The sequence below is a fragment of the Anopheles coluzzii genome, chromosome 2 (genome assembly GCF_943734685.1).
Source record: "Anopheles coluzzii chromosome 2, AcolN3, whole genome shotgun sequence".
NCBI classification, from domain to species: domain Eukaryota; kingdom Metazoa; phylum Arthropoda; class Insecta; order Diptera; family Culicidae; genus Anopheles; species Anopheles coluzzii.
In genome coordinates this window covers 104,317,227-104,419,699 of record NC_064670.1, presented here as the reverse complement: position 1 = coordinate 104,419,699, position 102,473 = coordinate 104,317,227, and the positions used below count along the sequence as shown (strand labels likewise).

General features: G+C 46.5%; 1 protein-coding gene across 3 annotated transcripts; it reads right to left on the bottom strand.

Moving 5' to 3' along the window:
- Positions 1–11,504: 11,504 nt before the first annotated feature.
- On the bottom strand, positions 11,505–80,402 carry LOC120948416 (BMP-binding endothelial regulator protein). Of its 3 annotated transcripts, none has more exons than XM_040364699.2 (8): positions 80,141–80,402; positions 78,651–79,069; positions 57,615–57,848; positions 52,603–52,679; positions 36,532–36,631; positions 36,245–36,421; positions 15,977–16,413; positions 11,505–15,892 (listed from the first exon to the last, which is right to left on the bottom strand). In XM_040364699.2, the coding sequence occupies exons 3-8, from the start codon at positions 57,712–57,714 to the stop codon at positions 14,570–14,572; spliced, it is 2,214 nt and encodes a 737-aa protein (XP_040220633.2). In that variant the 5' UTR covers positions 57,715–57,848; positions 78,651–79,069; positions 80,141–80,402; the 3' UTR covers positions 11,505–14,569. The 3 variants fall into 3 exon arrangements, with proteins under 3 accessions (XP_040220633.2, XP_040220634.2, XP_040220635.2); XM_040364700.2 differs by having other exon boundaries at positions 80,213–80,402; XM_040364701.2 differs by lacking the exon at positions 80,141–80,402 and adding an exon at positions 79,522–80,134.
- Between the last annotated feature and the right edge of the window lie 22,071 nt (positions 80,403–102,473).

Sequence of the window (102,473 nt, the reverse complement as noted above, 5' to 3'; positions counted from 1 at the left end):
ACAAATAAAAGCCGAAAAACGTTCCACCACGCACACTTATTAAAATAAACAAACAAACAAACAGCAGCCCACAATCCGCAATCGATAATAATTCCTGGGAGATTGGGGATTGGGGGGCCCTGGCGCCCTTATCTGCCCGCTGCCGATGGTACCAGATGCTTATCCCAGCGCTGGCGCGTACCGGCGCTGCGTGGTTTTGATGTAGAAACTCAATTTATTTTATTTTCTTCGTCCCTAACCTAACCCCCCTGGACAAGCATCTTCCGGAAGTACCCAATACCCCGCGACCAGGTACGTGACGCGGGACCTCTTCGTGCAGCAAACTGTCGTGAGCTAAACTTTGGAAACGTCAGCAAACGCTGAAGAAGCACGAGAAGCAAAAGAAACAACAACAAAAAAACCTTAAGTGACATGTTGGCGTAGAGATGGCAAAATGATGTCAATATTTGCATGCCCTTCACTACCACACCACCACTACCATCAGAGGTTTGTTTCTAGTCAGCACCCAGCTTTACGGAATTTGACTTTCCGATCCGATCTTATCTGCCAAGTTGGTGCTGGCAACGGCTACGTTCGGTGCGCTGCGTGGGTTTTGCTGCAAGAGCAAGAGCTTGGCTACGGCCACGCCGCTCGGATGTGATGTAATTTCCGGATAAGAGGCAAGCTTTCCAATTATCGAAAAGTTATGCCAAAAAAACCCCCCCACTGCCACTACAGAATGTGGAGTGCTTGCCCGTCCGCTCGCGCCCGGTTCAATGCGAGCGATGAATGCTAATTCATTGCAGCAGTGTTTTAAGATGGAAGCTTTTCGTGAGTTTAAGCCTTGCGTGGTTTCACAATTAATTGGACGCCGCTTGGTGCTGTCCGGGGCATTTTGTTTTAAAGCGACTAAAACTCGAATGATCTAAAAACAAGGGGGGAATATAATTACAATAATTGATTGTGGGGCAAACGGCGAACGGTGTGTTTAAAACGATTCAAACGGTTTAAGTATAATTGGTTGGTATTTAAAGGTTATTTTATTGTCAGTCTTTTAAAGCTTAAATTGCTGGTAGAATTTATTTTTCAATTGCTTTAGAAAGCATAATTAATTATTGATCAAACAACTTATTTAAAGAGAACTATTTCTTAGCAATCTTACGAGTAATTTAAACTGCTTCGATTTAATTTTAATCTACAACATTTTTAGCATAATCTTTGCTATAACTTCCCATTTTAAAATTCATTCAAATTCATGCTCTTGCCAAAGGTTCTCAAATTCTTTTACAAATGCTTTATTTGCTTCCTCAAACTTAAGCACATTTAAAGAGCCACCAAATGATACGATCTGTAAGCCCGTTTGTGTGACAAACTTTGGCAGTAAAACACACCCAAGCTCCACCGAGTCGACAGACAGGGCAAGGAATTAATTTCCTTCGGGCGACGGGTACGGGACCGGGCATGCTGTTTCCACCCTATCATACATCAGGCGCAAAAAGTTTGCTCTTGCACCCCAAAACACGCCGTAATCAGAATCCGATCCGGAACCCCGAAATCGAAAGGAATCGCCGCAAGTGGAGCAAGTGAAACAGATTAATATCCTCGTTTTTATGCCACAAAACCCGTCAAAACCATTCGAGATTGTCGTTTCGCTTGCGGGCAGGTGCTTTAATTTTGCTCCTCCTCGTCGTCGTCGTCATCGTCGTCGTCGGCTGGTAGCAAGAGTTTGTGACTTGTGAGCGCGAAACGGTTAAAACGGGATAACGACCGACTCTATGAAAACCCCTCGCGAAGCTTCCACTTCGAATACGGAACGGAAAATACGGGAAACGATTAACTTTCGCATCGTTCGCCTTCAAACACATACAATCATTCCCATTTTCCCAACCATTTCTTATCACGGAGCAAGCGAAGCGGAGTGTACGAGGGGGGGGCGGGGGCATCAGACAAGGAACTGTCTGAAGTGGCTCTCCCTCTCACTACCTAGCCCTTGCTCTAGTGTACAGTGTACAGTGCGAGGGTCCCGAAAAGTTTGGGCGGGAAATGCGGAAACTTTGCACATATTTCGCCCTGCCGACAGTATCGTAAATAATTTATAACCCTCCTCAATACACTAACTCCCCCCCCCCCCCTCCTGCCATGGTCCAGTTCTGTGTTTTTGGGGGGTGAAATTCATCGACAAAAACACACACACACACTCAGAGAGAAAACGGCCAACGTCAAAACAGAGGGATCCAAATCGAAGAAGTAACGCGGTCCTTTTGTCGGCTGCCCTCGCTTGTTATTACTGTTTGTTCCGGGTTTTTGTGCAAGGCCACCCCCCCCCCCTTCCCCATCCCGATAAAGGAAGGGGGGCTGGAAACATATTTTATTTCCAACTAACCTTTGTGCAGCTCTCGCCCTCCCATGCTGCACTGTTTCTGGGGGTTGGATGACCCCATCCCTTAAGGAACAGTACAAACTGGAGCGAAAAATAGCGAATTCGCACCACCTTGCACACTCCCTTTTTGTTTGCTTCGAAGCTTCTGGGCAATTGGCAATTTGGGAGCCGATTTTCACCTCAAATTCTCAAGCCGTTTTAATACATTTTCCTTTTTTTTTTTTTTTGGTAATTTTAAAACTCCATTTGATTTTAAATGTACCCTCCAACTAAAGCAAGCTCTCGTTGCGAGATACTTTTGCCGAAAAACTACTTCAACTGCCACTTATACCGCTGCCTTGTACTCCACTGTTGGTATTGAGCTTTAAGCTACACTATGTGCAACTTCAACAGTAGCCCGATAAACACACACCTACTTCCCAGTGGAGTGTAGCCTTCTGCCGCCATCACCATCGTTCGGTGTGCACCAAAAAGCGCACACGGAAAACGGAACGATGATCGCGATTTTTTTCCCCCAGCTCCTCTTCCCGGAGGAAAAACAAAAGGCACCCGCAATAAAAATGGTAGCTTTGAGCTGGAGGTAAAGCGAAACACTATTCGCCCTCACACGCCCCCATAACCCGGAAACGATCCGTCCTCCAAACCGTCGTCGTCGATCGTAAAAAGGAACAACGAACGGTGCTGGGAAAGCTTTCTTCCGTTTTTTTTTCGTTCCATTTTATTCATTCGCCCTTTAGTAAAATTCGATTGGTTGCTGGTAGTTTGGTAGGTGTAAGGGTTGTAATGTGAGTTTCGGTTTTGTTTTGTTGTTTGGTGCTATTGAATGGTGGGGAGGCTCATTTTCCGTTTCGCCAGTCGATTGATATTTACGTGATGTAACGTAACCGCCGCTTTTCCGAGAAATGGGTTAAAAAATACCGTCCGAAAGCCGATTAGAATGGTGGAATAAACCGGGACCGACCGATGCTTGGAGTGGGGGTGAAAGTTTCGAACAAAAACCCACTAAAAAAACAACTCCCAACCTCCCGAAATGAAAACGAGTGTGTGTGTTTTTGTTGTTTTCGTTCGTTATTTTCGCTAGTGGCCGCTTACCCTCTTGTTTTGATCATCACCACGATGCGTTTTATGCTTTAGTTATATGCTGCTCGAACGTAGCAGCAAAAAAAAAACAAAGCAAACTCCAAAGCTACCTTTCCACGCAACAGCACCCTAAACTAATATGGCTGGCTGTGTTAGAGGCGTCTTTCTTTTTGGGCCACCTTTTACCACAAACTCGCCTCTCGCCTGCAGATTCGGATTGTTTTTCTTCGGCCGCACACACTTTCAAAACAGTGCGTTCAGAGAGGACGTTTTAAAAACGTGGTAAGCGCGGCCGGTTTCGGGGCAAAAGTTTGCCTCGGCCGGGCATATATTCATTCGAACAGGAGCAGTTGTTTTCAACGCTCGAGAAGCCGGTAGGGGTAAACGGGGCAAAATGAGCACCCGTTTATTTAAGCATTGTTTCACAGCATGTATAAATTCCAAGGCAATTGAATGCGTATTTTTTTATAAACAAAATATAAAAAAATATCTAGATGCTTCGCGTAGGGTTGAATGGTCAAATGCTTTTCGACACATGGCGCTTGGTGAGTCTATGGTTGTATTTACCACATTTGACACAATGTTGTAGGTTACTACGGCCTACTCCGTCTCGTGGCCTGCATAGAAAGGGAGATAATATCCCGCACAAAAGCCTTGAAAAAGGCCCGCACCCCGATATATGACTCTGCTATGCTAACTGCGGAACTTATTAAAAAGGTTTAGTCCCCTTCTCTGTGGAAATCGAAATTCCCATTATGAGCAATGCTCACCATTTTTTTTGAAGAAACAAGTTAGTTTAATAAACTGGAATTCCTTTAGTAGCTTGATTTAATGACAATTTCTGGGGTGTTCTGATCAGGAGCCTACGTGCTCCGTTAGCGATAGATACATTTTCTTCTACAATTCTCATTAAGTATGCACTATTCCAACTGGACTTTAGTTAAATGAGATTTCTGGCAGAAGGGTGTGCTCTGCCTATCTCAAAATCGAACAGATGTTTACTGTCCCAGGTTCAAAAGAATCTATTTCGTCTATTGAAACGTGTAAAAAGTGTTTTAATTTTAATAATTTATTTTTAGATCCATTTGAATTGCATTCCTATACAGCAAAACAAAAGATAGGAAGAGAACGCATTTCACGAAACGTGCGCAAAAGCTTTTACCTTTTGAACCATCTCGTGAAACATCAACTTTTATGTTACACTTTTTTCATATGTTTACGATATTTAAAGGCTATGTTGCAATTTTAATCCATAGATAAATGGTGAATATCCATATAATAATGTAAGAAGAATTGTGTTTTGTGCAAAAATTAAAACGAATATTTACTAAACTGTTTAACATGCCCATTTTGCCCCGCTTTCCCCCCTATACACCGGTAAGGCATTCGGTATGGGGCCGATTTTTGCCTGTTTATTCAAACTTTAAGTAAATATTTCAACCTGGGTCGCGTTCGGGCTTACCTGGTCGGCGGGCGATTGTGGAAACGGTTTGTTTTATGGATGTTTGTGTAAATTAGCCAACAGCAGCTCAACTTAAAATTGTTAATTTTCCTGTGGCAATTTTTTGTGCGTGACAATCTGTTATTATTTGGTGAATTTTGCTAACAACCACCCCTTGCACAGACACAAATCGAATGTTTTCCTCCTATAAAACTTCGGCTTTCTGTGGGAATTCAGTTAGCAAGCAATCGAAATTATTCATTCAAAAATTGATATAAAATACACACATAAGCGCATAAAACAAGGTAGTGTCAAAACTGAAGCCTGCTCAAGCTTAAGGGCTCAAGACCATCTTGAAGATCAAGCTTCACCTTACCGAGCGTGACCGGGCGCAATAGGGGAAAGCTTCCATTTCCCTACGGGACGTTGCGTTTACTAGGTGGTGCCTGGTGGTGTCTCCGGTTAGCTGGAAATTGGATTGAGTGAAATAAGATTTTTTTCTTTCGCGTATGGTGTCCCCTACTGTCATCGTGTACTCGAGAAAACCCCACGCGTGTTTTCCTGTACGTGTAGCAGCATTTCGCTTTCGTTGCCTTTAATTCCATTAAGAACGGCTCCCTCAACATGGTCTGTATCTATTGGATTTGATCTGCGCTTTGTGCAAGCTGCGCTGTTTGATCGTAAAGCTTGCAGCTTTTATTTCTTATTCCCTTTTGAGACTCTCATTACGGTATAATTTTATTCCTTTCTTCCTAATTGTGCCGCCTTCTATCCAAAGAAAAAAGAACGAAGCAAAGGTGACACTCGCCTTCAAAACCAGTTAATGTGGAAAATGTGTGGATGAGCAAAAAAAAAAAGAAAGGAAACATAACCTGGAAACCTGGTACGGCATCATGTTTATTTTATCTCTCGAACCCTCGAGTTTCGTTTGAAGCCCGGATGTGTAACAAAATCAGTTAAATCAACAGCAAAGGGCAAAGCGTGGCAAAGATGTAAAGATATGAAAAATGCATTGCGCATAGGGGAGGGGGGGGGAACGAAGGAGGGACAAGGACACACCTCACAGCCTAACGGTGCCCGTTTAAATCAAAAGAAACCCGGGCAAACCTACTTCTCGGCAGGCAGCCACGCGTTGACCGTCTCCACACATTTGAAGGCGTTTGAAGTCACACGCTTCAGTTTGGCCTCCCCCCCCCCCCCCCCCCTATTCTGTCCCCTCCCACTTCACCTCACTCGATTACTCCATTTACTTTGGGCCTTTCCGTGGCACATTCCGTCACGTTTAAGTGGCTCCTTCATCCTGTGGAGGGGTTTTTTTAAATATTTCCCTTCCAATACAGACCCTTACATCCCATCTTTAACATCGCATCTTGCCACTTTACATTCTTGCTCGTTACATCATACATAGATTTGAAATGTTCAAAGATCTTCTGGCGGAAGTAAATGGTACATTAAAAAATGTGTTCGAAAGAAAGGTAAAAAATACAGCCCAGAGTTAATTTCACCCTTAAAAAGCACCTTCCACCTTCTCAGCGACTGATTTTGGGGCCGGCTGCTGCTCTTACTCTGTTGGGCGCTTCAAAAGAAATTACGATGTTGAGTAACAGCAACAAAATATACATATCAAAAGGCAAAAGCTATTAAAAAAACGGAAAAAAGTGCAAAGCAAACCTATATTTTGTGTTTCAATTTTTTTGCTTCCTTTCCCGGCTAATGATACTGGTTGGAGAATGATAAAAGATTAAAGGGCGGGGAAAGATGGAGTAAAATGTGAGAGCACAGAGAAAAACACACACTCGTACACTAAGAGTTAGAAAGGAAATACGAACGGAAAAAGAAACAGCTTTGCGGTTGTTGTGAAGGTTCGAAACATGTGAGCAATAGAAGCATCTTGAAACGGTGTAATTAGCGTGTAGCGGCATTAAGGCATTATTACGCGATATTATATTAGGCGATAAACAAACAAACAAACAAAAAACGTGTGTAAAGGAGGAAGGTTGGCAAAAGCGTGGGGGGGTTATCAAAGCAAAAACGAAGAAGTGTAACTTGATGCCAGTTTTAGAAATAATAAGGAAGATGATCCGTGTTCATTGCAATGGATTTCAGTGTTGTTAGCTGGTAAGCAACCGGCGACAACCTTTAGTGTGTAAGTGGATCGTGTTCGATCGAAGCGTGCGATCTTCATTCGTGTTCGGTTTTTTCTGTTTCCTTCTTGCCATTTATTAGCTATTTTAAGCTTTTTAAGCGTAATATTTTATTGCAGCTGCGCTTCGCTTGTGCTTTTTTTTTTCTTCCCCCAAGTAGTTAGCATTCAAAGTCGCTCAAAAACATTCCAAAGAAATGGCCTTTGGAAAGGGCACCAAGCCATCCATTGCTAGTTTTGTTGTTTCATTAAACTGTTTTTGTTGAGCACTGTTTGGGGGGGGGGGGGGGGGGTTTGCCCTGAAACTGACACACTCATCACGAAAAGTCATTATTCATACTCAATGGCTTCGTCGTCTTCGTTATCAGCAACCATAAAGCATTCTGTTTGTGAGACAGACAGCTCAAATCAAAGGCAGAGATAACCCTTCTATTGTTTCTCGTTTTTTTCCTTTTTTCGAAGAACATTGAATCGTATAATCGCCCATAGGCCCATTGAAAGCATGAGTTAGCAAACGCCAGCCTAGAGAAAGCAGAAGGCCAGCAATCAGAGTTCCTACAAATGGATATCGTTAGCGTTTAAGTCAACATAAGGCGTCCCCTGTATCCCCAGGTCCCTTTGCGGCTTATCCAACGCTCCAGTTGGTTTTGTTTCCCTTTAATTATTTTAATTGTAAACGATTTGTCAAAGATTTCGCTATTACCAGAGCCTTCAAGAAGGGTTTTAGTTCACTGGATTTGATTTTTAGAGTAATAGAAGCTTTCAGCTGCACTTTCTGCCACCACATTTTGCCAAACCTTCTGAAACACTATTCCTTTTCGTGCAATCACTGTATTAGGTTAGCGGTAGAGCATCGTTTATTTTGCATCGAATTTCGGAAGCAAAACAATCACAAGAAGTATCTGCTTTATTGCTGCTGTTACGATGGCGGAGCTGTAAAAAAAACGAAACAAAAACTAAAACACGATAAACGCTATTTTTGGATGTTGTAATTAACTGATGTAACTCTTCAAACATTTTCACAAAACTTTCACTGTGCTAGTAAGGATAGTGTGGCCGAAATGAAGCAAAAGATACAAGCGTGTTGTTTCGAAATTCCCTCCCAAAAAAAAAAAAAAAAAGAAAGACGGCAAACAACCGAAAATTTAAACTACTATCACTAAACTTTAAGAAATCGCTTTAGAATTATAAGCAAGACTAGATGTGCAGATGTGGTTCGGAATTCGCATGAAATGACTTTTGTTTTGTGAAAGTTCCAAAGCAAACAACGTGCAACCTTGTAATACATATCATTCAAAGAAAAAATGGAAAACGGATCGAAAAGATGGTCCGTTGCAGGTGATACTATATCTGAAAATGATTGGAGGAAGCCGAGGAAGAAGAAAAGGAAAAGAAAACTCCCAAAAAGGAAACGAAAACATATCATAAAGCAAACCAAAATGCGGCAAACAAACGAACAAAACAAAACAAACAACACAGACATATCAAAACCAAACCAAATGATTTAGCTTTCTATCAAATGGAAAGAGGAAAACGCATGTACATATAAGTATATATACACACATACACAGTATTGAGCCATAAGAAGTGTAGTGCGTTTAACGTTTTACGCACCGTAATCGGGTACGGTTAAGCTTGTTAAGACAAAGAGAAAATCGATGTATAGCTTAAGAAAAGAAGAGAAAAGAGAAGAAAAAACAACCACATGAATGACACGTTGGCGATTAGTGGTACGATTTATTTAAGCTCACGTTGCGATTGAAACGATGAAGAAAGCAAGCAAGCAAAATGGAAAACTGATCAGTAGTTAGGGTTAAACACTATGAGAACGAGAGAAAACAAGGAAGGAAAGAGAATGGTAATAGAAAAATGAACATGTTTGATTGTTTCGTTGGTATTGTAAGAAGAGAAATTTAATAGAAAAAATTAGAACGCAAACAAAAACAACCAAAAAACGACTAAAGACCACAGACATACAAAGTTGAACGATATCTGTTATATTCGTGGAAAAATGTTTGAAAAAAGAAACCGAAATAATATAAAACAGAAGAGAAAACATAAGACGAACGAAAAGAAATAACGAAAAACCATACAAACACACACAGACATGACAGGACACATCAGCTTCAGCGAATGTTGAAATGTGATGCAAAACACCTTTTTGTACATTATTGTGATTGAATTCATATTCATATTGAATATAATTAGGGCCAAAAGGGTGACGGTGGTGTGCGATAGTTTGTGTATGATTGGAACCGATTGGCAGCGGAACACTCACTACACTGTACAAGTAGGCATTGGTTTATTGCAAAATTGAGAAAAAAAAAGTTAAGCAAGTATGCTTTAAGTAAAACAAACAAGGGGGCAAACGGGAAGTAACGATAAGAAAGAAGACGATAGAAATAGAAGAAGATCAAAACAATAGAAACTAAAAAGCCCAAACACCGCGTTGTGTTTCAGTTTCAGCAATAAGGCATGTTTCCGTGAAATCCCCCCTTTATCAGAATTAGGAATTTTTCAATTACGGTGTACCCAATAAAATGCAATGGAAAAGCAATGAATAGCACAATTTTTACAACAAAATGAAATCAAATCTTTAACGGAAAACGAAACCAAGCAAGCAGCAAACAAAAAAAGGGGGAAAAAAATCCCGCGTCTGATGAATGCATGTTCTGTTTCTGGAGGTCCAAAGCATATCCTGTTGGATTTAAATATATTGTTGCGTTAAGGCGTTTGTTTGTAGACAAAAAAGAGAGAGAGAGAGAGAGAGAGAAGCATACCAACAAGCAGATTAATTAACACACGTTGTGAGATGATCGTTAATGGCGTTGAGTTTATAAAATCAGTACATATCAGGTGCATGGTTGGTGGTGTATACATAATTTATAAGCAAAATGAGGCCCGTTAAACCGTTAACGCGCGGAATGAGAAGAGAGAAATCACACACTCCATACACAGTGAAGCGCTTTGCTTTCGTTTGCTCTGTGCGTATGCTCTGTACTTGTTCAATCACTTGTTACAATCACTACCAAACCGACAGCTGCGGGCGTTGGTTGGGTTTTTTCTAGATGTATGAAAGCTATTCTATTTACCTGTTTGCTTGAATTTCGTTCGCGGGTTAGAGGAGTATATGAGTCGTTCTAATGGATGCAACAATGTATTTTAAAACATCTGTTTTTAAGTCGTATTTTTCAATAGAATATACATATTTTCCCCTTATATTTACCCCTCTTATATTAGTTACGTTTATTAAAGCGTTAATTGTGCTGTTTTTGGTGTACAAAAGTTTAAAAGAGCACTTGGACGAACGCTTGACCGTTTAAAACGAGATTAAACACGAGCACATACACACACACACACACACACACACACACATAGAATGACTTCTGACTGCTAACTTAAGCTTAACTTCTTGTCTCTTTACTCGTTGTCGTGAATCAAAAGGAATGAAAATGAAAATTCAAAACCAAATGGAAAAGCTAGAAGAAGGAACGATACCAAAAAGGCTATACTCTAAACCTTCGTGTTTCACTTTATGGTTTTGCTTCGAAGCTGTTTAATGAAAACTAAAAAAAAACACCTGTTAAACATTAACAAGCCCGAACGCAAACAACTGCAGAACCCGTGTACAGCACAAAAAAAATAAAAACAGTGAGCAAAGTATTCGACAATGCCTGTGCGAAGAGTGTAAAATAGTTTCAACAACCTATTGCGATGCGAACATTCATTTCTTCCATCCTATAGCGACACGAACGCATGCTTTCGGTACATCTCATCATTACCTTACTCAACCGATGATCACATCATATACAAAAGCAGAAGAAAGAAAAGAAGGAAAGCATACACGAAACATTCTAGCGGAAGTATCAAAAGACAGTAAAGTAAAAAGAAACAAATTGCAAGCAAACCCATACATATCTCATATCTCGTCTTCGTAGTTATGTAAAGAATACTATTACTAAAACTGCTATCAACTGTACGGTGAAAACGGGCAAGAGGGAAAGAAAAAGGCAGAAGAAAAAATAAAATGAACCACAGGAGGTGAATGAACATTGAAAGGTTTTCTTTTGGTGTGTACCTGGTATTAAGAAAGAAATATGGATATAATAATGCAAGTAAGTAAGTATTTCATCATGATAAATGGTTAATTTTCATGTAATTAACTGTGTTGGTAAAAAACATACTTTTGCGTTTGTTGTAAAAATTGCATACAACCAGGCGCTGAAGCATTTCATTGCATACTCACAGGGTAGTAGCGAAAGCGAAAGATAGATGACGTGCGGCTATAGTCTCACATTCTCACTCATAGATGGCGCTAGCTTCGTTTCATTTGAATGGGACGTTTGTGCCCATGCAGCATAAGGCACGAGCTCTTTCTTTTTGTTTGAGCAGAATTGAAAGGATTCTAGTAAGTTTATGTAATTTATATTGATTAACAAAAATGTGATACAAACACAAAACTCAAAAAAGAATAGCAAACATGATTTTGTCACATACACTGTATTTTATTACTGGTTGGTCATTTTCACTCACAAACACGCACAAGAGCGCCCTCCTCGGTCTCGGGGCAGTTTATCATTGCCTCGGGGCCGCGCTCGTACAGAGCGCCACTTTCCTATGCTGGTTTTGGCAAAACACGAGGAAACAAATACCGGATCAACGGTGATTTGGAGGGGGTTGGGGAGAAGGAAGGAGACTGTTTCATTAAATTTAGCTTTTTTGCTAACTTCGAGTCTGTACAATAAATTAGATTAACCTTTACGCATTTTTATGTGTGTTTTTCCATTAGTTCATTAGGCTTAACCGCTTCTTAAGCCTAGTTTTTGTTCCGTAACTTTTTGATTTTTGAGTGTAAGCATGAATGTGTGTCGATGTGTGTAATGTTGCTCCTACGCTTGTATGCGCTTGTAGCCGCCGCTTGGCTCCGTGGTTGTGTGTGTGTGTGTGGCTGTGTTTCGGTGTGCAATGTTGGTATGTATGTAGGAACCATTAGAGATACTTTAAAAACAAATCATCGATCACCAGTTCAATCGTTGTAAAAGTTTTGCATTTATGGGTGCGTGTATTTGTGCGTTGCACGTTTAACATGTTTGCTCTTTTCATTTTCTTTTTAAATCGAACTCACTCGTCTCTTCCCCACATTTTCCAATTTTAACATCATTACCTACGCATGAAATTTGAGTAACGTTTTTTTGTTTTCGAAATCCTTTTAATAATCATTTTCTCCCTTACAACCCGCAACACACGTACGCAACACATTCTCGTTCGATTTTTTAGCTTTTCACCCAGCTTTCGTTCGCCCATCTTTCGCACGCCATGCCACGGTTTTGTTCAAATTCAATTAACTAATTCACTCACGAGATCACATATTTTTTCACGCTCCGCTTCATTGCCAGCATTTACTTCTAGCTTTTACCTTTCTTTTCACATTCTCTTTCGTTTCTATCTTTCTATTGTATCTTCTTTCCTCTTGCCTTCTTTATCCTTCCTTAAACCTCCTTACCTAAAGCAGTTTACACCTAAGAACAGTTTAGTATCATTTTCACTGGAGAGTTGGTTTGTGGCCTTGTTTCTAGTTATTTATTGTTTCTTTAATTTTAGGTTTAATAAAGTCGTACCTTAACTACTTCTAACCGTTTCCGTTCATCCTTTCCGCATCCTTCCAGCTCGGCCCCCTCTAGCTCTAGCGAGATTGGCTTAAGTAATCATTCTTTGCGCCTCTTCAAACTCGACGCCCTTTACGCAAAAAAGCATGATGCGCAGCGCAGCAAATTAAGTATCCAATTAAGTATCAGCAAAGGATTGTTTCTATCGTGTTGGCACGCAAAGCAAAACCAAACCAATACAGAAAATGCAACAGAAAAAAATCCCATGGCAACGGTCAATGATGGAATGTTGAGATTTTCTTCCTCTGTTTTTTCACACGTGCACACCTCATTTTCGCATCCAAGTAGCTTCTCGCTATTGTTTCCAAAACTTGCTAGCTAAACATTTCCTTCCCAGCATGCGGGCGCTCGAGGCGGTCGATTCTTCCTACGGCGGGGAGTGGCCCACCTCAAGGGGACAAGATAAACTTCCGGTGCCAAATAATGGCCAGACTAAACACGTACGCAAGCAATAAACACAATGCAGTGGGGGAGGGGGGGGGTGAAGGAAGGGGTTTTAGGTGAAATTAACCTTTTCAAAATTATAGCAATTTCGTCGGAAAAGCGCGACGAACCAAGAAAAAAGGATGTTGAGCGATGAACGTAACGGTTATGTGTGTGTGTGTGTGTGGACAGTTTAAAAACACGCAAAAAATAAATACTGATGAACTGTCACAAGAGTAAGAATTTTACAAGATAGCATTCTTAATCGTAGTAATAGGCGCTTAGCAACCTTTCAAAAACATGGGAGCTGAAAGTTTCGCTAGGATGAGTTTAATATATAAAAAAGTACAATTACATACTAAGATAATAAAATTACTAAACTAGGCGCGATTCGAAGAAGTCGATAAAACAAATGTTGGAAGGCACAAGGATAAATTGTAAAACGATAATAATAATGAAAAATCATAAAAAAGGCTTCTAGAATAAAAACCATTACAAAAAAAAAAAAACAGATTTCAAGTGGTGTAATTCCGAACCTGAAAGGCAAAACCATTCTCAATCACCTCGCGACGGTCGGTGACTGTTTGCCGGTTTGTTTTTGTACTTAAAAATAGAAGACTTCCAGCCCCCGCTTCAATCCCCTCTCCGTATTTCCTCTCCATTCCCTATTTTTCACTAATCAATACGAAAATTTAAAAACAATAGTCAAAAAAGGGACGAATAAGCTCCCTAAATGCTCCCCTTTTTTGGGTTGCTCTGGCAACCGTTTTGTAGGTTACCTATTTGAGGCCGGTTAAGGACTATGTTTGCTTGGATTGGTTTTGGTCGTTCATTTGCACTCTCTCATACATACAGACATTCATACAAACACACACGCACACATTCATTATCTTTTTCGTTCTGTTTTGTTAAGTGAGATTATTCATGTTACTAGCGCAGATTCATCATCGTCCTATTATTTTCCCCTTTTCTTCTACTTTCTTCGGTGTAAAACACTCCAGGGAGGGATGGGGAAAGCATAACGGGGCGGGGGCCAGATTGTTTACACACACACATTTTTCCCTGCAGTTAACTAATATGTACAAAAAAAACCCCAGATGTGGCCGGGTGTGCCTGACGGAAATTAAACTACGGACCTTAGCAAGCAAACAAATAATCCTAAACGATCCTGCTACAAAGTATTAAAGTAAAGGTGCAATACAACACAAGCGAGAATTGCGCGGGGAGAGGAGGGGGGGGGAGGGCATTTTGTTCTGCTTCGGTAATGTGAGTAGAGAGAGAGACAAAGACAGAGAGAGAGATAGAATGAGGAATTAATGGATGGGGTGGCATATACTGGGGTTGTGGTATGGCATGAGGAGTTGTTGCAGATCAGATTGACCACCCTGTGTTCGCTTCCAGAGCAAACCAGAGGGGAGGGTGAAGTTCAGGAAAGGAGACGACTCTGGGAAGGGACCTTAGCGCTGCAGTGGTGGCGGTGTCCGACGATTGCCACTGATCGGTTGCAATGGGATGTTGTTTTGCTGCTGCTTTTGCTGCTGCTGCTGCTGCTGCTGCAACTGCTGCTTCCGGTACAGTGGATGATGCAGCAGCTTGTGATGCTTCCGGTCGTGCGTGAGATGCAGCGGCAGATCCAGCTCCAGCCCCTGCTGCTCCCGCTGCTCGATCAGCTTCGGCCGGCGCAATCGCTTCGGATGGCGCCGTATGCTGTTGCCACCCGGCAGCTGCTGCTGCAAGATGCCGGCATCGATCGCGTTCGGCTCGAGCAGCAGCAATGGTCCACCGCCTGCTCGAGCTGCCGGTGGCAGCAACCCGGACGCATTGCGACTACACCCGGTCAGCGTGCGCCAGTCGGGCAGCTGCACACCCTGCCGGACGCACTCGTGGGCGTACGCCGCCATACTGTCGCAGTAGCACTGCCGATGCGGGCACTCGCACATGTCGAACTTGCAGGACGCGAAGTAGTTGTCCGGGTTGAGCAGCGAGTTGCACCGCCCAAACACTTCCGCCGTCCGGAGCGGCTTGCACAGCGGGTACAGCTTCTTCGTTTTGCACTGCGGATGGCGGGCGGCCAGCTCCTTCTTGCGCTGGCGCGTACACGCCTTCGGACCGCCGACGGCCCACGATCGGGCAAAGCGCCACACGTTGTGCGTCATGTTGAGCCCGGCCCGGGTGAACAGATCGTCCCGGAAGATGCTGTTGTAGTTACCGCACAGCCCGCACAGCTTGCCCTTGTACGCGGTCGGTACCTGCACCTGGATGAAGTTTAGCCCGTCCCAGGACAGCTTCACGCCCAGCGCCGTCTCCACGATCACCTCCGTGCCGTCCGCGCTGCGATGGATGTCGAGCGTTTGGTTTAACCGGTACGGTGGCTCGACCCGCGTCCCGTTCACCTTCACGCGCATCCGGTGGCCCAGGTTCACCTTCACGCCCTCCAGCTTCAGCGTGACCGTTTTCGTCCAGGAGGAGTACTTCGTCAGCCGCGCATCGTTCGTGACGCGTATCGAGAACGTGTGGCCGACGCAGTCCGCCGTCAGCTGGTACTTGCACGAGCCCTGGAAGCTGTAAAAGTTCCCGTCGAACGTTTTGTAGTGCGGATCGCCGAACACGGTACAGACGGCCGGGCTTTCGACGCACCGCGGGCAGCATTCGCCCGACACGGAGAGGAGCGTTTCGTTCGGGCCACACTTTTTCTTCGGACACTGGATGTTGGCACAGCGGACCTCGCCCGCCCGGCACTCGCAGGACGTGCACGCGTTCAGGCTCCACGTTTCGTTGTTCTGGAGCGGTTGTTCGGGGAAGAGAAATTTAAGAATTCAAAATGAGTAAAGTTGTCTTGCTGATTCATCTCCACTCTCACTCACCTGATAAACCTTCCCTGCCGCAGCACAAGTGCTCCGGAACTCGGCCGGCATCGGGCAGGACGGACAGCATTCGCCCGGCTCCCGTTGCTGATCCTCCAGCGCACACTCCAGTATCGGGCAGGTGCTCTTCTCGCACACGGACGTCCCATTCTGGCAGGTACAGTTCGAGCACTGATCTCCATGGTACGGTTTGCCCGGGAAGTGAACCGCCTTGCCAAGGATGCACAACGGCGAGCCGCGATGGATTTCCTCCCGCCGGTCGTTACACCGCGGACAGCATTCGCCCGGCGTGCGGATCTGCTTGGACAGTGGGCACTGCAGCACCGGACAGGAACGCTTCGTGCAGGTCAGCTTGTGCCCGCTGCACGTACACTTCACGCACGGATCCTCGCTGAGTGTCGCCTCCCCAAGCACCTTCTGTCCGTTCAGTCGGCAACCTACAAATAGAGAGGGAGAGAGAGAGAAGAAAAGGGAAGGCAAAAGCATGAAACTCGACTCTACACGAAACGAACGGTACGGGATCGACCTACAACGAAGTAGGCCTTGTGTGTCTGTGCCCCGCGCAAGCAAGCAAGCAAAAAAAAGGTCACCGTTAATAGGGGAATAGTGGAAAAAGAAGGGGCACGTGTTGCTTGGATGGAGTGTTGCTCTACTCCCCTCTGGACCGACAAGTTCAATGTCACACGGAATTGAATCAGAAAATATGCTAAACATCTAACCCGCCGTCGACGTCTCCGGCTTCAAGTTGTTATTGAGTGTCTGTGAGCGTGCGCGCTCGCGCGCCTGGCGCGTCTCAGGATCGTTGCGTAGGTGTCACCGATGCCAGAGCCGGCCCCTGCACGAAAGCACCGGAGAGCAGTTAATCAATCTTCATCTAATTTAAATCGATTTTATAATCGACGCCGGTGGCGCGCACTTGAATCCGCCCTCTCCCCCGTTTCCGAGCGCGGTCGTAACGCGTGCTGACAGATTTGGTCAAGGTAATGGAGGCGATTCCGGGCTGGAATTTCGAGACGGAACAATTTGACATTTTGCCTACAAGCAGGAAGTCTACGGGCCCATAACTACCAGCCTACACACAAGTACGCACACGGTCGTTGGAGGTATTACAACTGCCCGCCCGAGTCGGGATTTGGAGAAAGCCAGGCCACACTGGAGGAATGTGTTTGCTGCTGTTGCTGCTGCTGCAAGTACTTCCAACCTGCTCCAAAACCGGCGGACTTCCTTAAGACTACCAAACTGGGGGGATTATGTCGCACAAGCTCACGGCACGGCTGGTTCAAGAGCGCGCTACATTGTTGCGCGGGATGTGGACTTGAACTTTTTGAATGCCGTCCCCTTGTTTGGGTCTGACTTAGTGGGTTAAGGTATGTGATCTTGGAGTTGGATCTTCAAGTGCTTTGGCTGACAAATGACACCATCGTTCCGGTGTACGAAACGATTCCTAGGCTACTCCACATGAAAATCTGTGCAGAATGCTCGACAATCTTCTGGAAATTGTAGATTCCACCTTCTAGCAGTGCACAGATGTTGAAGAGATCTCTGTAACATTGAGGATCACCAATCGACGCAAACAGCGATCTCAAGAAAGAACCTACCGGACTACCAATGAGCCATTCTGAGAAATTCTGAAGGAAATGCAAAAATTGCTCAAAGCAAGGGCAAACCTAACTTAATGCCCCTGACTTCATGTCTGTGATGTTAGAGTTGATTCTTCTAGCGTTTTGGCTCAAGTGACACCTTCAAATCAGTTGCAAAATGCTCGCAGCTCTGTCACATGGATGATCACCGATCGACGCAAAGATCGCTTTTTTTAAGAAAGAACCCACCAAACATGACATTCGGAAGTATTCTGACGAAAGTGAAAGAATTACTCTTTTAGTTTGCAAATTTTCAAGAAGTTTGCAAGAATTGCAATTTGTAGGTTAAGGTTGGAAGTAGTTGGATATTCACGTGTTTTGACTCAAATGAAACCATCCTTGGATGAAGTTGGATCTTCACGTGTTTTGGCTCAAATGACACCATCCTTCCGGTCTACCAAAGGCTTCCGAAGCTACTCCACGCAAGAAATGTGTGTAGAATACACGAAAACCTTCCAAATATTGCAGATTCTACCTACAGCAGCGCGCAGATATTGAAGAGATCTGCACAAGCCATTGAGGATCACCAATCGGATGCAAAAGGGCGGTGTCGTGAAAGGACCTACCAGCCTTCCAGGGAGAACCACTCTGGAAGAATTGCACAAAACGAATCTCCAACAAAAAAAACCCCACAACAGGAAAAGGAAAATAAAAACTATATCAATTCCTTTCAACAAGACCACCTGAAACTCCCTTTACGCGTGTGGCGGATTCCCCATCCCCGTATTGGATCTGGCGAACCGTTGCATGCGAACACTTTGAAATATGTTTCATGTGCGCTAAGCTGCCTTCTTTTCTTCAGTTTTCGTTGCGTTCGTGGATTGTTGCTTTAATCTTTTGCTTCCCTCTTCCCACTGGCCAAAACGAGGCGGTAGGTCAACCGTTTTCGGTATTTTATTGACTGCTTAAAACAATAGAGTGAAACACTAACAACAACAACAAAAACAAACCCCCGAAGAACATTGAAGTCCATCCGTGGGCCCCACGAGCCTGCCAAAATGAATGGACTCCCAATCAAGAAGCGGGGAGGCGAGGTCTTCCCGGGGCATTTCACCGACATACCGACAATCCACGGAGAGAGGGAAGTGAGGGCAGTGGTTGCACCCGAACGAAACAAGTCCCACCGTCGTACCCGGTCAACCTGTCTCTTCGAACCTTTCGGTGGGCAGTTCAGGCGGTGAATCGCGGGACGAGATGTCGTGAGTAACGCATCAGCGCAGACCACCGACAGCGCAGACTGCGGATTTTGTTCTGTCCCTTCCCATGTTCTGTTCCCTTGTGTTCTCCCTTCCCTTCCCCATCTCCTTTCTGGGGAGGCTAGCACACACGAGTAGCCAGCGCCATTAACGGAAGGGCGCAAACAGCAAACAACACACGTGAGGGCCACCGGTGAACTGTCAGTACCGGGTGGGTTCGGGACGTTGTTCTACGTCCAGCACCGGACACTCGGAACGGACGACACGGAGGCAAAGTACAGGCAACAAACAAACAAAAAAAACCAACAAGAAACAAAACGCCACCATCAAACCCCGGCTCGGCCAAAGCTGGCTAAAGAAAACGGTTAGTTACATGCTTTTCCAAACCGTTTGTTTTATTCGTTCTGCTCGAGCTGCGCTTATTTTATTATGTGGTATTGTGTGGTTAAGAGATGACGACTGAGGAGAGTAGGAGTGGAAGAGGGCTCTATTACCGAGTCTGCCCTTTCAATCTGTTCCCACCCCTCGCAGGAAGGGAGCAGAGCAGGGAGGAAATACAGTGAAGAAACATTCCACCTGGGTCTCGACACGGCCCCGTACCAGGTAGGGAAGCAGGAGGAAACAGGAGGAGGACAGAACAGAAAGAGATTTTACTTTATATCTTAATTGCATGTTTCACGTTCGACCACCACTCACAGTGGTGCTTCCCCCGGGTCAGGGCAGATGGGGAGCGCCAAGCGGACCGGCTTTCACAATGGACCATCGGATTCGGTGGGACTGTAACTGATGGTGGACCATGGGGCGTTTCGGATAATCCAACCACGATAATACGGAAGGAAGAGCTTTTAGTGGTGGGAGGGCGGTAGGGGACGTTCGCTTCAATATGACTGTAATCGGTGCGCCGATGAGCACAATTTTCCAACCGCGAGCGAATGGAACCTTTCTTACAATGTATGGTATTGATAGGATCACTGCCAAGGGATCTTGAGCATGAGAGTTAGCTGACTGCAAAAACTGAGGGAAGTAATCAGGATGTAGTGTAGTAAATATTACTTTGGTCTTCCCAATTTAAAATAAAAAATATTATAAAAATTCCCTTAAAACTTCACAACTACTTCTGAACTGAAGAAGATCATGATGATCAACTTCACAGTCCTCCCTTAAGACATCTCCTATTCCATTCCAGTTGGCCCGGCACAGCGCAACGACCTTCAGCTGATGGCTCTATTCGCGTGTCGCTCCCTGGTCGCACCCTCCTTCACTTCAAGGACCACTCTGCCCACTTAATCTACTTAGAGAGTGAGCAGCAAAGCAAAACAAATAACATAAAATGTAACAACATCCCACCCGCTTGCGGGTAATTCCCCGGACTTAAAAGCACCCACCGCAAAGCAAAAAAAACTGTGTACAAAAAAAAAACCCCCCACAAAACCGCAACTTCGATCTGCGGTGGAGGCTCGTTCCAGGGCAGCTTCCCGGGACGACTCGGGACGACTTCTGCCGGTGCGTTTTTCCACGCCACGACCGCACACGGTGCTCGAAGACACCACGGGGTCTGCAAAACCCAAATCGGCGCGCATTGATTTGATATGCTGATTAAATATGAAAAACATAAAAAATAAATCCACCCAAACTGCCCAGCCAACGGGGCCAAGGGAGCGCAGGACACGATCGTTTGGGGGGAAAGGGTATTTAGGAATTTAAGGCTCTTGCAAAAAAAAAAGAAAGAAAACCCAACAATAAAGCGGCATCTGCGAATCGATCGTGCAACAAACTTTGCAGCAAAACGGCAAAAAGAATGCGGCAAACTTCTTAACCAAAAAAAAAAACATGCAAACAAAATAAAAGTCTCAATCTACTTAAAGGATCAGCTTTTTAGCAAGCGGCAAGTGGGGGTTTATTTTTACAACTTAAAATAAAATTAACGACACAGAGAAGCCTGCGCCCTCGTTTGCCTCGATTTTGAATGCCAATAATCTTTGTAATGGTAATATTATGGTAATGATATTATAATCAGTCAATCACCGTTCGAGTGATCATGCGAGGATCGTACTGAGAGGTCAAATTGTCCACTGTCCAAAGCGTCACCAAAACACACCTGTCAAATGTATCCTTTTTGGCTGCTGGAACTAGCATAAATTGGTCTTTTTACCGGGTCAAAAGGTCACTCGATCCGATTAATGCTATCCGCTAATTTGCACAGGAATGCTACTCCACCTTCACTGATAAGGCGGGAATTCTTCCTTCTCCAAAAAACAGCTTATTGAATAACACGTCGTCTTCCTCCATCAGGCAGACGGTCCTGCCTGCCTCCTTCAACAAAACCGGTACGGACGGGTGTGGAAGAGATATTCGATTTTTTATCGCTTTTATGGAGATGTTTATCATAAATTAGCCGAGTCCGAGAGTGCGGCCGACGCTACACGGCAACCCGCAACCGCACGGGCCGCACGGAGCACGAGCGCAGGAAGGCGGACATTAGCAACATCACAGCCACAGAACAGTGTAGAAGTTAAAACATAATCATAAAATACTCACTCACGAAATGGCAACCCAAAAAAAACCGATGATCGTTGGGGAGGTGACAACCACCAACACCCTCCCGGAGCCGGAAGAATACTTGCCCCGAAGGGGTGTTTTAGGTGTATGGAGGGGTGTATGGTGTGATAAATCTATCCAACTCCACTCCACACACGCACTGTACACATCCGCCAGTAGTGTCACACGTGTAAGCCCGACGGCTCCTGATTTGTTTGTCATATTTGCAATAATTTTTCGCGCCCCGCTACGTCATCATCGTGATCGCGGCGTTTATTTTTTATTAAAATATTGCATCTGGCACGCGCTGGGCCCACATCATCATCGTTAAATCATCTGCCGCAACCGAACTGGAACCCGGAGCGCTCCAAAACCGTCCAATGGTTGCTCGGAATGTGGTTCTGATTCCACTCTCACCCTCTCTTTCGTTTGTTTAGTTCGTTTGAGTTGTCACGATCTGCACAGGCAGCCAGCCAAAGCTCATTCCTGTCTATCGGCGCGCGATCGTGCGGTTTGTTTTCTTCATCATCACTACTCGGGCTCGAGGGGTGTGAAGGGGTAGGGGAGGGGACACAAAACACAGAACGTGCACGCGAGTGCTCGGGAAGCTCGTTAACGATAAAATATTATCACTCGCTGGTTTTGGGTTTTTCGTCCCGCCTTTACCGCTTCCCTCCACCGCAACGGGGTTCCAAGGCGTGCGTCGGCAAGGTGTCGAAACGAAAAATAGTCTCATTTCACCGGTGACCGGTGGGGTCGTGAGTTTTCCCGTTTCCACCCCACCCCACCACCATCCTTCCACGGAATTCCAACACACAAACTCCGAACACACGACCCGGACACACGAAACAGCACAGGCTGCTCTCCGGCTGCTGGATTTTAGTTCTATTTTGTATTATTGGAAGATGGTTGGTGATCTCCCAGCCGAGAGTCCGGTAACAACCGGCCCCAACCGGCCGGCTGACCCCACGTCGCATGGCAACAGCGCACATGGAAATGTCACCGCTGCTCCTGGTGGAATGACGGCAAACCGGCGAAAAACAACAGCAAAAACATGCTGCCCGTGTGTGTCTTCTACCTTTAGAGCGAAATTTTGTTCTCTAATTTATGTGCCAAAATTTATCATTCCACTCCGAAGCGAGGACTAGAGTAGAATAAATGTGCTCGTGTGTGTGTGTGTGTGTGTGAGACGAAACGATAAGCTTGGAATGCAAAAAAAAGCAACAACAGCCAACAAAGACGACGAAAAACAGCTGAAAACACTTTCGCCGTATCAGAGAGCGCTTTTTGGGTTTGTTTGGAAATGTCATTGGCTTTGGGAAGGATCCCGTGCCACAGGGATTTGCTTGCGCCCGAGAAAACAATTCCCTCCGGACGATGAAGAAGTTAAGCAAAGAGAAAGAGAGCAAGAGAAAGAGAAGGATGCTGGAATTTCGTAAAATAATAATTCTTAACAGCACTTATTTTATTATTGTGTTTTGTTTTTTTTTCTTTCCTTTCCCCTTTGGCTCGATTGAGGAAGAGGAGAAAATTAGTTTCGTGCCTTATTATGCCATCGTTTTGAAAGCGTTCATCCGTCCCCTCCACATGATCGATGATGCAACGCGTGCTTCCAAAAGTGCACATAGTGCCAATTGCAGCACAGCAGATATTTACAGGGGTTCTCTGCACTAATCGGCAAATGGTTATTGTCAACATTGTATACTGTTTGCTGCAAGCAGATCCAGAAGTAACCAGATCGTAGATCATTTGATCGTCAAATGCATTTTCCACGATTACGATTGAATTGCTTGTATTATTGTGATCGAGAAACCCTGTGAATCTACTTTGCGCTCCTTCTTTGCCAGCCAAAAGGCAATGGCAGACGCGAAAGCTGTAACCACCTCATAAAAGGGCATAAAATCGATCACCAAAACCAGCGCATACAATGTTGAGACAAAAAAAAAACCCCAACAGTGAAGGGAATCATTGAACCTGCCGTCCTGTTTGTCTTGTGCAAAACGGGGAGTACAATCACGTACACGGCACAATTAACATGTGTGTTAGCGGTGGGTCCCGCCCGGACTGTGCGGACGAAGATGAACAGCCAATCCATCAAACGCATCTGCCGGCACTTCTGCCCCTGTCCCATCGAACCAGAGGAGCAATAAACAGCGATGCGAAATTAATGTTTGTTTGTTTGTTAGTTTGTGTGTGTGTGTGTGTGTGTGTGTGTGTGTGTGTGTGTGTGTGTGTGTGTGTGTGTGTGTGTGTGTGTGTGTGCTTTTTTGTATGGCCAGTGCAACATAATAAATCATTACGAAACATAAATAACTTGTGAGCATGATTGTTTGCAAAACATCGCACAAACACAAGCAAAAGTACGATTCATATCGAGGTGGCCGTTGTGTGCGATTCAAAAATCATACAAAAATCGTTCATAAACATAAAATAGAATTCATTCAGTCGAACACATAAGTAGACCAAGAGTAATTTATTTATTAATTTTAATTACAGGGTTTCCAATTGTTTTTCATATAATTTCTCTCTGATGATTGTGATTTTTGAAGATTTTTTAGGTTTAAATTGCACCAAAACCATTTTTTTGGGTAAAAAGAACACTAAATAGATCATGTCAATAGACTTAATCATGTCAATAGACATAACAAATCTGTACTAATTTATGAATATTTCATTTTACCCTTCAATTCTTGCTGAAGATCATAATAATAACAGGGGATCTTATAAGTTTTTGCCCCAGTTTTGCTCCAAATCTATACACAATGAAATCTCTCTAAGACGTAGTCTCTTCAGAAGAATTGTTTCTTTAAGATGAACATTTTGACGGTCGCATCATATTCCATATATTTTGTGTCTCTTAAAAATGCTTGTCTTCCTAAGGTAAATGTTATTCAAGCTGCAAATGCGATTTGTTAGCCGAAATTCGCTAAGATGAATGTTTGGATGATAGTTCATAAAAATATTCGTCAAAGGATGTCATGTTTTTTTCGAAGATTCTGGGATACTTCACAGCAACACCTTAATTAGTTTTCCTGAACATGAATATCTCTTAAAGCTGACGGTCCCTTGAAGACCTCACCTCAGAGAGATTTCACTGTATGTGATACACATTATCATCTACCTTATTCCAGAATCAATACCAAAACATTAAACGCTAGCATTCGTTTGGATTTTTTGTTTTCAGGAATGCCCAGCTAAGAGACCAAGAAACGACCTTATCTTACAACATTTCCACACACCACACTCCATTGCATCAAACAAAGATTCAAATCAGTGCTTAACCGAATCCAAACAAAACAGCTAACGACACCATCTAACGACGATGACAAACCGGCGGTAAACCCCCCCCCCCCCCCCCCCACTCCCCCTCCCTCGTCTAGTGGGCCACCTGTTCGGCCCACTCGGCCCGTACCACCAACCTGTGCGTGCGTGTGCGGTGAGCTGGTATGCGCCTTATTTTATCACTCAGCCAGCCGTTTTGGTGGGCACCCTCTACGCGCAAGTGTGCGGTAATTCGGGTTCAGCAAACATTCGAATCAAACCCCCCCCCCCCCCCAACCCCGGCTAACCTCCAACACTCCCTCCGCCCGCCAACCGGTTCGGCCTCATTAAAAGCGTATAAATTATAAATTCATAATTCGCTTCGCCGCCCCGTGGTCGTCATGGGGATGATGGCTAGAGCCAACGGAGCCAGCCAACTGGGAGACAGCACACACATATAAACACACAAGCACACACACACACACACACACACTCACATGGGTGCCCCCTCGAGCTAGCAGGAAAAGGGGGGGGTGGGGGGCAAAACTCCTACGGCTTATCAACCCCCGCGGGGTGGACTCAGCAAACTTGTGGTGCCCCGAGCCGTTGCCGCAGTCGCGCTGTCTGACAGTCGCGGTACGCCAACTATGCCTGTGCCGGGGCCGGGGGCCGAGATGGAGCCGCAGCTTGGGGAAACCCGGGGGCCCGTTTCGTCAAGTGGAAAGATAACGCCCGCCTTTGACGGTTGTTGTTGCTGTTGGACTGCCCGTCAGATGTCAGGAGAAATTAGCGTTTCTCGTTGGAGCGAGGCCTGCTCCCAGGGGCCTGCTTCGGACACACAAACTCGAGGTAAGATTTCGATGAACGATTTCCAGCTAATTGGTGAGCGGGGGGGGGGGGGGCTATTTCCACCCAACGGAGGATTACCACGGACCACGGATCACCTTTGGGAGGATGTTATGCGTGCGGACCGCCCCTAAAGGATGCCCCACATGTGCGTCCGGTACGAGAGAATTAACGACCAAGCAAGCTACAACAACCCGTTAAGATGTCTTCGCGCGGAATGTGGTCTCGCTCTCACCCTTACATCCATTGGGGCGGGCGACATTTTTGGCAGGTTCGTCGGTACGATCCGTTGTTGTCGTCCGCGCTCGAGAGAGCTTTTCCGAATGGATTTCAATAAATTTCACCACCAACGAACAAAAAAAAGATCAACATGTTCATCAAGCTTTATGAGCGCGAGAGGGCGCGCGCGCGCGCCCAGCGGTCCCCGGTGTCTGGCTGGTAATGTGTTATTTTGCTGTGCTGTGTTGTCCGGGCCTTCTTCTCGATCCCCTTCCCCCCTCCCTGCCGCTTTACCATGTGCGGGCGCGGTACAATTCAAGCACCCGAGAGCTTATGGGTTTTCGCGCCAAAACCGGATCGTTTATCGGTTTTGAAACGACCGCAAATTCGCTGTTAAAAATCGGCATTGGTGGTCTTATGGTGCGCTTTTTTTTCTTCTTATAAAGAAGAGAGAAAGAGATAGAAAGAGAAAGGGATGGAAGTGGAGATGTTCCAACCATTTTTTGAGGGATTTTTTCAATAAAAACAAGCACCAAAACACAAAAAACCATTAGCTGCTCTTCACATTTTGCTGCTTGTATGTGGCTCTATCTATGTATATGTATATGTGTGTGTGACTTGGTGCAAAAGCAGCACAAAAATACCACAGCGAACTTAATTTCTCAACTTAAAAAGATTACAGCACACAAAACAAACAAGAAACTTTTGCGGCTTTTTTTTTGCTTTTCTTTACTCTCCATGGTTCAAACCTGATTGGAAATTCATCAATCTCTTCCAAGCATAAAACAAAGCAGCAACGAAGAAGAAAACAAAGCGCACGCTAAGGAGGCTTCAGCGCAAACAAACTGGAAAATCAAATTCCAGAAGCTACAAAAACTACGCCAAAACAAATTAATATCATCGGATTAAATACGCTAAACATGAAAAACGCATCGTTTGAACAAGCGAGCTAGCAACAAAAAAACAGGCGAAACGAAACAAAACCAACCAGACAAACCGACAGCACGGACACGGGGTTTCCTGCCGCCCCATAAGCTTCCCATTATTAGCATCAAAAGCCTTTCGCTTTGCAGCGAAAAGTTCCACCGAAGGAGGCTCCCAAATGGAGGGAGAGAAGCAAAAAAGACAGAAAAACAAACCCACCTCGAAAGGTATTTGCATTCATTAAGGGCAAAAACAAATGATGGGCCCACTGGGACCACACGTTCCACCGTCGGCGGCGAGCTAATGGATCACCCGGGATACTGATTTTTTTGTTTTATTTTGCACCCAGTCGGCAGTAAATCGCGATAAAGCTTTTTCCACTTCACCCACCGAGCTCATACGTCAATAAATCGGGTAATTTGTATTCAATTTAGATTGAGAGCTGCGAGAATCCTTCAAAACTGATTACGCGCACTGGATGCACTGGGAAGCCCATGGCGGAATGCGGAAACTATGCTGCTAAGGTCAACCTGCGGGCCTGTAGATCGTTAATTCTTTCCCTTTCGGTCCACAGAGTCCCTGCCAATCTCGACTCGATAAGCTGCCAAACCCCGCAGAGCCCGCTGGACGGGACGGGGGAACGGGTAATAAATGATAATCCGTTGCGAGCGCACTGAAACGTTTGCCATTGGTCGAAAGGAATGCAGTGTCGATTGTCGGGAAGGATATGGACGAATATCGGCACCCGCGCAAATGGCATTTGCCTTTTATTGGGTTACATTTTTACGATCGAGCATTCAAACGATCGATCGGTGCGCGCTCGCTCGATCAATCGGTCGCAGGAAGCTGTGCACTATCTGTATGCGACAGCTATGGACGGTAAGTGGTAAGAGCGTACGTACTTGCCGGTATGGAAATCGGCTGTAAAGTGGTTTAAAAAATAAACATAATAATACCGTTTGGTGAGTGTAATAAAATTGTAATGTGTTTTTAAATGTTTGTGGCGCACAAGGCGTGTAATACTGGGTGCTCGCATGATTAAATTGTGCTACATAGTTTGTATAGAAAATATGAAAAACAGTTTTCAAAATCAACTTTTCATTTCAAAATTATCTACAAAGTAAGTGTAAAGTGGAGTATATGTATATATAACACATAAATAGGTCTCAACATGTAAGGTTAGTATACTGCGTTATTAATTGTTTTCCTATTAATTTAATAATTTGTCATTTACTTTGGCATTAAGATGATGTCTTTTTCTTTTTTGTCCTATAAAGTCCTTCTATATTGTAAAAGGTTATTTATATTTCACTAATAAGAGCATGTTTTACCACCAAAAATTTACATAAATTTCAAATCTTATTATTTCAATTTTATTTTTTTAAGTTTCCTTATGAATTTGAACGTTTATCAATAAAAAGGAACGTTTTACTACTTCACAAGTCATCAACATTTCATTAAAATTAGTAATTGTATTTCCTGCTGATTTTTTAAACAAAAACTTACCAAAACATCAACGAAAATTTGAACAAAATATGATTTGAGATAAGATATTGAATGTCATTTAAAAAAAAAAATCAAGTTTAAAAATAGTAAAGAAAAGAGAGCAACAATACATTGAAAAGATTAAAAGTCATCGACTGAGGCTGCAATCATGAAATTATGCAAAACTTGTTGCAATAAAGACAGATGCTTAAGAAATATCACAAAAAAAATCTTTTAAACCAACAAATCCAACCAACCAACAAATCAAATAAAACCATAACCAAACGCTAAAGAAAAACTCCTGTCTGTTCGCGTTGAAGCATTCCTCTCCTTATAATTTACCAAAACCGCACCACAAATGCCTCACCGAAGATACAATCGAAATTAGTTAATGACTTCTTCAGCGGGTCGTCCAAAGCCGCTCATTCGAACACTGCCACTTAAGACCACACCGACCGTCCGCTCAGGGCTCTCATCTTGCCGCAGCAGCCCAGAACGTACGACCCTGCTTGAGAATGCCCCCTTTCTCTGCGTCTTCCGCTTCTAAGCGCCAACCATGTGCATTTGTTTTACGACTCCCATAATTTTCTCCATAATCAAACAATCACTTCACCCCGCTGTTCGTTGTCCGCCCAACGAATGACGCATGATTCATCCTGCATCGGGACCGCCAACCGACCGACGCACCCGCTTGTCGTAACAAGCAGGTCGGCAGTCGGACAGCAACCATAAAATCGATTCGTAGCGCGTTAGACTCCCGCTCTCGGCCCGAAAAGGGCATCCGACACACGGGACGCACAGGTTGGACGAAACAAAACAGTCGAAAAAAGATCCCAACAAAAAGCGTCTTCGTTCCGGTATGCGGTCCGGTCGAATACGGGACGGAAAGAGAGGCAAAAGCTCAGCCAAAAAAATGGTTCGTTTCCATGCAAGATAAGCCCTTGGTGGTTTGGATTTGCCCGATCGGTTTATTATTAACATTTCTATTTGCCAAAATGAGCAATAATTGTGGGTTAGCGTTGTCGCTGAGCGGTGTCCCTTGCGGGTAGATGGAGCATACAGCAAACGACAGCAGCAGCTGCTGCTCCATTGAGGATTTGCCAATCCTCGAGACTGTTTCCTAAATCAACCCGAACAGTGGTTGTGTTTGTCTTGTTTGTGCAGGATACGCTCAAACGTGTTGTCTTTCAAAAAAAAAAACCCGCAAAACGAAACCGATTGCCCCAACATCCCTCGCGACCAATCGCGTGGTTCATGCAGGTCAACCCGACCGCTGCTTCCCTTACAATCTGGTATCTCAATCTCCTCAATAGTCATCGAGGAGGATGGACAGGCCCGAAAAGGAACTTCGGACACATCGATGCAAAAATGTTAAAATACTTTCCGCACTACAGCATCCGAGCGGCAAAACCCATTGGACACGCGGGACGCCAAGAATGGCCTTTTAATGTTTTCATCTGCACACGACCCAACATGACGGATTGCCGAGCTGACCACCGGTGGGCTCCTTCCCAAAACAAAACCAAACAAAAAAAAAAAAGAAGCACATAATGATCTAAAGAGGAACCACAAAAGAACGGCCCAAAGCAAACAAACGGACCGACCGCGCAGCCAATTTCGGACCGCCCAGGATGACTTGAAGGATATGGGACCGGAGAGAGGCCCATGCCCCGGAGCTCATAATCATACCTCAGCCTCTCTTCGCTGATTTGCCTCTGATTTCACCGCTTCACGTCGATTATTACATGGTGCGTGTGCGTGTTTATTTGCTTTCGGTGCGCGCCGTACCCCGCCGTCGCTCGCCTTGTCCATCTTGTCGATTGCATTAATCAGATCCTTATTTTGTTCCATCGGGAAGAACATCTTCCCCTCGTGGTTGTTCTTGCTGTGGAGTACAGTGAGGGCCGGGAGACCGGAGGGGGAGGGGGGAGAAATCAAACAAATCATGCTCATCATTCTCATCATCATTACGCGAATCGCGATGATGGTGGCTGCTTTCAATCAACAGCAGCAGAAGCTGTAGCTCACTTATTGGTAGTTATGATCCAATTATGTTCGGTGCGTTTATTTCAATTAAAATCAAGAGCCCGGGAATTGGGACCGCCCCTCCGGCAAAGTAACGATGAGAAAATGGGGAAAATATGCAATAGAGGGAACGAGCAAAAGCCAAAAAAGAGCAATGCATGCACAAGGAACTTCTCATCTCCATCACATTCCGAGTTGGAGCAGCCTCGGAGCAACATCGCGTGGAATTACTGCAACCTGGCTAAAGTGTAGCCACAAAAAAAGACATCGTTTAACAGCCACATAAACTAGCATTAGGTAATATCGTGCCAAAAAGGCGAAGGCTATTGGCACACACACACACACAAATAAAATCATGATGATTTCCATATTTGTCCCTAGGTGTTTATTACACGCCAGTATCGGAATTCCGGATTTAACAGAGTTTTGTTTTTCCCACACCTCTTACTCCACCCCATCCCCAACCCAGCACCATCGGGCCCCAGATGGGCTATCCCCACCCCAGCCGCAGAGTGGTGCGCATAAATTAGCGTGCGGAATTCCGTACGAGCCGCCAAGGTCGCACAAATTCATCACACCTCGTTTCTAAACACTCCACGCTCCTCCGCTGACATTTTTAAGCGATCGTTTGCGTGTTTGTGTGATTGTTGCTGTTTTGCTTTCCATCCACGATGCTTTTGGGCACACTCTCTAACAATATCTCAATATCGATGTGATCACTGGTTGATCGTAGGGGGCACACGGTCGCGTAGAAATGGCAAGACAAATCCATGCGCCATGTTGCTTTCCCCCTTTACCCAAAGCACAGCATTTCATTTCTATCTGTCAGACGCGAAATGTTAAGTGATAAATCAAGCGTACTGTGTGTTTGTTGTTTGTACGCTGCTGGAAGCACAAAGCACTAAGGCGCAGTTGCGCGATTAGATTGAATCATCAAGCGACTTGCGGAACGTTTTGTCTATTCTCGAACAAAGCATTCTCCCATGCTGCGCACAACAGCAACAGAAGAAAAAAACCAGCCTCCCCCGTTTGTCACGAATCTATCAACGGGGCTGTCCCGATCGGAGAGGGTGCGTTGAAAACCCGACCCCGAAATCGATTAATATTGCAGATCACCCGTGTCCGTCCGGCTGTCGACAGTAAATAAATCGATAAATAAATGTCAAACATTTATGAGGAATCTATCCCGCTGCTCCGGTCAGAGTGTCTCGGTGTATGTCCTTTTGTTGTTTCAACGTTCCAGTCCCTGGAGATGAAGGGGAAGCAAATGGGGATCAACAACGATTGTGCAACGCGGTGGGCAAGAGAACGGAACTTGAAAAAGGCCTAGGCCCTCGACACACAAGCTCGGACGGCATGCGCGGCCGGACCCCGAATCGTATATTAATGCGCTTGTTAATTATAGATTAAGCATATAATTAAGATCTCGCTCGGGAGATAAAAATCAATTCCGAGAAAACGGAAGATGCTGTCGAGGAACGATTTGTAGAGCAGGCGCAGCGAACCATTCATTTCACAGCCCGCTGGAGAATGGGGCCGAACTAAACTATTCCCGGGACGGGGGAAGTTAGAAGTTCGAATGGAATTCTCCATGATCTCCCGTTCGTTCGGTGCAACAAAAGCTTGCATCGTTTGTTTTTTCACTAGACCCTGGATAGATTCCAGGTATCGGACATCTCGCCGCTCGCCAACGGGAGGTCCCTGCTGCTTGTTGGAATGTCCGAGCGCCCGGGCAAGAACACACGCGCAGCACCAATCATAGTCAAATTAGCCTGACAGCTTGACAAAGCCCGAGGCGCAAACGGGGAGGTAGGCAGCAAGATAAAGAAACACTAGAAATTGAGATACCGAAAGAGATGAAGACAACGTAAGATCTAGCAGTTGCAGGTATCGGCGATCCGGGAGACCCCAACATTCGGGCAGCGATACAATCAAACGAAAATTAATGATAACCCAGGGGGCGTAGAACACACCCTTGGAGATTCTTGGGTAGAAGATCGGGTAGGCTCCTAGCTGCTCCCAACAGAAAACGGGTGGCCATCGTTGACATGATGATGGGAAGAACTGCTTCTTCTTGGGCCGGAGCCGCACCCGCGATCCCGCGCTGGCAGAAGACAAATTGAGGTCTCGAAGGTTGGAGAAGCGGAACAGTTCAACACTGAACCAACATGAAACGCCGCAAGGTTCTATCTCAATTTCGGGTGTACCGCACCGAAAAGCTCAAGCTTCCAGAGCCTCCAGAAATGAATTGATGAATCAATTTCGTTCGGTGAAGGACGGGGCGCGTGTTTTATGAAATTCACGGTCGTAACGGGCGCGTCCGTGTCTGTCAAAGGCGAAGGCGCTTTTGTAGACGCGTTGGTTTTCTTCCTGCTCTTCACCCATTGGTGTCGTTTTTGTGTTGCTAGACAAACGCGTTGACAAATTGGAAGCCACGAGGAATTGGTTGTGTGCGTGTGTGCGTGTGTGTGTGTTTTTATTGCTATATTTTACCCCCGGACCGAGTCGTGTGTGATCTTGCGAATCGCGGCCTGTGTGGCGTGACATTTCGCAGGGTCAGCAATTGTTAACCCCATCGAAAGCGGTTTGCCATTCCGCTGAAGGTTCTGAGTTTCGTGGCTTTTTTTCATCCCTGTTCCTACCATAGCTATTAGCAATATAGCGTGATCATCACTAGACAAGACACTTGTCATTGCACGAACACGCGATGAGGAAGAAAGCTTGACGTTTGCAGACCGTTTCTAGGGGTATTCGTTTTATTGCGTGCGTCAGTGTGTGCAGGACCACTTTAGGGTCGCCCTGTACCAACCCACGCAGATCTTCAAAGACAGACATTTATCTAACAACCGCATACGCGATAACTAACCCGCAATGCTGACACACTATCAAACCTACTCTCGCCAACCTTATTCATTTACAACAACGCCACACACCGCCACACAAAGAACTATCAGAATCAGAGAGCCTGGTGAATCGACACTGAAGAAGAGGGAAGAATCATCTTAAGGGATTGTCGCACGAGATTGTCACGCACTTTTCTTGGGTGGGCCCCAACAGTGCCAGGGTGAAAGTGTGAACAACTGCTGCCAAGCGCAAAACCGTCAAAAATGAAGAAATGAAACAAGAAGCGAAGAAGCAAACCGATCGCAACCAACCAACCCAACGCCGCCGTACGCACGAAACCAACGGAGATTACCATGCGCGCCGAACCCCACCCCCCTATTCGCCCTGTACAGTTCGCGATAGGAAATATTTTATCGCAGAAAGATATTTCTTATGTAAATACGACATTTTTATAGCGCGATCTCAAAGGCAGCGGAGCGCTATCGTAAATTTTACCATCTTATTGCCCGCGCGCACCGACCTAATACATCCCAACCTGGGGGGGTAAGGAACTCCACGCACGGGTTGGGGGACGGTTTGTTAATGGTTGCGGCTGGTCATCGAGGAGCGCGCGAACGAGTTTGAGGCTTCGAAGAAGCCTTACCCGAGGTCCAATTGGTGATTGCGATAAAAATTTACAGCAATGGGAAGACGTGCTGCTGCTGCGGGTTAGAGGGCGCTGCGAAGGCAGGCTAAGAACTCTCTGACAAGAACCGAGGAAATAATCAATATCCTTTCAGCTCGGGATGTCCTAGAGAGGGAATCCAATGAGATATCACCAAACGATCAACGAGCAAAACACTTAACGATCGACGAACGTTGCAAGCGGCGAACTCGATCGATCCGAAGTTCATGTCCTCTTCTCTCCGCCATCACCGGAGCAGCGTCTCTCCCGCGCAGGCGTTCGGAAAAGGTGTTGATTTAATTTATCACAAATCGATCTCTTGCTCACCTCCAGCCAACTTAGGCCGAGCAGAGTGATCAAATAAAACATATTCTACACCCTGTGCTCCGACCGTTTTGCTCCGACCGCGTTGCGATTAGCATAGTAAGTGTGGATAATTACTTCTTCGAACAAGTGCGAGCGGGAATAATTATCTGCTGGGCGCGCACACCCTGAAGAGACACCCCTGCCGATCGCGTCTCCAAGATCGAGGTGTGTAATAGAACGGTGTGTTGTGGGGAGTTTTTTTTTTATTATTTTAATTTATAGTCCGTCGTGTAATGGGCACTCTTCAACGAAGCAATAAATTACCGCATTATATGGATTACTCTCGCACACACGCGCGCGCGTTTTGTACGCCAAAGGTTTTGCATTTCGATCTTATCGGCCAGCATGGTCAGCACGGTTGTGATCGTTCCGTTCGCGACCAAGACCAAGGTGGTAAAGTTCACAATTTATTCCGCGGTCTTAAGCGGCACACAGCGAGAGCGAGGAGAGGCTACAGAGATTACATCTTGCATTGATCTTGCTGTAGCACTGCAACCGTTAATTTATCGCTGGACAGGTATTGAATTTATTGAAGCTACACTTGCGGGAAACATTATTACAAAGCTGCTAATGCAAAATGTTACAAATTTCTTTTGTAAAGAAAGAGTTCCCTTTCAATGTAACTTCTTTATAGGAAACAACGCTCCAAGGTAATGGCAAATCGCCCGATCGCTCATCTCATCATGTGCGTAAGCAGCACTGACCCCACCACCACCACCAAGCACGTGCTTTCCGTCGTGCTGTCAGCTCGCAGGAACGGAGAAAGGCCTTCAGCTGTCACGCGGGGCTAACCGGCGCGAGATGATGCGCGTGATTTGTTCTCTCTTTCTCTACAGTTTTTTTTATTGCCATTCCCTCCAGTCGCTTAATCATCACCTCATTGCAGGCGATAGAGAGCCCGGCCAGCAACGGTGGCGTTGATGAGCCGCGCACAGTTTGAAAACAATGCGCCAACGGCTGCTGGACCACCCAGCGCGCGCCAGGTTCAAATCGAAAAATTATCAACATAAAAACAACAAACGCCATACAAACTGTTGCAGCGAGCGAACGAAGCGGTGGTTTGCCCGCTAAAGGCGCGATACCGTTTGCTGCGGAAGTTGCTGCTTAGCACTGAGTGTGTGCTGTGTGACCCTTAGGGGAGACCGGTAACTGGCAACACTCATCACCAGCGGCGTTCAAGCGTGCGCGGAGCGGTTTGTTTGCTAATTTCTGCCGACCCTGCCAAACTGTAGGAGTAGGTCGGCGAGCAACTGGGGCGTGCGATCGCGCTCGCTACTTCATAAATCTTCTTCGACCCCCCCACCGGGTCGACAGACTTTCCCATGGCAAGTCCCGCAAGCTGCGTGGTCATAAAATCGAAAGCTCTCGCGCAGTTCTCGTAGCAGATAACGATGGTTCGGCCAAATGCCATCGAAATACCTTCTTTTAAAAGGTAAACCGACCAACCGACCGGCCGGCCGGCTCGCGGACATCAATCATCAAACGCGGGTCTCCATGGGATCTTCCTGCGCCTCTCGGAGGTCGTTTCGGAGGCTCACTCGGGGACACCAGAGAACGGGAGGCAGAGAGCGGCTGATTAGAGCAGATTGGTTAATAAATCATCGACTCGTGACTCGGGACCAAGGATTTGGAAAGCTTTGCCCTCTTCTCCCATCAAAACATTCCAGAACTTCGTCCCAAAGAAGACACAGCCTAGAAAAGGGATTTAGAGTGTCTTTTCGAGCGTCCTCCGCTTTCCTACTTCTCCAGGTGTTTCTAGCTTGTTCTAGATTAAGAAGAACAAAATTCCACTCCACGGTTTTGGTTTTATTGATGCTTTTACGCTTTATCTAGTTATCTACGCCTTTCTCCCAAACTCCGTTCTTCCCCAGCATCGTCACTGACAGCATCGAAGAACATGAAGAAACTATTCCCATTCTGGTGGCGCTTGTGTTATGCTTATTATCCATTCTCACCCCCAGCGGGACATTCCCCTGGGGCCCTTCCGCCAGAGTGATCCGTCCATCAGCAAGATCTTTACGCGGCGACCAGCACGCCGAGCTAATCGATGAGCGTAATGACCCCTACCGAGCAACCCCGAAGCCCCCCCCCCCCCCTGCCTCACTTTTCCGGTGCATTTGGGCAGCCGACGTGATAATGAGCGCACACTAGACCACCCAGCAGGAACGAACGCTCCTGACCTTCTAGGCCGGGAACGCACACACACACACACACACAGAGCGAAAATATGATGTTCTGGCAGGAAATTTCTGCAACTCACCTAAACAGGTCGGACAGCACTGGCCTTTGCGCGGTGGACTTGGATCGGAGCACGGTGCGTAACATTTCATCTCCGAGCGCGTTACCACACCGGAAACGCATTTGTAGTGCATGCAGGGATCGTCCGGATCGGTCCACTCGGTACCGCTGTCGATGTGTCGGCCCTGGTATAAACATCCTGTCGTTTGAAGGAAGAGCAAGAGCCGAAAACGCCAAGAAAGGGTGTTAGCGAATTTTATGGGTTTTTTTGCGTTTGTCTCTAGATTGCCCCATGGAGAGCTAACTTACCGATACACTTGTCGCAGCATTCGTCCGGACCTTTCTTTTTGTAGATGTAGCAATCGTCCACCGCCGGGCAGCTTTCCTGCTCACACTCCACGAAGCCGTTCTGCGTTTAAGGGGAAGAAACAAAAATTGCGAAAGAAAGGAATGAAAATTTGCTGTCATATTGTCTTATAATGATTTGTTTGCTTTTTCGCGTGCTTACAAGAATCTAAGTACTATAAAAGATATGTTCCTTTCACTGCCGCGCTCCAAGCGCATTTGCAAAACTCTTTTATTGCTGGCGACAGCTTGCAGTAATAAAGCGCATCACCATGACGATGCGTCGCCTCCCTGTACTACCATTACTGCCACATTGCATCGCATGGCTGGAGAGGCACTGAGCCAGTCCGAGTATTCCGGTAGCGAAATTGGACTCCTGCTGCCAACTACTGGCTCCTAGGGCCGCATGCTTTCATGTGGAATGTGCATTTTTCCCCGTAAGAACGACTGGCACACTTTCAAGCCGTACTATCCCCCCTTTTGCGGGCACATACACGAGGTTTATCTCGCAAGATTATCCGTTTTGCTTTCAACCCCTCCAATTCTGTGACAGCTTCCGTCCGGATCGAAACTCACTGACAGTGCTGCAGTATAATCAATTGGACGTGGTCATGTGTAGCGAGTCCGTAAATCATCCCTTTCTACGGTTACAGCAGCGGTACGGTACGTTGAAAGGTTTGCTATTCCTGCTCATACTTAAGGAAGTTACTAGGTCACAGAAGCGTTCGTGTATCTAACAGCTAATAGGGCTTCACGTCTTTCTCATCGATTGTTGGGAGCATGCAAAGTTACTCTAAAATTTGAATCCATTTAATGCTCGATGTTAAAAAGTTTTGAATTCATTTGCATCACCAAATCGAATCCACTGTTTGTAGCCTTCCGGTGAACAAAAACACACACACAATTCGACACTTTTCGTGCCCTGCGATTGCGATATTTCCACATCAGCGAGCTTTAAGCTGTGAATGTTTGATTGAACTTGCTGCTTTATGATTATTTTACTGCTTCCCAGGTCAGTGAGCATTAGCCCAGATGTGGCCCGCAAACTGCTCCGAACTTTTGCCAATCTTTGCCAGAAGGACTACAAACGAACACAGGCGACTGTTGACAGTTTCATTGGTTTCATGGCATTACTTTGCAAACCAGTTTTATTGTTCAAATTTTTGAATAACATTTAAAATGCTATTACGCGTCATTAAATTGTATCTTTTGTCTCGATTTAATTGAAGCAAGCAAGAACATCTTTCCCAAAATTAAGCCAACGTTTCAAAAGCTCCTGCTCCAACTTTTGTCCTTCACTGTGTCGTGTCCGCTTCGCTTCGATTCGGCAGGCGGCAAAGCTCAAAAGACTTTGCTCTTACGGGGGCAATAAAAGGCAACCAACACTGGCCTCTCCCACACACGCCCGCATTGTCATTCCGCACGCATTGCCGCATCCGTAATTGCGAAACACTTGCCGGACCAACTGGCCACCGCCGCCGCCGCCGCTAGGACTGTTATGAAGGCTAGCATAACCGCTTCGTACGCTTCGCGACATAAAATCTCGTTCTGCCCGAAGGCATTATTGTTTTGCATTAGAATATTCTCTTTCCCTCCACTTTGCTGCCCGATCTGCTCTTCACCCCCTTTTTTTGGCTATTTTTCTATTATTTCTACTTCACTGAGCCCAACTTGAGTTCGTCTTTAATCGTGCAGAACGGACAAAGTCCAGGGCAAAGTGTGGGGAGGGATGATATTGGAATAGATGTTTTGTTTTATTTCGCTCCTATCCTCCGTTCGTATTCCCAGCACGTGCAATTTCTCTGCCTAAATCACAATCCTTTCGAGGGCTCGCTCGTACCCTATCGCTCCCACGGCTATAATATGGAGGAGCGCATTAAAACCGAACGGACACCATCCAGACACAAAAATGGGGAGCAAGAAGTAGGAAGACTACCGTACTCTGAGAAGCATCAATTTCAAGGTTTTTCGATTAATTTTTCTTCTACAGCCCCGATCCGGCCGTATTGTGAATGTTCTTGGCCTTTTGTGCTGAGTGATAATGAACCATAAAGTGGCAGTCCAAACGGCGGAACGTGCCACACAGCAAAAGCTTATCCAAACGCACAACACACCATCCACCGCGCCAATCTGCAATCGGAAGTTTCTTTGGTTTTGTTTGCTGGACGCATAAAGTTCTTCTACTCCCTTTTTAGCACTGATAAGCGTCCGGTCCGATCCAGTTAAGCATTTAAACTTGACCCGTCGTTAACCGGGGGGTGGTTGAGAAGGCCTTACTATATGCTTTGCCTTTCAGAAGAAAAGAACAAACCAAGCCACCCTCGCAAATGTGCGACACAAAACGGGATGGCGCCATTTTTGCTGGCCGCCGCCGGTAGTGTGGTGCGTTATCATGACGTCGTTTTGCAGGCGTGCGATGGGTCGAAAGGCATGAAACGATGCAGGCATGTGTACATTGTAGATAAAAAAGGGGCAACCATGCAGCACGTGGAAGACAGCGAACGGAACTGTGCACTGCTAGTGCAGTGCATTGCTATTAACCAAACTCCAATGCTCCATAAATCCATCAAATGCGACTTTTGTTGACTAAACATTCGCTTTCGCCCATGAAACACAGCTTAATTTCCCTCTAATCACCACAACAAACGCGCATTATCGATCCGACGGATCTTGGACGGTTCAGGCCAACGATGGTGTTGCCGCACCATGATGATCATGATCAAGTGTTTTGTGTGTGTGTGTAATTGCAAAATTTATGTGAATCCTAAACAGCGCCAGCCTCGCGCACACCTTCGCACGATCGGGTGTGTTTAGTAATTTATATTACAACATTTTTACTTCTGTTTGTGCCGAGAGACTGTGTATGATGTGCTTCACAAAGTAGCCTGCCGGCGGCGGTGGCGACTGCTACCCACGTTATGATTACTTACCGGTAGGAGCAATTACGAGCGATTTTAATTACAAACAACACAATCTTTATGAACCCCTGTGTGTTGTTGCAAGCTGCAACGATTCCCCATCCGTGCACACTACTATGCAGTCTTAATGCAGTCCGAAATGGCGAAACCCCGGGTTCCCCTGTACAGCGTGAATCTAATCCACTTCGGAAGAAACGATCGAGGGAACGCCACGGCGCCTGAATCGCAGCAGAGAAGGGGAGGGGGGGGGAGGTGATGTGCGGCCAACGGGTGGTACCTATTAAGCCGTCACTTTAAGCTGCGCTTAATCGTACATGTATATCATCATCAGCAGCAGCAGCGGCGGCAGCAGCAGCGCCGACAACTCCGCAACAGGATGACGATCATTGGGTCGGCATCAATAACATCATCATTATCATTATCGCCAACAGCATCGAAGGTGGAGAGAGAGAGAGAGAGAGAGAAGGGGGTGGGGGATGGTAATGCAGTCCCTTTTTTTTTAAACCACAAACCGCTCCTAGAAAACGCATGATCGACCGTTCGATATCGCGCCCATTAATAATATTATCAACGTTTTCATCGTCGTCGCCGTCGTCGTCGCTGTCGTCGTCAATGTGCCAAGAGCCAAGTTCGTCGTCACTACCGGCACCATAGTCACCGGTCGCCCTGCCTTGGTGGCGGGTTAGGGTGTGTGTAGGTAGGGGTGACGAGCCTGACACCGACAGACAGGCCACCAGCTCGGATCAAATGGGGCCCCGAGAACGAATGGGGGTTTGGCAAACCCTTCTTCCATTTTCCCTGTACACACACAAACACACTTCGCACACACACACTCACACATACAGAGGCACATATTTGACGCCGGGCTTTGCGATTAACGCGGGTGCTACCGTGCGAAACTAATCGTGTCGTCGCCGTTTGGCGCGGAAACTGTACATTAGCGTCATTCCAATGCAGATCATATATCGGGTTCCCCGGTGGGGGAAACGGGGGTGTAAGTACTTACCCCCCCCCCCCCTCCCTTCATCCTTCCCCAGCCCTGTCCCACTCACTCACGCCTGTGCTATCCATTGCTATCTTTGCCATCTCATTACGGGCCGGGTCGGATAGTGGAGTGGTGAAGGCAAAGAGTGGAGCGGGGAAAAAATGCGCGCAGAGACGGGACAAAACTAAAACTAAACACCGAGCGGGTAGATTAGTGACAAGGAAGGGTGGTGCGTGGAGGGAGGTAGAGATAGACAGGCCGATCATTCCAATGCTATCACGCCGTGGTGGTAATGGAACACTCGGTCAAACTCAACATCGGCTGGCAAGGGGTAAAAAATGGACCTGCTGGTTGCCCTTTTCCCTTCCCACCTACTGGTTGGATAAAACAATCGCGGCGCGAGGTTCTAGCACAGGCCCGTTAAATACACGCTCGTTGAACGGCCATTTTCTCCCCCCCCATCCATTTCCACCCCTGAGAGCACCATCCGTTTGTGCGCGGGTGGTGGCGCCAAGCCGTGAGACTAATACGCGAACACAATACACAATTCGAAAGGGAAACCCATAATTGGCTCGGGGACGTGTTAGTAATGCACCACACAATAAACACACACACACACTCACACACACGGCAGCGGTCGGTGATGTGTTGCTGCTGCCGTTGCCAGTGCATAAGCAGACGTGTACTGGGTAATTTGCAAAGCGGTGGTGCTTCATTCAACTGGCAGTGGGAGGAAATATTTTGATTGAAAAAAAAATCATTCAATTTCGTATTCAATTGATGCACTTTGTATCGAAAATATATAAATTATCTAATTTACACCCGTTTTGATTCTGCTAGCAGTGGAACAATATTCATCTTCTAGGGTGTATCCATTTGACAAATACGTTCCGTCATATTGAATTTCACCATCGTTTCTTTACAAACAAAGATGCATTTAAAAATCGTTTTGTTTATTTTTTTTTCTATGCGAAGTGGGTTAAAGTACTTTTAATAAATTTAAAAATATCGATTCAAACCATTTCAACCTGTTCTTGTAGAAATATGTATCTTCTTCTTCTTCTTTGGGACAACAACAGTTGTCGGTCAAGTTCTGCCTGAACCACTAACTAGGGTCACTAGGGGCTGACTTTCAGTGACTTACTTACACATAGCAGGATAGTCAGTCCTATGTATGGAGGTCCATTCGAGGCTTGAACTCATGACAAAAAATTGTGTACGTAAAACATTTATGTACATTTGATTTTGTATGAGCTATCCTGATCGAAATGGTTTAAATGAACTTAGTATTCCTATCAGCTTTATTTTAGACTTTAGATGTGTTTTAGATGTCACGAAAAATTCAAAAACTATTTCGTTAATTTAATTCAACTTTCCAATGAAATCAATAAAAATATAATAAATTCCTTGTAACCAAGAATTATTTACTATTTGCTATGTTTCGATTACGGAACAGTGTGGTTAACGATTTTAAAATGATGAAAAACTGAAAACTGATATGAAACCGATTTTAAAATGATGAAAATCTGATATGATGACCTCCAAAGGAGCTTTTTCACCACCGGATCTGTTTATTTCACCTTGGGCAAATTGATGTTTGTTTACAATTTGTTCAAATTTGTAGCTAATTTCGTGTCTGGTTTTGCATGACAGTGTTGACATGATTGGAGCCACCAACTGTCAAACTCTATATAAAAAAAGTCTAGCTAGTATCGTGAAACTCCCCTTAATTAGATTTGTTTTTCGGTTGTGTAATTTTGATGATGTTTACATCAACTGATATTACATGTTTCTTTGTCAGTATGTTTCTTACTTGTTTGTCAATATATTTCAAAATGTTGAGACCAGTTATTAGTTTTAACTGATTGTTTATATTTAAAAAAAAGATATTTTCATATGTTCATCCTTTGTTTTGCTTCATCCCTTAAAAAGATACAAGTTTTCTTGTTAATCCGATTAGGATTTAAAAAATTAAATTAAATCTTTTAAATTATTCTACTACTTTGCATTTATCAGCACCTAACAGCAAACACCTTTACAAATGATAAATCATTTTCTGCAGTTGCTACGAACCCCTGACCAACCCCCTCCCGCCCAAACCTCAACTTGTTCATGTCCTGTCAAACTAATTTCTATAAAGTAGCCATTAACGATAGAGTGGCCTGAGTGCCCGATGCACTTCACTGCAGCCCGCGTTCAAGCAATTCCCGCTCATCCAGTAATCACCCGAACAAACACACACACATGCACGCACGCACACACATTCCATCGGTGCTTTGATTGACATCCGTGGAATTAAATATGTTAATTGCCCGCACGTTCCTCGAAACTGACTACCGAAAGCACCGCGCGAGCGCGCGCCCCCGGGAGAGTGCACCCTACAAACGCACGCTCGCGAAGAAGAATAAATAGAAGAAGAGGAAGAAGAAGAATAAGAAGAAGAAGAGGTTACAAATTATACACCTCGCTCACGTAACTCATCTGCGGGCAATCAAATGCAACATTGCAGCAGGCCCCACGTCCGTGCACGGTGCAAGCGTGTGGTGCTGCATCGTACACAGCACAGACCGAAGGGGGGGCCGCAGCAAAGCGGTACGGTACGGGGCAGCTGAGCCATGGTGTGGAATGGAATGGAATTATTCATTTTGCTGTCGAACGTTTGTCCCATTGATTGAAAGCGACATTTGTCGATTTGCTATTCAATTGCCTGCTAGCGCAAAACCGATATTAATCTAGCGGCGGTTGTAATGGCATATTAAAATCGGCAATATTTCACCGCACTGGGCCACCGAGAGAAGTTTGTCGTTTATTTTGCTCACTGCTGCTGTTGTTGTTGTTATTGCTGTCACCCTGTCGCCTAACCTTGTTAGACGAGAAAGAGCTGCTGCTGGTGGGGCGAATCGCTTTGCCCGCTTTTTTTTCTGAGAAGGACACGGGACCAAATACACGAGCGCCATAACGCCAGTGCTACAATAAATACGTTTAATGTTGTCGTAAATATTCTATGGAAGAAGCAAACACACGATACAGATTCGATTTGTGTGTGTTTGTGTGTGTGTTTCTTTTTCCAGCAAAACTTCATTCCCACTACAGCCAGCGAGATCACTTAAACTACGAATTCTCGATAAAAGGAATCCACCCAGCTCGTCCTTTGCTGGTCCACAGTTTTTCCCGCCCTACCAAGAAGCTCCACCGGAAGCTCGGGCTAAACTACGAGTGCACTAATGCTAAGTGTTATGTTCTTGGAAAAACCAGCAGGACCAAACCCCCGGGACGAGGGTAAAGTGCTTTCGGTGGAACCATTTTTTGCTTCTTATCCTTCTCCCACTTCGGCCACAGCCCTAATACGCGAAGAAGACGGGCGATATTTATGTGCTGTAAAATGGATTTAAATTTTACCCGGAAATGCGCAGCCTTCGGGAGCGCAGCCTTTTGTCCTTCGATGGGGAGAGGGAGAGTTTGTCTGTGCCACTTCGGTGCCAACTCTGCACGGGAACGCACGCACCGCTCTGCCCCAGTGGCAATGGAGCACAAGCGTGCACAAGAACTTTACTGTGTCCTGGATGGTGGATGGGTTTGCCCCGTTTCTTCGGGCCACCACTTTATGACGCAGTGCATGTTGCATCCGGCAACCGGCATTTCGAGGCCCCATACAGGGGCATCGCGCAACAGCCCCGTCCGTTTCGATTCGATGCGCCTGGGCAGTGAGCAGTGACCCAGATGGGGTTTGCCCGATGATTTATGCACCGAAAAACCCGTACACTTCCGACATGTCCAGCTCGCCCGGGGGTGAAGTACTCCGTTCGGTCACAGTGTGTCCTTCGGGGAAAATCGAGCCTCCTTGTGATCAATTTCTAGAATTACAGTTTTAAGACTGTCAATAGAATGGTGGTCCTGGTGGAGCTTTTCGCAAGTGGTTGAGTCGTTTTTCAGGAAATTCCAGGAAAATTCTTGACCAATGAAGGTTTACTAGTCTCTTGATGGGAATTTAAAATGACAAAATGAAGTGGAATTTTCCTATTTTTCAGTTTCATGAAATGTACCATGCGTCTCCACGGAGCTCTTTTGAAGATTAAAAAACGCAAGAATGCTTCTAAGAAAATCGTTTCTTCGCATAAATTGATGTTTATTTTGGATACATTAAATTTATTAACATTTACTAGCATTTTAAACTTCTAGTTTGGCTACGATTCATTAAAGAAAGTGATTTTTTATTCCTTTGTTTATAAAGCGTTATTGCTTACTTTGCCTTTTTCTTCTTTTTATCACTTTCAATTATTACACATTATTCTTTATTCTAACATTGTTGACTAAACTCTACTTCTTGCACATTCTTTCAAGCGATACAACCAACCGCAAAGCAAACTTCGCACTTCCTGTATCAACACACCTGCGCAATATCGGCTAAACCGCTAAAAACGTGACGCCAATGCCGCTTCCGTCAGCGCGCTGCAATCACTGCTGCAACCGAATGCAACCCGCATCTGCATGTTGCACACCGGCTTCACCTCAACTACCCACCCACCCACCCAACGTGCTCCCCATACGAGACAATACCGCTCGGCCGGCGGGCGAACGGTTCAAGCGTTGCGGCTCCAGACGTTTGCGCCTGACGTCGTCTCGCTGCTTGCTGTAGCATTCTTTCCGGCACACAAGCACCTCCCCCCACACGTCTCATATTCCACTCGTGTAGGGTGTAGGGTGTAGTGAATTTCCTCCCCCCCCCCCCCCTCCCAGCCCATCGATCAACAAGACACCTCTATTCATCAGCGAGCGGGCGGGTGCAACGCGCAATCAAAAGCTCTCAACACGTCTGGACCGACGAAGCTTAAATGTCAGGTCGGAGCCATTTCTCTGCGGACCCTGGGGCATGGTTCTCGGCACAGCGCGAAATTACAGGTGCCAATGAAGTGGTGCCCGCTAAAGTGTCTCGTAATTTTATAAAAAGGGTGCTGCTGCTGCTGCCTGGTGGCATTTCACGAAACCGAAGGTGTGCGAAACCGTCGCCATTTAATAATGAGCTCGGTTGTGATAATCGACTTACAACAATTGCTCGATACACACACACACACACACAGGGAGGCGTCAGGGATCTGTATCAGCCAGACTCTCGTGCGAGGTGGAATAAATTCGTTGCAAGAATGCCTTTCTCCCTACGGCGCTGGAAGCTGGGAGCTCCACCAGAAAGTCACCAGACATAGACAGGCTTGCCAGACGGCTATCGAACACGCTATCGACATTCTATCAGAAGCAGTGCTATCAAACATCGATCCAAAGGCAGTCCGAGAACCACTGGTACCGGAAGCACCGGAAAGGAAAAGGAAAGTTTCGCTCGTGGCTGGCTAAAAATAATCCTCCGTCTTGCAGCATCGCTGCAGCTCTCGCTCGTCTGCCAATCAGCTGCAATGGCTGCTTGTGTGTGTGTGTGTGTGTGTGTGTGTGCACACCGTCTATCTGTCTTGTCTATCTCACTAGCTATCCTCTCCCTCCTCCCTCCACTTTCCCCCGCCGCTCTTTATCTTCCACGGCAAGGCCACAACATCAGCGGACAAACGGTCCCATCGCCGGCAGGCAAGAGAGACCGGATCTTGCCAACCGATTGATGGTAAGCTCGATGCTCCATCATCTTCCAGCGGGCTTATTTTGCCCTTGCAAGCACACACACACACACTCTTTTTGCGCCCTCCCAATCTCCAATCTATTCATATGCGTGCATGGCTGTATGGGTTGTCTGTGTATTTATGCTGACCTACCGTCAGTCCAGCCATTCGCTCTCTCTCTCTGTTTTGTGTGCGCGCGCGCGAGACAGCACGGCATAACTCGTCCAAAGCTGGGCTGGGGCTTGGAAATCATGATATGCAAATGACTTTCTACGAAATTTATTTATTTTCATACAATATTCATCAACGTCAATCATTAATCGTTACGTCGGGGGACCGATCGTGGCCGGGCTCGAGGCCGCCGTGCTTTGCGCGTCGACGTGAGCGCGGTGGCTTACACATGCATCATATGCCTAGCATAATCTCCCCCGTTCTGTGCCGCTGCCTCTCCTTCACCCAGAGGTGACATTTTGTGGGGCAGCTTTGGCCGGCCTTTTTTCTGTGGACAGGAAAGGATGGCGAGGGAAGCCCCACAACGAAAAACACAAACATGGCTGAGATTGGACGCGCCGAATGAGTGTCCATCCAGTCGAAATGTGGTCCACCAGTGTTTCGTTGGCCAGGAGAAATGGAAGGAGGTAATACATGTAAATGAATAGCAATTGTTCAGCCATTCGATTTTGTGCATTGTGCCTTTTTTGAGTGGTGAACGTTCACCAACGCCAAGGACTGGAGTGCCCCCCGAAAAATGGTCTTGTTACCGCAAATAAATATGTTTTTTTTTCTGTAAGTTTATGCTCATTACATTAAATAATAAAAAGCAACAACACACACACAAATGGCAAACTCAAAGCTCGTCTGTGAAGGGATGGCGACCGAGAAACGCAATCACAGCATCAACCACAACTGGCAACTAGCCGCGCGAGTTAAACGCAACAGTGAAGTGAAATGGAATGCGCTACCCTTTCCCCTTATCAGTGGTGGACCCCGCTTAGTATGAAACGATCGCACCAGAAGTATGCACAGCCCCGGCACGGCACGGTATGGCAAGACGAAAAACGAAAAGCATTAAAACGAAGCACAGCAACATTCAAAACAAAACCGCACACGCACACGGGTAAGGGAAACCCGAAAATTCGATGACCCACATTCTCGCTCCGCATTGGCTTGATCACTTGATTCTCCAGCACCATCAGAAGGGATCGCAGGGGGCATCTGAAGGGGGAGTAGATCAGCGGCACAGAACGCAGCAAACGAGCAAAGCAATGTAGCCCCACGGGAAAGAGTGTGGCACAAGCATGGCTCAATCAGGTGGAATATGTAACCCAAAGGAAGAGCAGGGGGCGATGAAAAATGGCGCACATAGGCCCCATTAAGCGCAAAAGTAACTCAACGCAAACAAATAAAACCACGTGCCAGGATGCAAAAAAATAAAATAAATATTTAGAGCCCCTTTACAAATCACAACATCTTTATCAATCCAGTTCGCCCAATAAGCACGCGGTGGCTAGTCTAAATCGGCCTAGTTTAACTCCCCCGGCATTTCATCCCTCATCCACAGCATGATCTTGGGGAAGGTTGATCACACACACACACACACACACACACACCTTGCAGATGAGCCACCTGTGTGTGCCTGTGGTGCGATTGGGGAAGAAGGCCCGCTTTGCTAAGATGAAAGCGAGACGGTCCCCCCAATCCCCGGGCGACCAAAAGGGGGGGGCAAGGGAAATGTGTTGCATGCCTTTCGCATGTGCACCGCCACCAGTGCCTTCCCCCCCCCCACCAGGGGGGGTGTTGTTTTCACCCCTCTGCAGAAGTGAAAAGAAGAGAAGAGGGAAAAAAATACGCAACCACCACACAACCACCACGACCGACCCCAAACGGAATGGCACAGCGTGGAGTAGTGTGTGTCTGTGTGTGCGCGCGCTCGAACGGCCTTTATCGACCTTGTTCATTGTATAATAACACTCGGCCATATTTTTATGTGTGTTTCTCTTTTGCTGCCTTCTTCTACTTCTACGCTCTGCCGCCCCGCTTGGTTCCAGCCCTTCCTACCAGCTTGTGCGTTGGGGTTTGGTGGTGTTATGGACCGGTTTTTTGCTTTGCACCTATGTGCAGCGTCGCTCCGGGAAGGGAGGTTAACCTTACCTAAAGGGGAAGGTGAAAGGGGTGGTCAAGTCGTCAGCTAAAGAGAGAGAGAGGGTGAGGGAAAGCACGGGTAGAGGCTAGCAGCTCTTCACTGTCGCGCACGTGGCCATTGCGATCGCCGTGTCCCGCTCGCGGCCGCTGCGACGCTCGTTTGCGCTTACTCTTAATGTCACTACCGTCGCACCGCGCCGCCCGCTACCTACGTGCATCCCTTCTTGGTGGTTTCGGTTAGGCCCTCGCCGTCTACTAGCGACACACACACACACACAGCATGCAGCCATAAAACCTTTCTCTTCGCCGGGATGCCGAGGCACCTGTTTCGCAGATTCGCCCGTCCAGCTTATCGTGCGCGACCCTCTGTTGTTGCTGCTGTTGTTTCTCTCCCCCTTCGCTAGGTCCTGCTATTTCGCATTCCAAGCGTGCACAGCACCCCTCTGATGGCTGATCTTTATCGCCCGGTCGACTGCCAATTGCATTATCATCCTCCCGACCGCGAGTTCGCGAGGGTTGTTCGCCCAATTTGCGGATTATTCGATTAGACGCTGTGGCAAAGTCGCGGCCACCCTGTGCCCTGTCCTGCGTATGATAATCGCGTGCGAAAGACGCACGTCTTGTCGAACGACACGATAGTGGACGGTCCCGAGCGATCGTAAAACCTTTATCGGCTTTATAGGATCACTTCGAGCGCGCGCGCGCGCACGCTTGTTTTCGAACCCGCCAGCAGGAGGTGACTATGACATTTTCCTAGTCGCTGCCTGCCGGTGGCCAGTGTTGCCAGGCAGAAAAAGCACACACACACACACACACGGTAGCAGAAGAATGGAAATGTAGGGGGGAAAGGGGGGGGGGGGGCGGCCCGTGGGGAGCCGTGATTCGAAACAATTCCGAGCCGCATAAACATAAATAAATAAATAAAACCTATCCGAAACGATCATCATCTGCATGCCGGCGCGCTTCGCTTTAGCGAAATAGGGACGGGGATAGTAAGAGAAAGGGAATATAGGGGGTGTGGAATAAAAATCCCGCGAGACACCTGTGCCTCCGAAGCGTCTTTTTTTTTTCTTTCAAGAGCACACACATGGTGAACGGATGATGATGATGATGGGACCGATGCGATCTCGAAACCCCGCAGGTGGATCGCGGATGTTTTGGCTCCTTTTGTTGTTGTTTTTGTTGCTGCTGCTGTGCGTTTATCCCCTTGACACTATCACGCTTTTTATACTTTTTTTGGCTGCCTTGTCTCCTACACGTTACGCAGGGAGAAACATCTTTCTCTTCAGACCATGCGTTTTTTTCGGCTTTTCAAAACATCGTCTCCGTGTCTTGATCTTCGAAAAACACGCACGATACGGCTTAATTTCCCCCTTACTCCCCCCCTCACTGCTCGCCGACGAAAAAAAAAACACACATTCCCAATCTGCTAAATAGCGTGGAGCAACATTCTTCTTCGTCGTCGGTAGTAACAATGTGTAAGACCTGGACTGGACTAGCCGGCCGCCCGAACGGTTTTGGCTCCCTCGCAAAATCCGGCTTTGCGTGCGGAGTTTCACCGTAAGCGGCTGCCGGCAAACCCAGCCGGCCAGACACACACACACACACGCGCAGGAGAAGTGTGTGTGTGTGTGTGTGTGTGTGTGTGTATGTCAGTGTGCGTTGGCAGAGCTAACGAGAAGCAGCAGCCAGCAGCCGCACACAGGAAGCGAGCGAAACTATCGCCGGAACGGGACGGGAATCATGGCACGCACGCGGAACATTCCACCCGATGAATACTAATGCCCGTGTGTGTGTGTGTTTTTTTTTAATGTATGCAAAGATTTTAATTCTCCCCCCCCCCCCTCCAGCGATGAAGAGGCGCGATGTGCGGACACAGCGATAAAAAGAACATTCTCTACCTCAAGCGGTCCTCACCCACGCTCTCTCTCTCTCACACACACAACGGGGAGGGCGAAACAGCTGGCCGAACACCTCCTTCGATACACGGTTGGTTAGTCACATGATCTGGATGCTGGCTTTTCTTTTCGACCGGTTGGGACCGTGGGCCAGCTGATGATGCTGATGCCCTGCGACACATAGGGAGGCAAGGTTTGGGGCTGCCCCCGGAGCACGATCGTACATTCTTGCGTTCGTCGTACCGCGCATCAAGATCAAGAGAGCGCTACTGAAGGCGGACGACGGACGGATACACACACACACACATACGACCTGATACTCTTTGCGTTACTACCGTCGGGGGTCGGGGTATCTTTTCTGCATGATTGCCGATCAAGAATCTCTCCCAAGACATCGCTGAGAACACTGGCGCGTAAACATTGGAGCTGGATTGGAATGCATGGCCAATGAAGGCAGCGATCGGTTTGCAAGAGGCACACAGACGAATCGCTTATCGTAGTAACGTGTACCTAGACCTATTGGCAATGTTGAGTTGAGACGCTTATAATGAGAAACGTGTGTGCTTAGTATCTCTGCATGCAGTCCGAATGTAACACTTTGAGATCAGAGCTGCTCCGTAGCAAAGTTGGCAGCTCTCCGTTTTAGTAAGAACACGGGTAGACGATCAAATCTCAAATATGAACCTAGATCCACAACTAGTTCAGAACTGCATCCAAAATGGTTTTAGGGTGTATGATATTAGTTTCAATTGTTTCGAGAGAAGTTCCAAAACCGGTACGGGTTTAGAATGATTTCCAGGAAATGTCCCGGATCTATGAAGGTTAGGAGCAGTTTCAAAGACGGTATATTAAATGAGATTCACTTCTAGGGGAGACGTATGAGTTCAGTATTAGTTTCTAGATCGGGAAGGATTTGAGATCTGTTCCAGGATTGGTATGAGTTATTTACAAGATCCAAGGGCAATGTTGGTTCAGTCTCAGTTTCAGGGTTGGTATGGATTGGAGATCTATTCGAAGATTGGTATAGGTTAAGGATCCAGTACTAAAATGAGATCAAGATCAATCCCATAAAGAGTTTAGGAACAGTTTAATTTCCGGTAACATGAAACAGTTTCAGAAACTAGGCCAAAGGAACTAGTTAAGAATAAATAAGATTTTGAGGTACTGATAGACTTCATCTTCAGGATCTTGGACAACAGACTTCAACTTAAGGATCTTGGATCTTTAAATATTCAATAAGAATAACCTGTCCCAAGTATCTCAAGTGCAAGCAAATCTCTCTTTTATTATTACTTCTCATTTATTCTTTAAATTGTAATACATTTCCAACACATATTATCGAGCAGAGAGATGCCCAAATGCCGTTTCTTCTTTCGTATGACAGGTCCACACTGAAACACACTAGCTCAAAGCTGCATCTACCTGCAATGTAAAAACTCGGGAGGAAGGGGAGTTTGCCTACAACCAACAACCGGGGCGTTGGAAGGGAACCACATCGGTGTGCTACCGCCCAACGCGTTCGTTCTGTTGTTAGCTTTTCATTTAGGTTATTTGTTCGACACAAGTGGCAAAAGGAAAAAGTTAACACACTACCGTCCCCGAACCGGTCGGTCTGTGTGTGTGTGTGTGTCTGGCTGGCGCGTCATGCGCTGCCCATATTTACCGTGCGGTTGCTCCTGCTCCGCGCGGTGGTCCGTATGTGTGTACCCGCTCTGTCTGCGCGTTTGTCAACAAGCGGCAACGCCACTGTGGCCCTCGCCGCAGAACGTGGCCACTGTGGAGGGTCCCCGAGCGCATCGCGCTATTTCAAAAGGATGGAAAACAATAACGAAACGGAGATGGCGCCCAACGGATCGGGGCTCGGTTGCGATCGGTTCGATCAGCTGCAGCGGTGTGCAAGTAGTAAACAGTTTTTTTTTCTTGGGATAGAGGAGAAGCTCTAGGAAGGAGAAAAATCAACAACTCAACACATGAGGGATGAGTTTCCACAGCTGAGCGTCGGCTCAGCGCCGTCCGTCGGCTCAGGTAATAATGGGATAACTGTTCCGTCCGAATCTGCCAGTTATCAATGAAATGAACAGAATGAAGGGAACACGCCCTAGCGAGAAGGACCACAGGAAGGAAAGGTTTCGGTCATTAAGATGCTGGCGCCGAAGCTGATCGAGACCTGCCGACCAGCGGGTGCTGGCGTCAGCAAACAAAAACCCATCCCAAACGCCACCCGCTGAGCCGTCCTGAGGCGAATCCTTTTTGTCTTCTCTCTACCTGTCACACACCGATTGGCTCGAAAGTCCTTAAGCTAATAAAAGCACAGCAGGACAACAACAACCTGCCCGATGCGATGTAAGCAGCAGCGGACTTTCCACTTGACTTTGGCAATTACCGAGAAATCCTCTTCCTCTCTCTCTCTGTCTCTCGAACCGGAACGAATCGAGGGACAGGGATCCAGGGGGAAAATGGTTAAATCAACACTGGCGGCTGTCCAGACTTACCTTGCAGATACACTTGAAGCACGGCATGCTGATCCTAACCTCTTCGCCCTCGTTTGTGCACGGTTCCCGATATCCAGCTGTGAAAGAGATGGAGAGAGAGACAAAAGCAAACGAAGACATTAGAAAACATCCTAACTATTCTCGAAAAAAATAAAACCCTTGGGACATTCAATAAACAAACCTAAACGAGGGAGAAAAACAGACTTGAATCAACAAAGACGTTCCTACCGGAGTTGGCAGAGGGCACTTTTTTGTACTGAACTATCAATGCTTCATTCATAAAAAAGGTGGGGCTGCGTTCGACAATAGGCATCAAAACCCGAAACGCCGACTCGTAAATTATCGCTACAATTCCGTCACACCAACGAACGATTTGCACCGTAGCGAAAGCTTCACTGTTGACTGTGCCGTGGCTCAAAATTCTGAATAAGCCTGCAAACCGCAACAATGTAACAGGGCCGTGCTCCTGGCCACAAAAGCCGGTCTTACACAGAGCCGCAAAGTAGACACGGAGCATTAGACGGGCGTGCGCACATTAGCACATTAGCACACGCTCTGCAACACACCCGATTCGCCTTCACCGCAAATGATTGCTGACAGTATGGGGATCAATTCCGAATTTGCTCCGTATTTGCAGACAATCCTACCAAAAGCCACTCCAACCTGACAGTGACCAAATGACCGAGTTCAGACTTCAAAAAGCGAATGCCGCCCGAGCTGCACCCGCGTATTAGCGTATTAGTTAGCACATTTTGCGGCCGAACAAAAAAACTCCTGACCAAACACGTGAACTGGAGTGGAATTGGAATTGGAATGCATCGGGAGCGGATGGCCCATCCCGCCATGAAGTCATCACCGTCCCCGGGAGTCTGCAAGGTGTGGTTCTTGCTCCAACCGAGTCGTCCAATCGTGATCGGGTTTAAGTTCAATCCGATTGGGCGTCATCGGACCCAGCTGGACGGTTTTGGCCACAGCACACAGCATTCAAGGAAGATCAACAACAAAAAACACGACCCGATGCCATATTCCCGTCCCCATGCGGTCAGCGTTCCCTGTTATGGATGTACTGTCGAGACCATTTGTCAACTTCTCGCCCATGTTGGAGCGCACAGTACGGGTTTTGGTGACGGGCTGTCACGACAAGTCAGACCAAACGGTGGTGGTGGGGTGGTGAAAGGTAGGCCTGGGTTCACCTGCCTTCTCGCCATATTCCAACCGCGGCCGATGACGATGATATTTCGGGTTTCCGAAAATAAATCAATGTATTTATTTTTAATTCTCCGTGGTCGATATTTTTAGCGCATGATACAGCGTTTAGTTTCCATTTTCTGAATAGGGAGAACGGCGGAGGGCGGTGGTGGCCAGTTTGCTGACGTTATGGTTGCTGTTCTTTTTTTTCTGTTGCGAATTTGTGCCTCCCTCGCCGGCTTGTTTGTTGCTTTCTTCTGCATTCTTCGATACATGGAGTGGGTCGATTGAGTTCACGCCGTTCACGCTCGCTACGCGTACGGAGTTTTGTTTCTTCAAAGATTACTTAAAGATCAGTCTCCAGAGGGGAATAAGAAGGGGGGGAGGGGGATGTTTACAAGCCCACAGGAAGAGCGTAATCCCACACTCCCGGACATTTAACCCGTTTTGCCAATCCCGTTTGCCTATTGTCTGCTGACGTCACACACAAAACACAACAAGGTTCGTCACAGCTTCGATGCCACCGGCACGGCATGCCTGTTTGCGGTCGGGTCTACGTTTGCCTCCCCCCCACTCCCTCCACTCAAACCCGTACGAGAAATTCACTATCACGCACGCACGCCCAGCAGCGCGATGCGATAGCGATGGCAAACAAGATTATCCTCAACCGGCGGGATTCTCCTCGGCAGACGTCACCGACCCGGATCGGGAAGAAGCAATGGTTCGCACCAGAAGACATTTGTGCACATATTTGCTGTTCACACTTCGGGCGGAACGCACTGCAAAACGGGTGGAGGGGGATATACTTATACTGGGTCGGAAGTTTAATTCTCTGATAACGTACCTCACTTAAACCTATCTCTTCGCTCCGGCCACACTTCCCAGCGAATTAACGACGTCATTCGTGCAACAAAGTGCAGCAGATGAATGAATGAACCGAGCGACATCCTCAATTCCTGTTCCGGTGACGCCAACGCACACCCCTTCATTCCTCTACTACCTCTTTCTCTCTCTGTGTGTGTATGTGTCAATACACACCTACAGAGAGCGCCATGTTTACCGACCGGCACGTCGTCGTCGTCGTCGTCGGTGTACAAGCAACGTTTCGGGGAGTAAACAAAACCCACCAAGCGATGACTACAACCCGGTCGAGGGCCCAGGGAGGGCACGCGTGGAGGCAGGCAAATAGTAACGCGGCCACAATAACAACAACCACACACACACACACACACCGGTTGTAGCTGTGTGAAATAACGCGCAACAACACACCGCGGCTGTGGTGACTCACGGGATGACGTTGGCCGGAGGACGTCGGTCACACATCGCCGTAAAGCGCCATCTCATCGTCCAAACCACCGCCACCCATCAGCGCCGTCAACAAGAAACTGGCGGCATTTTTGGCAAATATTTACATCCTCTTTGCAGGCCGCTTCTTGCTACGCTTCCTATTAAGCGGGGAAAGGGGTTTAGGGAGCGCTTAGAAGCAGCTCCGGCAAGGGCAGCTTCTTTTTTCCCACACACCGGGACGTCTACCAAGACGCAAACCGGAAGCAGGACCCAAACAAACGTGCGCCGGAAGTTTGCACAAGTTTGCCGCGGTTTGGTCCGCGTCAATGGTCACGTTTATCGTCACGAGCTCATCCTCCGGAGGTGGTGAGAAAATGCTTCTCCTCGTGTGCTTGTTTGTGCAGCGCCATCTAGGGCACAGAAGACACCAGATCGCACACCTGCGATAGTGCACGATCGCTGGCAAGAAAATCGTGATAGGGTGGCATATCGTCTTCCCCCCCTTTTTTTGACACGAACTGGGCAAAGTGCAATGGACTGTCACCGATGCACCGGTGCAGATGTGCAGAGCGACCGAAAGACACTGAATTACGGCTAGTTGGACCCCAAGATAAGCATCGCGGACGACACCAACCCCGGCGGGGGTTTTGCAACAACATCCTAGTATCCAGCGCCTACTCGTACTTGTTTATCATCACTGCCCGATCTCTCCATCTCTCCGCACAAGGAGAAACACACCTCATTGGCAAGTTAATTGCCAAGTTTCCCGCCCAGCCCGCAGGATCTGCAGCAAACGGGTGAAAACGGGCGTCAGCGGGACATGCGAAATGTGGTTTTGGCACAACGGCACTACGAGCTCCAACGAGACCCCGCACAACATGCAACACAGCAAACGGTCATTAAAAGTAGCCTTCCATCGTCACCTACCATCAGGGCGACAAACACAACACACACTCACACAGACACCAAAACCCTCGAGGTGCTGTACCTTTTTTTTAATCAAAAAACATTAACCATCTTTACGGCGGTTACGTGTAGTTTCCGCGCGGGTTCCCAATGAGGCGGGATGAATCGGCCAACAAAAACGGGCTGAAATGCACGTACACGACACATTACGGGTCGTCGCATGGATGCAGCTCGCGATAAGATGCTGCAACGGATAAGACAGCATGTTGGTGGCACTGGGCGCTGGAGGTTCTCTAGTAGCGAGAAACTGCAACAGTGGATTCATCACTTCAGAAGTGCAAACATTTTCTTGGAAGTGTAACCTCATACTAATTCATCATATCTTAACGTACCAACGACAATTTAGAGCAAGCGTGACTCATCAAACTTCCTCCACAAACTATCCCAACAAAAGTCTTCTCTCCAATAGTCATCTCTCTGGACTCCTCCATCTAGACACGAAAGGCACTTCGAAATACAGCTTCCACTTCAGTGATTAATTTAAGCGTCCTTTTTTCCTTCCAAATACGTCCTCCACACGGCACAGGTGTGTGTATATGCACAGCACAACAGCTGCACCACAAACGCATTCACAGTAACCGTAAGAGCGTAAGAAACCACATTCTTCAGCCGATGACGATGCCCCGCGATGCCTGAGCAGTGTGTTCCCGGGCAACGAGAGAATCTCATCCGGGACGAGTTTTTTTTTCGGGGTGTTTCGACGCAGTTTCGTACATTTCTTTGTTTTTTTCTCGTTTTGTTACTGCGCTTGTTGTCGTACACATTATTGGACCATCATGCGCGATTCACGGTGTGCGCAATCGTTCGCTTGTCACCAGGATAGAAAGGCAACATGCAATCGCTTGTGCCCAGACTTCAACAACAAAACTGCACCCAGGTACTGGTTACGAGAAGCGAATGGCCGCTGGCAGCAACGGGATCCTGTTTGAGGATATATCCGTGTGTGAGTGTGTGTGTCTGTGTGTATGTGAGGGCAATATTTTCTCCAATCCCCGCACCCAACCACACTCCACACCAACATCGAAGTTGTATCGAAATCGCGTTGTGTTCCAATGGCTTTGGTTTCAGGATCCAACACACAAAAAAACGTACAAACTGTCGTCAACTGTCCGCCAAGGGGCTCAATTTCGGGTTCCCCAATTCTCCTTCCACTCCTGGTCGTTTCTCTTCCCTCATACACTACGCTTCGGGTGGGGAACTTGTCACCGACATCCATCGACGAACCTGTACCTGTGTCCGTGGAGACGTCATTAAGGAGTTTTATTTATATTTTCAGATGATGTTTTTTTCAACCCCCCTCTTCCTATCTTTCTCCTTCTCTCCATCCCCTTCTCTTTCACCTTATTAACTTTCATGCACTTGTTGAAACTTTCGCGCATTTCCGATGCAAGGCAGTGAAAGGAATGCAACGCGCGTCTCGATTTTTTAGCTCAATGTTTACTTCCGCCGTTCGCCGTCTGTCGTTTGAGCATAAAGAAATTACTGTAAACTGTAACAGGTACCACAAGCGAAGGGTCTTTTGATCCCACAAAACTTTCCGTAAAAGCAGAAAAAACCCACAAAATACTTACACAACGAAGCGCTGGCAGTGGCTTGTCGCATCGAGATCGCGAGGATCACGATCGCACCGAGCAGGATGCGACTGTTTCGGGACGCGTCGACCGGACGCATGGTGCTGTACAGGGGTGTTGGTTTTTTGTGGCCGCTGGTCGAATTATTCGTTGCCACTCGTTACACGGCCCGTGTGCCGTGTCACGCTGGAAATTAATGGCCCGTTGTTCTGTCGTCGTAGCCGTCTCGTCGCACTGTAGTGATGGGAGAGAGAGAGAGAGAGAGAGAGAGAGAGAGAGAGAGAGAGAGAGATAGAGCAGAAAACGGGAATGATTAGTTCACCTTTTCGGTTCTTGTTCTTTTCATTAATTAGCGGAAGTTATCCCCCCGTATGCCTTCTTTATATGTCGCCATCGTACTGCATGCAATTCCCTCTGGACATCAAACCCGGTCCAAGAACCGGCAAGCATCATCATCGTCGAGCGAACAAGAGCCAAAAAAAAAACACCAAAAAACAATTACATAAATCTGACTTTTCATCGCCGTCAATGAAGATTGAGCACGCTTGAGCCGGAGGCTGATGGGCCGGCACCGTGCCGAGAAGTACCATCCAGGCCCCACAACACAACCCCGCTTTGGCCGTTATGGGCGCACTCACAACCTGGAATTCAAAACAAATCCTCAAAAAAAAGCGCTCCCACCAAACCCCCTTTTCGCCTGCGTTCGATTCTGAAGTGGCCAGCAGTTGAGACGGAGGAACTCATCGAGATTTCGGTTGCCGGCTGGTTGCCGGGTTGTTGGGGTTTTCCACCAACCGATCTACCGGATGTCAGCAAACGTTGGTTGGGTGTCGAGGATTTTCGAGTGACTTTTCGAACGCAAATACTTGAGGTTGGTTGGCTTCGGTACCCTCTTTCCAACAACGTCTCCGTCGTCTTCGTCGCCTGTTTCCCCGTGTTTTATTTCCGCTTCACACAAACGGCCGTCGTCTAATTTGGCTGCCGAAACCGAACGCCAACATCGAAACGATAGATGATTAATAGGCCGTAACCGAAACATGCCGTACCGTCCTGAGGCCGTAGAAACCTCTTGAGCCGCTCACAGTGTCCGCCGGTACAGCCCTCGAACCATATTGACATATCAGTGTCAAGGCGCAGCGATAACAAGTGAAATAAACCGCACAAAAATCGGCGTATTGAAGTTGTCCGTTGCACCGTTCTCTAAAACCCTTCTAATTGAAACGTACGCAACCCTACGTAAGCGAAAACACGCTACGCGACCTTTCAAAGAGTTGGACGAGGAAACACCTGTGCCACCAGTGCCAATAAAAAGGTTACCATTGCCGCCTAGAATGGGAAAATCAATCAAACCGTTTGGATGACTGTAAACCTGCCACCGATCAAGGGTAAGAGAATGCACACACGCACACGATCACCTGCAGGAGAAATAAAGGTAAAAGAGTAATGTCCAACGTACAAAGTAGCTTGAGCACATGAGAATTATGATGCATTCGTCTCTAACCAGGCAAATTTACATCCACGACACATACCACACTGAGCGTAAAAGCAATTAGCAGCGAGCACGTTGTCTTTCCGTTGGATTTGCTAATAACCTCTCTCTCTCTTACATAATCTCTCAAGCCCACCGACTCGGTAGGCTCGAAAGGTGACTTCTGCACTGCACTGCAGGTAGTAGTAAGCATCCAGTATGCATCGTTTACTAACGCAAAACGAGCTGCACACGCGGTCGGCGGTCGGCACACAGAAAGCAACGATTAGTAGCGGTTTCCAGCTCCAGCAGACCCCGTGCGGAGTCGGTGTGCGGTGCCAACACACACACACGGGAACATGGGAAAAGAAATCTTGTTTCACTTGAAATTTATTACACCGCGTGCGTGTGTGTGTGTGTGTGTTTGATGAAGAAACCGTACCGCGACGGTTCGGTTTTACACTGCCACGGTATTACAAGCCGTGGTTCTAACCGTTTCGGCAGGCAAATCTCAAGTCTCACCGACCAATTCTACGTTCACACGCGTTTCTTCCCTTCGCGAGCATTAACTCCGTTCGGAGGGGGTGTGTGAGAGGCGGTGTTCGCATTAAGCCACACACACAAAAAAAACCGGCTGAGCTGCCGCGAGGTGTTGTTTTCCCTCTGTCGACACTGTTCTTGCTTGCCGAGAGGCCTTCCCCATACCCTATTTTCAAGATGATGACCAATAAATCGTCGACGATTAGACGATGCGGATGCGGGCGCAGCAGCGGGGATTGGAAAATCTAATACCTTCACCTAGCCCTTCCCCTTCTCAATCGGTGTTCCAATAATCAAATCAATTACCGTTGGCAAGCCCTGAAACTACCGACGTACCGAGTTGGCCGGTGATTGCCGATCGGCAAAGACTCGAAATATCCGGTTGATGGAAACGATGCGAGCTGATGGGGATTGGGAGGAAAGCAGAATCAAACTCCTTCCCGGACAGGTGAATGCTTCGCTTGGAAACAAAAGCGGCTCTCAAACTCAATGACCAAATTAAGCCTTGATTGCCCAGTGCTGGCTCAGTTTCAGCGTGCTATTAAGCGACGAGCCGCACGGCTCGAAACACCGGAATGGAGACGCGGCTCTTGCGCACGCTACACCATACCATCGTTTGCGTCGTCCGTTCGCCAGCCTGCAAAGCGTGGGAGCCCCGGACACGGACTACTAATCTCCAGGACAGGAAACCATACTCCCGAACCACCAGCGCCATGTGTCCTCCCCCGGGTGTTCTTTGTGCGATCATCCTCCGTCCTCCTTCTGCGCCACGATCACAATGTCTGAAGTCATACAGTCTCGCTGGCAAATCAACTATCTCATCAAAAGCGAGTGCGCACACACACACACACACACACACACACACACCAAACTGCACGGGGCCCTGCATTGGGGTGGCGTGCGCGAGCGCGCACACACGGCGCACAGATTAGAGATCGTTTTTAAAGCCCGACTGGGGCACAAAGAACGAAACTTACACACACCCAGCACACCCACTCTCTTTCCTTCTAGTCTCGAGCTCCGCGTGTGTTAAAAGGCGCGCATCGTAGACTAAACACCATTTCAGATAAGTGGCCCGGAGGGTAATTACAAGCAAATGACTGGGAGGAACTGAGCGTTGAGGTGGGTGGCGCTGAACAACGAACGCTATTTAAGACACTGTTTTGCTCGGAAGGCACGTCGATGCCCCGCGGGCTGCGGACGACGCTCGGTTAATGTCCTTTGTCTTGGGTCCTCTGTTGGGTGTATGTGCATGGGACATTAAGTGTTGCTAATGTTCTACGGCCAATAGCTAATGCAACGCTGTGCAAGTGGTCGCTTCCACAAGGTGCATTCTGTAAGCAACAAGACCCATTGAACAGTAACACTAGTGCCTTGTGACATCAAACATTGGATAACTTGGTAAATTGGGAATATACAGTGAAGTCTCGTCGGTGAATTATATGATCAAAAGAGGTCATATTTAAATACTCGGTTACTTGGATGCGCCATAGCAACACGTAGAGTTACCCGCTCTTAACTGAACTCTTAACTCGAATGGATGAGGATCACTTTCTAATGAGTTCGCTGTATTCTTCAGTATCATCTGGATGACTTCCCCAGACATGCCCTAGACACATGGAGATGAAAACTTAAATTTAGTCTTAAATTGGTACTTCAACATTGAAACAAAATAACTTTAGATTGATTCCAACGAATTCCAACCCAACCAGCATTGTTGTATGTATCGTAACATAATGTATCGCGAGATGTATCGTAACAGAATAAGAATTAATTTCTACGATTATGGCATCCAAGATTTCGGTCGATCTGGAAATCAGTTTTCTTTCCCTACCGTCCCATGAAACACACAAATTGCTCACGCCCACCGTCCGAACAGTGGATTAGATTTCCTAATCTTCCCAACGTAAACGCAATAGCATTCCAGACACACACCACCGTAACAAAAAAAAACACCACGCTTTCAAGCAGCAGCTGCCGGCGAAGAAAGTATTGCTTTAGCTGATTACCACGCCCGGGAATGTCTTACACCACCAACGGGACGAATGGAATGCTGCCGCGTGTGCAACGAGCGGAAAACATATTACCAATAGTGGCCAGTAGTAACAATAAAAATAACAATTAGCATTAAAATCTCTGCTTCGTCTCTGGTCCCTGGCATTTCTCCCATCCATGCCATCAGCCGGCAGCACTTCACTCTCCTAACGCAAACTCCCGCTTCACCGCGCATCTTCACCGACCGGGGCCTGTCGGGGTCGTTAATTAAGACATTAAATGCGAACGAGTGTGCATGCATAAATGTATCTCGTCTCTGAAGCATCATCTTAATTGCCGTTTTGGGGTTGAACCGGGTCGAGACGCACCATCCATCCATCCATCCATCCATCCATCCATCCATGGTCGCTGTACAGGCGATTATTGCTGGGACCCCGAAAAAACCTCCCTTCTGTTTTTTACTCACTGACCCACGGGTTCTGCGGTTTCACTATAGTTGCCCTATAGTGCAATGCTAAAACGGCCCGGGCATTTCTCTGCACACCACCGTCTCGCAGTCTGTCTCGGTTTTGCACAGGCGACACGTTCCTCACCTTCCTCACGCCACCCCGACGCATTAGCGTTTTGATAAGTTTGTATGCGGCCATATTTTCTTGGGCCCTGGTGGCATCGCCCTTTTTTCCCATGGCGGTTCATCATCGCACGGCCGCGAAAGGCCACCGTTTGCTTGCGCGCTTTGACGGAGTCATCGAACATGGCGAGGTATTTTGCTGGCGGTGGGTACACATTTTTCACACACCATTCTTTTCTTTTCCTGATCGTGATCTTCCGGGAGCGCGGGAAAGCACGGTCGGCAGCGGGTATGATGCTGATGTTTCACATATTTTCTTCATTTCCTCACTCACGCTACGTAATAAATTGAGCTCTGTTGTGGACGTACAGGAAGGCGCTGTGGTCGCGAGGTGGATTGTTTTAAGCCATTACTCTCACGAGGGGCATGCTTAATTTGACAACACTTGTTAGAACACTTGTCTGATCAATCATCAGAACCGGTGACTTGCAGGTTTTGGAGCATTCAAACGCGACGAAACAGAGAAGACTGATTGCTTCATCACGGTTTATTGATTCTTACTTCTGTCTGCCTTTTTAATTCAAAGATGCTTCTTCCGCTAGAAGCGAAAATCAATACACTCTTTCCTCTCGTACTCGTACGCAATGAAAACAAACACAGCCTGTTCTATACCACAAAACACTAAAAGTTTGCGCTTCATAGCACATTAAATGTCCCCTCCCTAAATCATTTACATTGATTAACCGTCAGCTCTGCTTAGCGTAGCCGTGCGTTCCTCCTCGGTGGTGTATCTAACCGATTAGCAAAACGTAGCTCCCCGCAAAAACCGCCAACCCGCCAGCCACGAGTCATCTTGCATTAAAATTCAGATAAAACACGGCCCGGGTTGGTGACTCTGCGTGTATTAGACACACACAGACACACGCACATTCACTTGGGTCCATGTTTTCGCATCGGTTTTACATCATGCTCGTGTCGTCTCGTATCGCGCAGATGAAAAGATGATACCGCACATTTCCCAACAATCTCAGCCTCCTCCTCCTCCTTCATCTTGGTCTTGCAACGATCAGGAAATATCAAATCGAATCATAACTTATGCCGGTTTCAGTTTTATGATACCACCGAATAGCGTGCGCGCGTGAAATAAATGCGTCGTGCGTCGTGGCCACGGTAAATCAGTGCCGGCTCGCAAAACCATCCACCAGCCAGAGCGATATTTAACGAACGTATCCTCGCCAGTTTGTGATACAAGAGGAAAAGAGGGGGGGAGCGGGGGAAGCTAATTCTGCCGGATGATATTTAGCGTGCCATCTGTGTGTGCTACTGTTGTACGCTGTACGCACCACGGTCGTAAAAGGGTCGCATCGGCCACGTTAAGACGCAGACGACACGACGTCACCTCTGCACGAAACGAGCGCAACGCAAACAGGATCATCCATCATCGGGAAGAGAGTGCGCGCGCGAGATGAGAGAGATAGAGCGAGAGAGAGGCAACAGTAACCACTCGAGACGACGCGGCAGAACACCTGACCGTGCGAATCATCGCACCGAGCGCGCGTCCTCTTCAGCAGCTGAACCCCTGCATCCAAACACACTAGCGCTAACACGATCTCCTTCCCTTTGCGCACAAACACACACACACACAGAGCACACAGTTGGGCTGCAGGAATTATGAGGAAGTAAATATTTATACACCTGTTAATTATTCCACGTCGCAGCAGTCGTTGCGGTTCTTCCCGGCCTCTGCACTCCGGCTCACACCACCATCCGGAGCTGTCCGGTCCTTCGGGCAACACGTTTGGCAGCACGTTAGGATGGTGCTAGATATAGGCGAGCTTGCTGTAGCGCAGAACGCGGCAGACAGTGCGTAGCCGGTGCCGTCGAGGTCAGTTGCGAGCTCGAGGCGAGTTGCGACGACCGTCGCAACGGGGTCAACATTGTGACTGCTGCTATCGTGATGGCAGGTTCCTCCTGTGTCGAAAAAAGACTCTACCACACACTAGAAAAGTGTACTCTCCAGAGACATTGAAAAGACCCGTGCCTGCCATCCTTCAAACCGGACCAACAAGTGCCACACTGTTGCCCCCTTGCGGTGCGGTACGTGACGGATGCTGAGCTAGTAGCACCGGCAACCGCAGAAGGTCAATGTTTATTTGGAGAACACGAGTGTGTGTGTGTGTCTGTGTGTGAAGATGCGCACCCCAACGCACATCATCGGGCTGAGTATGGCGGTACACGGCGGTGTTTAGAATGCGGCTGGCTTACCTACTTCGGCTGCTAATTCGCAACAACTGCGCGAAGAGTGGATCTCCCACCGGCAGCAGGCATTAGTGCAGCACTTCACTCAGCCAGTCGGTCCAATTTGCTTACGCTTAATTAGGTACCGAAACACGAGTTGCCCATCCCCTTGGCTTTCGCCATAACAAGGTGGTAGACGTGGTACATCCGCGTTTGAAGTGTTGTAGCTCCGCGTAGGTTCTTGCGCGTGCACTGCCATGCCATCTCGCACCCTGTCTCAGTCTCGGTCATGTTAAGTCAGTCCCCAACTCTTCCGGTCGAGACAGTCGTTTGTGACCGACGAAACATCTTTTAATGGCCAAATTTACGCATTTCCACTATAGCTTTGATATAGCTATAAATCTGACCCCGCACAGTTTACTACCGACTAGTTTGGCGTCCTTTTTATCAGACTTTTATCGTCACACACAACTCACTCTCCGGACCCGTGCTCACGTGCTGTTTGCAGAGAGTACTAAAACTTTACTCCATAATCGACCCCGACCCGAGATGGATGGTGAAACTTTTTCGCCCATTTCGCTGCACCGCATCACTGATAAATGACCAGATACACACACACACACACCGAACCTTCCAATCGGGTCAATGGACGTGAGACATCCGGAAAGTTGGGGAGAAGCAGTGCACTGTTTCGGAGCATTTGGGGACCTCAAAAATACTATCGATATATATGTCACCGGTCGTTAATGGTGGTTACGATAGTTACCAATTCCAGCATGAAAAAAAAAACTGGAGTTCCCTCCACAGTCGATAACGAATCGCAGAACAATCGCTACCGACCCGAACTGGCGCTCATAAATTGCGCTTTCAGCATGCATTTGCCCGTTCCATAAATTACGCGTTCTGGGTGCAAACACATTCCACACAACATATTCCGCTGGGCACTGGCTGGCCCGCTAGCTGGGCCTTGTCCACTGCCGTTCCGGTACAAAGTAGTCAACCGTTGGGCTAGCTCGTAAATTGAAACGTACGTCGATCGAACCAAAAAAAAAAACAAGTAACACTACAAGCGCATGGGAGTCCCTTTTTTCACCAATGCTGTGCACTATCTTTACATTATTTATGGAGCTTTGGCAAAAAGGAGGGGCGACACGCTACTCGTTGGACCACACCATCCATAGACACCAACCATCAGCCACTTTGTAAAGATAAACGTTGACTTTCTGCCCGTGATCGATAGCTGTGGAGCATGTTTCTGCGTCTTTTTTAATGCGCTTTTCTGACTTCGGGACACATTAGTGGGACAATGCTTCTTTCGCATTGCTAGGACAGTATCACCTGAACCTAGCCCCATAGTACCTCTTTTACTTTGTATCCACACAACATCACCACACTGCAGAGTGGAGTTGGAATTCAATACAACCAGTACCGTGTTACCATAGCTTCATGCTGGCCATCAAAACCGATCATCTTCCAGCAGGCGAGATGTTGCGATGGGAAACATTTGTAATGTTTCATCGAACCGCAGACCACCGCAGCGGTACCATGGAGCAAGTTGGTTTTAGTACATCACCGGCACCGGTTGCTACTGGAGAGTTGTCCCTGCTGTCTGCACTGACAAAAAACCGCAAAACCAATCCATATCCCGTTTGATACGAATCAACTCTGGGCAGGTGAAAAGGATATCATCAAACCATCAAAACCCGCACTGCCCGGGACATTCAAGAACGTGCAGTCGAGTACAAAAGCAATGACACCTCGCCTATCTTCTCGCCTGCTCCGGTTGTCCTTCTTGTGGTACTAACTCTTACAAAGTAAAACCTTGCCGATAATGAGCAGTAACTCTAGTCGGACCATTCAAACGCGAACAAACTCCATTAGCGCACCGAGCATCGCACGAGGTCAAGTGTGCGCTAGAGTTACTCCTAGCGTTACCTGGGAACCAAACCCCATCTAGTATGACCTTTATATGAGCTCCCGCTCCCGATTGCTATTTGCACTAGGCCTTGTGTTTATTTTAGTTTCCTCCCCCATCTGCCCTAATGGTATCAGATTAACACCTTCACGGGGCGAAACCATGGCCACGCGAAAACACATTGTGTATCGCAACAAAGTCTGCAACGGTCGCCTACGTTACACACCGGTTTCACCAGTACTGTAATTCTGCGCTGTGTGTGTGTCGGTGAGTGTTTTTTTTTGTTTTGCTTATTATTTTGCTAACCTCCCCCCACATTCCCATTTGATCATTCCCTTATAGGTTATCGCTCAGTTGGATACACGGCCCCCAGGATGCAGCAGTGGCTGTCCGGATCGGCGGGCCGGGACCACGCCCGGGTGCGAATTCAATTTTTGGCCCCCGGGCTTTGCCCATCTGCATAGTGTAAATGTTTAGATAAATGGAAATTATCTAATGCCGGACCCGAACGGTGCAGAGGAGTGAATTGTTTTTGCCTGTGCCGTTGGTCTGTGTAGCTTGCACAAGTGTGCGTGTCTGTTTCTTTATTTCGTATTTGCTGTACGGTGAAAATGGTAACATTCGGTTTGCTCTTTGGGTGGGGTGAGTTTGAACACTAGCTTGATATAGCGCATCAGCATATCTTGCTCCGGAATGCTCCGGAGTGCAATTTTGTGCATGATAAGAGCATTTGTTAGGGTTCACATTCGCATGATATATTGTTCGATTAAGATTAGAAATCTTTTTATGAGAACAGAGTCATCCCGTCTGGTAGACGGTGGCATACTTTGGGACATACCAGACTAGACTTGAGCTCTTATCGATTATTGTTTGCATATATTCATGCAGCTGTGTGACATTTAATTTGCGATACTGCTGAATTATGTTATGCACACAAACATACCTCCAATTGCTACAAAAAAGACATCCTTTGTTGTTGGAGTTCCAACTCCACCCATACATCAGGGAGTTCAGAATTGCTGGGAAATCATTAAAACAAAACTTCCCCATCATTTCTCAGACGCTCTACCACTCGCATAGGATTTTCCACTGAGCTGCGTGGTGTGTTACCCACTGCCAATGAGTTGCACTGTTTTGTGACGTCACTGTTCGATCGACCCAAAATAAAACCTGCCACCAACACCAACACCCACACCACAACAGAGAGCAACATAAACTATCCCGCCACACTACCGGGAAACCAGTTGGCTTTTCTGCCGAACTCGCCCTACGAAAAGCCGATAAAATACTCGGAACAATCGAAATAGAAACACACACACACACACACACACACACACACACATCCCGGGGGACAGCGCCCCGTTTACCGTTTCGTAGTAAGAAAACTTTCTCACGTGTAAACAGCACCGCCATTACACGCCACGCTGAGTACGCACCGCAAGGGAAGCTAACGCTAACCAGCCAAATCTGGGTGGAGGGGGCGGGATGGGGGTCTCGGGGCCAAAACCCCGCGAGGGCGGAACTTTTGTAAATCACTTCTAATTGCTTGTTTACACCATTAAATTAGTAGTGCATTAGAGAAGTCCACTGAACGTACACGCGGCTCCGGACGCGATTATCCATCCTCGTGCGCTGGTCGCGTCGGGCGCGCTCGCGCGCTCATGCTGCATTCGTAAGTGCTCAAGTGTCTTGACAACCCTCGTAACATACCTTCTCGGTGTTTTCTGCACACAAAAAACGGCGCGCAATTGAGTCTTGTGCTTTTACTACCCCCTCTTCTCGAGCTCAAATAATCACACTTTATAAAACGCAATATACAGAGGAGCCGGTGCGCACGCAGTGCACCACACGTGCACCACACCGATGAGATATGGCAGTTTTGGCAAGAGGATAAAGAGAGAGAGAGAGATAGAGAGCGGAGTATAAAGAGAGCAAATACATTATGGTTCAGCTGAGGCGAGGGAAATTTATCGGGTAAATAAACCGAACAAAAAACCGTAGTCTCTCGTAGTCCAAGATGTGTTTCCCATCAAGCGTTGGACAGTCGAAAGCTGAGTCTCGAGTCTGCCCTCTACGCCAAAGGGACGTCGTTCGCGTTGAGCGAGCTGACGGTGCAAGTGCACCTGATGATGCTGGGGCCAACCGTTCGTTCGACCTCCCTCCCGGAGGGTTTACACAGTTGATTTCAATCGCTACACACTTTCGAACGTACCGGCCAGCGTGTGGCTCCGGTACACCTTTGATCATTTTTGCTCTCGTTCACTTTTATCGTTCACACAGCACTACAGCTAAAGCTACGATCTGATCAGATCTGATCCGTGGCAGTGGTACGTTCGCTAGGCTAATGGGAAGGGGGGCGAGACAAGCAATGGATGCAATTGATCAATCGACGATTTACGGGCACGGTTTGATCGGAGCAGAAAGGGAGCAAAAATAGCTACGATCGAGTACCCGTGTTTCACCCGCTAGCCACAGCAAATAGCACCAGGAAGTGGTGGTTGTATCAATTTACCATTACGATCGCTTCGGGCTCTTCGTCTTCCCTGGGACAACTGGCTGAAGATTTACCTCGAGCTCTTCTCCTTGAGCAGTCAATCTGGTCTGGGAGGCGCGCAATAAAAAAAAACTTCACCTGAGCTTGCAGTTGACCGAGCGGAGGGACCGAGTTTTAGCACGAGGTCGATAAAATATATTTAATGTTTTGCATTATGTAAAAGGGGGGTTGAATTATTACAGCCGCTATTACGGGTGATGACTTTTGGATGGTAACAACACCTATATGGCAATAGTTTATCTGCGCATAAAGTGCTTGTAAGATCATAAAAGAAGCCCAACTCCTTGTCAGATGGCACGTAATCACTTTCAAAAAATAACTCCAATTCGCCCTCGAACGTCACCGTAATCTGTGACGAATATCTGCAACAAAAACAACAACAACTCTTATCGACTGCGGCAACCAAAAGGGAGCCGATCAAGAGCGCTAAACGGTCCGCTAAACTCCATTCGCCCCCAAAAGATTCCCGTTCCCACCCGCGAGATCTCGAACCAGCGGATCCGTAAAGCGGCCCGGCGCGGCATCGTCTCACTTCAAACGCAATTAGTGGTATTTATTTTCTCTAGATCAGTTACTAATTTATTCTGCCGTGCGCGCATCAAGCAAAACCAGACCCGAGCCGCCGAACTGCGTCGTCGTCGTCGCCGTAGTCGTCCGCCAGCCCATCCATCGTCATCGTTGACGCCAGCGGATACACTACCCCGGTCAGCCGACCAAGGGGGGGAAGGGTACGATTGTTTACGATTCTTCGCTCGGCGAAACCGACGTCTTTTTTTTTTGTTCGAACGGAACGCGTATTCCCCCGATCAAGGGCACCTGATCGACCACACATTGCTATATTCCCCACAGTTTGCTGCAGCCGGCAGGTTACGCGCGATCGGACGCTGCAACACAACGGTTATGTTTGTGTGTCTAAGAGAGTGTACGTGTGGATGTGTGTGTGTGTGTTTTTTTTCTTCATCCAATTTATGCTCAACATTTGACGGACGAAGGTGTGAAACTCAAACCCCATAACAAACTCACCCGCACGCCGCTTCAAGATTGCTCCTCATAAGGGTTTACCATTCGTTAACCGCTTTATTTAGTAGTTCCTCGTCTTTTTTTCATCACACACACGCACAGTTTGAGAGATTGAGAATTCATAAATTTCCATTCGTCGGCGTGTGTGCAAGCTGTGGTTTGAAAAACGATAATTGCCATTGAGTGTGGAAAAATTTATGAACCCAACACAAGACAGTGACTTAATTATGAACCGATTAGCGATGTATTCCATCCTGTCGATAGTCGATATCTGTGGACGTTTCGGTGGCAGCACTTGAGCATGGTTGATGAGCTCGGTGAACGGAGGGAGCTGAGTCCCTCTAAACCAGCTCATGTTTCAGTTTAATTGCAAACAAAACTCTCCCCCCGGGGCGTACTGATAAGCGTTTTTTCGGGGGGAGAAAAACAAGATCAACAAAGCGCCAAAACGAAGCGCCAACTTCAACAAGAAGCAGAGATTTCAGATTTAAGACTAATGGTAATTAATCAACCAAAATTCAAAGGCCTGATAAGGTAGGCCTGTTAATAACCTGTTCATGTTAATATTTTCAGGAGCAAAAGATCATTTCTAAGGGAAATTATGCTTATGATTATGAGTATGCCCAGAGCTCTCGTGCACGAAGCACGTCCCAGTGGAAGTGCGATTTCGTGACAATGTCTAGCATGTGGTCAATTCAAAGCACACTATTGATTTAGTTAATTGATCATACAGCAGACACACAAACACATACAGAAACGTTTGATCGTGCCTTACGAAATACCTCCCGGCACGCAAGTTCTGGTCACGAGAACTTCGAATCCAAAATCGGTGTGAGCTGTCGATAGTTGGCCCTCCTAATTGTTCGACACACTGGCAAGCTGGTGCACTATTGCCGCCCCGGTATCCAATTAGCAGCCCGATCACGTACACGCACGGATCTTGAGCTCTGCTCCTGTCCCATCAACCCCCCTTTCAATAGCACGTTTTCGGATTGATCGGGGAAGCATTCGGTTAGGTGACAAAATTCACCCACCACGCGAGAAACAATGAAGCGATAAAAATTCAAACGGTCTCCCGGCACCCGGTTTTGGAACAAACCCACGGGACCGGGACCGGAGCGCTTTTGGCCAGCTTGTGACGCAACGCGGATCCGAAGCATGGTGTTCACTGCCCCGCGTGTAATCTCTTCGCCTGGATTAACGCTCTGAATTTGCCAGCACTCGAGTGCGGTTCCCTCGCCCGGCCCTGATTAATGAGCGTTATTTACCGCTTCGGGGCGGACATCTATCGGCTTTTCGCCGTTTCCCACCGCCGGCACAGCAGCTTGCCCCAGTGCGGATGATTTGCGCGGCATTCCAGAGAGCGCGTAAAAGCGCGGAGCATGTGTGTTGTTTGTTGTTTTTGCTTTATTTCACATGTTTTAATTTGCTTGCCATTCAAGCCAGGCGGGATTTGGTTTTGTTCATTGCACCGTGCCCTTTTTGTCGTTTGTGTTCACATTGCCGCGATTAACCTTTCACCCCGCTCGGTGTAATTCTCCGACCAAGCGAGCAAAGCAGTACCCCCAATTTCGGCGCTCTCGATCATTCTGCCTCGACCGTTGCCAACACAACACGGGAGGACAGACGGGCAGACGGCAAATCAGCTGTGCTAATCGGCCGGCAGCCTGGTGCGCATGGGTGCAATTATGCTCCCGTCGCGTTGCGCGGAGGGAGGGCATGACGCGCTCACTGGCGACTGGTGTGCGTGTGCCAGATCCGGTAACATTTGCTGCGGTGTGGTGTAATTTGTTACCGGCGGACCGATCAAGTTTACGGATGTGACTGCTACTGCTGCTGCCCCGGGAGCCGGGAGCCAGAAAAACTGCACCGATCAGCTGGAGAGCGCAGCTGGTGCTGGCGGACTTGGAAATCGGAACTAGCGCACGAGGACGCCAGACTACGTCAGACATTTGAGCTGTGCGCTGGGACGTTTGAGGCAACTCTTCCGAATGTTCCAATTAGGCGGCACAGGGGACAAGAAGGAAGAGCCCCAAGATCCGAGACGAACTGACATCAGAATACATCTGATCCAAATCACTTTCCAACTTGGACGATCTAAACCAGCGAAAAGGAAGCGATCGGGCAACTAAAGGACACCCCCCCCCTTCCCCCCCCCCCCTCGCACACACCCAAAACCGATCCAAGCCCTCGCATAATCGTAATTCATGGTAATTTGAGCGCTCGGTACGAGTTTACGTCACCCTGTTTCTTACCCACGGCGAACCCTTTATTGGGCGCTTTTTTGTTTTCTTTTTCGCACAACAAAACCTTAAGTTAGCACAATTACTTGCGCGTGTAAAATGCAACCCCCGCGCGGAAGCGGGCTGGTCCCAAGATATGGCATGCCAAGTCACTCCGCCAGTCGGTACAATACAAAGTCCGTAATTTGAGTCCCGCGGCTGGATAAAGTTTCCTGTAGTGATGGTTTTCTTTTCTTTTTTCTTCGCTTCGTGCTTGTTACCCTCTTGAGCGCCACCAAATGTTCATCCAAACTTCTTCAATCGAGCGTAACACACACACACGCGCGCGCATGACAAAAAAGGGAATTCCTTCACCTCAGCAGGGCGGCAGGCTTCCAAGTTGAGTGGAAAACTGATGACGGCCGGTGTTTACTACCGGAACTGATGGACGCTGCGTAGGCAGCGCACGACGTCACACACGCCTCGTTTGCGTGAGGAGGCAATTTTGTTGCAATACTCTCAGCATTGTTAGTGATTAGCATAGCAAAGAGATGTCTCATCCTTTCGGAAGATTTGCTACTGAATTGATTGACCCCCCCCCCCCCCCCCCCCCCACAAGTCGACAAATCCCACTGACAAGCGAAATGATAAACGAGCTCGAGCGGCTGGGAGCTCGTTTCCATCTGGTCACTCGATGTGCTCCTGTTTGCTGCCTCTCCAGTGCTCCAAAAATAGAACCTATTTCCTAGGAACTTTAAGCCTACGCACACGGAAAAGCCGGCAGCTTCGCGTAATGTAAATCTTCCTGCTCTAAAAGCTTCCCAAGGCTGTGTGGCCCACGCAAAACCATCAACAGGGAGGAGACCATCTTGCTGCATCATCATTTGGAACGATTTTTCTTGATTTTTAGGTTCTTTGTTGCTTTTTGGAGAGTGGTCTACCCCGTGGTTAGCTGGACCTCTTCTCGGGCGTCATGAAGAAGCTCGTTTTGAGGGGCCCCCAAGCTAATCGCTAGGAAGTTAGACGGCCGGAAGACACGTCCTAAAACAATCAACAAGAAAGACAAAACTTTGCAAGCAAAAAAGAAGCAAAAGTGCAACCATGCTCAGGAGAATTTACAGAAAACACTTGGACATAAATAAACCCAGACACAACCATAACAAACAGCACAGTGCCACAGGACAAAGCGACACAGCAACAACAGTGCCCTGATGGCAACACAGACAGTTGTTTTAAACTTTGGCTTGGCTTTGGAATTCTTTTCCAATCTTCGGCCGTCTGTGCGAGTCGCTGCCCTGTGAGGTTAGGAGCACTGGTGGGTTCCCGCGTGACATCATTTGCGGCTGTCTTAAACTCAAATACACAGAGATTGAGAAAGAGAGAGAGAGAGAGAGAGTGAAAAAGAGAGGGAGAGAGAGTGCTTAATCGCGTAACGCTGGCGGCAGACGAGTTTGGTTTAGATTTCCTAATCCCAGCTAGATCCTACCGTCCTAACCTTCCCCGCCAGTTGTCCAGTATTCCGGATCGGGTCCGACTGTCAAAACAAAAGCTTCAACCTCAATTCCAGCACACTACCGCCCCCTCGGCGGTTTTGTTGACGTGCTTGCTTTTTGTTGTATGCGCTTGGGGGCGCTTCCCGACAGACCCCGGCGTCCCCATGGTCGCGGTGAAGATGAAACCGCGCGCCAGCAAAAGTTCTCCAAACTGGATCCGGTGGGACCCACGTTTGGCGCCAGGCGCCAACTCAACCAGCGTGACAGCTTTTAAGTGCCCGGTTCTGCTGCCTCCCCGTCCTTCCCAATCGGTGGAATCGACTCCCAGCCATCGGGGGAGTTAGGGTGACAAGAATCCAGTGAGTGTCCCCCCTTTGGCCGTGCTAATAAGGGGTTATATAAACACTACCCCTAATGCTATCACTGTGCACCAAGAAGAGGAGCAGGGAGGGGGGGGGGGAGTTGGGGCGATATCCTCTTTCATGAATGTTTGCTGCGAGGCGCCCATGGGGACCACTCTCTTTGCAATCATAATCGCAAATATTTCAATATCCATGATGACAAGACCGACCCAGGGCTTTTGTACAATCTTGCAAAACTCCCCTGGAACGGTGAATCATCCGTGTCCGTGACAATCGAACCAGTTCGATTAAATAAACACCACCGCGAGGAAGCGTCGTCTGGAAGCGTGAAGCGGGTGCAATGTGATCCAGCGATCTCGATCCGCCTGCACCAGGCACCGGCATGAGGCTTGGTTTGCCGTACCACACCCCACTCAGCCAGTACAATACGAGCTGCGAGATGCGAGAATCAAAGCACACGAAACGCACGGTGACACATGAGTAAATAAACAAACAAACCCCCCCCCCCCCTTCTTACACGCCACACTCGTCCAGAGCATGTCGGGAAGATGCGCGGCTGGCGCGGCTGACACGATTAGGAGGTGCGAAACGGAATAGGAAGGCAGGAGGTACCCGCGTACACTCTCGCGTGTCGCGTTCCGTTAATGGTTATATGGTGAATCAATTCGATTGAGGCGTCCACATCTCCCCCTTCCCCCTTCGGATGGTGGTACATGTGTACTGAGGGATGGCGCACATTGCACGACACACACACACACAGACATGGTAAATGTTAGGATGTGGTGAACTGATTTCACTCCGGCATCGAGATGGCGCTAATTAACAATGAAATAGTTTCAATTAATGGACGAGCGAGAAAACAGGGCCATCAGCAGCAGCACACACATATAAGCAGACAAATCACGGACGGACCCTGCTGTCCACACCCCGTCCTTGATTTAGAACCGTGAACCGGTCAACCGGTATTGACTGCCCGTGTGCGTATGTTATACTATACTAGTTGTGTAGGGCTTTTGGGGTTCCTATATTAATTTTGATCATTTCTGGACCTACGTAAATCATGGTCGTCCTATATAGTCTTCTCGTAGAACTACACCACAGCTGGATAGACACACACAGTCCGTGCTCTTGGAGAGAATTGAACCCGTCCGACCTTGTGGGTGCCGGCGCGTCTATCAAACAGACCACCAGACCACACAGGTACGCATGGAGATACAATTGCAATAAAAGACATTCGGAGTCTATTAATTTGTCCTAAATACCATTTAATGCTCAAATTACTTGTGTTTAAAGAGGATTACTTATCCAAATTTAAGAGATAATAGTTCCATTTTTTCCATTATATTCTTTACGTCTCTAACCTGGATCTATGTCATGTACATGATAGCAGACGTTCATCATTAATAAAGAATATAATATCCAAAAGGTTTAAATGTTTAGTTCCTGTTGTAAAGACTCATTACCGTAATGTATCTCTGGCTCAAGGATGCATAGAGATGTTCAGGATGTATATGGATGTTTGCTCTACATACAGATACAGTTATCTTAAAAAAGTTTCAAAAAACTTTTGGCACTTTTTTTTCAAATGTTACGTTATCATTATCCAAAAGCTAGACTACATCTACAAACAGCACAGTACACTACAAAAAAGAACCCTCACCGAGCAACATGAATAAACATGTTTTGCTAGTGCCCCCGGACAGGCCCTTTAGGAGTTCACCATTTTGCTGGGAACCGAATTAAAAAGGGTAAACGCAACAAACACGCGAAATGTGGAAAACAAACCCAACCCACTCCAAAATGAAATCCCTCCCTCCTCTTCTTGTCAACCGGGACAGACCTTGCACAAGCATTTGTCACACAGCTTCCGTGCCGCGACTGGCAACTCGTTTTCGGCACAAACATTCGGCCATTCGCTCACGCTTGGTCACTTTACTAATTTGATTAGAACGTCTTTGTACGCACTGGGCGTTGTCGTGCTCATCGCCGAAATTGAGCCGGTTTTTTTTTTGTTTTCTTCATCATTTTTGTTTCATTTCGCATCTAGCGGTTGTGGCCGCTCCCGAGAGTGGCCGGTCCCACCACTTAGCAACTCGTGGCACGTTTTTCACGTTGACGCCCCTGGGGGACTCGGGCTGGAGGTTGTGTGGTGTTGAGCGCCACGCCAAATCCAGCCACAAAGCGGTGGTCCCACATGAATTCCGGGGTCGGCTGGGTTTTTCGTTAATCCTTTGCTCTATTTGTTGAATAACACATCAGAGACACGGGCGGAGGGATGGGGGATCGTTTTCACTCGACATTTTTGGTGTGGTTCGTGTGAGGATTAAACGGGTTCTTTATTTTCCCTCTCTCTCTCTCTCTCGCGCGCTCTGGAGTGTGAGAATAATTTTCACGATTATATCCGGATTTTTCGCTACACCAAATTAAGGGTAAGCTGTTAGTGTTTCCCCGGCGGACACATGTTTCGAAGCGCAAAAATAACAGCACAATCGTCTTCTAAGGCTAGCCGCTTCACGGAACGCAACGGCACTCGGAAATCTCATTCAAACCATCCCAAACCAAGCAATTTGCTCGATCATACTTCAACGTCGTATGTTCTCGAAGCTGCAGATTGAAAGTCCAGATGCGTTCCTCCACATGATAAGGACCCTTGGCCCGCTCGCGTTTCGCTCAACCCTCGCCAAACGTTCATTTTGCGACCGTTTTGCTTGTATAAATTGTGTGCCCCATGTTATAACCACAGCCACGCCATCGAACAGCTGTTCCAGAGGACATCGGAGCTCGTTTGCGGACACACATACAGACACAAAGACACACAAAATCTTGTGTCTCCCAAGCAACCGATCTCGACGGTTTTGTCTCCCTCGTCATATGCGAAAAGAAATTAAGCCCGCGATAAGGCTCATGCCTGACGCTTGGTCTGACTGCGGTTACACGCTCCACAGTTTTGATAGTGCAAACCGAACGACACATCACGAAACTGTAAGCACCCACAAAAAAAAAACAAACAAACAAAATTCCACCAACCAACAACGAGCAGCAAGCAGCAGCAGTCAGCGGGCACCCAAAAACCGCACCGATTGCGGAACGGCGAAATCACTGCAAACGGGCCCGCAAATCGCCCGCAAAGAAGCACCAAACAATTTGTTCAACATGGAACCTAAATTGATTGTTTCCATATTTCATCTCCTTACGACCGTCAGATCCCCCCCCCCCTCCCCTCCACCACTCTCAAAGGTACATACCATTCATTGGGGGGGGGGGGACGGAGGGATAGGTCAAAGCTTTCATCTTTTGCGTTCGCCCCAAAAACCATTCGATGCGGCGATCGCATCCAGAGGGCGCCAAGATCACCCAAGCCGCTCTCTCTTTCTCTCTCTCTCTCACACCCTCAGGCGGCACATTCATTGAATGGTTTTGGGTGGTTGTGAAATCGGGTAAGGGCACTGGCCCACGATGTTGATTACAGTGCGCCCCACAAACATAAATCAACCAGGAAGAAGGGCTTCCTTCCCTGCTTTGAGTTTGGGGCGGGTGACCCATCGACGATGAGCTGGCCGGCAGGGCCGGTGTTATCAAATTCGCATGACCTGCCTATTGCCAGTGCCAGAAAAGCCGACGGCAACTCGGGTCGATCATCGCATCACGATTCAAAAGCGACAAAAATCCAAAAATCGTTGCGTCAAACTAGTTTTTTGTTTTGTTTCCTTTGTCCGTATTGTTTGCTCGTTATCAAATTCCAAACAAGTGAATGACTTTCGCGTGACAATGCTAAGGTATTATCACTGCTTTGCGAAGCTAATTGTGAGCCATTTTTTTCTTTTGCTTTGTTTGCCAGCTTGCTTCTTACCGTCTTCGCCGAGTCCTGGTGGAAGCTCTCGCGCTCCCAGAAAGCAAACCACAGCAAAGCTAGCTGCTCCAACGGCATTGGCCCGCCTCGATTGAAAGGGGGTGGAGCAGTTGGCAACGACCCTAGCGCTACGGTGGGCGGGATCCCGCGAGTCCTTGTAAGGGGCTGCCCAGTTCTCTGGGCGGTTGTGCCAATCGGTGGGTCGTTTGCGGTCTCGCACGCGCGCGTGCACGCAGCCATTGTGGCAGGTCGATCGTGCTGCTCGTGATCACCTGCTGCAATTAAGCCGTCCAGGGAAGGCACTTCGCTACAGACAGCTCGACCAGCTCTGCTTGGAGCATACAGACAAATGACGGGAAAAAGGATTTGCCATTCTGTGACCTGTTCTTGTGTGAACCAGGTACCAAGGTTCCTGATGGTTGAGCCTTTACCAGAAATAGTTCTAACAAGTACCTGTGTGATACCAGAGAAATGCTAGACACCTGTACCCTTCGTGTTGGGGTAGACCTGTGTACCTCCAGCGTTCCATCGTCCAATTAACGTATAACACCTTCAAATCAATGAAGTTCGCCCGCACCGGGGAACAACGGAGCGTACTATTGAGCGGCCGGAAAGCGACCAGGAGGATACCATTGCACCTGACACACACACACACACTCCTACTTCACTGCAACAGGGTATACATTCCTTCCACCTTGCTCTAATCTGAAGGTCTCAGAAGTGTTTGTGTGCCTCAGCTGCCGCTACGATTACAATTACCATCATGTCAAACATGACCCAACACAAATCGTCCTTTCGGGTGACTTACCTTCGGTTTCGGTTGACGAGAGCGTTCGAGCGAAGACGATGGACGAAGAAACATAAACCGGGTACGGTACGAGGGATCGTTCCGGTAGACTACAGATGCGATCTCGGCGATGCAAAACCGAATCACCTGCAGTCAACCGGCGGCGGCGGCCGCAGCTTGATAGAGAGAACTCGCTGCCGATGCAAACACTGCACAATCGATCACTTGTAGATTTACACACACACACACACACACACACACGCACAAACACTCGTTTTTACACACTAGCACAATAACACTTATATCTCCCCATTCACGTGCACGCACGCACGCACGCAAAAAATGCACAAATTCGCACACGAGACAGGGGAGCACAAACAGGAACTACAATAACTTCACTACTGACAAAAAGCGCAAGATCGCACACTGTGCGTAACCGGCTGGAAACATGGAAACATACAAGATACATTAAATAGGTATACTATAACGTCTTTGCTCACTTGCTCGAATCGAATCGCGCAGCTCGCAAACCAATTGTCCGTTCGTCGCCTGATGACCCCGGATCGGAGGAGCTAGAGGGAGGGGGGGGAGAGATTCAGGGCAGAATCAATCAAAATTACGGGCAGGCCGGACGGATTCGGGCTGTCAATAAACGTCACTCTTCATTAAAGCGAGCAACCCCACCCCAAGCAACCCCCAAGCATTTGGCCGGTTTGGGCTTCCTTCTGGGGCCCGTTTGCTGACTAGCTGCTTGGGGCGATTGATTTGCCTCTCACAAGACACCAAGCACAAGTTCCAGGTTTCAGTGGACCAACGAAGAGACCTCGTTTAGATCTTCCGATGGGTCGATTGAAGGAAAAAAGGCGGTTAAGTTTACTTCCTACCAACGAACCGATATTGGAGCAGTTGCTTGTCGAGGCTGTGAAAGATCACCTTAACACACAGATGCACTCACAAACACACACGCACACACACACGCGTACAAACACTAGCAGTACTCACGCAACACTTAGCGCCAAACGAACGTCGAAACCTCGCGATCACGTGTGTGAGTGATTGTGGAAGGGTGGAAAAAGTAACACCACTTCACGGAGCCGCCCCAGTGGGGGAGCGAGAGAAGAAAAACACAAGGAAAGGCCTGCAGGGCTTGGCAGGTCGATTGGCGCGAACAGGTCTGTGCGCGTATTGCGTGCAGCTTTCGTGTCCGGCGCTGGGAGAGGCTTTCCCCTTCCTATCAGCGAAATGTTTGAGATTATTTTTTAAAGTATCTATTTCAGATCACTTATTAAGGAAAGCGCCACTGTTAATTAAACGCTTCACGAAACCATCACACCAACTGCTGCATTATCCAATATTTCCCACCGACGCTACGCAATGTTTACCACCGTCGACGTCCTTAAAGCTATCGAGCCAGTGCCATCGCCGGTTTGAAAGGAATCAAAACAAAAACACTACGCCTCCATTACACAGCTTTTCACTTTACAGGGACGGTGTTAAACAGTTTCACCCACCCGCGTTCTCCAAAGAAAGCTTTCGACGCAAAGAAAATCGATGTTCGGTTCGGTTCGGTCCGCTTGGCCTACCCCTTTTGCAGGCGGCAACGATGGTGGCCGGAGTCGTGGCCGTTCTGTTCACAATCAATTTTTTTTGTTTTAGTTTACACGGAACGAGCGCGCGTCTACTACACACACCACACAAAACGCGCACGAACGGTGCGTTTCGTGTCCGCCGTGATGAAGAGATAAATTCAAAATGAATGGAAGAATCGCGCCGCACCGCACGAAGCAAACCGTTTCCGAAGGGAGCCCGTCCCGAGTCGAGCGGCTCTCGCACCGACCGGTTTCGAGCAGTTTACGCTCTCGCGGAACGCGCACGTTTCTCGCCCGCCGCTCACTGTCTCGCTCTAGCGCGAGCACAGACCACCGAGAGCAGTGTTGGCGGTGATAGGTTGTTTGAAAAAATTTGTCACATTCACCTCACCATAATGCGCTCGAGATGATGATTGTTTTGCTGTAAAAGTGTAGAGAACTATAAAAATCCACTCTTTTATACATGTAATTCTCAGCCATAACGCTACAACAGCTCTTGAATTTGATCCGAATTGCTCTAGCACGTAAACCGAGAGCAATGAAAGCAATTTGTTCCCACTGAAACGTTCAATTTTAATGCAATTGGCGCCAACATTCCAAACCGCTGAGCATGTGCATGAGCACAAGCCAGGAACAAAATTAGCATCTGGTAATGATGGAATCGGTCACTCGCGACCGATCGCACTCATCTGCTCAAACGATCATCAGCTGGGCCTAAGATCATCGGGCCAATCGGACAGACAACACAGCAGCAAATGGAAAGCGAATAGCAAAAAGCAAAACAAAAAAACGGCAGCACCAGCATCATCGTGACACATGCTCCGAATTCGTGGAAAAGTGTTCACGGCACTGCCGCCACCCCAAAAGCATGTACTGGAGCGCCAGCGGTACACCAAGCGGTAGTATGAAGTCACATGGAGTCGCCCTGTCGTTTTAATCGATGAATCATCTGCACAAACCTTCGATTCTGAGCGAGGGATTGAGCGCTAAAGAGTGCTGGCATGTGGCATATTACACAATATAATACGGCACCGGAGGATGATTCACGGTCGGGTCGCTCCTGCGTGCGAACAGGAAACGGTGTGTCCCGGGGGCAATATATTCTAGCGTCCAAATTTTTCCCATGAATCCACAATATTCAGGCGGCTAACGTGAACGTCTTTGCCGCCTCGATTAGTTACTTCGTGAGGAAATAATCTGTTCCACTTTCCACTGGCTAACGCAATCTAGTAGCAGAACAAAGGTTGATGATCAGCGTTAAAGTGGCGAATCATCGCAACAAAGATAAAAGACAGTGTGGCCCTATTTTGGGGACCCTAATGTGCCTAATCTAAATTAACCGAAATGCACACTAATCATCACTCCGTTGTAAACGGTGGTAAAGTGCTACGTGTATTTAAAACAAAATTGATTCTAAAGTTGTATTCGAATCTTGCATGGTAAATCACTCAACAAACTGCTTGATTGATTATCATTGTTGGTACATGTTGGCTCTAAGGCATCAATTTATAACTGTGTGCATCAATTGGTGTATCTAAGGCACCAATTTATGGCCTTAGGCCATCCAAATTTTACTCAACAATGTATAATAATCAATTTCTAGGCATTATGATAAAAATTTAAAGTCACATTATAAGAATAGTAACATATTATGTTTTGTAAAACATCTGGTAAATTTTGATAAAAAAACGGTATTTTAAACACCGTAATTTAACACTAGAAAACGCATGATACCTCAGAAGACTACAAGTATTCCTCTATATACGCTAAACGTGCTAAACGCGACTTCGCGATACGCAATTTTTGTTTAAACTAGACTTTTCTTTGCTGAACGGTTGAAAGCCAACCCCACAAGTGGTACAGGCAGGCCTGGACCGACGATGGTTGTTGCGCCAAAGAAGAAGAAGAAGTTCTTTGACCAATTTGTACTGATTTCACACATCAAATGTCAAATGCAAAATAAATTCCGTTTTGCTCGAAATTTTTAAAACGCACAAAATTGTAATCTTCGTCTAATTTAGTAGCTAAAATCTACCACTTCAAGCAAACTATAGTAAATTTAAATATAATTAGACTTAGGCTAATATTCGAAATACGCTATTGCCTCCGTTCCGCACCAATCAACGTATATCAAGGAAAACCTGTAAATTGCATTGTTTTAAACCGCGTATAAATTGAAATTCTTAAATTTCAAATCAGTAAATTATTGATTATATGACTTGAACTGACAATCTTATGGACATAAATCCCAATATTGACCTAGAGTTTGAAATTAATGCCTCAGAGAGGAAAACTCGATAGCATCGAGAATTAAATTGGTGCCTAGGAGGCAAAATTTGGGACATGATGCCAAAAATTAGCACAAAAATAATCAATTTAAAATAATACTACAATCAAGCGACGTCAAAGCTTCAAAGCTAAGTATAAATAAGAGAAAGTTTGTAAAAATTCTTTTGTATTACTGAAATTCTAGCAAATCCATATAATTCCGAGAATCATCAATTTGTTCCACATGCTTCGTTTGGAATTTTTTATACCAAATCGCTCCCCAAAGCAATGCAATAAATCGTTGCACATTCGCATGCTTCCCATTGATGTCACCCAATCATCCCCAGGGTACTCTCGCCGACCCGGAACAATACAAAAACCCTGCCCGCTCATTGCGCACAGCTCATTGTATTATCGCGCCTTTGCAATTGGATTTCACGCAAATGACGTTTTCGTGGCAAAACATTTTAGCCCGCTAGACGCAAGCGGTCCACGTAACCGTAGCATTGTGTTGCATAGTTTAATAGTTTTGCCCCCTTGAAGGACACCGGTTAATTAGCAGACGGGTGCAAAACTGCGCAAAGCGCTTTAACAAGGCAAGACCCAAAGGCCCGCCCTCGGGAACCCAAAGTTCCCAAGTTCAGCCATAATATTATTGTCGTGCCATCACTTGGCAAACCGCGACCGACCGCGACAGCACCACTATCACAAATCGATGCGCAAGTTTATTGTTTAAAACGAAGAGAAGGAATAACAAAACAAAAACTGTTGACAACAACACCCTTTCGACAGGGGAGGGTGGACACAAACAATATAAAGCGTGACCCGGCGCAGCAGACCCTTTACGCGCGCGCTCTATCGCGGCTCACACAGTGAGAGGCGGCGCGGTGGATGCTGCAATCACGATCCAATCCCTCATCGCCCTGGGTGCCAGAGTTCGATGGCTGATTACAAACACACCACAAAGCGGTTCCGCGGCAAAGCGGTTGCGTCTCGCACGGTGCTGACGACTGTTTGTCTTGCCGCGACCGCGCGTAACCGAGACGCGTGCAGGCAATAAGTGCATCCAGTCGCACCACGGACTACTACGGACACTGAGAGGGCAAGCCAGCAATCGGCGGGTGGTTGGTTGCACGCAAAAAAGGGTAAATAAATAGTAAAATATATCACTACGCTGCGCTGGGCGTTGTTGTCCCAGGTGTGTTCATCCTGCGCGAAATTGCACTTTATTGTTGCTGCCAAGAACACACGCCTCATCTAGGTCGCCCAGTGGGGACCCGCGTACGAGCAAATGGGGGAAACCCCCATCAATAAACCAAACTCGAAATTGCAGTGCATTTTGGACGCCGAGGGTTTTATTAGTAAAGTCCTCTGAATAAATAATCGCTCACCGTGCAGTAGCACTGAGGGAGAGAGAGAACGTGCTGTAGCGTAGGACCCGCTTGCTATTGGTTTGCCATAATTTATCCCCATGTTTGCAACGTTTCCTCACACTTTGGCACAGCATTTGTTTACCTTACCACCAACCTGTAATGGTGCAAAAAAAAAACGGAGCAGGAAAGGAAGGCTCTATTTGAAATTTGATTGATATAACTGGTGGTCTGTGAAGCGTGTAATCGTAAATAATACAACATGCGCGGCACAGTTCCTGCCCGACCTACCATAGTCAAATAAACTTATTGCACCTGATGGAAGGTTTGAACATATTTTCTGCACCCAACCCACGGGGAAGATGGAGGGAAAAACACAATCAATGGTCAGTGGCTGTTGATTGCCGAGTCGCAAGCAGGCAACAGTTCGATGCATTTCACCGATAGGCAAATGGCAGAAATAAACTATCCTTACTCTCTCTATCTCTCTCTCCCCCTCGTTCTTTTCTATATCTGCAAACACATTCAAAATTAAATTTAAATGTAAAACATGGTTTTCAAATTCTCCCCGTTTCCTCCCTCCCTTCCCCAACCGCCTCCAACTAAACATACAGAACGTAATGCTGCCTCTTTATTAGTCTGCATTGGCTCATTATTAACTCATAAAAATCAATTACACGTTGCATTTGTGTTTGCTACACCATCGCGTTTCCCCGGGGGGTTTGTTTTTTATGCTTTGCTCTATTTCATATTCAACACGAAAGGAGAAAAAAAAGTCAACAAAAACATGCCAAAAGGTTGTTTTCAACCTCTGCCCTGCCTGAAGCCTTGTTGTGGTACGGGTAGTAGTTGTTCTGCTTTCTGCCCAGCAACGACTTCTTTCGTGGGCAGCAGCAGCAGCAGACACACAAATGGAACAATAAATTTTCACACTACAGTACAGTACGGTGTGCTGGAGGAAATCGTTTAAAAATAGTGCTAGATATTTTATTAAATTCGCAACTATTTGAATGATCTGTTTAATAAAAAGGAATTCAAATATGGTTGATAAAAAGTAAATGAAATGCAATACTTTAAGCATTGAAAATAAAAAGGCTCGAAACATCTCTATCACGTACTGTATAGGGGCCTGCCTGTAGGGCAGTAGTAAGCAGACCGATGCCTTGGGTCAACATTATTCTCCCGCTTCAGTCCGCATTAAATCCGCCGCTCCCAAGTGCTCCAAGAAGAAAAGCTGTACGCTGAGGAGGTGCTAATTTATCTATCCCGCTCCTATCCAAATAACCCATAATTGCAAACCGATCGCAATCTGTGTGCCAGCCACGCAGAGCAACGAGGCTTTCACTACGCCCACAAGCACCCACAGCAGGAAGGGTCCACTAATCCAGACGGGGTCCAGTCGGGCCTGCAATTTCTTTTCCCATCCGATTCGCGGTGAATGGGATTTTGCTGGCGCGAATCGATTGCAACAATCGGAAGAACATCGGCCGCTCCAAATCGGCTCTATTAACGATACGTAATGACACTGAATCACGCTCATTTCAAATTAACAATTTAATGTACCGTCGTTTGCTATGCGCTCGCCACATAGTTAAGATGCAAAGGATACCGTCCCGCAAACCCTTCGTGGGTCGCTTCAAAAAATGCTCCCAAAGGGACGAAGGTTCCCCAGCTTTCAAATAAAGCACAATAAATAAAGAACGCATCGAACGACACGAGCGCGTTTATCATTTCCATCACGTCACACGTGTTTCCCCCAGGGAGGGAATGGGGCAGGGAGAGATTGATTATGTCCATTGTGATGGTTTGGCATGTTGCATTTCACTGTCAAGATATGTTTTTGGGGGCGCCCCAGCTCCGTGGCCGGCGTAGCAAGTACATTAATTTGCAATGTCCCGCACCCCGGTGGGATCGAGCTGCCGGGACATAGCGGTTGGGAATTGCTTTTATTATCCATTCGACCGGTCTCATCAATTATTGGCTTTTTCGAAGGGGGTTATGGGGGCTGTTGCTTTGCTTCTGGTTTTGTTTTATTTTTTTGGCGAGCATAATTTTTTTGTTTGTTTGACATGATTGACGCATTTTGTTATGCGTGCCAAAAACAATCGTACCAAAAAAACAGACACAAACACAATGGAATACATAAATATTCTTTTATGATCGCATGTACGGCAATAAATTTAAATTATTTTCCAACTGCTTTGTATAATTGTATATATTTTTCTTATTAGAATTCAATATTAGATTCAAAAATAGCCCTGTTTATACCTTTTTTTGGGGTAAAAAAAAACACAAATTTCCCCTATTCAACATCTGGTGATCGCTTTCCCCGTACCCGTTGCCAATGGTAACAAACCGTAGTGCACACACAGAAACACACAGACACGCTGCAATGCAATTCCATTTGCCTTAAAAGTGCATCCAAGCGCCAGTACGCTTCATTTTAAACGACACGAACAAAATCATGGCTCGCGCCACAACCCTGCAATTGCATTGTGCATGTGCGCCAAAGCTTTCCACCCTCCCATCCACCCAGGACAGGGGGGGGGGAGAGCGCGCGCGCGCGTGCTAAGATCCACCTGCAACCCACCACCCCACGACCATCACCCTCCTCCCGCGCAGACATGCTCGCTCCGAAAAAGGCTAATTGTTTTAAAATTCAACAAGTCACCTGACCGCGCTCGGCTCTCTTTTCCACTCCTCTAACAGCACCCTTATCTACCCCTTTCCTTGGATGCATGGCATGTGTGCACGCGCGACACTTGAGCGCACCAAATTGTAACGCATCATGTTCCAGGCAGGATGCTCCGCTCTTTATGCTGCTGCGGGATGCTGCCGAGTCGTGTGCAGTTGAATTCTTTCAAAGCAAAATGAAGAACGTCTTCGCGCAGTGCATCGGGGGATATCCTCTTTCCCGGTTCGGTCCGGGCCGGTATGTCTGGGGCCGCTCCAGAATTGGGCAAAATATGAGCCTCTTGTGGAGTAAATAAGGGTGGAGAAGCTGGAGGGCTGGAGCCCGAGGTACACCTTTGCTGGCGAGATTCATGGCAAATGGAGAAGAAGGTGGCGAAGGGTTTTTTTTTCTTCTGCTGAAGCTCGCTTGTGGAACGATTTGCCCATTTGTGGCGAAGCGCCACGGCTACAAATATGGTACGCGATGGAGCGGTTACCGTCGCCCCGGCAGACATTGGCGACGGGGTGTAATTTTATGTCTTATGTGGGCTTTTCCCTCCTCTTACGTCTGTTATAATTTCTTTCTCTCTCTCCTCATTTCCATTAAACTAAGTCTTGAACATGGTTCGGGTGTCGTGTTCGTGCCCTGGTTCAAACATATTGCTCAATTGTGTGCTGTTGGTTTGCCGTTGTTACAACTGTTTTTGTGTTGTATCCGACCGCATGTAGGGGGCTTGGTGGTTTGTTCGACACTGTGATGGTGATTAATTATTAATTACTTTTTTGAAAGCAAGAGAAAGCATGTCTCATTACATATGGACACAATTTTGGAGGAATTTTAAAAGAACTTTAGAATTGGAGTTGGAAATTCAAAGGGAACAGAATCGCTACATTGTATGTAATTAATTTAGTTTAAGAATTCAGTTTTAAAGACTTTTTACTTCAAAACAACCTTTCTATCGCTCCCGTTTGCTCTCCTTTTTCTCGTTCAATTACTTTACATCAAATGCTATAAATTTTTAAGTTCTAACAAAAATAGCATGTATAACATTATTATCAAAAACACAAAACAAATATGCCAAAACAGTAGAAACAGTTTGCTCGATTTAGCAGTTCGTTATTTTTAGAATCAAACATATTATTTTGCCTATTCACCCAAAGGAAGAATATTTTCAAATCAAATGAGAGTGCAGAATCTCTATCTTACTTATAAAAAGGCATACATTTCGGTCCGTTTTCAATATTTAGTCCTTTATTCTTATACGTATTAATGGATTCATGGCAGGGATTGTGATCCATCAAGAGAATTTAGCCATATAAATCTCATAATTCAATAGTTTTAACTTATTTTCTAATTTTTGGATCTACACTAGAGTTGTGCTTAATAAATATTACGAGACGATTCAATCAAATAAATCTTCAGTGATGAGTAATGCGAAGCTTGAAACTAATCTTTAAAGTCATTCATATATGTACAGATTCATAGAAATTTGAAAGATGTATGCATATTTTAAGAAATATTGATCTCTAAAAATATATAAATCTCTATAAAAAATAGAATCTCTAGAAATTCATGAATATCTCAGGCGACAACATTAGCCTTTTTTCTAAAAAAAGGTTTTCGGACGAACATTTTAGCTCAAACCCTCAACTTAGCACTCGTAACTACTATCTGCTACTACTTTTAACTAAAACATTCAGATTCAGCTAATCACTTTGAAGATTCATTCCGATTCATGAATCAGAATCAGAATTACCCATCTCTAACCAACAGGAATCCAGTTAATTGATGCAGGATAAACACAAAACAACATTTGCTGTAGTCTATATTGTATATTTTTTCACAATATGCTCCCCGACCGCTTTATACCCCGACTTTTGTATACAAAATACTACTTAAATGTTCATAAAATACTTCCTATTTTCATCTGACTGTTGCTCACAACAAAACCCCAAAGCTTCCTCTAACATATTTATCAACAAAACAAACACACACACACACATACACAGACTTACCGCACGAAAGCGCTGGATGACATCCGACAAACGCGCACCGGTGCAACCGTTTATCATTCACCATCGATGGATCCATCGTGCACGGACCGGCAACGTACGCGCTGGGCACGCACCGTGCGGAAAACATTATGGTATTGCAGCATCCGGAGGGAATAAAAACCAAAATAATGTTAGCTGTTGCAGTACCGCTGCCCATCATCATCGCCTTACCTTCCGCATCATGGTAAGATGGAAGTACAGGTCGAATTCAGGCACCATGCACCGGTTCGATCTTCATCGGTGTCACATTAGCAAGCTGAGCACGCGTCAATCGATCGGAGATCGGAGCGAAGATCGAGAGGGTTGAGGGGGTTAGATGTATTCCCTACGCGGGATGCAGCTTCACCGCACAACGACAGCTGGAATATACAGCGAGACACGCCGACCAGCGGACAACGATCAGTGTGACATTTTGATCGCAAAAAAAACAACAAACGGCCGATGACAAACCGGTGGGGCACGAGCGAATCACGCATCACAACAAGAGAGAGAGAGCAAAAAGGCCAGGCTGTCGTGATCTGCAGTAGCAGCAGCAGCAGCAGCATCATCTCACCACCTCCGAAGATGTTCCAGTTTTGTGTGGTGTAGATTCATTTTTTTGTTCTATTTGCTTGCTAGCGCAGTTAACGCGTGCCAATGATCAAACACAATCCTCTTGCAGCACAGTGGCAGGCGATCCGAAAGCAAGTGGCACCACTCTTTCGGCAGATCCGTGTGTTTGATCATCTAGCAACCATCTGCCACCACCCTTCTCCACTACCTTCTCCAACAACACTCTAGTTTTGGGAGCATTTCGCACAAGTCCTCCACAAAGAATAGATCGCTGTCGCTGGATGACACTGGAGAACGATGGAAATCGATCGAATGAAGGGTTATACTTCGTAGCACACACGCGTACCACACACTACCCACACCTTAGCGCTTCGGACTGATATCTAACCGCTCTCACCAACGCTACGCAGCTAGGAGAGCTACCGTGATTTGATCCCGCTGCGTTACCATGGCAATGAAGCTGACAGCAGACCCAACAGGCACAGGCTTGATCAATGTGCACATTTTCAATTGCGACATTCTTCTGCCCCAGCTGCTGCTGCTGCTGCATCTCACCACCCGAACCCAAAGGCACGGATGCACCATCACGCGGCGGAACGCGCAAAACGAACGGACAGATGAACGCTTTCGAAACATGATTTATAGTGTTTGGGTATTCGGGTTTCCTTTCGCTCCAACTGATTTTACCGGTGCTGAATCTCCTTCTCTTTTTCCCATTCTTTCAGCATCTGATCAATTTGCTGCCCAGCATTCCCAGCCTCCCAGCATGTCCCCTTTTGGGACTGCCTGTGTGTGCCTGTGCCACTTGATGCAGCAGATTGAACGCATTGGCCACGTTTTGCGAACGTTTGATGCATCCTAATATTAAATAGCCTCTCTATCTCTCTCCTTCTCTTTCTGTGTGAGGGAGAAGCAGGATGCCTGCTTTCCGAGCAGAATTAGTTTCTATCTTAACTAACTTGAAGATGACGAGCAGATCACGCTTCACGTATAAAACATATCATACAAGTACATAAACAAACAGCTTAGTTTTTAGTATTATATTAACAATTAATCACACCGAACAGAGACAGCACAATTTATTATCTCATAGTCTAGTTGTTGTGCGCCAAAAATGAACGCATGAATAACCCCTCGTTTAATGCGTGATGGGCAATCCCCAAGTGAGTTTGAACTTGGCCCCAACAACTTGGCCCCCGGGAGGTGACGGTCACAGCAGAAACAGAGCAATAATTGGCACAGCGTCAAATGATGAGCGTGTATCATCTTTCTGACTAGCTGACCAATGGCATAGCAGTAGCGTCATGCTGCAACCAACCAGTAGCTCCAATATATTATTCCCGAGTTATTATAGAAGTTAGATATTAGATATTATTGCGTCTCTTTAGGATCCGGCTCTAATCCGTATTCGAAGTAGCCTAACAAAAGCGTACCAGTTTCACACCGAACGGACGTAAAATAGGAGTTCCCATACGAACAATGCCATCCAATAAAGCTATATAACCGGCTACGGCGCTACTGGTGATTGGTTACCGAAAGGGTTCGGGCTTCGGGCACTCGGTAGGTGTGAATTACTCGTCTAATAAGGGAAGCAGCAATTTCAAGCGAGGTTTTACACAAAGGGCGCCCTCCCTAGTTGCTCTCAATTCACTTTATAGGTGTCATAAAACTAGAACTTCTAGCTTTAAACATCCTTCAAGGTCATGCTAGAAACGTTCGTGCCCATTCTTTAGCTTCTCCAAGATAAGGACCTAACCTTGAACCATGGATCAAAACATCAGAATGCTCCTAAGCGTCGTACAGGGGATGCGTTGTTTTATCCTTCACGTAGCGACACGCGCGTAATGTGTCATTTTTTCCGAGGAAAATTATGATCACGTCTTTTAAAAATCTTGAAGCAAAACGTTGACTTCTTTGACTCCCCAAAGTCGCTGCCGAATGCGGTGTAAAGCAGCATGCATGGTAATGATTGTTGAATCAATTTCACTCCACTAAAGTCAGCAGACTTTTGCACATCCAAAATCCTTCGCAACACATCCGAAGATGAAGAAGGGATATACAACAAAAAAAAACTATACCAACGACATGGTAAAGCACAAAACAATGCCACACTGTACTGGGGAAGGTTTCTTACTGGTGCTGCTGGTGCTGCAGCTGCACTCTCGGCGCGCTCGGTGGCAGTCAAGTGTAAGTCGTGCTCCAGTTGTCAGATTGGCTTTATTTAGTGTCGTTTGAACTGGTTCCACTGCTGCTCGTGCTGGAAGTTGGCGAACGTTAGAAACAGAGCGCGGCAATGGCGAGAATGGGGTGGGGGTGCACTGTTTCGACAGAATGTGAAGAATAAATGGCACACCATTGGGGTGTGAAGATTGCAATTGAATTTAGTGTTTCTTTGACATCTTACTCTCGAGCGACGGGCATGAACAAGGGGAGTGACTTTTCGTTGCTGTTATATGCCATTCAATGCTGGTTCTTTATCGATTATTGGTTATTTAACACTTATGCCCGAACGGGCAGCATTTTGTGCTCACGTCCACACAGAAGGTCAACGGTTCACAATCACAGCAGCATATCTCACTATATTCTACGGCCAACGGTCTTGAACGAAGATAAGATTTCTAAATGCGCTTTGCCGGATAAAAAACCGAGCAAACCATTTGATTCTGTTGCGTGTGGTCATAGGCCGACGATTAAACCACCTACACCTTCGTGCTAGAATGCGCTGCCAGCACTTCTGGCACGTCTGTAGGTGGTTGTCGCTTTTTGCACGATCCAGCCACTTCCAGAAGCCCCGGCTCGGTCAGCGGGAAGTCGCAGGTTATCTTGTCCCCGGGGGCGACGTCTAACGCGTCTAGCTGTCCAGGTGGACGGACACTGGACGGGAGCGAGTCGGAAACTTGCTTCCTTGCTGCTGTCGGTCACAGAAACGGTGGGATATAGCATTGGATGATGTTATTATTTTATATGTAATCAAGTACTGTCATTGTTTCCTAATGTAATATCAAGTAACACACAGTTTTTGACAAAACATTTTTGAATACTTCTATTTTATTTACCTTCACAATTATGTTTCCACCTTTTTACTGCTTCGCTCTATAAATTATGACTTTTTAAACGCTGCCTTCACCACCACTGTGTCGTACGAAAGCGTCGGGGCACGAATTCGTCGTCCGCCATGGGTTGAATTATGAGTTTATGGTTCTCAACCTTTTTGTCCCCCGTTTGCGTCGTGGAAACCAGCTGGCGCTGTCCGACAGATCTTGAACGGACTCACGATCAAACTGCAAGGGAACACCCTTCCTTCCTGCCATTTCCCCTTACAACTGTTGAGTCGAGCCGAGCCGAGCTGAGCAAAGCCGAGAGCAAAATATCAATTAAATAAAGGCAAAATTATGAACACAATAAATTAGATATTCTCACATCGATTATACATTCAAATGTCAATTAAATGCAATTACCCGACGACGACGTATTCATGTTATCTGCCAATATGTTCGGTTCCCCGTTGATCGGGGCGACCTAAACGTGCCCTTCTTTTCTTTTCCGATTCTACCCTTTTTCCACCATTCTCAACGCCACCGTCGCTCCGTCGTTCGATCGTGTCCCCCGTGAACTCAACAAGTCAAGCGAAGCGTCGAATTACCTAAAGCAGCCAGGGAAGGAAGAGGAAAAAAACACCAACCCATTCAATGCAACGCAAACCGATGCATGCACAAGTGCATGTGTGATCGGCTAGGTTGCAAAGATGCAAAGCGTGCCGCACCCCCGTGATGGCCATTTTCAAGACGCGGACAGGGGCGAAATGCTTGAGATGGGAATGAAAGCGAGCCAAAACGCACAAGAGAGCGAGAGCGAGAGAGAGAGAGCAAGCGTTGCCCAGATAAACCCAAGCTCATCTAATAATGGTGAAGATGGATTTCAATGTACCAAGCCGCACCTGCAGATGGTCGATCCAACGGGGGGGATTGGGAAGGATCGTAAGGAGAAATCACTGGGTTCGTTTGTGCATTGATCAATGCAAAACTACGAACGGATCGATCACGAACCACTACAACCTCCCCCACCCATAGAGGATCGCGCCAAATGTCACCGTCAACCCCGTCTGCAGAGGGGTTGAGTGCACCACCTGATCATGATCATCATCATCCGCTTTTCCAATCGGCTCGTTAAAAACTGAACAAGCCCCATCGTCGGCATCGTTATTGGGATAACCTACAACATTAACCTGTGGCACCTGGCACCGGGGGTAGTACACCTGGCCAGGGTTGGCGATAAGTTTTAATTGAACTACCATTATGGTGCCCCCAAACGGACCATGGTGTAAGTAAAGGATGATTGTTAGCATTTTGTTTGCGATCCGTTTTAGACGTTGCGTAAAAGGCTTTCAAATATGGTACCTGTTTTGTAGTTTTGTGTAGGGAGATGATTGTTTGGTAATGTGAGTGACTAACTTTGAAGTAAACAAATCAAATCTCTCCTCACGTTTATTAAATGTTAATGCACTAGAACATCCATATTTTCCAGAAGACCTCGTAGGTTCTGAATGATAATGAAAGAATGTACTACTTCGTAGCTAGTAGTTCTAGTACTATTAGAGATGATTAATATATTTAGTACTCAATTTTGCATGATCAAGTCCTATGCTGATCATGCGATCCTGTAAATCATATCTTGTACATCATAAATCAGGATAAAAACACATCTAAAAAAACATATATGATATAGGGAAAGATTGACTAGGGGAGATCCGGTACTTAAAGACTGTAGGTTCCAGATTTCTACCAGATTTCTATCATTTGAGGGGTTTACGATACTAGCCAGTTTTTATAAGTGGAGACTTTGAAATTCTTAGATTTGTCCAAAAAGGGTGCTATGCAGTCCAATTCCCATCACATCAAAAGATTGTCCCAAAACTATGAAAACCCCTGAAAACCCTGTAATGATGAAGCTTCGGATGATAAATATTGTTCCACTAACAGGATGAAAATTCAGCTTTCTAGCTTAAAATATAAAAGAGCTCATTGTTAACGACACGTGTACCCATGGAAGACCCAAGTCTCGATCCTACGATCCACGGTGAGTTCACAAATGATCTTTAGATGTGTCGATGAAGACCAGAATCATTTCAAGTTATTATTACAGTATTTTACAGATTAATCATTACTACTGGAAAATTTGAGCCCAAATTCAATTCAATTGAATTGAATTGAGCTTATGGATTGCATTTCATTCCTGTACTTCAGTGAACCCATATTAAAGGAAATTTTATTGATTGATAGTTATTGAAAAAACAGGAACTTAAACCATTTCTTTCAAAAGCACAATAAATATGTGATCTTTTGCTCCTGTAGTCTATATACTTTTGCTCTTATTATTATTTCCATCATTCAATCTATAATAACTAGAGGTTCCATGTTTTAGGTATCATAACTATCACGGATCTATACTACGTATTATACGTTGGCTGCCTCCTGCTTCACGATCCCTTTTACTACAACAACATCGCATCGAGGATATTTCTTACGCAAAGCACAATACACCAAACCAAAAACCATGACAAAACGAACATTAATTCCACCCACCTTTAAACACGCATTTACATCGAAAACATTTAGCCTTCTGTCAGTTATTGCGGCTCAGCTTTACATCGCAGCACAACCATCGACGCGAGTGTAATCACTCAATTGTCCCGCTTGATTACCATCGTTACCGCACACACTGGCACTCCGTACTCCGTTTGATTATTCAAGCACATAATTCAAGCCCCGGACAACCTTGCCCCGTTTAGCCTTCGCATTTGCGGCGTACACCTGATTACTGGCCCTTGCTCTTGCTCCTAAGCGACTGTAGCCCGCGCTTAGAACCGAGCCCGATCGAAACGTGTACTCGGTTTGAGGTGTAAACGAAATTTTAATCACACTATTATCCTCAATGACACACATGTTGTTGGTGTTATGCTACTGCCCAATCATGAAGTTTTATAACCATACACACCAGCAGCAGCTAGCTACTCGAATTGGGCCAGCCAGCTAGGCTCATCACACGCCTCGAAAAACCCGCACTAGAAATCGTTCGAGTGGTTCACCACTCCATTAATTATCCACGGCGTACTACGCCGGAAACCACGGAACGTAACCTCATTGTGCCCATCAGCGACCACTACGAGCAGGACTGGCAGGATGGCTACCGTGCGGCCGCCGCGGCGGTTAAAGAACAAAAGGCGTACCTCGGCGGAACACTGCCGGCCAAGCGAAACCAAACCGATTTATGTTGACCACGTGAGTGTCATATCAATGTGTCCACCTCAATGGGGTGGTGAAGGGGCAAATCCATAGCAAAACCATCATCACCACATCAGCACACAAATCGCAACACGTTCATCCACTGCGTTGCCCTGCTGACGGGCTAGCAAATCAGCTATACACCACACCACGGATCGTGTTCCGTGTTTTATGCTGCCACTGTCTCGGTCTCGCCCTGAAAGGACTACACTGCTGGCCCGGTAAGCAAATATGAAATCGCACACTGCAATGATGATGACGATGATGATTGGTGGCGCGAGCAAAAGTGGAATTATTTATTATTACGCGAGGGCGGTAAAGTTGATTGATTTAAGTTTAAAGATGTAAGGCCACGATCGTCGGGCACGCCGCCACAACAACAAAAGGCAAATAATGTTGCCGATGTTTAACTGATGGCGGCAGAGGGAAAACGTGTAAGCTTATGGAATAATAATTCTAGCGTATGAAATTTGTGCCGCCACTGTGTGAACGCTGCTGGGGTGAGGAGGCATGATGGATAGAAACCGTATCGGTCGAATTGGTGATGAGGGGAGGGGTGGGGGGGGGGCAATTTAGACGTCTGGAAGAACCTAAATTGGGCATATTGGTATGCTGATCATTCGATCGATTATTAGTTCAATATTAAATTAGAGCCGCACGCTTTCACGCATGTCACGTACGCGTGTTTGATGAAGATAAGGCTTTGGGAGTGGTTAAATTACCATTTGGCTTAATCGATAGTGAAACGATCCGGTTGATTCCAGGTAGTAGGGAATTAGCAATACATGTCACATTGCGGGATTCAATGTAATTGTAATTTTATCTCCCTAAAAGGTAGTTTAATCATTGGAGAAGGTACTCAGATAGGCTTTATCTTAGAGCAATAATGAGATTATTACATCTTTTATTTAAGTAAAGCAATACTTAGGAATAGTGTTGGAGTGACAATGGTTGTTTTGTTGTAATATCTCTTTCTATTCGAGCTAATAAGGGGGTATAACCGGTAATAAATGGCATTGTCTTGGGGATAAACAATTAATATTCTTAAATGTTTCTAAATTAATACAATTTTGTAAAAGATTTCAATAAACATAATAACATTCATAGAAGAAATTTAGCCCATAAAACTAACGTACTTTATTAACAAAAAAAAACTATCTGTTTATGAAACACATTTTGGTTGTAATATGTGATATTTGTGATATTCCAGTTACGAATCGCCTTCGAATCGCATTAACCGCATCACTCGGAAACAAACTGTAATTGAGACGTGTCGTATGTTGTACGAATGAGTAGGCCATTGTAGAAACGTTATGTCGTTAAGAACTTCAAATTATAGACAAGACTACATTCTAGCATTAAAATTACAAAAAAGACGTAAAATAACCACTAGCAAAAGGTGTAAACGTAGTTAGTGTTGAAGTATGCCAGTTGATCAATAACCTTTTTTATATTAAAATTTATAAAAAAATAGCAATAACGACACATGAAATAACAGAGCGATCTTAAAATTCAATGTAGCTTGGGATAATCTAATTTGACCCACAAATGTCACAAAATGCTATCTATATTTGTGCCATAACCAGTGCTGCAAAATGTCAATGTCATAAAAAATCTGACTGAAACAAAATCCATGTCAGCGTCACGTACTCAATTGTGATAACCAGAGGTGATACTGAAACGAAATGGTGTGAACAATACATGTTTCGTGAAACTTTTGGCGACTTTTTTTACTGTGATCAATTCTGTAAAATGTCACTGACATAGTCATGAAAAAATTCCGGCTAAAACAAAATTATGTCAGCGTCACGAGCTCTACTGTGATGATCAGAGGTGATACTCAAACAGTTGGTGCGACCATCACATGCTTGCTGACATTATGTGCAACTAACTTTTGGTCAGTTACTTGGTCGTGACATTTTCTGTCAGTGATCATCACAGTAGTCATGGAAAATATGCGATGCGTGCGAGTGGTCCCAAGCAACAAAATGAGCATGTTTCCTCGCCCTGCTTGACCCAACAGACCATCAAAGCAGACAGGATTCAGGTATATTCTAAGAATGTCGTGTTTATAATCGACAGAAAATCTCGTGTCCAAGTGAGTGACCAAGAGTTGGGTGCTAAACAAAATGTCACCAAGCATTTGATTGATCCACCAACTGTTTGAGTCTCACCTCTGATCATCTCAGTTGAGTACGTGATCTCATTTGAGATTCGTTTAAGTCATGTGTGTTGGTTACTGAAACAGTGGCATTAGGCAGCACTGTTCACAGCCAGAAAAAAAAAGAATCATGATTATGCTTGCGCCGGTATTAAGCTAAGCTTGTCAGTCAGAGTATCGCGTTGGACTCAAGAATTCACATGTCGTGTTCAGCATGTCATGGCACACTTTTATTGACTGTCAGCAATGAGCATCAAGCTACCACGAATATGTTCATTGTTTTCGTTGGTGAACATCTCGTGGTGCTCATGAGATTTTGCAATACTGACCATAATGTGTGCTGATATATGAAATCGCCCTAAACCAGTCCTCCAGTTGACGGTATCAAACTTTTCCTACTTACTTTTATACTTTTCCTAATCCTGTCTAGTCCACAGTGGTTTTCAATAATAACGACCTACAGACAAACTAACAGAGTTTCTACAATTTCTTTACACACGCAATGAACAACTACCCACACAGTAATGATAGATATATTTGTCTTGTTATCCACTTAAGGCCACAACTTCAACTTAGAACATATAGTATATTAAGATGATAACGATGCTTTTGCACAGCAGCCAAACCACTACCAGTGCCTTATCCTTGCCAATTCCCCAGTTGACATATCTAGTTCGATTGATCTTGCATGCGCGTTTTAATTGCTCTCAAAGGCAGGCAGGTACTCCCGGTACGTATTGGTCCAATCAACCAATCAACAGCACAAAACCTGCCCGCGATCACCCGTTTAATCACTCAATTTACACACAATCGTAAAAATTAAATTAAGAGTTATAAATATTTAAACACGCGCTGGCATCTGCATCTCAGCTCTCCAGCAGGCTAAGCCTCGGAACCGTTCGTAGAAAAACAAAAACGCTATGGCTATCAAAACGGTAAGCAGCGTTAGATAAGCACGTCCACCCCCTCTCCCTCCCAAACGAAGTTTAGTCTTTGAATATGTATTACCAATTAGTTTTATGATCCACTGGTTCGAACCGAACGCAACCGGGCCCGGACAGTTGTTGTAAATGGAAATGCACTTTTACACAGTGAGAGAAGCTAACTGGGGAGGAAAAAACAAAACACTCATACGATTGGTTCAACATCATTTGAAACGTTTGATTTACGGTCCAGTGCTCCATTTGGTCGGGTGGGTAATTTCCGCGCACCCCTCCCCTATCTCACTCTCTCTCCCTTTACACTTTCGCACTAATTTCAGTTAAGTTGTTACCATCCCGGCGTCCTCGCGCTTTGACGTCTTCGAGGCTGTGTGTTCCATTTAATTAAATGTGTTCAGCCGCGAACACGCTAATACAAAGCAGCAACAACAAAAAAAAACAACAAAGACAGACTAGGTTCAGGCAAATCAATCGTATAGCAAAAAAAAAAACAACCAACCTAAGCTCCAGGATAAACAACGCACGATTGCACACGATGCACTTCCACGCGAATGCACTTCCAACCGTGTCGTTATCCACCCGGCGTGCGACGTGCATACGAAGCGACAATTCAAAACAACCCACACCACGGGGTGGTGACGGGGGTGGGAGGGTCGGTGGGACGGTCGGTGGGGTGTTATGAGTTATGATCTGATCTGGAAATTGAACATTCTACCAGCCTGCGAACAAGTAATTGGACATTGGCAAGTGCGGTTCGTTTGCGGATTGTTTACAGTGGTGCCAACCGCTGGACTGGACCCATTAGAGCCTCCATCACCTCCTCCTTCTCCCTCCCACTTGCCGGGGTCTTGTTCTCGGGTGATTTAAATTCTATCCCCCAAAGCTAGTGGGAAGGTAGTAAAAACCAGCGCAAAATCTGCACCAACCGATCGACCCACAAAAGCCTCCAAAAGGCCACTCTTCCATCCGTTCGGTTCCACAATCGATCGCTATTTCCGGAATGTTTGCCCATGATTACAATCTTGGGCCGCGCTTTATCAATTGTTTTATCAAACAACAACAACAACAACAAAGTACGGTGGTCATGGGGAGAGGGAAGTTTGATTACATCCTCACCCTGGTTGGGGCGTCCGGATGACAGCATGGCACTGGTATGCCGATACCATGAGTGGGTGGGTGGATGGGTTCGCTTATCATCCGGAGCGGTCGGTTAAATTTAATAATGTGAAGTGCTTTATTTCGCTTTGCTCTAAAGGTTATGGCCGTTGACTTGAACACTTTAGGCCCGAAAGTCGATTGATAAGCATTGTCACGCGAAAGAGACGCTTCAGCGACGTTATGTCATTCGGGCTGATGGCCGGAGTCGTTCATTATTGAGGTTTTAAGGATGAAATAATGTAAAAAATTAAGACATATTTGCCTTTGAAACAAGATCTTGACACAATTTAGCACACAAATCGATACTAAACTCATCATTCCATGATGGAGCAACTTTTGGATTTTTGGGTTCTATTATCGCTACTGCAGCACAGACTTACAATAAACGCACGACCTTGGATTAAGATAAGCAGCTGCCGCGGTTGTCCTTGTTTTTTCGTGTCCCCTTACACACTCTAATTGCGCTTCCCAAAGCCCTATCCGGCCCTACCCACCTGACAGTAATGTCTCCGCCAGCCAGGTTGACGACATCGGAAATGATACTATTTTAAGCGGTACACAACACATACAAAGGCACACACACACACAGTAGCTTCTTGCGTTCCTGTTGGTATTGTTTTAAGCATTGCTATCGCCCAACAGGAACGACGAGGCACTTTCAACAGATCCCGACAAGTTTGTTACCATTTCTGATAAGCAGTGTCTGCTCCAGTTTGCTACAGGTAGGGTCAAAATCCCCCTTTTCTCCCTTCCCACCGCCCCCTGTGTAACACCGGAAGGGCCCAAAGTTGTGCTATTTAATTAGTGCTTGTAATTTGTATTGCCGCGTAGTAAGTGGCCGCTACCTTCGACCCCCCCTCCTCATAAATGAAGGAGGAATTTATTCCTGGAATGTGTCCCGCGTGTGTTTCTATTTTTTGCCCCAAACTTCCTTTCACCGATAGCGATTGGCGGTTCGGTGGTCTGACAAAAGGGCTTGTTTTACATCGAATACCTGTCCCCGGGGGAATAGGGACAAAACAACAAGATTGGCAATAATTTGCAATGATAAATCATTTCTATACGACTTTTCCGGGTGGCGGGCACGCTGCTGCTCAGCGCACATTACATCAGCTGATAAGGGTGAATCTTGCAGGTCGGGTGAAAAAACACCTGTCGGACACCCGGTGGACCTATACACAAGGAATTTCCCTTTTTATTTTTTTGGAAAGATAAATTAGAGCCTTAATCAAAATATCAATTAAATCTTGTCGTGGATACTTTAAAATTGCAATTATTTTGAATTTTCCTTCTTCATTGTTGTCATCTTAATCAATTTCCCAGGAGAAGTCTTTTGTAGTTGTTATTTTTTACGTTTGATGTCTTTGTTGTTTTCATCAAAAAAATAATTAAATTGAGGCGTTACAATGGTTTCCAGGAGTTATTATAGCTGTGGGACACTTTATTGGCTCCTCCTTCCGTGAAATGAACACAATGTAATGGATTCTATAGCACCCTTGTTGGACAAATCAAATAGGATTTTTCAAGGAACCTGTCCAAAAAGGGTGCCATAGAGTCAAATTTCCAACATACAGGGTTTCCCACGATTTATTGGTCAGTTCCCACGATTTTTTGATCGTATACAATAGATTTTTGGTTCGTTCCCATAATTTATTGGTATTTTCCGATTGGATATCAATACAATTGGACCAAAAAATTCTGGGAAACGGCCAAAAAATCGTGAGAACGCACCAAAAAAATATGGGAATCCGCCAAAAATTGATGGGAACCAACCAATAAATTGTGGGAAACCCTGTAATCAGAAAGAGACAAAGCAAGTGTCCCACAACTATTGGAACCCCTGGAAAACCCTGTAATGCATTAAAATTGAAATATTTAAATTTGTTTATGTCTTCATGGTAGTTCTCTAACAAATCATTAGATAAAGGCAATGACGATGATCTTCAAAGTATTTTATGTTATGGTAAATGTGTTATGTTATGCTGTAATGTTTTTGGGTGTAAACATAAGGAGCAGCCAAACGTCGAGTAGAATGATGTTGAAGTATACAACAAGACGATCGTGAGTGACTCGAAAGCGCTATACAATCTGTAGCCTCCTTATGATGAATTTGACAATAAATAAGTGTCTCTTCAATATGGGATTTCTTGTTCTAAAGGGAATTTCTCTAGTCTGCACGTTAGGGTTGGCTACCACGAGCTCGATCATTTACTGAAATAAAGTATGCAACGATCGAAGGATGCCATCGTTTTTAGGCTTTGCAGACATAGCAACATGGTTAGTTTAATTGCCTCCATGGATTCAGGCGCCTCCTTCGTTCACCGTAGAGAGTCGTCACTGTATGTTAAGCATCATTGGACTCTTTGATCACTGTCCAATCAAAAGAAGTAGACGATCAGTCAGGATTACACAGGACGTTTTGTGGATTGAACCTTATCGTATGAATGCTGATTTGAAGTGTTAATTGAAACTAATGTAAGGTATCTAAAATTTCACTTAAAAAGAGATTTTTAAATCTCACTGTCATTTCAAAGTCACAATAACCAATACCCTCAAAGTCAGGATTATCCACCGAAAAGCTCGTTCTTTGATTCACTGCTCGTATGGCATCACTGTAATTAAACTGTGTTTACAATTTCTTCGATTTCTCCGAATCCATATGACTTTGTCGGGCAGGAATTATCAGGCGCGATAAAGTCCACCCTTGCATAAGATTGCATTGTGCGGCAGACGTCCGCCGAGGGGGGTGGAAAACGTCAATAGTCAGCCAGCCAACCCTCACTCGCACGCTTCACC

Excerpts from the sequence above, each read along its gene's own strand:
- LOC120948416 (XM_040364699.2), bottom strand. The coding sequence starts at position 57,714 with ATGCGTCCGGTCGACGCGTCCCGAAACAGTCGCATCCTGCTCGGTGCG. Across the intron at positions 36,632-52,602 it reads GCTTCAAGTGTATCTGCAAG|AACGGCTTCGTGGAGTGTGA; the intron begins GTAAGTCTGGAC and ends CCTTAAACGCAG. Across the intron at positions 16,414-36,244 it reads GTGCTGTCCGACCTGTTTAG|GTTGCCGACTGAACGGACAG; the intron begins GTGAGTTGCAGA and ends CTCTATTTGTAG.